Below are 135,635 nucleotides of genomic sequence, written 5' to 3'. Positions count from 1 at the left end.
CGATCGTATCTGTCTCAATCACACCGTCTCCAGCACTCATCACCTTCTGTAAAATAAACATGTTGTTTTGCATTCTGTATCTCTGACTTTTGGAAGCTAGACGTAACAAGACAGCTGAGGTATAGAAGTTGGGAGGTCATGTTGCAGCTATATAAGACCTTGCTGAGCCCCCATTTAGAGAAATGTGTTCAGTTTTAGGCACCATGTTATTGGAACAATGTTGTCAATTTTGAAATGGTGCAGAGAGGATTTACAAGGATGTTACCAGGACTCGTAGGTCTGAGCTACAGGGAGAGGTCGGGCAGGCTGGGACTCTATTCCCTGGAGCACAGGAGGATATTATAGAGGTGTATAAAATCATGAGAGGAATAGATCGGGTAGACGCACAAAGTCTCCTGCCCAGAGTAATGGAATCAAGGGCCAGACGACAAAGGTTTAAGGTGAAGGGGAAAAGATTTAATAGTTATCTCAGGGGTAACTATTTCACACAGAGGGTGGTGGGTGTACGGAACGAGCTGCCGGAGGAGGTAGTTGAGGCAGGGACTATCGCAACGTTTATGAAGTAATTAGACAGGTACTTCTGAAAATCCAGTAATTGCGGTGCTAGTATTATGAAACTGCCTTTTGTAAATCTGGTGATTGGTTTTAGCAGATGCTGATTTGGTCGGAATGTAATCTGTGCAATAGAGGAACTTGAACCGCCTGTTATTTTCCAAGGTGTGTTGGCAGCGCGTAAGTTGTTTGTGATATCAATGCCCTGGTAATAATGAAATGGTGTCATTGTTTCCAAAGTGAATTGCAAAGATCCACCTGACGTCATGTGTTCAACTTGCTTGGAGATGCCGTCATTCCACAACAGGGCTTGGACAATAGACAATAGACAATAGGTGCAGGAGTAGGCCATTCGGCCCTTCGAGCCAGCACCGCCATTCAATGTGATCATGGCTGATCATTCTCAATCAGTACCCCGTTCCTGCCTTCTCCCCATACCCCCTGACTCCTCTATCCTTAAGAGGTTAATTCCTTAACAGCTCTATCCAGCTCTCTCTTGAATGCATTCAAAGAATTGGCCTCCACTGCCTTCTGAGGCAGAGAATTCCACAGATTCACAACTCTCTGACTGAAAAAGTTTTTCCTCATCTCAGTTCTAAATGGCCTACCCCTTATTCTTAAACTGTGGCCCCTTGTTCTGGACTCCCCCAACATTGGCACATGTTTCCTGCCTCTAACGTGTCCAACCCCTTAATAATCTTAATAGGCTTTTAAGGGCGTCGTGGCAGTGGAGCTACTGCCTCATTGCGACGGAGACCCGGGTTCAATCCTGACCTTTTTTTAAATTTTTTTTATATATAAAAGTTTTATTCCAAAGAAAAACATACAAACATACTATGCAAAATGTGATCAAACAAAAGCCGCCTGTATCGGCAGTTTACAAATTAAACAATTATCACATTAAAATCCCGCCATCTCTGTCAACAATACATACAACCCCCCGCGGTGACCAGCGTTCCCGGAAGGCCTCCAGAGTCCCCGTGGACACCGCGTGTTCCCTCTCCAGGGACACGCGGGCACGGACGTAAGCCCGGAACAGGGGTAGGCAGCCGACTTCTGTGAGGCCGTCGACTGCCCGCTGCCTGGACCCGCGGATGGCCATCTTGGCCAGGCCCAGGAGCAGACCGACAGGGAGACCCCCTCCTCCCTCCCGACCCTCCCCCCTCTGTACCGGGTGCCCAAAAATTAAAAGCGTAGGGCTAAAATGGAGCCAGAACTTGAGGAGCAGCCCCTTCAGATACTGGAACAGGGGCTGTAACCTCACGCACTCTGTATACAAATGGTACACGGTCTCCTCCTCGCCGCAGAAGTGACAGGCGGCAGACGAGACCGTGAACCGGCTCAAGTACCTGTTACAGGCTATAGCCTTATGCAACACTCTCCACCCCAGGTCCCCGATGTAAAGCGGGAGGACCCCCTTATAGAGAGACCTCCACTGGAGACCGCTCCCGCCGTCAGGTGGTAACACGGACTGCCAGGGCGTGTCCGGGCGGAAGACGAGAGCGAGGAAGTGGAGAGTGTGCAGGAGCAGCCTGTACAAAACGCGCCTCTCCGCGTCACGGAACGGCACGCTGGGCATCTGGGAAAGGCGGCTCATATTGCGTGGGGCCGGCTCTCGGGAAGGGACCCGTGCCGTGGGCCCGATGAGCAATTCCGACGGAGCGGGGGTAAGCCCAGTCGGAATCGCTCCACGCACACGCCTCTCCTCGACACACACCGTGACAGGGTGAGGACCGGCCCCCCTCACAACCACAGCACCCCCCTCCCCCTGAGGAGCAGCGCCCTGGCTGAAGGTGACCAAATTCCTGGCTCTCAGGAGATCACGGTAAAATCCAGGCAACTCCCGCCTAGCGCGCTGACTCATGCCCGCTACCGGGAGCCGTGATCCCTCCTGGAGGCAGCGCCCCTGGCAGAAAAAGTACGTGGCCACCGTGTGCCATCTGGGAGGGCACTCGGAGTACACGTACCTCCGCAAGGTCCTGAGTCGGAGGGCTGCCACCTGAGTGCGGACGCAGACCAGCGCCTGACCGCCCTCCTCCAACGGGAGACTCAGAACCCCAGCAGAGACCCAGTGGTTCCTCTCACCCCAGAAGAAGTTAACTAACCTCCTCTGTATCATGGCGATGAAACGAGAGGACGGGACCAGAGTGGCCAGCCGGTACCACAGCAGAGAGGCCACCAGCTGGTTTATGACCAAAGCCCTACCCCGATATGATAACACACCAAGGAGGCCTGACCAGCGCCCCACACGGGCGACCACCTTCGCCTCCAGCTCCTGCCAATTCGCCTGCCATGCCCCCTCAGTGGGACTCAGGTAGATCCCCAGATAGAGGAGGTGCGTGGTGCTCCACGCAAAAGCTGCCATCTCCTCCGGCAGGGAGTCCACCTGCCACTGACCCACCAAGAGCCCAGCACACTTCCCCCAGTTGATCCTGGCGGAGGATGCGGCTGAGAACACCCGCTGGCACTCACGCATCCTCCGCAGGTCAACCGGGTCGGTGAACATTAGTAGCACATCGTCGGCGTAGGCCGAGAGACCCACCTCCACCCCCGGCCCCGGCAAATCCAAACCTGCCAGCCGCCTCCGTAGGAGACACAGGAATGGCTCCACACAGAGGGAATAAAGCTGGCCAGACATGGGGCATCCCTGACGAACCCCCATCCCAAAGTGAATGGGAGCCAACAAAGAGCCATTGACCTTGACCAGGCACTCTGCGGCAGCGTATAGGAGCCGGACCCGGGCCACAAAATGGGGTCCGAATCCAAACGCCCGCAGAGTCCCGAGAAGGTAGTCGTGTCCCACCCGGTCAAACGCCTTCTCCTGGTCAAGGGAGAGAAAGGCAACGGATTGACCAGCCCTCTGGCACAGATGGATCAGGTCCCGGACCAGATGGATATTGTCCTGGATGGACCGGCCCGGGACTGTGTAGGACTGGTCAGGGTGGATCACATGGGACAGCACGGGCCCCAGGCGATTGGCCAATGCCCGTGCAAAGACTTTGTATCCCGTACTGAGAAGAGAGACCGGGCGCCAGTTCTTCAAGAGGCGGAGATCGCCCTTCTTGGGCAGCAGGACGACGACTGCCCTGCGCCATGAGAAGGGCATCTCCCCGGTCGCCAGGCTCTCCCCCAACACCTTCACATAGTCCCCCCCCAGGACACCCCAGAACGCTCGAAGAAACTCCACAGTCAGCCCATCCAGCCCCGGAGACTTGCCCCTACTGAGCTGGTGCAGGGCACCAGTCAACTCCTCCAGAGTTAGGGGATCATCGAGGCGCTCAGCCACCTCTTTGCACACTACGGGTAAGCCCTCCCACAGCACCCCTTGTGCCTCCTCACTAGATGTTCCCTCGGAGAACAGAGTGTCATAGAACGACCTAACTGAGGCACCGATCCTCTCTGGATCCGTGACGGAGGAGCCATCGTCCACAAGCAACTCGACAACCTGCTTGCGGGCACCTCGGCACTTCTCCAGGGAGAAGAAAAAGGGGGAGGCGCGGTCCAGATCGTGCAACATCTGGACTCGCGACCTCACATACGCGCCCCGGGACCTCCTCAGCTGCAAGTCCCTCAGTGCCCCTTTCTTCTCCTGGTACTCCTCCCACTCACATGAGTCCCCCTCCGTCTGACCCAGGCGAGACTCCGAGTCGAGCAACTCTCTCTCAAGCCGTCCGATCTCGGAGTCCCGCCCCTTGGTCGACCCCCTCGTGTAGTCCTGGCAAAACAGACGGACGTAAGCCTTCCCTACATCCCACCACTGCCTTAGGGAAGGGAAACGCCCCTGCCTTTCCCTCCACTCTGCCCAGAACTGCTTGAATGAGTCCCGGAACCGGCGCTCCTCCAGTAGCCGGTTGTTGAAGTGCCAGTAGGCGGACCCTGCCCGTGTGCGCGTCGGGATAAAGTCCACTCGCACCAGGCAGTGGTCCGAGCACGGCTCCAACCGCATGGAGGCTGCCGAGACACAGGACACATAAGCCTTAGACACATATACACGGTCAATACGGGAACCACCCCCCTTAAACCTGTATGAGAAGGCGCCGGAGTTGGGATGGAAATTCCTCCAAGCATCTACTAGCTCAAAAGAATCCACCAACTCCCTTAATGTCTTGACCGCTGCCGGATGGCGCTGAATGCCAGAGCGATCTCTCGCCTCAAGGGTACAATTAAAATCACCCCCCAGGAAAACACACTCTCCCCGATCGATGGTGTTCAACAGCGCGGTCACTTCTTGTGTTAACCGCGTCTGCATAGCACCGCTCTTGGGGGCGTACACATTAATAAAGTGTAACGGCACGCCATCCGGGCGCACGGCCAGATACAACAACCGGCCTGGTACAATGTCCTGCACCTTGACAATCTCCGGCTGGAAAGATGGGGCCAACAGGAAGGCCACTCCACTCGAAATGGAGGTGAGATGGCTCATGTAGACCCCCCCTTCCCACTCCAGGAGCCAGGTGGGCTCGTCACTAGCCACAGTGTGTGTTTCCTGCAGGAAGCTCACCGCGTACCTCCCGTCCCTCAGCACCGAGAGATGGTGAAACCTACGGAGAGACTCCCTGACCCCATTAATATTCAGGCTGGCTATAGTGAGCTTCATTTTGAAAGCGCACAAGAACTTTTACCAGCCCCCCGTGACGGAATGGATCCTCCCCGAGCCCTCTGCCCTTTCTTTAGGGACTTAAAAAGCTCTTGGAGCTGGCGCCACTCATTTTTCAATACACCTGCCATGTTCCCCTCCTCCTGAAGGATGGCATAAATGGACTGCAAGGGTACCGTCAGGTCTGACCAGAGGTCGACAGCCAGATCTGCCTTATTCCTCTTCCCTCTGCTGTCCTTCAGAAACTTCCGGAGTTCCCAGATATCAACAAGCCGAGACACGGGGCTGCGGGTGGGACAGTCCATCAACTCACTGTCGCTGGACTCCACGTCCCCCTCCTCCTCCCACTCAATGTCTGAGCCCGAGTCTGGATAGTTCTGACTCCCAGCCGCCTCGCTCACCCCTCCCTGTGAGGTGGGCGGGTCGGCCACATCACCCGGTCCCTCCTCCGTCACCATCCCACCCCCAGGATCAGTGACGGGGGCAGGTACCGGTACCTCTAACTGTGGCAAGCTGCCTGGTAAATGGCCAGGCTCCTGCACACCCCCACCGCCCTCTGTAACCGGATTGGGGGCAGTGATGTCGGAGGAAGTCTCCGGGGCGGGCAGTGAGAGGGTACGTCTGGAGTCCGACCGAAGGACACGATCCGAAACGACCATGTCCTCCTTCGCACCCAGGGCACCCGGCCCAGCACCGTCACCCAGAGAGTCCCCGTCCCCCACCACCAGGGGAACCACCTCGCTCTGGCCCTCAGGGGGCGATGTTCCCGGAGTCTCCCCTGCTCCCTCAGCCGATGGGGCAGCACACCCCTCAATAGGACTCGTAGCCTCAATGGGGAGCATGGGCTGGGGACCCACCCCCACACTCAAGTCCCCCCCATCAATCTTCCCCTGGTCACCCTCTAAGCCAGCGGACGCAATCCCTGGGGGAACAGCCCCCTCGGGTAGTGTGTCAACACTCTCAGGTGGTCCCTGCACTACAGAGGCATCCTCCTGCCCAGAGGAAGCATGTACTGGGTACTCTGCCTCAACAGGGGAGAAACACCTCCCTTCAGGTCGCCCCTGACCTTCAGGGCCGTTCTCCGTGTCAGAGGACCCGTGCCTCCTCCTCTTATAACCACTAGCGTGCGGTGGTACAGTCAGCTCCATTGCTGAAGCCTGTTCCTCCACCCCACCATCTACCTGCTCATCCTCTCCAGCCTTCAGACCCTCAGGCTCAGAGGCGAGCTCGATAATATCTACTGCCGGGGGACCCTCATTAAGGTGACCTTCTGCCTGGCGTCCCGCTTGAACGTTCTTCTTCTTCCTTTTAGCTTTCTTACTCCTCTGTCTCTCCCAGTGCCCCTCATCCACCCCCCACACTGCACCGGCATCCTCCGCCACAGGTACGGGACATGGGGGTGGTGGGGGAATGGAGGATGGGAGCAAGGGAACAAAGTCATCATGGGCCACCGTGGTAGAACCAGCAGCCCCAGATGGGCCAGCACTGCCTTCCTGGGCCACCTTGGTGGAGCTGGCAGCCCAGTGCTTGGGACAATTCCTGCGGAAATGCCCCACCTCTTTGCATGCATGGCAGCGTGCTTGGCCCGTGTTCCAAAACACGCGATAGCAGAATCCTTCCCATTCAACCTCAAAACTCCCCTCCATATCAATCCCCTGTGCCAGCTGTATGTACACGCGGCGATTGAACGTTAATACATGCTGCATTTCGGGATCATCCAACCTATGCAACAGTTTGGTGGGCCCAGACCGCACCTCCCCCAGCTTAGTTACATGTGGGAGCAGGAGCGCGTCCGGAACATAAGGGGGAACGTTGGACAGCATGACCGGCAGCACGGGCCGTCCCCATGGGTCCACCGCCATGTAAATCCCAGCCACCGTGATCCCCCTTTCCAATGCGGTAGCCACCGACTGCTCAGTCTTTAGGATGACAACAGCCTTCCCACTGACCACCGCGCCTGCGATTATGGCCTTCTTGCCAACAGTCTCCCCCAGCGCGGTTAGCACAGCCTTGAAGGTAATGTTGCCCTGCAAGGTCACTTTCACCCCATGTATACGCCCCAACGACTCATGGCCCTTAGTCACGGAGACTGCCGACTGTACGGCAGCTGCATAATTCTTGGGGGCCGCCATCTTTAGGGCGTGGAGCAAAACAAAACGTCTCAGTATTTTATATGTCAAAGCAGTCTTTCTGCTATTGCTGCACCTCCACGCATTTGCAGCAGTTTAAAGTCTTGTGAAGGCTTTCCTGGCAAAGCAACAGAAGCAGTCTCCTCCTGATAAGATAGGGAAAAGTCCGTGCCAATCCTCCCGTCGTAGAAAATGGAGCTTCCGGAGGCTTCTTCCCCAGGTCTCGGTCGCCCTCTCGGCTTCAACGAAAATCCAATGCACTGTTGCCGTACTTACCCGGCACACCTGGACCGGGCAAAGTCGGTGTGGGAGGGAGCTTTCCGATGCTACAGACCACAAACACCGCTCTAGACTCAGCTCCCACCAGTTCAAGTGCAACTTGGCCTTCCGCCAGCCACTGCCGCTCCTACGACTTTCAGAAACACGAACAAATCCTCCCCAATTAGAGGACTCTTTCAACAAAGAGAGTCTCTGCTTTCCGACAGAAGTCCAAAAAGCAAATTCTGATTGCCTTCGTTTGTCCTCGCCAAACAAATCCTTCGAAAATAATCAAATCCTCACAGCCAGCGCCAGACAACCACGTCCGATCCTGACCACGGGTGCTGTCCGTGTGGAGTTTGCATATTCCCCCTGTGATCACGTGGGTTTCTTCCCAAATCCCAAAGACGGGCGGGTCTGTAGGTTAATTGCTTGTATACACTGGAATTTAGAAGGATGAGAGGGGATCTTATCGAAACGTATAAGATTATTAAGGGGTTGGACACGTTAGAGGCAGGAAACATGTTCCCAATTTTGGGGGATTCCAGAACAAGGGGCCACAGTTTAAGAATAAGGGGTAGGACATTTAGAACGGAGATGAGGAAAAACCTTTTCAGTCAGACAGTTGTTAATCTGTGGAATTCTCTGCCTCCGAAGGCAGTGGAGGCCAATTCTCTGAATGCATTCAAGAGAGCTAGATAGAGCTCTTAATGATAGCGGAGTCAGGGGGTATGGGGAGAAGGCAGGAGCGGGGTACTGATTGAGAATGATCAGCCATGATCACATTGAAAGGCGGTGCTGGCTCGAAGGGCCGAATGGCCTACTCCTGCACCTATTGTCTATTGTCTATTGACCTACAACTTTAAGCTGTGCACGCCATACGCAAGAAGATGATGAAGGCTGTAGGTGATGGCCCCAAAATAGACTTCCACGTCATAAGAAAATATGGAAAATGTGTTAAGCGTCAGGCAATGATCTCTGAGTCTAATCACTGCCACCTTATGAAATGCCGTCAATGTTGTATACTATAATCAGCTTTTGTACGTCACCATTATATATTTATTTCCAATCCACCTGTGATGGATTTCCTTCTCAAATCTCTGTTGCTGGCTCCCTTCCAGGCAAATACGTCTTTATCTCCTTCCAAAGGGTCTGTATCCATATAGTATCAATATATTAAACCAAACCAAACCAAACCGAACCGAACCGAACCGAACCAAACTAAACTGGAGTGACCTTACCTCAGCGATATTTGTGTTGTTTAAAGCAAAGATCATTCTCCCAGTCGTGAGTAATCTTTCATGTCTTTGCCTTTGTCATGTGTTCAGAAGCTGGGCCATGTGCTGAAGATTGCACGATGTTGAAACGCAGCAGTACATTCCAACATTTGGCAATATTTCTGACAAAACTAAATCCCCTTTGGCTAGATTTAACTCCGCACTTCTGCAGGAGAGCGTTGCAGTCAAACAGCGCAGAGACAGGCCCTTCGGCCCAACTCGTCCATGTCCATCAAAAAGCCACCTCCTCTTGCAGCTCGTTCCATTTATCCATAACCATGAATGTGCAACATTTGCCCCTCAAGTTCCTATTAAAACATTCCCCCTCTCATCTTAAACCTAGAATATACATATACGCTTCTGTGTGTGTGTGTGTGTGTGTGTGTGTGTGTGTGTGTGTGTGTGTGTGTGTGTGTGTGTGTGTGTGTGTGTGTGTGTGTGTGTGTGTGTGTGTGTGTGTGCGCGCGCACGTGTGTAAAGTAGAATACATGACAGTTCAATTTATACAGCAAGTTCCCATTGAAAGCAATGTGATAACTTGTTTGTAGTGATGTTGAAATGTCAAGAGTCAAGAGTGTTTTATTGCCGTTTGTCCCAGATGGAACAATGAAATGCTACTTGCAGTGTCAATGATCGTGAAGGCCACGTTGGCACTGCCTTGTTCCTTTCGTTGTTTCTTGGATCCTTCACATTTATCGGAGAGAGCAGTTGGGCTGCCCACCTGTCTCTACAATATTCACCATTCTCACCGGTTCCATGTTTCCTCCGATCACTTTCAAAAATAGACAATGAGCAGCATCGACTCTTGCTTGCTCCCCTGGCCTGGTGCTGCTGAAATGCCATTCTGTATCATGTATTTACTTCACTCATCAGCTCTCCCTCCTGCATCCTTTCAGGCACTTTATATAACCGGCATCTTCAGTCAACTAACGGGGTTTAACAAACGCATGTTCTCAGTTGTGTGCTATCAGTATTGTTAGATTGATGTGCTCTCTCTCTCTCCCCCTCTCTCCCCCTCTCTCCCCCTCTCTCCCCCTCTCTCCCCCTCTCTCCCCCTCTCTCCCCCTCTCTCCCCCTCTCTCCCCCTCTCTCCCCCTCTCTCCCCCTCTCTCCCCCTCCCCCTCCCCCTCGCTGTTTCCCCCTTCCCCTCCCCCTCCCTGTTTCCACCTCCCCGTTTCCCCCTCTCCGTTCCCCCTCTCCCCGTTTCCCTCTCTCCCCGTTTCCCCTCTCTGTTTCCCCCTCTCCGTGTCCCCTTTCTCTGTCTCCCCCTCCCCCCTCCCCCCTCCCCCTCGCTGTTTCCCCCTCCCCCTCCCTGTTTCCCCCTCCCCGTTTCCCCCTCTCTCCGTTTCCCCCTCTCCGTTTCCCCCTCTCCATTTCCCCCCCTCTGTCTCCCCTTTCTCTGTCTCCCCCTCCCCCTCTGCCGTCCTCCTATCTCTATCTCTCTGTTTCATTTCCCTCTATTGCTCAATCTATTCTTTGCAACACAACAGATGCAAAACTTGCAACTGACAAAAGAGCCATTTTAAATCCCCTTCTAAATGTGGCAGAAGGTTAAGTCAACAGTAATGACATTGACTGACTCGTGTTACGCAAGAACTCTTTCTTGTTTTAGCTATTGGCAGAACAGCAACAATGAAGGTAATACAAGGCAGCATTAATTGCCAAGTGCGTGTGTCAGCAAATAAAAGGGAAGTTCCCCAGAGAACGTTGGCTTTGAGTGGGTGATGCTTTGTTGCCAGTATTAATCCGTAACACTATTGCATGCAGCATTTAATCTTCAGTAAGCTGAGGTTGGATAAAAGGATTATACCCTGACAAAAGGAATGTAAAAGTGTGAAGGTGAGTGGTTCGGAGGCAGTTGAGAGTAATTATTACTTATGCTGCTTATCGCTGTAAAGCAGAGTAGTTAAGGGAGTCAAGATGGACAGTGTTTTATTGTCATATGGGGACCTGGCGTGGGGGGACCGTCGTGAAGAACAATGGGATGGTGGGTTGTGGTCGGGGTAACCTGGTTAAAAGAGGGGGAAGCGGAAGACCCATCACTACTAATGTTCCCTGTAAGACGGGGGGGGGTAGCAGTAGGACCCAACAGAGTGAGACCATGTGGTGTTGGAGTCTGATCGTGGGGCTGTGGGCCGGGTGCTGAGCCTGGAGTCTGCATCGTGGAGCTGTGGGCCTGGAGTCTGCATCGTGGGGCTGTGGGCCTGGTGCTGAGCCTTGAATGTGCATCGTGGAGCTGTGGGCCGGGTGCTGAGCCTGGAGTCTGCATCGTGGGGCTGTGGGCCTGGTGCTGAGCCTGGAGTCTGCATCGTGGGGCTGTGGGCCTGGTGCTGAGCCTGGAGTCTGCATCGTGGGGCTGTGGGCCTGGTGCAGAGCCTGGAGTCTGCATCGTGGAGGCTGTGGTGTGATCGCGGTGGAATTATTTGATAATAACTGAAAATGGCAATTCATATCCCCTTTCCATCGAAAAGGCTTTTTCTAAGCCTGGTGATGTTTTGTGGATTCCTTCATAAATTCATTGGATTCATTAAGTAAATGTTATTTACTTTTCCAGATTATTTCCCTTATAAGATGTAAGTAGAGTCTTGGGGTTGCTTAAGAATCAGAGTGCAGCCTTTTATCAAAGATTGCCCGTCATAGTGGCATCAGTTAAGACATTGCAAAGCAATAGAACTTAGAACTAAGAACATACTGTAGAACATAGCACTTAGAACATGAAACATGGAACATCGAACATAGAACATAGAACATAGAACATAGAACATAGAACATAGAACATGGAACAAGGAGCCTAGAACCTAGATCTAGAACATAGAACCTAGAACTTAGAACTTAGAACATAGAACATAGAACATAGAACATAGAACATAGAACATAGAACATATAACTTAGAACATAGAACAGAACAGAACTTAGAACGTAGAACATAGAACATGGAGCCTAGAACCTAGAACCTCGAACCTAGAAAATAGAACCTAGAATATAGAACTTAGAACATAGAACATAGAACAGAACAAAGAACATGGAACTTGGACCATAGAACTTAGAATTTAGAACTTAGAACTTAGAACATAGAACTTGGAACATGGAACATGGAACATGGAACATGGAACATGGAACATGGAATTTAGAACATGGAGCCTAGAACTTAGAACATAGAAGATAGAAGATAGAACATAGAACATAGAACATAGAACATAGAACATAGAACTTAGAACACAGAACTTAGAACATAGAACATAGAACATATAACTTGAAAATTATTACTTCGAACAGCACATGAGCAGGCCCTTCAACCCACAATGTCTGTGCTGAGTTAATCTCCTCTACCTGCACATAATCCATATCCCTCCGTTCCCCGCATATCCATATACCTGTCTAAATGCCTCTTAAATGCTACTCTAATTCGAACCACTTGCTATCTATCCTACATTAACTCATCAGGTCAGGCAGCAAGACCAGTCAGATGCTGCCTGACCTGTTGAGTTACTCCAGGACTTGGTGTGTCCTTTTGAGTATTAGCAAGCCTCTGTGATTGCTTGTTTCTACATGTTATCCTACATTATTAGATGCACAGACAAAAGTACACACTAGTGAACAAGTACACCCCTTAGATCACTAGGTTAACATTAAACATTGATGACGTTTCAGGTCATCGTGACCCTTCTTCATATAAGAGAAAACAGGAGGGTTTTTTGGACGGGGAAGATGAAAAGTAAATTTAAAATACATATTGAAAATTTGTACACGGATTTGAAGGGGTAGATGGGCAGAAAAGGCTCCCAACAGCCTGTCTGCTTGGCAGCTAGATCATACAGATGGGATAATGGCAACGGAACTGGGAAAGAGATGAGAACAGTGTTTTGTGACCCAGGGAACAGATGTGGAGTAAACAGCATAAACGAATGACACAACACATTCTCTTGTAGCTTTCAAGCAAGGATCAGTAATACTCTCGAGTATAATTGGAAATAAAATAACTTGTAAATCTATGGGAAGAAAACAGTGAAATGTGGTTGGCAGAGCTTAATCTCAATAAAATGACAGCCATTTTGGAGTAAATATCAACCATCTGTACTGTATGTGGCCAAGGCAGGGTGTTCAGTATTCCAGACTAGATGATAGTTCAAAAGTACAGGTCCAAAGAGAAAGGAGGTAAGGTGGCCCTGTTAATCAAAGCAGTATAGAGTTGTGCTGTCGAGACAGTGGATTGTGATGTAGAATTTCCTCAAGAGATGAAGTATCAGAGAACCCAAGGGGCGAAAGGGTGGCGGGTGTAAGGAGCAAGCTGCCAGATGAGGTAGTTGAGGCTGGGACTGCCACAACGTTTAGAGGCCCGCCGGAAATTGGAGGAGCAGCACCTCATATTTCGCCTGGGCAGTTTGCGGCCCGGTGGTATGAACGTCGACTTCTCCAACTTCAGATAGCTCCTCTGTCCCTCCCTTCCCCTCCCCCTTCCCAGATCTCCCTCTATCTTCCTGTCTCCACCTATATCCTTCCTTTGTCCCACCCCCGACATCAGTCTGAAGAAGGGTCTCGACCCGAAACGTCACCCATTCCTTCTCTCCCGAGATGCTGCCTGACCTGCTGAGTTACTCCAGCATTTTGTGAATAAATCGATTTGTACCAGCATCTGTAGTTATTTTCTTATAGTCAGGTACATGGATAGGACAGGTTTGGAGGGATATAGACCAAGCGCCAGCAGGTGGGATTAGTGTAGCTGGGACATATTGGCCGGTGTGGGCGAGTTGGGCCGAAGGGACTGTTTCCATGCTGTATCACCTTCTGACTCTAAACGTGGACAAGGCACCAGAACGATTCCCCTGCAGCCAAGGGTTTAAAGGAAGTGGTTCCAGAGATGGTGGACACATTGGGTGTAACGTTTCAAAACTTGTTCACCTCAGGGACGATACCAAATGATTGGAAAAGAGCCAATGTAACTCCCTTGTTCAAACCAGGGAATAAGCCGGAAGCTATGGAACTGTAGGCCAGTTAGTTTACCAACCATTGTTGGTACGATGTAGGTCAATAACCAAAGTGGATATAATGAATCATTTAACCAAGATGAATAGAATGTGTAAGAAAATAACTGCAGATGCTGGTACAAAATGCTGGAGTAACTCAGCGGGACAACAAATCAAAGGTATTTATTCACCGGAAATTGGAGGAACAGCACCTCATATTTCGTTTGGGAAGCTTGCAGCCCAGCGGTATGAACATTGACTTCTCCAGCTTTAGATAGTTCCCCTGTCCCTCTCTTCCCCTCCTCCTTCCCAAATCTCCCTCCATCTTCCTGTCTCCACCTATATCCTTCCTTTGTCCCGCCCCCCTGACATCAGTCTGAAGAAGGGTCTCGACCCGAAACGTCACCCATTCCTTCTCTCCTGAGATGCTGCCTGACCCGCTGAGTTACTCCAGCATTTTGTGAATACATACCTTCAAGATGAATAGAATCAAACTAAGTCAACATGGTTTTATGTAAGGTAAATCATTGTTAACAAATTTGCTTGACTTCTTAAAGGAGGAGTTGACAGGGGGGAACTTATAGATGTAGTATATTTAGATTTTCAAAAAGGAATTTGGCACGATGCTACCTCTGGCCACGCGAGGCCAATGTGCTGGAGGAAGTGTGCCAGCATTGACTGAAACCTGGTAGTCACATAGAAAACAGAGTGGGAATAAATGGGGTCTTTTTCTGTTCTCAAACTAAACTATGAGTACTATTTGAAAGATCAGTGTTTTGTGACCCAGGGGAACAGATGTGGAGTAAACAGATGTACCTTTAGTTTAGTTTAGAGATACAGTGTGGAAACAGGCCCTTCGGCCCACCGGGTCTGTGCCGCCCAGCGATCCCCACACATTAACACTATCCTACACCCACTAGGGACAATTTTTACATTTACCAAGCCAATTAACCTACAAATCTGTACTCTTTGGAGTGTGGGAGGAAACCGAAGATCTCGGAGAAAAACCCACGCAGGTCACGGGGAGAACGTACAATTTCCGTACAGACAGCACCCGCGGTCGGGATTGAACCCGGGTCTCCGGCGCTGCATTCGCTGTAAGGCAGCAACTCTATCGCTGTGCCACTGTGCCTATGCACTGTAATGACTCAATTCTAATCATGTATTGTCTTTCTGCTGACTGGATAACATGCAACAAAAGCTTTTCAATGTACCTCGATACATGTGACAAAAAACTAAACTAAACTGAACTAAACTACTGTAGAATTAAACTAAACTAAACTGGACTAGTGATTGCTTTAGAGGTTAGAGAGACAACGTGGAAACCGGCCCTTCGGCCCACTGAATCCGCGCCGCCCACTGTTCACGCACAGGCTCTCTGTCATCACACGTTCGAATCCTACACACTTGGGGCGATTTCCAGAAGCCGATCAACTTACAAACCTGCACAAATCTTTGGATTGTGGGAGGAAACCGGAGCACCCGGAGAAAACCCACGCAGGTCAGGGGGAGAACGTGCAAACTCCGTACAGAGGGCACGTACCTCACCGCGGTAGAAGGTTCTTCCCTCAGAAGGGGGGCGTAACCTTTGGAATTCCCTGTCCCTGACATTGATGGAGGCCAGGCCATCTGATACATGAAAGGCGAAGGAATTCAGTGCTACGGAGAACTGACACGGAAGATTAGTTGGTTAGGCAAGAGCAGCCTCTATAATCCGTATTCAATGCATAGTTTTGCTTCTCATGAACGATTCGACCTACTGACTTGAGTCATTTTTTACAGGTTCACGAAGGCACACAAGTGTATCTACTGTACAATCTATTCCATTACGTTGTTCAGCTTTGCTTAAGTGTTGTTTACAGCTAATAAGAGGCAAACCCCAGCCTTCGCCACTTTCTGTTTGGCATTTTCAGAAAGCAATTTACATGGGAATTTAACATTAACTTTACAAGGCAGAATCTTGTGAAACTGCTACTCATAAAAGTGCATTGATCCTGTTGGCAGAGTATTATTATTCATGGGTTTTGATATCTTCAGAAATCAGGAATGCTGGAGAGTGCAATAATAGAGCTTTTGTTTTTGTACATTTACAAATTGCCAAGATATATATTTTTGCAGAGGAATTATTATTCCCGATCTGAATTCAGCAAAACCATATCCATGACTCTCAGAAGAACATTACATTCCCGTATTTCAGGTTATGAACTGAGTTGGCATCTATTCCTATTTCTGAGAGAGACTTTGGGTTTTCTTTCTGTAAATAAACTTTCCCTAACTTTTCTTAAGTGCAGCGAGTCTGATGTTACAATGATCTTCCCTTATCTTACAATGTTTTGATTGTGGAAGAATTTTCTCTCTATCAATCCCCCAAACTCCAAAGAATGCAATCGAGATCAACCCTTGACCTTATTTATTCAAGGGAGAACAAGAGAAGTGTGCACAGTTTCACGATCAACCTGCAGTTATGCTTCATGCATGGGAAGGCACTTCAGATGCTGAAGATAGATACAACATGCCGGATTAACTCAGCGGGTCAGGCAGCATCTCTGGAGAAAAGGAATAGGTAACATTTCAATATAGACATATAGAAAATAGGTGCAGGAGGAGGCCATTTGGCCCTTCGAGCCAGCACCGCCATTCATTGTGATCATGGCTGATCATCCACAACCAGTAACCCGTGCCTGCCTTCTCCCCATATTGGACCCTCGAGACCCTCTAAACCTTTCCCATTTATGTTGAAAGACTGGAGCGGCTAGGCTTGTATACAGTGGAATTTAGAAGGATGAGAGGGGATCTTATCGAAACGTGTAAGATTATTAAGGGGTTGGACACGTTAGAGGCAGGAAACATGTTCCCAATGTTGGGGGAGTCCATAACCAGGGGCCAAAGTTTAAGAATAAGGGGTAGGCCATTTAGAACGGAGATGAGGAAAAACTTTTTCAGTCAGAGAGTTGTGAATCTGTGGAATTCACTGCCTCAGAAGGCAGTGGAGGCCAATTCTCTGAATGCATTCAAGAGAGAACTAGATAGAGCTCTTAAGGATAGCGGAGTCAGGGGGTATGGGGAGAAGGCAGGAACGGGGTACTGATTGAGAATGATCAGCCATGATCACATTGAATGGTGGTGCTGGCTCGAAGGGCCGAATGGCCTACTCCTGCACCTATTGTCTATTGTCTATTGTCTATTGTTTATGTACTTTAAATGCTGTTATTGGTACCTGCCTCAACTACCTCCTCTTGCAGCTTGTTCCATATGTCCATTACCATCAATGTGCAAAAGTGCAATGTACCTCAAATTCCTATTTAAACTTTCCCCCATTTTCATTTCATTTCAGAATCAGTCTGAAGAAGGGTGTCGACCCGAAACGTCATCTTTTCCTTTGCTCCAGAGATGCTGCCTGACCTGCTGAGTTATGCTAGCAATTTATGTCTATCTTCTGTAGTCATCCTTTATATGCAATAAAACTCACATCAGTTAAAGCAAAAGGAATATATTCCCATATGACTATATGGCACAGAGGGCAGCCATTCAGCCCATCGATCGGTCGGAGCTTCAAAGTGAGAGAGGCAAAGTTTAAAGGAGATGTGTGGGGCAAGTATTTTACTCCGAGGGTGATGAGCACCTAACACATGCTGGAGGCAGCAAATAAAGTTGCATTCAAGAGACTTTTGGATAATCAGGGACATGGATTATGTCGAGTATAGGCAGATAAGAGTTGGTATTGGCATCATATTGGGCACAGACAATGTGGGCCGAAGGGCCTGTTCCTGTGCTGCACTGTTCTGTGTTTTATAAGGTCAGAAATTAGAGTTTTTACTCATAGGTGGATAATGTTCAATGTAATTCCCAACTCGTTAGAAGATAAAGTAACCTTGGTTACATTCAGGCATGGGTGCATGTGTTGTGAGTAAATGTTTCCATGCAGTTCCTTCCTAAACATTACTCACAACACATGCACCCATGCCTGAATGTAACCAAGGTTACTTTATCTTCTAACGAGTTGGGAATTTCATTGAACATGGTTTCTTCATTTGGATTGCTGATTGCTGGTTTAAATCGAAGGTAGACACAAAATGCTGGAGTAACTCAGCGGGTCAGGCAGCATCTCGGGAGAGAAGGAATGGGTGACGTTTCGGGTTGAGACGCTTCAGACTGAAGAATCAGTCTGAATCAGTCTGAAGATGGGTCTCGACACGAAACGTCACCCAATCCTTCCCTCCCGAGATGCTGCCTGACCCGTTGCGTTACTCCAGCATTTTGTAACCACCGACTACCTGTGAGTAAAGTTTGTTTCATGTAGTGCAAAGCGGTGAACAGAGAAGGTCTAACAGACACAAAATGCTGGAGTAACTCAGCGGGACAGGCAGCATCTCTGGAGAGAAGGAATGGGTGACGTTTCAGGTCGACACCCTTCTTCAGACTGAACAAGGTCTTGCAGACTCCTGATGACATTCAACAGTGTAACTATTGCCAAAGTTCATAAATAAATTAAAGAACATTGACTTAAAATAAACTATTATAACAAAATATTTATGCCAAAGCTGAACTAAACATATCATATCATATCATATCATATATATACAGCCGGAAACTGGCCTTTTCGGCCCTCCAAGTCCGTGCCGCCCAGCGATCCCCGTACATTAACACTATCCTACACCCACTAGGGACAATTTTTTTATTTTTTTTTACATTTACCCAGCCAATTAACCTACATACCTGTACGTCTTTGGAGTGTGGGAGGAAACCGAAGATCTCGGAGAAAACCCACGCAGGTCACGGGGAGAACTTACAAACTCCTTACAGTGCAGCACCCGTAGTCAGGATCGAACCTGAGTCTCCGGCGCTGCATTCGCTGTAAAGCAGCAACTCTACCGCTGCGCTACCGTGCCGCCATACGCCATTCAAATTAATGGCTGATACTCTGTACAATAATAGCAATGGGTGACATTTGTGTACATATATTTGTAAGATTAGACATGACGATGAAATCTCTCCTCAGATCAGAACCAAACTGCTGCTTTTGAGTTGTAAAGAACGATATCTCGTTTTCCTGTCCCCTGACTTTCAGTCTGAAGAAGGGTCTCGACCCAGAAAGTCACCCATTCCTTCCCTCCAGAGATGCTGCCTGTCCCGCTGAGTTACCCCAGTATTTTGTGTCTATCTTCGGTATAAACCAGCCTCTGCGGTTCCTTCCTACACGGATCTCTTTAACAATCGGTGACAGAATTAGTTCGCCTGAGGAAGACAACGTTTCCCGAGTTTGTCTTTTTCCAAGTTGTCATTGAGTTTAGGAGTAAATGGAATCTTGAATAATTTCACAGACAATAATCTTTCGTGTGGGAACAGGGGAATGAAAAAGTTACGTCATCGCAGAGCATCTTTGACACCATCGTATGTACAGTGGCACAGTGGTAGAGTTGCCTGCCTTATAGGGCCAGAGACCTGGGTTTGATTCTGACTGAACGGAGTTTGCATGTTCTTCTTGTGACCACGTGGGTTTTCTCTGGGTGCTCCAGTTTCCTCTCACGTTCTAAAGATGTGTAGGTTTGTAGGTTAATTGGCCTCAGTAAATTGCCCCTAGTAGGATAGAACTATTGTTCGGGTCCCATAGAACTATAGAACGGGTCATCGTTGGTCAGCACGGACTCGGTGGGCCAAAGGGCCTGTTTCTAAGCTGTATCTCTAAACTAAACTAAACTAAACCATTGACCTTTCAGAAGAGGAGATAATACAATCATCTTGTAGACAATAGACAATAGGTGCAGGAGGAGGCCATTCGGCCCTTCGAGCCAGCACCACCATTCAATGTGATCATGGCTGATCATTCTCAATCAGTACCCCGTTCCTGCCTTCTCCCCATACCCCCTGACTCCGCTATCCTTAAAAGCTCTATCTAGCTCTCTCTTGAATGCATTCAGAGAATTGGCCTCCACTGCCTTCTGAGGCAGAGAATTCCACAGATTCACAACTCTCTGACTGAAAAGGTTTTTCCTCATCTCAGTTCTAAATGGCCTACCCCTTATTCTTAAACTGTGGCCGCTGGTTCTGGACTCCCCCAACATTGGGAACATGTTTCCTGCCTCTAACGTGTCCAACCCCTTAATAATCTTATATGTTTCGATAAGATCCCCTCTCATCCTAAATTCCAGTGTATACAAGCCTAGTCGCTCCAGTCTTTCAACATATGACAGTCCCGCCATTCCGGGAATTAACCTAGTAAACCTACGCTGCACGCCCTCAATAGCAAGAATATCCTTCCTCAAATTTGGAGACCAAAACTGCACACAGTACTCCAGGTGCGGTCTCACTAGGGCCCTGTACAACTGCAGAAGGACCTCTTTGCTCCTATACTCAACTCCTCTTGTTATGAAGGCCAACGTTCCATTGGCTTTTTTCACTGCCTGCTGTACCTGCATGTTTCCTTTCAGTGACTGATGCAATAGGACACCCAGATCTCATTGTACGTCCCCTTTTCCTAACTTGACACCATTCAGATAATAATCTGCCTTCCTATTGAAGTCTCACCTGTTCAGTACTGCCTTCAACCACTGAAGGTCACCTCACCTTCTGTCTCCTTTCTCTGTTCGTCTACTTATTTATCTATTTATTCACTTCCCTATGTTCTTTAAATCCCTGTAAAGCGTCTTTGAGTGTATGAAAAGCGCTATATAAATGTAATGCATTATTATTATTATTATTATTCTTACCACCAAAGTGGATAACCTCACACTTATCCACATTAAACTGCATCTGCCATGCATCCGCCCACTCACGCAACCTGTCCAAGTCACCCTGCAACCTCATAGCATCTTCCTCACAGTTCACACTACCACCCAGCTTTGTATCATCAGCAAATTTGCTAATGGTACTTTTAATCCCTTCATCCAAGTCATTAATATATATTGTAAATAGCTGCGGTCCCAGCACCAAGCCTTGCGGTACTCCACTAGTCACTGCCTGCCATTCTCAAAAAGGGACCCATTTATCCCCACTCTTTGCTTTCTGTCTGTCAACCAATTTTCTATCCATGTCAGTACCCTACCCCCAATACTATGTGCTCTAATTTTGCCCACTAATCTCCTATGTGGGACCTTGTCGAAGGCTTTCTGAAAGTCGAGGTACACCACATCCACCGACTCTCCCCTGTCAATTTTCCTAGTTACATCCTCAATAAATTCCAGAAGATTAGTCAAGCATGATTTCCCCTTCGTAAATCCATGCTGACTCGGAACGATCCTGTTACTGCTATCCAAATGCTCCGCAATGTCGTCTTTTATAATTGACTCCAGCATCTTCCCCACCACTGATGTCAGATCAACTGGTCTATAATTTCCCGTTTTCTCTCTCCCTCCTTTCTTAAAAAGTGGGATAACATTAGCTACCCTCCAATCCACAGGAACTGATCCTGAATCTATAGAACATTGGAAAATGATTACCAATGCGTCCACAATTTCGTGAGCCACCTCCTTAAGTACCCTGGGATGCAGACCATCAGGCCCTGGGGATTTATCAGCCTTCAGTCCCATCAGTCTACCCAACACAATTTCCTGCCTAATGTGGATTTCCTTCAGTTCCTCCATCACCCTAGGATCTCTGGCCACTAGAACATCTGGGAGATTGTTTGTATCTTCCTTAGTGAAGAAAGATCCAAAGTACCGGTTCAACTCGTCTGCCATCTCCTTGTTCCCCATAATAAATTCCCCCGCTTCTGTCTTCAAGGGACCCACATTTGCCTTGACTAATTTTTTCCTCTTCACATACCTAAATAAGCTTTTACTATCCTCCTTTACATTATTGGCTAGCTTACCCTCGTACCTCATATTTTCTCCCCGTATTGCCTTTTTAGTTATCTTCTGTTGCTCTTTAAAAGAGTCCCAATCCTCTGGCTTCCCACTCTTCTTTGCTATGTTATACTTCTTCTCTTTTATTTTTATGCTGTCCTTGACTTCCCTTGTCAGCCACGGGTGCCTCTTACTCCCCTTAGAATCTTTCCTCCTCTTTGTGATAAATTGATCCTGCAACTTCTGCATTGTTCCCAGGAATACCTGCCATTGCTGTTCCACCGTCTTCCCTGCTAGGGCCTCCTTCCAGTCAAATCTGGCCAGCTCCTGCCTCATGCCTCTGTAATCCCCTTTGCTATACTGTAATACTGACACTTCCGATTTTCCCTTCTCCCTGTACTCTGTACTGAGTCTTATTACTCATAATGACTCAGTACTTTATTTCAATAAGATCTCTCGATGTGGTATTGATTTTCCAATTGGTTACATTGCCATGCAACCTTGGCACCACTGATCACTGTTCTGCAGGGCGTTACAGATACGTCATGTTGTGTCTGCAAACCCATCCTTCCTTGCGTAGAATTCACGAGACATTGTTTTCTTTTGTTATGTTAGTTTCCTAGGAGATTATTTCCGGCAACAATCAAATTTGCCAAAAAATTGCATGTTTTAATTGCTTCTACATTAAAGTTATCTTCATATTCGGATATGGAAGAAACATGCAGATGCTGTTCAATGTGAGAAAAAAAACACAAAGTGCTGGAGTAACTCAGCAGGTCAGGCAGCATCTCTGGAGAACATGGATAGGTGACGTTTTGGGTCGGGAACTTCCTTCGGTTTGAAGAAGGGTCCTGTCCTGAAAATTGCCCTTCCATGTTTAGTTTAGTTTAATTTAGTTTAGAGAGACAGCACGGAAACAGGCCCTGCAGTTCCACCAGTCCATGCCGACCAGCGATTCCTGTGCACTAACACTGTCCGACACACTAGGGTCAATTTACAATCTTTACCAAGATGTTAGAGTGGCTGTCTTACAGCGCCAGAGACCCGGGTTCGATCCCGACTCTGGGTGGCGTCTGCACGGAGTTTGTACGTTCTCCCTGTGACCGTGTGCGTTTTCTCCGGGTGCCCTGGTTTCCTCCCACACTCCAAAGACGGACAGGTTTGTAGGTTAATTGGCTTCGGTAAAATTGCAAATTGTCCCTCGATAATTTAGGACAATAATAGTGTGGGATAGTGTACGGGGTAATCATTGGACGGCACTGTCTTTGTGGGCCGAAGGGCCTGTTTCCATGCTTATAGTCTCTGAAACAAAATAGGGCACTCATGTGATATATTTATTTCAGGTAAAATACAGCACAGGGACAACAATGATTGAGAACATTTTTGATGCAATGACACTGCCTCGTTTGACTTTCGTGTGCACTGAGATTGTTTCAATTGTTTCTTGGCTTGTATCCCATCATGGTGCATGTATAAGAAGGAGATGAACTTGATGGGCCGAATGGCCTAATTCTGCTCCCAATGACTTATGAACTTAGTGGCATGGTGGCGCAGCGGTAGAGTTGCTGCCTCACAGCGCCAGAGACCCGGGTTTGATCCTGATTACAGGTGCTGTCAGTATGGGATTTGTACGTTCTCCGCGTGACCTGCGTGGGTTTTCTCCGGGTGCTCCGGTTTCGTCCCACACGCCAAAGACGTGCGGGTTTGTAGGCTAGTTGGCGTGGTAAATTGTAAATTGTCCCTAGTGTGTGTAGGATAGCGTTAGTGTGCGGGGATCGCTGGTCGGCGCGGACTCGGTGGACCAAAGGACCTGTTTCTCCAAACTAAACTAAACTTATGAACTTAAGAACTACATACCTCACCATGTTTCCGATCTCCATCTCCAGCTGTGCACTAGTTCAAGACCTCCAGGCAATTAAATAGTTTCTGACTGTGAAGTTGGATAACATTCACCCGTGAAATAATAATTCATAAGGAAAATGTATTGGTGCACATTATTGAAGAGGACTTAATCAACCTCTGTGATGTCCACAAAGATTATAATTTTCAGCGTATTCAATACCGACATCCTGGATAGGAAATTTGACTAACATTGCTGAAGGAATAAATCAGAGGTTTATATTCTGTGATGGATAAATCAAAATCTTTGGGGCAGCACTATGGAGCTGCGGTAGAGTTGCTGCCTTACGGTAACACAATAAAGTACCTTTGAAGCATTGGATATGTTTAAAACCTAAATAAACTTAATGTGCTTTGAGTTTGGAGATTCTATTGAGAGGGTCTCCAGGAGAATATCTGTTCTTGACGATCAACCAGCTTCAATCTCCAAGTGACTTGGTTCAAAAAGTCACAATAGGATATTCCATGAAAAACAATAAATTTAAACAGGAAATTAAAAAAAAATGTATTGGCTACATTGAACAGGATGTAATAAAGTCAGGATGAGTTAATAAACAGAAATTACTGGAAATGCTTTGTGTCAGCACGGTGGCACAGCGGTAGAGTTGCTGCCTCACAGCGCCAGAGTCCGGGTTCGATCCTGACTGTGGGCGCTGCCTGTACGGAGTTTGTACGTTCGCCCCATGACTTGCGTGGGGTTTTCTCCGGGATCTCCGGTTTCCTCCCACACTCCAAAGGCGTACAGGTTTGTAGGCCATATGTATAAGAAAATAACTGCAGATGCTGGTACAAATCGATTTATTCACAAAATGCTGGAGTAACTCAGCAGGTCAGGCAGCATCTCGGGAGAGAAGGAATGGGTGACGTTAATTGGCTTCGGTAAAATTGCAAATTGTGCCTGGCGTGTGTAGGATAGTGCAAAATGTAAGGGGATCACTGGTCGGTGCAGAGTCAATGGGCCAAAGGGCCTGTTACTTCACCGTATTTCTGAAAAAACAAAATTTCCTCTACTAGGAACGCCAGCAAATAATGAGGTGCTGGACAATTCAGGAAGCGGGTGCATCTTTGCCGATATGCAAGAAACCGTCTCCTTCAGGATGGATCCAGTCTACTTGACCGGGATGGCGGGACTGTCGTATGTTGAAAGACTGGAGCGGCTAGGCTTGTATACACTGGAATTTAGAAGGATGAGAGGGGATCTTATCGAAACATATCAGATTATTAAGGGGTTGGACACGTTAGAGGCAGGAAACATGTTCCCAATGTTGGGGGAGTCCAGAACATGGGGCCACAATTTAAGAATAAGGGGTAGGCCATTTAGAACGGAGATGAGGAAAAGCTTTTTCAGTCTGAGAGTTGTAAATCTGTGGAATTCTCTGCCTCAGAAGGCAGTGGAGGCCAATTCTCTGAATGCATTCAAGAGAGAGCTAGATAGAGCTCTTAAGGATAGCGGAGTCTGGGGGTATGGGGAGAAGGCAGGAACGGGGTACTGATTGAGAATGATCAGCCATGATCACATTGAATGGCGGTACTGGCTTGAAGGGCCGAATGGCCTCCTCCTGCACCTATTATCTATTGATCCCCGCTCTCTTTCACCGGTCTATACTTCTCTCTGAAGGTCACCGGTGCATCTCAGTTAAACAGTGTAACATTCACACTAGGGCTTCAGAGATGTCCTCGTTCTTCAGGAAACGGGGCTTCCCCTCCTCCATTATAGAGGAGGCTCTCACTAGGGTCTCTTCTACATCCCGCAGCTCCACGCTTGCTCCCCCTCCCCCCACTTGCAACAAGGACAGAATCCCCCTCGTTTCTTACCCAAACCACCCCAACCCAGGGCACTTTCCCCTGCAACCCGCACGAGATGCAACACCTGTCCCTTTACCTCCCCCCTCAACTCCATCCAAGGACCCAAACAGTCTTTCCAGGTGAGACAAAGGTTCACCTGCACCTCCTCCAACCTCATCTATTGCATCCGCTGCTCTAGATGTCATCTTATTTACATCGGCGAAACCAAGCGCAGGATCGGCGATCGCTTCACTAAACACCTGCACTCGGTCCGCATTGACCAAACTGATCTCCCGGTGGCCGAGCACTTCAACTCCCCCTCCCATTCCCAGTCTGACCTTTCTGTCATGGGCCTCCTCCAGTGCCATAGTGAGGCCCACCGGAAATTGGAGGAACAGAACCTCATATTTCGCCTGGGCAGTTTGCAGCCCAGTGGTATGAACATCGACTTCTCCAACTTTAGATAGTTCCTCTGTTCCTCTCTTCCCTTCCTCCTTCCCAGATCTCCCTCTATCTTCCTGTCTCCACCTATATCCTTCCTTTGTCCCGCCCCCCTGACATCAGACTGAAGAGGGGTCTCGACCCGAAACGTCACCCATTCCTTCTCTCCTGAGATGCTGCCTGACCTGCTGAGTTACTCCAGCATTTTGTGAAAAAATACCTTCGATTTGTACCAGCATCTGCAGTTAGTTTCTTACACCATCTCTCCCTCCAAACCCCATTCTCCTGCCTTCTCCCCATAACCCTTGACACCCGCACTAATCTAGAATCTATCTATTTCTGCCTTAAAAATACCCATTGATTGACTCCACAGCCTTCTGTGGCAATGAATTCGCTCTGACCCAAGAAATTCCTCCTTCCTAAAGGAAAGTCCTTTAATTCTGAGACTATGACCTCTGGTCCGAGACTCTCCCATGAGTGGAAACATCCCACTCTATCCAGGCCTTTCTCTACTTGAAAGACCTAAGGGGTATTCACCTAAGGCGTACAAAGCCATTGAGGCGTTACCGGAGAGCATAGCTAAGGCACTCTGTATTTAGATTTCATTGTTTTGATTGCTTCATCAGGGAGTGTTGTAATCTGCAGACGACATTAATAACATCATAATTTGTCATTTCGCAATCAAAAGAGTCAGCTGGACAATACCAGTGTCCAAGCGATCCTTTACAGGAGAGGAGACGTGTGACTATGTGCAAATGTGAACGTAAGTAAAGCAATTCATTTCCTCACATAGGCAGCCTCGTAATATTGCAACTGTGGCTTGTCAAAGAATGCCTCTGTTGAAAGAAACACGTAACATCTGCACTAACTCAGCTGTTCTGCGGAGTTGAAAATGGTGGCCTTTCTCATTCATTATAAACTGAGCAGATGTTAAGCAACTGCGGAGAAAGTTGTTCAGGACAAGGAAAGGATGTGTAAATAGAATGAGCAGTCTCATTACCAGCTGTCTGTATAAACGTGCCGTCACCGTTATCAACTGAAATTGAAGATAGAACGCAAAATTCTGGAGTAACTCAGCGGGACAGGCAGCATCTCTGGAGAGAAGGAATGGGTGACGTTTCGGGTCGAGACCCTTCTTCAGTCTTCTTGAGTCACCAATTCCTTCTCTCCAGAGATGCTGTCTGTCCCGCTGAGTTACTCCAGCTTTTTGAGTTCTATCTTCAGTTTCAAACAGCATCTGTCGTTCCTTCTTACACAACAACTGAAATTGTTTAGGTTAGTTTAGAGTCGTGGCTATCCCTCGAGGTCGAGGGTGATGGACTACATCCCGATGTCAGAACAACGACGCCTGTGTTTGTTTAATGTGTACTTGATGTTGCACTCCAAGAACCACACGGTCCTTCACCAATCAATCAGCTGATTCCAATGGCAAGGGAACCAAGACAATTGGAGCTGATAGACCTGTTGCAGCCTTCATCCGCCTTCACAGCCGTTGGGTTCAAGATAGCTTTGTCCGATCCGCCTGGTCTGCCGTTGAGGTCTTGTACGTTGGATCGTTCTTAGCCTGGACCCCCACCCTCGACCTTACCGCCATGGGTGGCCCGACCAGAAGCTGGTGCTTCCGACAGCATCGCTCTCGGAATCATAGGGGGCACGCAAGCCCCTTCACCACAACAAGGTGAACGACCCGAAGAGGTTAGAGATATAACAGTTTAGTTTAGAGATATAATATGGAAACAGGCCCTTTGGCCAACCCGGTCCACGCCAACCATCGATCACTTGTTCATATGTTATCTCACTTTCACATCCACTCTAGACACATTCGGGGCAATTTGCAGGACAGAATCAACTTATAAACCTGTACGTCTTTGAGACGTGGGAGGAAACCGGAGCACCCGGAGAAAATGTACGCGACCACAGGGAGAACGTCCAAACCCCGTATTGACAGCACCTGAGGCCAGGGTCGAACCCGGGTCTCTGGCGCTGTGAGGCAATAACTCTACCGCTGTGCCACTGAGCTGCCCTACCTCAGCCTTTGATTGAGCCTGGAAATGGATGGCTGGCATGATCTTATTGTTAAATAAATAGAAACCTTATATTATCTTTCAACAGCTCAGTGGCACAGCAGTAGAGTTGCTGACTTTCAGTGCTGGAGACCCTGGTTCGATCCTGACCTCGGGTGCTGTCTGTGTGGAGTTTGCCCGTTCTCCCTGTGACCACGTGGGCTTCCTCCGGGTGCTCTGGTTTCCTCCTACATCCTAAAGATGTGTGGGTTTGTAGACTAATTGTCTTGTGTAAATTGCCCCTAGTGTAATTGGGTGGCCAGTGGTTGGTGTGGACTCGGAGGGCTGAAGGGCTTACCTCCATGCTGCATCTCTGAACTAAACTAAACTGAAAGGGGTCCTATATTTCATGCAGTTTAAAATCCCATGTACCCTTCTTCAGATCCCAAACCAAAACATTGTCTTCCATTCCCTCCCTAGATGCTGCCTGACCCGCTGAGCTTCTCCAGCACTTTGTGTTTCACTAAGTTTGTGGAAAATGATACCTGTGGAACACTATCGAAAGTATTTATTCACAAAATGCTGGAGTAACTCAGCGGGTCAGGCAGCATCTCAGGAGAGAAGCAATGGGTGACGTTTCGGGTCGAGACGTCACCCATTCCATCACCCAGACTTCGGGTCTGAAGAAGGGTCTCGACCCGAAACGTCACCCATCTGACCTGCTGAGTTACTCCAGCATTTTGTGAATAAATACCTTCAATTTGTACCAGCATCTGCAGTCATTTTCTTACACTACCTGTGGAACACTCCACCTGCTGGTTGTAAGTGGTACTTCATGGTCAGCCGTGAATTAGTCCCATCCACCCAAACGTCACACCTCAAAGTTTCTGAACATCAAGATTTTCCAAAATTGGCTTCTTCCGGATGTCTCCTAAATTGATAAACTAGTTTAGTTTATTTTATTTTATTGTCGCGTGTACCGGGGTACAGTGAAAAGCTTTTGTTGCGTGCTAACCAGTCAGCGGAAAAGACAGTACATGATTGCAGGTAGACACAAAATGCTGGAGTAACTCAGCGGGTCAGGCAGCATCTCGGGAGAGAAGGAAGGGGTGACGTTTCGGGTCGAGACCCTTCTTCAGACTGATGTCAGGGGAAGGGGGCGGGAGAAAGATAGGATGTAGTAGGAGACAGGAAGACTAGTGGGAGAACTGGGAAGGGGGAGGGGAAAGAGAAGTCAACGTTAATACCGCTGGGGTGTAAACTGCCCAAGCGAAATATGAGGTGCTGTTACAATCGAGCCATTTACAGTGTGCAGATACATGGTAAGGGAATAATGTTTAGTGCAAGTTAAAGCCAGTAAAGTCCAATCAAGGATAGTCCGAGGGTCTCCAATGAGCTAGATAGTAGTTCAAATCTACTATGTTAATCACAACAAAATGCGATTTTTATATGTCAATTTCTTGATGATTCTAAATCAAAATCACTATTCTGTATCTGTACACCTACAGATGGATTGATTGTGATCATTTATAGTCTTTCCGCTGACTGGATAGCACGCAACAAAAAAGCTTTTCACTGTACCTCAGTGCATGTGATAATAAAGCTATAACTAAAGAAAACAGTTAAGTGAATACAATTCATTCAAAAAATGTTATATTGATTGAAACTTTTTTATCTCCCTCATGGCTATTCCTCTCCAATGAATTAGCAGAGTTAGTATATCTGTACAAAATTGCACCTATATCATAATAGAAGATAGACGCAAGATGCTGGAGTAACCCAGAGGGAGATGTTTCGGGTCGAGACCCTTCTTCAGACTGAAGTAGGGTCTCGCCCCGAAACATCACCCATTCCTTCCATCCAGATGCTGCCTGTCCCGTGGAGTTACTCCAGCATTTTGTGTCTATCTTCAGTGTAAATCAGCATTTGCAGTTCTTTCCTACACACTACATCACAATAGTGTCACTAATAATGTCCTATCAGTGAATTTGGGACTTCTACTTTTACAAAGGAGAACCTGGTTTACTATATTGAAATACAGAGGGTATGCATTGTGTCTGTACTTCAGGTCTCATGACTCGAAGAACTAAGAAGTACAAAGATTCCTGTGTGAAAATCTGTCTACACCCAAATTAATTTAATAAGGACAATTATGGTAACGAACTGGCTAATCCCTAATTAGTGGGAGTGAGCATACAAAAAAATTAACTTTGTCTGTGTACAAGATGATCTCAATGTTCTACATATGCTCAATGTCTGAAGAAGGGTCTCGACCCGAAACGCCACCCATTCCTTCTCTCCCGAGATGCTGCCTGACCTGCTAAGTTACTCCAGCATTTTGTGAATAAATACCTTCGACTTGTACCAGTATCTGCAGTTATTTTCTTACACTCAATGTTCTACATATTTGAACAATATACCTAACCTTTTTATTATCACTGATATTAAGAAACCTAATAATAATGATGATAATAATAATAAAAACAGCTGTTATCTGGCAACAGAGAGCAGTGCTGGGCTACTATCTATCTCTTTGATGACCCTCGGAGTATCCTTGATCGGACTTTGCTGGCTTTACCTTGGACTAGATGTTATTCCCTTACCATTTATCTATACACTGTAACTGGATCGATTGTAATCATGTATTGTCTTTCTGCTGACTGGTTAGTGCGCAACAAAAGCTTTTCACTGTACCTCGGTACACATGACAATAAACTAAACGGTAAAATAACGGTAAAACAATAAAAGGTCATAGTATCAGAATTAAACGGCGCTCTTTTAGAAAGGAGGTGAGGAGGAACTTCTTTAACCAGAGGGTAGTTAATCTGTGGAACTCATTGCCAGTGAGGGCTGTGGAGGTCAAGTCAGTGGATATTTTTAAGGCAGAGATAGACAAATTCTTGATTAGAACGGGTGTCAAGGGTAATGGGGAGAAGGCAGGAAAATGGGATTACGATGCAGAGATCAGCCATGATTGAGTGGCGGAGTGGACTCGAGGGGCCGAATGGCCTAATTCTACTCCTATAACTTGTGAACTTGTGAACTGAATCCTACTTATTATCACTGATACTAAGAAAGCTAATGATAGATCATCCCATTGACATTCAAATGTAATCGTATGCTTGAATCATACATGAAATAGGATTGGGGAAACGTGACTAATAAATAATGATTGATAGAGTCAAACGCCCGTACTTTTTAAATCTTTATTCATTTATGAACTATTATTCCATTTCTGCTGTCGCTTTAAGGAGGTTTTCAAAGATGTTGGCTAAGCTCGGGCTGGGATTTGCAAACAGCTTAAAACGCAACAAGACCACTGTGATGCGAAAAAAAAGGGGTGGGCCCCAAAAATGGATAAGTGCCAACGTTAATGTAGAAATTCAGGATTCCAAATATAAAACGTCTGGTTTGTGTGCTCTACCTCCACTGACAGAAAGTCACGGGACAAGTCGGACCTGTTGCTATCAGAGTTTAGAATTAAAGCACTCAGGCGCAACAAAAACATCTCCATACCGCACGCAGCTAGAGAAGAGCGAAGAACCAAATCCAGGCCAAAGATGCAGTGGTTTGTTCTGCCCTCCATTGCAGCCATTCTACTGATTGTTCTCTATCTTATCCGCAGAAGAAGCAGGTAAGCCAAGCAACTTGAAATGTATGATTTATTTTCCACCTTCGCCGAGAAAGAAGTGAATGTTTACATTTGTGTATTGGAATTTAACCAGAGAGGGTAAACACGATGATGTATTTTGTGTGCTTGTTAAACCCATTTAAGTATTTAAAATTAATGTGAAAGTAAAAGAGGAATGCTACACACTGATATAAAACTGTGTCGTGGAATGAAATGTTAATTCATGATGTGCTGTTGTGTGTTTTTGTGATGCTCAATCTCACAAATTTATGATGTGCAGATGTTCGATATAAGGAGACTTAATATTACAAATAATTTTCAAGAATAACAATCTGAACAATTTGAAGGATACTGATTTTTTCTGATACTCACCTCACAAACTTATGACGTGTAGTGTTGGCTATAAGGAGGCTCAATATTACAAATAACTTTCAAGAATAAGCATCTAAACAATTTGAAGGATACTGATTTTTTCTGATACTCATCTCACAAACTTATGATGTGCAGATGTTGGATATAAGGAGACTCAATATTATAAATAACTTTCAAGAATAAGCCTCTGAACAATTTGAAGGACACTGATTTAGCAAAAAAGCAGTGCTATTCCTGCGTTATAATTCCTCAACTCAATTTGAAAAAAGAATGTTTTGCTTAATATCAACCTGTGTAGTACTTTGAATCAATTGGATCAAACATACTCAATATACAGAAGAAGCTAAACATTTTATCCGCTGTAACTCACGATTATGTTTTGTTTAGGGGAGGTTCTTTGTTATTAATTTCAAATATACTTCTGGTCTTATATTTCTGGCCATTGTTTTATTATAGATTTCCAACTAATGGTGTAAATACCATGAGTTGTGTGAGGTGAAGATGTAGTTTTGTGAGCTGCTGTCTTTTGCATGTGGCATTCTTGTGGCATGTGATATATATTAATATTGGGTATCCATCAAACATAAGGTGTATTTCATTTCATTTAAAAGAAGCTGAGATCATAGCAATGTAACAATATAAGAAGTAAGACACAAAGTGCTGGAGTAACTCAGTGGGTCAGGCAGCATCTCTGGAGAAAAAGGATGGGTGACGTTATGGGTCGGGACACTTCTTCTGACGTGTGGGTCTGAAGAAGGGTACCGACTTGAAACGTCACCCATCCTTAATCTCCAGAGATGTTGCGTGATCTGTTGAGTTACTCCAGCGCTTTGTGTCAATGTTTGATGTAAACCAGCATCTGCAGTTCTTGGCTTCAATAATGTAAGAAGTAAATCTGCCAAAATGCTAGAATTTTCCATTGTGTCATTCGATCCGGTGAAATGAAATCCAAGTCAAATAACTTAAATGATTGCAGGCCGTACCAGTACATCCTCCAGTATGTTCAGGATGTTGTGGGAGATGTGGGAGTCAGGCATCAAATAGCTATAGACAAATACATCAGATCCTGTGGAAAATATCAGGCGGTGAGGAAGAAGAAGGGTCTCGACCCGAAACGTCACCCATTCCTTCCTTCAGAGGTGCTGCCTGTCCCGCTGAGTTACTCCAGAGTTTTGTGTCTATCTAGGTGGTGAGGCGGGAGGGGTTCTGTGGGTGCCATGAAGATTGGAACGAAAAATATTGAGTGGGAAGTTTTAACGTCATAAGGTTATAAGTATGGGTGCTCCTCAACTTACAATGGGGTAACGTTCTGATAAACTCATCGCAAACTGAAATATCGTGCGTCGAAATGCGTTTAATACGCGTGACCACGTGGCCGGAGGCGAGCTGCGGGTCGCTGCCGTTGCCCAGCGTTGGCACCATTGTAAAGTCAAAATGTCGTAATTCGAAGCATCGTAAGCTGAGGAGCACCTGTAATAGCAGCAGAATTGGGCCATTCGGCCCATCAAGTCTACCCCGCCATTCAATCATGGCTGATCTATCTCTCCCTCCTAACCCCATTCTCCTGCCTTCTCCCCATAACCCCTGACACCCACACTAATCAAGAATCTGTCCCTCTCTCCCTTAAAAATATTCACTGACTCGGCCTCCACAGCCTTCTGTGACAAAGATGGCCTTGAGGGAGCCCTGGGACTGAGGCTGTAGATAGATGGGAGGTTGGATTGGTGGGTGGTGAAGCTTGAAAAAGGGTCTGTTGCTACATCTCGAGGTCTGATGTAAGAACTACTATTGCCTAATGTGTCAACAGTAGCAGTAAGTGGTCATGCAGTCAATGAATGTTCTAGCAAGGGATGAGTCTTCTGGATTCCCCTTGTTATCATCATCCGGTCATTTACATCCTTGCATCATCTGAGAAGAATTAAGTCTCAGTCATTGGAAAGGATGTTGAGGTATATAATGTGAAATCAAATTCTTCTCTTGTACACCAGAACAATTCCTAGTTTTCACGTAAGTGAGCCAGTGGCCAAGCGTAATTCAATGATACAATTTTTTCTTTGCTCAGTTCAGTTTATTTGTTGTCACGTGCACTGAGGTACAGTGAAAAGCTTTTGTTGTGTGCTATCCAGTCAGCAGAAAGACAATACATGATTACAAACATGTTCCCAATGTTGGGGGAGTCCAGAACAAGGGGCCACAGTTTAAGAATAAGGGGTAGGCCATTTAGAACTGAGATGAGGAAAAACCTTTTCAGTCAGAGAGTTGCGAATCTGTGGAATTCTCTGCCTCAGAAGGCAGTGGAGGCCAATTCTCTGAGTGCATTCAAGAGAGAGCTGGATAGAGCTCTTAAGGATAGCGGAGTCAGGGGGTATGGGGAGAAGGCAGGAACGGGGTACTGATTGAGAATGATCAGCCATGATCACATTGAATGGCGGTGCTGGCTCGAAGGGTCGAATGGCCTCCTCCTGCACCTATTGTCTATTGTCTATTGTCTACAATCGAGTCGTATACAGTGCACAGATACATGATAAGGGAATAACGTTAAGTGCAAAGTAAATCCAGCAAAGTCCGATCAAGGATAGTCCGAGGGTCACCAAAGAGTTAGATAGTAGCTCAGCACTGCTCTCTGGTTGTGGTAGGATGGTTCAGTTGCCTGATAACAGCTGGGGAAAAAAATGTCCCTGAATCTGGAGGCGTGCGTCATCTCACCTCTGTACCTCTTGGCTGATGGGAGAGGGGAGACGAGGGAGTGGCCAGGGTGCGACTCGTCCTTGATTATGCTGTTAGCCTTGCGGGCCTTTTTGCACACAATCCACAAAGTATTTAATGAACAAGCGAGCAATAAAAACTATACTGCAATTGAATATTTTTATGAACATTAATAACCTGGTGCTGAAACAAAGTGCGTTATTCTGCATTTTTTTAAAAACAACTAGTCCACATTCCCAGGTGAAGTGGATATGACCTGTTTCTCAAGTCAGTTACACAGCTATGTTGAAATGCTCCACAGCTATTTTAAGATCCCCACTTCACCACCATTGCTCTCTCTCCAGGTGCCAACTATAAGAGCGGTGTAGATTGCCTGAGGGAACCTTCTTGTGTCATGTGTGCCTTTGAGCAGAAGAGTCATGTGTATTACTTAATCATTTCGTTCAGTTCAGTCCAGAGTCACGCCATGGAAACAGACTCTTCAGCCGAGTCCGAGCCGACCGTCGATCACCCATTCACGAGTTCTATCCTACACATGAGGGACAGTTTACAGAGGCCAATTAACCTAACATTTCCAACGAAACCGGAGCACCCGGAGGAAACGCACACAATCACAGGGGGAAAGTGTAAACTCCACACAGACAGCACCCGTAGTCAGGATCAGGATAGTGTAAGGCAGCAACTCTACCGCTGCGCCATCGTGCCACCCTAATTTCAAACATAGACTCATATTTGTGTAATTGCTACCATTATCATAACAATGTTTAGGCGATATTATTAAACAGTCATTACTGTGGCTCATTGAGGCCAATTATCATTGATCAATACCTTTTATTTGGCACTGTAGAAACACGGAACTGCAGATGCTGGTTTACAAAAAAAGACACAAAGTGCCGGAGTAACTCAGCAGGTCAGGCAGCATCTCTGGAGAACATGGATAGGTGATGTTTTGGGTCGAGGCCCTTCGTCTTGAGTATGGAGAAGGGACCCGACCCAACACATCACCTTTCCATGTTCTCCAGAGATGCTGCCTGACCTGCTGAGTTACTCCGGCACTTTGTGCCTTCTATATAATGGTAGAGGAGGGCAACTGATTGACTAATTCAGATGTAATGAGGCAAAATTGGCTTCCATCCGCGATATATGTTTCCTTTAATCCATGAGAGGTGAGCGAAATTCTTTAAGTTCCTATTGTGAAGAATGTGAAATAGATTTAGATTTTTTTAGATTTAGAGATACAGCGCGGAAACAGGCCCTTCGGCCCACTGAGTCCGCGCCGCCCAGCGATCCCCGCACACTAACACTATCCTACACACACTAGGGACAATTTTTTATTTTACATTTGCCCAGCCAATTAACCTACATACCTGTACGTCTTTGGAGTGTGGGAGGAAACCGAAGATCTCGGAGAAAACCCACGCAGGTCACGGGGAGAACGTACAAACTCCGTACAGTACAGCGCCCGTAGTCGGGATCGAACCTGAGTCTCCGGCACTGCATTCGCTGTAAAGCAGCAACTCTACCGCTGCGCCACCGTGCCGCACTTAGAAAGAGATAGAAAGTGACAGCAATCAATTGAAAGGGTAGAGATAAAAAGCATTCTGCCTGCAAGATTTCAAATAACTTTAAATACTATAAGATGCTTAAAGGATTCAAAAGATTAACTGAAAGGTCAGAGTGTTCAAGTTATTTAAGGGTGATGCAGTTCACCAGCCATTGTATGCAGGGATCACAAAATGCTGGAGTAACTCAGCGGGTCAGGCAGCATCTCAGGAGAGAAGGAATGGGTGATGTTTTGGGTTGAGTATGCAGGGATGTCTGTAGATTAGATAGTCACTAAACCAATTTTTTCTTCATTTTCAATGCCTTGATCACTACTTTTCCCTTTGTTATTACAGCAGTGAACAGGCAAGTACACATGAAACTTACGTTTAACGTAAGGCATTGAAGCTCAAATTTCCACTTTTCCAGAAAACCTACTTTGAATTTTTCCATTTTAGAAGAATAATTAGCACAAGAACTAGTTTTACTTTTGTATCCTATCACTTGGCATTTCGTGAAGGAGCTAAAAGCATTGGGCGTATTCCATTATATCAACGATAACATAATGTCTTATTATATGCTAGCAATAAAGTTAATGCTGACATGAAAGGCGGCACAGAGGCACGGCGGGTAGTGCAACTACCTCACAGCCACAGAGCCCGGGTTCGATCCGGACCTACAAACCTGTACCTCTTTGGAATGTGGGAGGAAACCGGAGCACCCGGAGGAGACCTCGCGCGGTCGCAAGGAGAACGCGCAAACTCCACACAGACAGCACCCAAAGCCAGGATCGAACCGAGTTGCGAGATGTGTCGGAAGGAACTGCAGATGCTGGTTTAAACCAAAGACGGACACAAAAAGCTGGAGTAACTTAGCGGGACAGGCAGCATCTCTGGAGAGAAGCAATGGGTGACGTTTCGGGTTGAGACCCTTCTTCAGACTGGTTAGGGGTAAGGGAAGCGAGAGATATAGGCGGTGATGTGGAGAGATAAAAAACAATGAATAAAAGATACGCACAAAAGTAACGATGATAAAGGAAAGAGGCCGTTGTTAGCAGTGTCCCTACAAACCCCATACCCTACAGGCGGCTAACAATGGCCTGTTTCCTTTATCATCGTTACCTTTTTACATATCTTTTATTCATTGTTCTTTATCTCTCTATATCATCGTCTATATCTCATAATCATAAACATAATCATAAACATTCTTTATTAGCCAAGTACGTTTTGTAACATACGAGGAATTTCTCGTTTCCCTTATCCCTAACCGGTCTGAAGAAGGGTCTCGACCGGAACCGTCACCCTTCTCTCCGGAGCTGCTGCCTGAGTTACTCCAGCATTTTGTGTCTCTCTTCGAGTTGTGAGGTCGCAGCTCGACCAGCTGTGATTGGTTTCATCGCAGGGCTCTTTGCACCCATGATGGTGAAGGCTCCTGCCAGGTATGGTATTGACTCTAAAATCTTGGCCAAGTTGGGATCGGTGCAGTCCTGATGTGTCTGGTCTAATGTTCACACATGGGTCAGTCCTGAAGGCTGAAATTGGACGCCAATGATATCCAACAGGTCACGTAGTATCTGTGGACAGAGGGCGAGTTGATGGATCAGAATGTATTGAAATTGAACCAATAATTCAGTTGTAGACCACCGGTTAGTTTCGTTTAGAGATAGGGCGTGAAAACAGGCCTTTCGGCCCACCGGGTCTGCGCCGACCAGCGATCCCCGTGCACGAGTACTATCCTACACATTGGGGACAATTTTACAATCTTACCGAAGCCAATTAACCTACAGGTCTGTACGTCTTTGGAATGTGGGAGAAACCGGAGTAGCTGGAAACTCTACCGCTTAGCCATTGAGCCGTCTAGTTAATTAACGTGCATTTTCCAGCTCGTCTTTGCCTTCCGCTGCACTTATATTTTACGATTCATTTTGAACTCATTTGAAGTTTCTCTGAGACTTTGAGATGTTTGAAAACAGTTAAAATGGCCAGGAGGATGTGCCAATGAATAGATGCTCGAGAGACATGGCCAGCAGGGAACATCGTGGAACCCAAATCAATTAAACCCACGCAGTCACACAAAGTATGTATGGCCGTGGGATGTGTCCTGGGGCGCTGGCAAAGTAGCAAGCAGGATATGGCCCTTGCTTAAAGCTGATGACTTTGCATCTACACTGGATCAGAGACCCATGGCGATGAAAATGGTCAGGTTAGCTCGCAACCCGCGACGGTAAGGAAGTCTGAACAACAGATGCTGGCAAATGGGAGAAACAAGGAACCGCAGCTGCTGGTTTACGAAAGAAGACACGGAGTGCTGGAGTAACTCAGTAGGAGCGTGGATAGGCAGCGTTTCAGGCCGGGTCTGAAGAAGGGCGGCTCGGCGGCATGGGGGTAGAGTTGCTGCCTCGCGGCGCCAGAGAACCGGGTTCCATCCTAACCACGGGTGCTGTCTGTACGGAGATTGTACGTTCTCCCCGTGACCGTGTGGGTTTCCTTCGGGCACTCCGGTTTCCTCCCACACAGGACAGGTTTAGAGGGATATGGGCCAAACGCAGGCAGGTGGGACTAGTGTGGATGGGACATGTGGGTCGGTGTGGGCAAGTTGGGCCAAAGGGCCTGTTCCCACACCATGTGACTCTATGACTCTATGACTCTATAACTGAGGCATTCACAACATCGGCAGGTTAACATCACCTATTCTCAAGAGGTTTTGAACGAAAATAATGAGATGAAAATCCAGAGTGCTTCAGCCTAAAATTGAGTGGGAGGTGGGTATTTCCTAGCCAAACCTGTTAAATATCTGAAGATACAGACAAAGTGTTGAAGTAACTCAGCGGATTAGGCAGCTGTTCTACCTGACCAGCTTAGTTACTCCAGCACTTTGTGTCCTCCTTCGGTGTAAACCAACGACTGCAGTTCCTTCCTACATAACTGTTAAATGTCTGGGCGGGAGAAGCAAACGACCGTAGTGGCGGAATGTGGAGCAAATAAAAAACTAACAGAAGAACTCAGAGGGTCAAGCAGCACCTGTGGAGGCAGGGGGATGGGCAATGCTTCAGATCAAATCTCTGCATCAGTGGTGAGGCTGCTTCTCATTCTGCTTCTTGGAACTGTGGACAGGAATGCAGATTTGCTGGCTTTTGGCTTGCTGCTCCAAACATTCCCTCCCCATCTTTTCAATCGCCGCTGTCTTCTTCCCACTTCCCCTGCATTACATCTGAAGAAGGGTTCCAACCCTGAAACGTCACCTGCCCATTTCCACCAGAGAAACTGCACTTTGTGTTCCCTGCAAGATCCCAGCATCAGCACTTCCTTGCGTCTCGATGTTAACGATGTTAAGGATGCTCTGTTCCAACAGAGGTGCTACCTCTTGTACGATATATTAAAGCAAGGGGCTGGTTGCTTTTGTGTACACAAGAGTTTGCAGATGTGGCAACGTGAAAGAATGCACTGCTGCGGGTTTTGCAAAATTACAAAGTCAAACCTCGTTGTGGTTTGCTGGCGATATGCAACACCGCAATTGACATTGATGGATTAGGTCCTCTGTTTAGAGCAGGCAAATGTCAAAGATCCCTCATCACTACTTTGACGAAGAACAGGAAAGTTAATCCCGGAGCCATGGCCAATGTTAATCCCTCCATTAACGTGACTTGAACAAATGACCACGTTGGTGCTTGTATGAACTCGCTGCGTGCAAGGGCAGCATGGCAGTGCAGTTATACCTTGCCAAGTCAAGTCAAGTCAAGTCAAATTTATTTGTCACATACACATACTCGATGTGCAGTGAAATGAAAGTGGCAATGCCTGCGGGTTGTGCACAAAAATAATTACAGTTACAGCATATAAATAAAGTTAATAAGTTACTAAACATAGCACAAAAAGTGTCGACAAAAATTTAGTCTCTGGGGTTATCAAAGTTGACAGTCCTGATGGCCTGTGGGAAGAAGCTCCGTCTCATCCTCTCCGTTTTCACAGCGTGACAGCGGAGGCGTTTGCCTGACCGTAGCATCTGGAACAGTCCGTTACTGGGGTGGCAGGGGTCCCTCATGATCTTGCTTGCTCTGGATCTGCACCTCCTGATGTATAGGTCCTGCAGGGGGACGAGTGTAGTTCCCATGGTGCGTTCTGCCGAACGCACTACTCTCTGCAGGGCCATCCTGTCCTGGGCAGAGCTGTTCCCAAACCAGACTGTAATGTTGCCGGACAGGATGCTCTCTACAGCCCCAGAGTAGAAGCAATGAAGGATCCTCAGCGACACTCTGAATTTCCTCAGTTGTCTAAGGTGGTAAAGGCGCTGCTTAGCCTTACCCACCAGTGCGGCAATGTGCGTTGCCCACGTCAGATCCTCTGCGATGCGGACTCCCAAGTATTTGAAACTGCTCACCCTATCCACAATAGACCCATTTATCTCCAGTGGCGTGTACGTCCTTGGATGTTTAGCCCTTCTGAAGTCCACAATCAGCTCCTTTGTTTTAGTGACATTCAAGAGGAGGCCAAGGGCACAGGTTCCATCCTGACCACGGGTGTTGTCTGTACAAACGGAGTTTCCCCGTGACCTGCGTGGGTTTTCTCCAGGATCTCCGGTTTAGACAATAGACAATAGGTGTAGGAGGAGGCCATTCGGCCCTTCGAGCCAGCACCGCCATTCAATGTGATCATAGCTGATCACTCTCAATCAGTACCCCGTTCCTGCCTTCTCCCCATACCCCCTGACTCCACTATCCTTAAGAGCTCTATCCAGCTCTCTCTTGAATGCATTCAGAGAATTGGCCTCCACTGCCCTCTGAGGCAGAGAATTCCACAGATTCACAACTCTCTGACTGAAAAAGTTTTTCCTCATCTCTGTTCTAAATGGCCTACCCCTTATTCTTAAACTGTGGCTCCTTGTTCTGGACTCCCCCAACATTGGGAACATGTTTCCTGCCTCTAATGTGTCCAATCCCCTACTTATCTTATATGTTTCAATAAGATCCCCCCTCATCCTTCTAAATTCCAGTGTATACAAGCCTAATTGCTCCAGCCTTTCAACATACGACAGTCCCGCCATTCCGGGAATTAACCTAGTGAACCTACGCTGCACGCCCTCAATTGCAAAGTGCTGGAGTAACTCAGCGGGTCAGGCAGCATCTCTGGAGAAAAAGGATGGGTGATGTTTTTGGTTGGGACCGACTGCCTGAAGAAGGGTCACAACCCGAAACGTCACCCGTTCTTTTTCTCCAGAGATGCTGCCTGGCGCGCTGAGTTACTCCAGCACTTTGCGCCTGTCTTTGGTATAAACCAGCATCTGCAGTTCTTAGTTTCTACGTTCTCTCAGATTCGTGTATGTTTCAAAGATGGCGTCTCTCGTTCTGCTCTGTCTTCCTGTGTTTGGGTCCGACCTGCTCAGCCCTTCTTCATACATCAGTTTAGCTCAGAGATACAGCATGGAAACAAGCCAGTGGTGCAGAGTTGCTGCCTCACAGCGCCAGAGACCCGGGTTCGATCCTGACTACGGGTGCTATCTGAAGGGAGTTTGTACATTCTTCCTGCATGAGTTTTTTCCGGGTGTTCTGGTTTCCTCCCACACTCCAAAGATGTGCAGGTTTGTAGGTTGCTTTTGCCTTGGTAAAATTGTCGTGAGTGTGTAGGATGGCGTTAATGTACAGGGTGATCGCTGGTCGGCGCAGACTTGGTGGCTGAAGGGTCTGTTTCCGCACTGTACTTCTAAAAGTCTAAAACAAAAGTCTGCATACAGAATAGTGAAAAGGCTTGTACAGAGTGGATGTGGAGAGGATATTTCCACATTTGAGTGGGAGAGTCTTGGACCAGAGTCCTTTAGTCTCAGAATTAAAGGACGTTCTTTTAGGAAGGAGATGAGAAGAAATGTCTTTAGTCAGAGGGTTGTGAATCTGTTGAATTGTTTGCCACAGAAGGCAGGAGAATTGGGTTAGGAGGGAGAGATAGATCAGCCATGATTGAATGGCGGAGTAGACCTGATGGGCCGAATGGCCTAATTCTACTCCTATCACTTATGACCTTATGACCTTAAAAAAGTCTAACTTAGATGTAACAACAGAGTAGGAAGTGGCATATTCTGTTGACTGAGAAATCCTGTACAATGAATCATTATGTTGTGTATTTCCATGGTTTCTCAACATTATATAAACTCTATGTTCAAAAGATTATATATAATTGAAACAAATTGGAGTAGGGTTGAAATTATTTCTATCAAGACAGGAAATCCCATCTTAACCTCATACTCTGATGTGTCCACATATGGAAATTGAGGCCTTCAGTTGCACAATCTTTCAGCAATATCCTGGTTATCATAATTTGTAAACTCTTCTTCCTTCTCCACTGCGTCACAGACTATGAAACATTCATTAATTAGATGAGAATTTTGTGAGGTGCAAATTAACTTGTTAATTAACCTGGGAGATGATCCTATTTACCTGAATTTCATAAGAAGGTACAAGACACTTAGACAGGTACATGGACAGGAAAAGTTTGGAGGGATATGGGCCAATCATGGGCAAATGGGACCTGCTTAGATGAAGTACCTTGGTTGGCGTGGAGGAATTGTACTTGTTGTAGTCATACATCGTGGAAATAGGCCCCTCGGCCCAACTTTCCCACACTGACCAACGTGTCCCATCTACAACTACTCCTACCTACCTGCATTTGACCCATAACCCTCGACACCTATCTTATCTATGTACCTGTCTAAATGTTTCTTAAATGTCACGATAGTATCTGTCTCAACTATATCTTCCAGCAGCTCGTTCCATATACCCAACACCCTTTGGTGTGAAAAAGTTACCCCTGAAGATCCCATTAAATCTTTCCCCCTTCTCCTTGTTGTAGTCATACATCAGAAATGAGAAAGGTTTAGCAACACTTATAGGGGTGTATTATAGACCGCCAAATAGGGAACGAGAATTGGAAGAGCAAATATGTAAGGAGATAGCAGATATTAGTAGTAAGCACAGAGTAGTGATTGTGGGTGATTTCAATTTTCCGTATATAGGCTGGGAATCACATTCTGTTAAAGGGCTGGATGGTTTGGAGTTTGTAAAATGTGTGCAGGATAGTTTTTTGCAGCAATAGGTAGAGGTGCCTACCAGAGAAGGGGCAGTGTTGGACCTCCTGTTGGGAAATGAGACGGGTCAGGTGACGGAGGTATGTGTTGAGGAGCACTTTGGGTCTAGTGATCACAATGCCATTAGTTTCAATATCATTATGGAGAAGGTCAAATCTGGACCAAGGGTTGAGATTTTGGATTGGAGAAAGGCTAATTTTGAGGAGATGAGAAAGGATTTAAAAGGAGTGAAATGGAACTTTTTGTTTTATGAAAAGGATATAATAGAGAAATGGAGGATATTTAAAGGTGAAATTTTGAGAGTACAGAGACTTTATGTCCCTGTTCGGTGGAAAGGAAAGAATAATAATTTGAAAGAGCCGTGGTTTTCCAGGGAAATTGGACACTTGGTTCGGAAAAAGAGGGAGATATACAATAAATATAAGCGGCAGGGAGTAAATAAGGTTCTTGAGGAATATAAAGAATGTAAAAGGAATCTTAAGAAGGAAATTAGAAAAGCGAAAAAAAGATATGAGGCTGCTTTGGCAAGTAATGTAAAAGTAAACCCCAAGGGGTTCTACAGATATGTCAATAGCAAAAGGATAGTGAGGGATAAAATTGGTCCATTAGAGAGTCAGAGTGGACAGCTATGTGCTGAGCCGGAAGAAATGGGGGAGATATTAAACAATTTCTTTTCTTCGGTATTCACCGAGGAGAAGGATATTGAATTATGTGAGGTAAGCGAAACGAGTAGAGTAGTGATGGAAATTATGAGGATTAAAGAAGAGGAGGTACGGACACTTTTGAAAAATATAAAAGTGGATAAGTCTCCAGGTCCTGATAGGATATTCCCTAGGACATTGAGGGAAGTTAGTGCAGAAATAGCAGGGGCTATGACGGAAATATTTCAAACGTCATTAGAAACGGGGATGGTGCCGGAAGATTGGCGCATTGCGCATGTTGTGCCTTTGTTTAAAAAAGGTTCTAAAAGTAAACCTAGCAATTATAGACCTATTAGTTTGACGTCTGTGGTGGGAAAATTAATGGAAAAGATACTTAGGGATAATATATGTAATTATTTGGACAAACAAGTCCTGATTAGAAACAGTCAACATGGATTTGTGCCTGGAAGGTCATGTTTGACTAATCTTCTTGAATTTTTTGAAGAGGTTACCAGGGAAATTGATAAGGGCAAGGCTGTGGATGTTGTCTATATAGACTTCAGTAAGGCATTTGACAAGGTTCCACATGGAAGGTTGATTAAGAAGGTTAAATCGTTGGGTATTAATAGTGAGGTTGCAAGATGGATTCAACAATGGCTGAATGGGAGATACCAGAGGGTAATGGTTGACAATTGTATGTCAGGTTGGAGGCCAGTGTCTAGTGGAGTGCCCCAGGGATCTGTGTTGGGTCCACTGTTGTTTGTCATTTACATTAATGATCTGGATGATGGTGTGGCAAATTGGATTAGTAAATATGCAGATGATACTAAGATAGGTGGTGTAGTTAGTAATGAAGTAGAGTTTCAAAGTCTACAGAGAGACTTGGGCCTTTTGGAAGGGTGGGCTGAAAGATGGCAGATGGAGTTTAATGCTGATAAGTGTGAGGTGCTGCATTTTGGTAGGACAAATCAAAATAGGACGTACAGGGTAAATGGTAGGGAATTGAGGAATGCAGTGGAACAGAGGGATCTGGGAATAACTGTGCATTGTTCCCTGAAGGTGGAATCTCATGTGGATAGGGTGGTGAAGAAGGCATTTGGTATGCTTGCCTTTATAAATCAGAGCGTCGAGTATAGAAGTTGGGATGTGATGTTGAAATTGAACAGGGCATTGGTGAGGCCGAATCTGGAGTATGGTGTGCAGTTCTGGTCGCCAAATTATAGGAAAGATGTCGACAAAATGGAGAGGGTACAGAGGAGATTTACTAGAATGTTGCCTGGGTTTCAGCACTTAAGCTACAGAGAGAGGTTGAACAGGTTGGGTCTTTATTCTTTGGAGCGTAGAAGGTTGAGGGGGGACTTGATAGAGGTTTTTTAAAATTTGAGAGGGACGGACAGAGTTGACGTGGGTAGGCTTTTCCCTTTGAGAGTGGGGAAGATTCCAACAAGGGGACATAGCTTCAGAATTGAGGGACAAAAGTTTAGGGGTAACATGAGGGGTAACTTCTTTACTCAGAGGGTGGTGGCTGTATGGAATGGGCTTCCGGTGGAAGTGGTGGAGGCTGGCTCGATTTTATTATTTAAGAGTAAATTGGGTAGGTATATGGATAAGAGGGGATTGGAGGGTTATGGTCTGAGTGCAGGTCGATGAGACTAGGTCAGGGAGAGTGGTCGGCGTGGACTGGAAGGGCCGAACGGGCCTGTTTCCGTGCTGTAGTTGTTATATGGTTATATGGTTATATGGTTAAACCCAAGCCCTCTGGTTCTCCGATTCCCCTATTCTGGGCAAGAGACTCTGTGTGTTTACCTGATCCATTCCTCTCCTGATTTTGTACACCTCTAGAAGATCACCCCTCATCCTCCTGCGCTCCAAGGGATAGAGGCCCAGCCTGTTCAATCTCTCCCTTTAGCTCAGGCCCTCGAGTCCTGGCAACATGCTCATAAATCTTCTCTGCACACTTTCCAACTTGACAAGTAGTGTAGGAAAATAACTGTAGATGCTGGTACAAATCGAAGGTATCACAAAAAGCTGGTGACTCAGCAGGTCAGGCAGCATCTAGGAGAGAGGGAATGGGTGACGTTTCGGGTCGAGACCCTTCTTCTGACTGAAGAAGGGTCTCGACCCGAAACGTCACCCATTACCTCTCTCCTAGATGCTGCCTGACCTGCTGAGTTACTCCAGCATTTTGTGATACCTTCCAATTTGACAACATCTTTCCTATAACATGGCACACGAAACTGAACACAATGCTCTAGGTGTGGCCTCACCAACGTCTTATATAACTGCAACATGACCTCCCAACCGACATACTAAACATTGGGCTGAAGTCCCTGTTTCTGAGCTGTGTGACTCCTTAACCTGTGTATCTGCAAACATTACTCTGAATTACTATCTGCAACTTTGAAATTTCTGTCTTGTCACTCATGCCCTGCAGCTTTTGAGCTAATGATTCTGGTAACTTTACTAACTCCATTACAAGGATGGACTCTTCAATAAACAGATTGTTAGTTCTTGTTCTTTTTTGTTTTTTGTTTCAATTTATTTAAATGTTTTAAATAGTTTTAGATATTTTAGTTTCCTTCTTTATTTTGAAATATGAGAAATATATTACTGTTTCAATAGTCTTTGAATGTTTTCATTGTTATTCGCTGGCTTTTGATAGCTGTCTGATGAGCCCATTCTCAAGCCGTGCGGGTTATTTTCTTGTGCACGAAGGAACTGCAGGTGCTAGTTTACAAAAAAAAACACAAAGTGCAGGAGGAACACAATGGGCCAGGCAGCCAGACCCTTCTTCAGACTGATGTCAGGGGAGGGGGCAGGACATACTAGGTTAATTCCCGGAATGGCGGGACTATCATATGTTGAAAGACTGGAGCGACTAGGCTTGTATACACTGGAATTTAGAAGGATGAGAGGAGATCTTATCGAAACGTATAAGATTATTAAGGGGTTGGACACGTTGGAGGCAGGAAACATGTTCCCAATGTTGGGGGAGTCCAGAACAAGGGGCCACAGTTTAAGAATAAGGGGTAGGCCATTTAGAACTGAGATGAGGAAAAACTTTTTCAGTCAGAGAGTTGTGAATCTGTGGAATTCTCTGCCTCAGAAGGCAGTGGAAGCCAATGCTCTGGATGCTTTCAAGAGAGAGCTAGATAGAGCTCTTAAGGATAGCAGAGTCAGGGGGTATGGGGAGAAGGCAGGAACGGGGTACTGATTGAGAATGATCAGCCATGATCACATTGAATGGTGATGCTGGCTCGAAGGGCCGAATGGCCTCCTCCTGCACCTATTGTCTATTGTCTATTGACAAAGATAGAATGTAGTCGGAGACAGGAAGACTAGTGGGAGAACTGGGAAGGGAGAGGGGATGGAGAGAGGAAGCAGGGACTATCTGAAGTTAGAGAAGTCAATGTTCATACCGCTGGGGTGTAAACTGCCCAAGCGAAATATGAGGTGCTGTTCCTCCAATTTGTGCTGGGCCTCGCTCTGACAATGGAGGAGGCCCAGGACAGAAAGGCCAGATTGGGAATAGGAGGGGGAGTTGAAGTGCTGAGCCACTGGGAGGACGAGTAGGTTAAGACGGACTGAGCATCTGAACCTAAAACCCACGCAAGTCACCGGGAGAACGTACAAATTCCTGTAGTCAGGATCGAACTCGGGTCCCTGGCGCTGTAAGGCAGCAACTCTACCGCTGCGCCACCGTGCCTTGAAACCATTAATTGTTTCATTGATTCGGGGTGGGGTTCTGAGGTGGTTGCTAGGGCCGGGGTTGTTGATTCATGGTGAGGTGTTGGCTCTGGGTGCCACCAGGAAATTGGGAGGTATGGGAGAGAACATTGACTACAACAGATGTGGGTGCTGGAATTGTAGGTGGTGTGGTTTATTTCATGCGCAGGCTTGGTGAGGCAGGCGTCGGGTGAGGTGTCCTGGGAGCACTCAACAATAACAGCACTTTGACAACATTGTCCACGTTCCCATGAGGTTCTCCACGAGGAATGGTTCCCATGGAAGGACATCATCCTGTGAGACTCCAGTTCAAAACTTCAATGAGAGTCACAAGGATAGTCAACAATATGAAATATGTATTCAAACTTTCCTAACGATGTGAATGGTCCATAAGTGATTGTTGTTGCAAATGGTAACATTTTGTATTTTTTTAATACAGTTTTTTAAATCAATTTCTGTTAATTATTTGTTTAAGGTGTTCAGCTATTATCCCTTTCATTAAACAGCATCTGTTTTGTGCATTAAACAGATGCTGGTTAATGCACAAAGTGACACAAAATGCTGGAGTAACTCAACAGGTCAGGCTGCATCTCTGGAGAACATGGACAGGCGACGTTTAGGGATGTGATCAGAAGCATCACCTACCCATGCCTTCTAGAGATGCTGCCTGACCTGCTGAGTTAGAAACATAGAAACATGGAAATATTAAAAAACTGGTGCAGGAGTAGGCCATTCGGCCCTTCGGGCCAGCTCCGCCATTCAATATGATCATGGCTGATCATCTAAAATCAGTGCCCCGTTCCTGCTTTCTCCCCATATCCCTTGATTCCTTTAGCCCTTAGAGCTAAATCTAAGTCTCTCTTGAAAACATCCAGTGAATTGGCCTCCACTGCCTTCTGTGGCAGAGAATTCCACAGATTCACAACTCTCTGAGTGAAAAAGTTTTCCCTCATCTCAGTCCTAAATGGCCTACCCCTGATTCCTAAACTGTGACCCCTGGTTCTGGACTCCCCCAACATGGCGAACATTTTTCCTGCATCTAGCCTGTCCAATCCCTTAAGATTTTTACATGTTTCTATAAGATCTTCTCATCCAGCACCTTGTATCCATTTATCAATATTGACAGCAGTAATTGTAATTGTTAGTTAATTGATCATTTGAATGATTCTTTTAGGTTACCGAATGAACCACCTCTGGATAAAGGGCTGATCCCTTGGCTGGGACATGCGCTGGAATTTGGAAGGGATTTTGCCAAATTTTTATTGAAAATGAAGACAAAACACGGAGACATTTTCACAGTAAGCTTCCTCCTTTAATTTCATTTCCACACTTGCCTAGAATTTGGAATTTGCTCTCCCTTTAATGCACTAAACATGCCCTCCAGCTCATAGGTGATAGGAGCAGAATTAGGCCATTTGGCCCATCAAGTCTACTCCGCCATTCAATCATGGCTGACCTATCTCTAAGGCAGCAACTCTACCGCTGCGCCACCGTGCACACAAAGTTCTCGCCTCTTCTACTAACAGAACAGAAACAATTGCTAAAGGTAGACACAAAACGCTGGAGTAACTCAAAGGGACAGGCAGCATCTCTGGAGATAAGGAATGGGTGACGTTTCGGTTTGAGACCCTTGCTGCCTGACCCGCTGAGTTACTCCAGCTTTTTGTGTCTATCTTCAGTTTAAACCAGCATCTGCCGTTCCTTCCCACACAGAAACAATGACTAGTCTGATCTGATGTGCATCGTAACTTTAATGTGTGATTTGCACATAAAAACAAGAGGAAATAGTTGCAATTTTGAGGCATATACAATACATGTACAATCTTTCAAACATTCTTGCTTTGATTTAAGGCTGCTTTTGGAATAACTTGATTGCTGATATTATTTTTATTGTCATGCCTACGCCAACACCAGAGACACTTCACTTGCAAGGGTGCATGGGTATTTAGCCTTTTAGATTCGCACTACTTACAATTTCCTAATCAAAGAACAACTCTCTTCTGTACAGAGAAAATAGCCCCAGAATGTAGTACAGCACAGGAACAGGCCCTTCGGCCCACAATGCCAAGGTAAACCTATCTCCTTTGCCTGCACTAGTGGGAGAGTCTAGGATCAGAGGGCACAATCTCAGAATGGCAGCACGGTGGCACAGCGGTAGAATTGCTGCCTTAAAGCACCAGAATGTCAGGTTCGATCCGGACTACGGTTGCTGTCTGTACAGATTTTGTACATTCTCCCCGTGAACTGCGTGGGTTTTCTCCGGGTGCTCCAGGTTCGACCTACATTCCAAAGAAGTGCAGGTTTGTAGGTTATTTGGCTTCAGTAAAAATTGTAAATTGTCCCGAGTGTGTGTAGGATAGTGCTTATGTATGGTGATCGCTGGTCAGTGCGGACTCGGTGGGCCGAAGGGCCTGTTTCCGAGCCGTATCTCTAAACTACATTAAATTGAAAGGACATACCTTTAGAAAGGAGTTGTGGAGATATTTCTTTAATCAGAGGGTGGTGAATCCTTAATCCGTCCATTGCCACGGATGGCTGTGGAGGCCAAACTTTGGGTATTTTTAAAGTGGAGATTGATAGGTTCTTGATTAATAAGGGCGTCAAAAATTACGGGGAGAAGGCAGGAGAATGGGGTTGTGGGGGAAAGTAAATCAGCCAAGATTGAATGGCAGAGACTTGATGGGCCGAATGGCCTCATTCCCCCTCATGCATATTCATGTACATATCATGTACATGCATATTCATGTACATATCTAAAAGCTTCTTAAATTCCATTAACGTGTAGAGGCATTGTAGTGAAACAAAAACACATAGTTAACACTTAAATATCCGAACATAACATATGATCCGATTTATACCATTCTGGGGTGAAGAATTTTGAAAGGAAAAGTGGTAATATAAATAATTGAAGATAGATTGCTGGAGTAACTCAGTGAGACGGGCAGCATCTGTGGAGAAGAGGAATTCCTTCTCTCCAAAGATGCTGCCCGTCCCGCTGAGTTACTCCAGCATTTTGTGTCCATCTAAAGGTGTAAATCAGCATCTGAAGTACCTCCCTACACACTATAAATCATTGCTTGACAAGACACTTAAAAAATAGTTTTCTAGTTGCCATTGTTGGTGCTGAGCCAGTTCCTGTAATGTTTTCACCCCACTCTTTGGAAAATAAAGTTACTCCTAACTAGGGTTGCCAACTTCCTCACTCCCAAATACGGGAGAAGGTGACATCACCGCCCCGCGCCCCAAGTGACCTCACCCAGCCAGCGGCCACATGCTCCCGCTCCACCAATAGCGGCCGCCCGGCCCGGGAGCACGTGGCCGCTGGGCTGGGTGAGGTCACGGGGGGGCGCGGGGCGGTGACATCAAGTCAAGTCAAGTCAAGTTTATTTGTCACGCACATGCACAAGACGTGCAGTGAAATGAAAGTGGCAACGCCTGCGGATTGTGCGAAACTACAAAACAGAATAGGAAAAAAAAATGTTAACACAAAAAATAAATTAATACAGTAAATTAAATTAGTCCCTGGTGATATGAGAGTTAACAGTCCTGATGGCCTGTGGGCAGAAACTCCGTCTCATCCTCTCTGTTTTCACAGCGTGACAGCGGAGGCGTTTGCCTGACCGTAGCAGCTGGAACAGTCCGTTGCTGGGGTGATAGGGGTCCCCCATAATGTTGCTGGCTCTGGATCTACACCTTCTGATGTATAGGTCCTGCAGCGGGGCGAGTGTAGTTCCCATGGTGCGTTCAGCCAAACGCACTACTCTCCGCAGAGCCTTCCTGTCCTGGGCAGAGCTGTTCCCAAACCAGATTGTGATGTTCCCGGACAAGCTGCTTTCTACAGCCCCGGAGTAGAAGCACTGAAGGATCCTCAGAGAGACTTTCAATTTCCTCAACTGTCTGAGGTGGTAAAAGCGCTGCCTTGCCTTACTCACCAGTGCGGCAATGTGTGTTGTCCATGTCAGATCCTCTGTGATGTGGACTCCCAGGTATTTAAAGCTGCTCACCCTATCCACAGTAATCCCATTTACCTCCAGTGGCGCGTACGTCCTCGGATGTTGAGCCCTTCTAAAGTCTCCACTCAGCTCCTTAGATTTTGTGACATTCAAGAGGAGGCTGTTGTCCTGTTGTCCTCACCCTTCGTCCCTTATTTGGGAGTGAGGAAGTTGGCAACCCTACTAATACGGGACAAGGGCGGTCCCGTACGGGACAAACTAAATTTAGCCCAAAATACGGGATGTCCTGGCTAATACGGGACAGTTGGCAACCCTACTCCTAACAGGAATCCAAACAGAAGGGTAACACTGCTGCCATCCAGTGGTACAAACAAGAAGCAGCAGGGCCGAACAAGAGAACGGAAGAAAATAAGTTGGAAACCTAACTCTACTTTGGGCGTGACCTGCCCCAAACCACTCTTGCATCATTACTGGCTTCTTAAAGTTGAATCTGAGTCATTATTATGTCTGAGTTGACATGAAAATAACAGAGACTGCAAGGTTCATCTGCAGTGTTGGAAGTAATACTTATTTTTGCGACAGGCTTAGTTCAGGTTTATTATCGTCACGAGCACAGGGATGCAGTAAATAACTTTACTGTTAGGGCGGCACGGTGGCGCAGCGGTAGAGTTGCTGCCTTACAGCAAATGCAGCGTCGGAGACCTGGGTTCATTCCTGACTACGGGTGCTGTCTGTACGGAGTTTGTACGTTCTCCCCGTGACCTGCGTGGGTTTTCTCCGCGATCTTCGGTTTCCTCCCACACTCCAAAGACGTGCAGGTTTGTAGGTTAATTGGCTGGGTAAATGTTTTAAATAAATTGTCCCGAGTGGGTGTAGGATAGTGTTAGTGTGCGGGGATCGCTGGTCGGCGCGGACCCGGTGGGCCGAAAGGGCCTGTTTCCGCGCTGTATCTTTAAACTAAACTAAACGAAACTTTATTTTGCATGCTATCCAGATAATGCTACAATACTGCTTTTAGTCGAATTTAGAGATACAGCGCGGAAGCTGTGTGCTTCGGCTCACTGAGTCCGCGCCGACCAGCGATCCCCGCACACCAACACTATCCTCAAGGCAATCAAGTCAAACACAAGCACAATAGGAAGAGTGATGACGAAGACAATGTCCTTGCTGTAACATTGGCGTTGAGTTATTATTTATTAGAAGCCCGCTAATAGAGAGGTTTCTGAGTCTGGCAGTGCACGCTTTCAAGCTTTCTGCCAGGTTGGAGTGAGGAGAAGAAGGAATGACCAGGGTGGGACAAGTCTTTCATTGTGTTGGCAATTTTTCCGAGGCAGCATGAAGTGTAGATGGAGTTAATGGTGGGGTTAGACACAAAATGCCGGAGTAACTCAGCAAGTCAGGCAGCATCTCCGGAGACAAGCAATAGGTGACGTTTCAGGTCAAGACCCTTACAATACAATACAATATATCTTTATTGTCATTGTACAGGGGTACAACGAGATTGGGAATGCGCCTCCCATACGATGCAATAATTTAATTAGCTAGTCAGTATTAATTTAAACAACCCAACGAAACAAATTGTAACAGTTTTAAAACAGAATAAAGTGCAAGTAGATCTGTGCCGGTTCACTGTGCGATGTGACCATCCGGCTCAGCAGGACCGGTTCATAGCAGCTATGGCCCTGGGGATGAAGCTGTTCCTGAGTCTGGAGGTACTGGCGTAGAAGTTCGAACAGACTGTTGCAGGGGTGTGAAGAGTCCTTGTGGATGCTGGTGGCTTTTCTGAGGCATCGTGTGTTGTAGATGCCCTCCAAGGCTGATAGTTGTGTTCTGATGGTCCTCTGAGCTCTATGGACTACCCGCTGAAGAGCTTTCCTCTCATCATAAGGTCATAAGGTCATCATAGGGTCATAAGTGATAGGAGCAGAATTAGGCCATTTGGCCCATCAAGTCTACTCCACCAGTCAATCATGGCTGATCTAACCTTCTCCTTCCTTCTCCCCACCACCCTTGACGCCCGTACTAATCAAGAATCTATCTATCTCTGCCTTTAAAAAATCCATTGACGGCCTCCACAGCCTTCTGAGGCAAAGATTTCCACAGATTCGCCACCCAGACCTGGTCTGATGAATGGTGGGGTCTGCTCCATGTGAGGGACTTTATTATAGTTTGTGTTATCTGAACCTTAAATTCACGTGACTAAGCTTGGTGCCAACGTTTGTGGCGACTTTCACAAAGTGTTTCCGCTGTTCTAATGATCATGTCTTCCTTTCACTCAGGTCCAAGTAGCCGGGCGATTCGTAACATTCCTATTTGATCCTCATTCATTCGACACAGTTTTATCAGAATCCAGTGCAAAGCTGGACTTCAGAAAGTACTCATTGGCTTTGATGGATCGAATCTTCAATCTTCAGCTTCCTGACTATGATCATGTTGAAGAGAGAGCTTTGATGAAAATGTAAGTACAGTACCTTTAACTCGATACATCCTGATAGCCGGTCCAAATAACTACTATATCGTGTGAAATTTCACAATGTAAAAATTCTGATTTTAAAATGTATTACCATTTCCAGATTTGTAAATTCATGAGATAACCATAAATTCATAAATTCATAATGCATTCATAAATTAAATTCATAAATTTTTGTTCATTAAGTTTAAGAATAAGGGGTAGGCCATTTAGAACGGAGATGAGCGAAAACGTTTTCATTCAGAGAGTTGTGAATCTGTGGAATTCTCTGCCTCAGAAGGCAGTGGAGGCCAATTCTCTGGATGCTTTCAAGAGAGAGCTGGATAGAGCTCTTAAAGATAGCGGAGTCAGGGGGTATGGGGAGAAGGCAGGAACGGGGTACTGATTGAGAATGATCAGCCATGATCACATTGAATTGTGGTGCTGGCTTGAAGGGCCAAATGGCCTCCTCCTGCACCTGTTGTCTATTGTCTATTGTCTAATTTAAAAGCAAGTGATTTTATTTTTAAACTTGCTATATGTTAATGGTGTCAATCCATTTTTTAAAGAATTATTGGCCATAGAAATATTTCTGCATTTGTTTTCCGAAGCATAGTTTGGGGCTATTAAAGTCGAGGAAATATTTTTAAAAATTAAAATTGAGTTGGGTGAACTAATTGACACGGTGTGAAATTAAATGGCATGAGATGTTAAAAGTTGTGTTTGAACAAGGAGTTAAGGCGTTGGTTGCAACCTGTTGAAGTTGAATTGAATTGAATACTTTATTATCACATGTGACATGTTACGGTGAAATTCGTTGTTTTAAATATCATACCCAAGGTATGCAAAGATGCTGCCTGACCCGCTGAGGTACTCCAGCATTTTGTGACCACCTTCGATTTAAAGCAGCATCTGCAGTTCTTTCCTACACAGGTATGCAAAGAGTGGCCATGTATAGGGCGTTGACAAACCTACAAAGTGTTCAATGTGGTCCCAACGTGGTCTCTTCATTCTTGCCCCCCCCCCCCCCCCCCCACCACGCTGGGTCCCCCTTAATGCCATGGTGATCCCACAGCTATGCAGAACTGCAAATTAACACCACTCCTCACTAAGCTGTAAAGAGTGCAGGGAAGATTTATAAGGATGTTGCCAGGCCTCGAGGGCCTGAGTAATAGGGAGAGGTTGGGCAGGGTAGGACTTTATTCTTTGGAGTGCAGCGGGCTAAGGGATGATCCTACCGAGGAGTATAAAATCATGAAGGGTATTGATAGGGTCAATGCACAGAGTCCTTCGTGAGGGAATCAAGAGCCAAAGGGCATGGATTTTAGGTGAGAGGGAAACGATTTAATTGGAAACTGAGGGACAACTTTTCACACAGAGGGTGGTGGGTATATGGAACGAGCTTCCAGAGGAGATTGTTAAGACAGGTACGATAACTACCATTTAAATGGCACTTGGATGGGAATGGTTTAGAGGCAAATAGGACTTGGTTGGATGAGGCATTTTGGTCGGAATGGACAAGTTGGGCCGAAGGGCAGTTTCTGTGCTGTATGACGTCGTGACTGGACTCTGGAAAGGAGAGAGGCAGAATGTGATTAGCAATCAGGAAATGAGCCTAACAGCTGACTTTGGGGGGGGGGGGGGGGGGGGGGAATGATGAAACCTGGTTTTTAAGGAGGTATTGGGAGGACATCTATAAAATTGTAAGACAATTAAGCAAGTCAACTATGGCTTTATGAAAAGGAAGAAATGTTTGTCAGATTTGCTGGAGTTTTGGGGAGACGTAACACGCAGGATAGATAAAGAAGAACTGTACTTAGACTTCTGGAAGGCATATGATAATGTGCCAGATTAAACGTTTGAGCATTGATAGAAATTCAGGGGTGGGGGGGAGGGAGGGCAGTGTAAGATATTGTCAAGGATATGGGAGTTAGTCACCTAAAGAAAACAGAGGTTGGGATAAAGAGCTGTAACTAAGGGCGGTGGATGTATGGAACGAACTGCCGGAGGAGGTAGTTGACTCAGGGACTAATGCAACGTTCACAAGCCAATTAGGCAGGCACATGGATAGGACGGGTATAGAGGTGTATGGGCCAATTGCAGGCAAGTGGGACTGGTGTAGATGGGGCATGTTGGTTGGTGTGGGCTGAGGGGCCTGTTTCCACACTCTATGACTCTATGACTCTATGTCTATGAGGTATGAAAGTGAACTGTCTTATCAGGTCTAGAACGTGAGCCAATACATGTTGTACCAACTTAATCTGGGTGTAATGTGTACTGATTAGGTATTAATCAGAACCTTCACCTTCAAAGACCATGCTGAATCATATCGTGGTGGTTGACTCTGACTCTATTTGTTCTGTTCCAACATGTTTTACCAGCTATGTCCAAATCCCCCATCGGCCATACAAAATATAACCTGCTACAATGGAATCTCTCAGTAATTAATTCAGACAAGAATAATTTGGATTCATTTAGCAGGCTGACATAGAAAAAAATAATGAATACGTCCTCGTTAACTTCTGCAGGAGCATTAGTAAGCATACCTTGATAGATTGAAGATAGACGCAAATTGCTGGAGTAACTCAGCGGGACAGGCAGCATCCTTGGAGAGAAGGAATGGGTGACGTTTCGGGTCGAGACCCTTCTTCAGACAGCGCCCTATAATGCCTGTGCGGATCAAGTCCCGAGTCACGAGTTGCCCTGGGCCAGTGAGTCATCGTTCTGCAGAGATTGACTGCAGTGTGAGCCCGCTGCTGTGTGTGTGTGTGGCTGCAGCAATCACTGAAACCCAGGGATGACACACACAACATATGTCCTACATTAAAAACACACGCTGGCAGATGCAAGTAGTTAAATATTGATGTTCTGTTTGACTTGCTGTGAGATTGACTTATTTTACAAACAGAAAACCTGCAAGATGCACATAGGCAACAGAGTGACAGAACTAATAGAGTGACGAATTCCACCGGGTGGCGCCGTCAGCAATGGCAGCCTCGCCAACGGTCTGCCTTTTTTCGTCTTTTTTGTTATTTTTATGACCTTATTTTTATAAATGGGGAGCGGGACATTTTGTGAATGTAAACGTCAGCCACTGTTTTGAACGCTGACGTTACCTAGTTTTATTTCTGACAGGCATCTCCAAGGAAAGAATGTATCTTCACTCACTCAGGCAATGTTCTCTAACCTTAAATGCTTGCTGGTGACAGAAGAAAATGGCACCACAAACAGCTGGAAGCAGGAAGGGCTGTTCAACTTCTGCTATGGCACAATGTGCAGGTAACATTTTAGTGAGCTCCGATGCCTTTGTGTCTGTCATTTAGCCCAGTTTATTATTGTCAAGTGTACCGAGGTACAGTGAAAAGCTTTTGTGTTGGTTACTATCCAGTCAGCGAAAAGACAATAACATGGTTACAATCAAGCCGTCCACAGTGTACACATACAGGATATAACGTTAAGTGCAAGATAAGGTCCAATTTAATACAATTAAAGATAGTTCGAAGGTCTCCAATGAGGTTGACGGGAGGTCAGGACCGCTCTCTAGTTGGTGAAGGGACGTTTCAGTTGCCTGATAACAGCCGGGAAGAAACTGTCCCTGAATCCCTGCGGCACGGTGGCGCAGCGGTAGAGTTGCTGCCTTACAGTGAATGCAGCGCCGGAGACTCAGGTTCGATCCTGACTACGGGCGCTGTCTGTACGGAGTTTGTACGTTCTCCCCGTGACCTGCGTGGGTTTTCTCCGAAATCTTCGGTTTCCTCCCACACTCCAAAGACGTACAGGTTTGTAGGTTAATTGACTGGGTAAAATGTAAAAATTGTCCCTAGTGTGTGTAGGATAGTGTTAATGTGTGGGGATCGCTGGGCGGCGCGGACTCAGTGGGCCGAAGGGCCTGTTTCCGCGCTGTATCTCTAAATCTAAAATCTAAATCTAAAATCTGGAGGTGTGCATTTTCAAACTTCAGGAGGAGGCCATTCGGCCCTTCGAGCCAGCGCCGCCATTCATTGTGATCATTGTGATTGTGCACTTGAACGAAACCTTTGAAAATGCACTTGGATTTATAAAAACGTCAAAGAAGTGGCGTTACAAATGTGGGGTGTTATTTGAAAATGAAATGTTTTCCATGGATTCCGAAGCATATTTAAATAATTTGGGAGGGAGAGTTGAGAATCCTTGTTGACACTCTGTACAGGGATGTGATGCTAAGGCTCTATAAGGTGCTGGTCTATCTGAGGAAGGATGTGCTGGCTCTGGAGAGGGCCCAGAGGAGGTTTACAAGAATGATCCCAGGAATGAGAGGGTTAACATATGATGAGCGTTTGTCAGCACTGGGCCTGTACATGCTGGAGTTTAGAAGAATGAGGGGGGACCTCATTGAAACGTACAGAATAGTGAAAGGCTTGGATCGAGTGGATGTGGAGAGGATGGTTTCCAATCGTGGGAGAGTCCAGGACCAGAGGGCACAGCCTCAGAATTAAAGGACGTTCTTTTAGGAAGGAGATTAGGAGAAGTTTCTTTAGTCAGAGGGTGGGGAATCTGTGGAATTCTTTGCCAAGTCAGTGGATATTTTTAAGGCAGAGATCGATAGATTTTTGATTAGTACAGGTGTCAAATGTTATGGGGAGAAGGCAGGAGAATGGGGTTAGGAGGGAGAGATGGATCAGCCATGATTGAATGGCAGAGTAGACTTGATGGGCCGAATGGCCTAATTCTACTCCTATCACTTATGACCTCATGACTTAAGACCACCGGATATAATGATATTTTATTTGCTTAATCAGGGCAGGTTATCTCACACTGTTTGGAAATGTAGCTGCACAAAGTCAGGGGCAAACATCCAAGATTAAAGATAAAATTAATTCATCTGAGGTCTACAACGTGTACAGAAGACTGGACCAGCTCTTGATGAAACTAGCCCGCTCCTCGTTATCAGCAGGTGAGCACATTCATGCAAGTAATGATATTAAAGGAGAAATAATAAACCAAACGGATGGCCCAGTGGGGCTGCTGGTAGATCCTGACCTGGGATGCTGTCTCGGTGGAGTGTGCATGTTCTCCCTGTGACCGCGTGAGTTTCCTCCGGGTGCTCCGGTTTCCTCCCACATCCCAAAAGACCTGCTGGTTTGTAGGCTAATCGGCCCTCCGTAAATTGCCCCCTAGTGTGTAGGGAATGGAAGAGAAGGTGGGATAACATCGAACTGCTGTGAACAGATGTGTAGGAAAATAACTGCAGATGCTGGTACAAATCGAAGGTGTCACAAAAAGCTGGGGTAACTCAGCGGGTCAGGCAGCATCTCAGGAGAGAAGGAACGGGTGATGTTTTGGGTGGAGACCCAAAACGTCACCCATTCCTTCTCTCCCGAGATGCTGCCTGACCCGCTGAGTTACTCCAGCATTTTGTGATAACAGCATGACAATAAATAGTTATTCTTTTTCTCCCTGGGCAGCTGAGAAAAAGGAGTCTGCTTTGGTCAAAGAGCATCTTTGGCAATTGCTGTCTGTGGAGAATCTGAGCTCAAGAGTGAACAGAAGCAGCTGGATTCAAACGTACTGCAGCCACCTACAGCAGATCGGCCTTGACAAGGACATGCAGGCCCGAGCGATGGTGTTACAACTGTGGGCCACACAGGTAGGGAAAAACAGTTCAGTTCAGTTCCGGAAAAAAAACTGCAGATGCTGGTCTCAATCGAAGGTAGACGCAAAATGAAGGAGTAACTCAGCGGGTCAGGCAGCACCTTGGGAGAGAAGGAATGGGTGGCGTTTCGGGTCAAGACCCTTCTTCAGACTGATGTCAGGGGACTTAGTCCCGCCCCCTCCTCTGACATCAGTCTGAAGAATGGTCTCGACCTGAAACGTCACCCATTCCTTCTCTCCAGAGATTCTGCCTGACCCCCTCTGAGTTACTCCAGCATTTTGTGTCGACCTTCAGTTCAGTTTATTTATTGTCTTGTGTACCGAGGTACAGTGAAAAGCTTTTGCTGCGTGCTATCCAGCCAGTGGAAAGACAGTACATGATTACAATCGAGCCATTCACAGCGTACGGGTGCGTGATAAAGGGGATAACGTTTAGTGGAAGATAAAGTCCGATCAAAGATTGTCCGAGGGTCTCCAAATGAGGTGGATAGTCGTTCAGGACTGCTCTGACAACAAGACAGGTACATGGACAGGATATGGGTTTAGCGGGATATGGGCCAAACGCAGGCTGGTGGGACCAGTGTAGCTGAGGCACGTTGGTCAGCGCGGGCAAGTTGGGCCGAAGGGCCTGTTTCCATTCTGTGTGACACTCTGACTCTTTGACTCTTTGACCCTGCAACCCATACAATGAATAAATGAATGAATGAATGAATAAATGAATAAGTTTATTGGCCAAGTATGTGCATACACAAGGAATGTGCCTTGGTGCTCCGCTCACAAATGACAGCACAAACATACAGTTAACAATTAAGAATAAAAGATAAACACATCAAAACAATAAGGGTAGCAATAATGGAGCTCTCAGCACTGCTGCAGACCCATGTTTACATTTTAATACTGTGCAGGATCTATGCAGGATATCGGGAAGAGTTTTTTACCCACACTCGCGGTGTCGAGAACCGCAGCACATAGGTTTCCAAGGTGAGAGGGGCAAGATTTAGAGTGGTAGAGAGTTACAGAGACGACAGATGGATCAGGAAGAATTTGCACCTTCTTCGTCTATAACGTGGACTCGGTGGGCCGAAGGGCCTGTTTCCTAAACAGGAAAGCTGCATCTCCAAAACTAAAAATAACCGATCTAGAACACCTTTGGAACTGATCATTGTGCCCGTGTCTTACAATACATTTTTAGACGCTAGGGGGCCGCATGGGAGATCTGTGCGGTCACACGTTGCTGGATCCTGTTTCCTGGCACACTAAAGGACCTTGTATGATATTGTCATTCATTCCTCGGCAGCAGGGACGACTCAGGAAAGCACTGAGCAGCCCGGAGCCACTGCTATTTTAAACGTGGTTGTGGTAGATCCTGTCTCAACGGGCTGTGTCGTTTGCCCCTCTGTCGTAAAACGATCCTCAGCTATTTCTTGCCTTTAAAGATCTCCCCCTGATCGTTCTTTCATTTCATGGTTATTTCAGGCATAAATATTGAGGAAGGAAAGGATGTGCCTGTCAGGAAAAATCTGATAGCTTCTGAAGTGGCTGCAGGGTTCGCTGGAGGACCCGACAGTGAGCCAGCGATTCCCACTTTGTCACAGCTTCTCCAGGCAGCAACCGTCCAAAGGCAAAGTGTTGCTGCCTCCTGAAATCATAGAGTCATAGAGTGACACAGCGTGAAAACAGGCCCTTCGGCACAACCTGCCCACACTGGCCAACAATGTCCCAGCTACACTAGTCACACCTGCCTGCGCTTAGAACATATCCTTCCAAACAAGTGTTGGGATAGTCCCTGCAATGTGGTCTCTGCCACTTGATACAAAATCTACAAACTTTTCCTATCAATGTATCTGTCTAACTGTTTCTTAAACATTGGGATAGTCCCAGCCTCAACTACCTCCTCTGGCAGCTTGTTCCGTACACCCACCACCCTTTGTGTGATAAAGTTACCCCTCAGATTCCTATTAAATTTTTTCCCTTTCACCTTGAACCTATGTCCTCTGATCCTCGATTCCCATACTCTGGGCAAGAGATTCAGTGCATCTACTCGATTTATTCCTCTCATGATTTTGTGCACCTCAATAAGATCACCTCTCATCCTCCTGCGCTCCAAGGAATAGACCCAACCTACTCAACCACTCCCTATAGCTCAAACCCTCTAGTCCTGGCACCATCCTTCCGACAAGATGGTGCCCAGAACTGAAAACAATACTCTAAATGTGGTCTCACCAACGTCTTATACAGCTGCAACATGACCTCCCAACTTCTATACTCAATACTCGGACTGATGAAGGCCAATGTGCCAACATGCCAATGTGGCACAATGTGCCAATGTGCAATCATGGCTGATTAGTTCAGCAGTGTTTAGTTTAGTTTAGCTTTGTGTTGACTATTGAGGAACTGACAACATTCATAGTAGGATGGTTACACGATAATCCTCTAATCCATGATTCCAATGGGCAAGGAACTGCACAATGAGCCCGACCTTCCAAAATTCACTTCTTCATTCCATATATATGACATTGAGTGATAAAATATTTATTTAGTTATCACTCAAACATTTAGCTGAGCTCCTTGTGTTCAAATTAGCAATGTCACTGGAGACACAAGGTTCGAGTGAACTGATTCACATTAACAAATTCAGACACTTAAAAAAACATTTACATAAAACATTGAGAAAGGAACAGAACACCACAGAAACAGGCCCTTCGGCCCACAATGTCTGTGCCAGATGTAATGCTGACATACAAGGAACAAGGAACCTCAGATGCTGGTTTACAAATGAAGGACACAAAGGTCTGGAGTAACTCAGCGGGTCAGGCAGCATCCCTGGAGAACATGGATAGGTGGCGTCTTGGGTCAGGACCCTTCTTCAGAATGCCAAGATAGACTAACCTCCTTGGTGATCCCTATCCCTCCATTCCCTGCATATCCATGTGCCTATTGAAAAGCCTCTTGGGCGACACGGTGGTGCAGCGGTAGAGTTGCTGCCTTACATCGCTTGCAGCGCCAGAGACCCGGGTTCGAGCCCGACTACGGGTGCCGTCTGTATGTCCTTTGTATGTTCTCCCCGTGACCGCCTGGGTTTTCTCCGAGATCTTCGGTTTCCTCCCACGTCTCACTCCAAAGACGTAGAGGTTTGAAGGTAAATTGGCTAGGTAAATGTAAAAATTGTCCCTAGTGTGTGTAGGATGGAGTTAATACGTGGGTATCACTGGTCGGCATGGACCCGGTGGGCCGAAGGGCCTGTTTCCGCACTGTATCTCTAAGCTAAACGAAACTAAACTAAATACCACGATCATATCAGCGTCCACCACCACTGGGTTCCAGGCTCCCACGACCCTCTGTGTAAAAAATAACCTGCCACGCACATTTCCTGTAAACATTGCCCTTCTTACCTTAAACCTATGTCCTCTAGTATTTGATTACTTTTAGTTTAGTTTAGTTTAGAGATACCGTGCGGAAACAGGCCCTTCGGCCCACCAGGCCCGCGCCGACCAGCGATCCCCGCACACTAACACTATTCTATATCCATTAGGGACAATTTACATTTTAAGCAAGCCAATTAAACCTACAAATCTGTACGCCTTTGGAGTGTGGGAAGAAACCGAAGATCCACGCAGGTCACGGGGAGAACGTACAAACTCCACACGGACAAGCATCCCCTAGTTGGGATCGAACCCGGGTGTCCGGCGCTGAAGAGCTGTAAGGCAGCGACTCTACCGCCGCGCCACCGTGACCGCTGCGCCGCCGATATCAGGACGATATTTCCATCCTGGGACAATTACACAGATGCAGTGTCCAAAAATAAAAACATCTCTTGGCGAGCAGGGAGCGGATGGGTCTAATGTGGCAGACGAGTGTGGAAGCTTAATTAAGCACACAATCCTTTTTAGTTTGTCATCTGAGCAAGCTGCAAGTGGAGGAAATGATCTTGTTTCACTGTTGTAACTTGTTTTTCCAACATCATCAGCAGTCACAATCTATCTTTATTGAATGATAAGCGCAGGGCAGCTTCACTTTGTCATTTTGACCAGCATCTCCCCACTGGTCTGCAGCAAAAGGTACAGACAGATTTATTGATCTTTACTCTCAATGCCTTTTGGAAGATCTTGATGTTTATAGCCGGTCAGCCTTGTTGACATCTGCAATTAAATTCATTGCACTTCATTGTATTAAGATGTATCCACGATGCGTGGGATGGTCCGGCCTGGATATCCACAGTCGCCAGTGCAATGCACAATCCAAAAACCAATGGGTGAAATGCATGCAACATGTTGGTGAGGCCGTATTTGAAGCCTTGAGCTCAGTTTTAGTCACCCTACTACAGCTGAGATGTCGTTAAGCTGGAAAGAGCGGCAGGAAAGATTGACAAGAATGTTGCTAAGATTAGAGGGCCTCCAGGGAGAGGTTGGGCAGGTTAGGACTTTATTCCTTGGAGCGAAGGAAGAGAGGGGTGATCTTATAGAGGTGTATAAAATCATGGGGGGAGTAAAAGTCATAAGGTCATAAGTGATAGGAGCAGAATTAGGCCATTCAGCCCATCAAGTCTACTCCGCCACTCAATCATGGCTAATCTATATCTCCCTCCTAACCCCATTCTCATGCCTTCTCCCCATAAACCCTGACACCAGTACTAATTAAGAATCTATCTATCTCTGCCTTAAAAATATTCATTGACTTGGCCTCCACAGGCTTTTGTGGCAAAGAATTCCACAGATTCACCACCTTCTGACCAAAAAAAATCCTCCTCATCTCCTTCCTGAAGGAACGTCCTTTAATTCTGAGGCTATGGTCCTAGACTCTCGCACGAGTGGTAGCATCCTTTCCACATCCACTGAGTAATAGACAATAGACAATAGACAGTAGGTGCAGGAGGAGGCCATTCGGCCCTTTGGAGCCAGCACCACCATTCAATGTGATCATGGCTGATCATTCTCAATCAGTACCCTGTTCCTGCCTTCTCCCCATACCCCCTGACTCCGCTATCCTTAAGAGCTCTATCTAGCTCTCTCTTGAATGCATTCAGAGAATTGACCTCCACTGCCTTGTGCGGCAGGAGCTCTATCTAGCTCTCTCTTGAATGCATTCAGAGAATTGACCTCCACTGCCTTGTGAGGCAGAGAATTCCACAGATTCACAACTCTCTGACTGAAAAAGTTTTTCCTCATCTCCGTTCTAAATGGCCTACCCCTTATTCTTAAACTGTGGCCTTTCTAAATAGGTGAATGTGCAGATTATTTTACCCAGAGCAGGGGAATCGATAACCAAGGGACATAGATTTAAGGTGAGAGGAAAAATACTTAAAAGGAACCTGAGGAGCACCACGTTCACACTAGGTGCAGTGGGTGTATGGAACGAGCTGCCAGAGGAGGTAGTTGAGGAGGTAGTTGAGGCATGTACTATCACAACATTTTTACAGGACAATTGGATGGGTACATGGATAGGAATGGTTGAGAGGGATATGGGCCAAATGTGGGCAGGTGGGACTGGCATAGATGGAGCACGGTGGCGCAGCGGTAGAGTTGCTGCCTTGCAGCGCCGGAGACTCAGGTTCAATCCTGACTACGGGCGCCGTCTGTACGGAGTTTGTACGTTCTCCCCGTGACCTGCGTGGGTTTTCTCCGAGATCTTCGGTTTCCTCCCACACTCCAAAGACGTACAGGTATGTAGGTTAATTGGCTGGGCAAATGTAAAAACTGTCCCTAGTGGGTGTAGGATAGTGTTAATGTGCGGGGATCGCTGGGCGGTGCGGACCTAGTGGGCCGAAGGGCCTGTCCCGCGCTGTATCACTAAATCTAAAATCTAAGCATCTTGGTTGGCATGGACAAATTGGGCTGAAAGCAGTTTTACTCTATGATTCTCTAAGGTGAAACCTTGACAGTTTTGAAGTGGATTTTGGTGACCTTGACCATGGTGCTGAAATCTCAGCTGGTAAAACATTCAGTTCCTTCAGTGTATTGTACATGACAGTTGTCTGTTATCATTAGTATGATGTATTCACATTTCCCCTGGATGTATGTTTTGAGGAGTCAAGTTATTGTTTCTATTTTTGGACACTTGAAAATGTAAGCCAAGGTCACATCAGATTGAATTTCTTTGTTACATACCATACACATTCCTTCTGAACTTGCAGAAAATATTATGATGATTTTAAGAAATCAGTCGTAATTAAAATTAAAATCGAATAGATTAAAAGAGAAATCTCTCCAGTTGTGTGGGCACAGTCATCTATCCGAGAAGCAAAACCAAAACACTTTGCAGATCATATTAACTCCTTACAGTGCAGGAAGGAACTGCAGATGCCGGTTTACACCGAAGATAAACACAAAATGCTGGAGTAACTCAGCGGGTCAGGCAGCATCTCTGGAGAGAAGGAATGGGTGACGTTTCGGGTCGAGACCCTTCTTCAGACTGAATTCAGAAGGATATTCTTGCTATTGAGGGTGTGCAGCGTAGGTTCACTAGGTTAATTCCCGGAATGGCGGGACTGTCGTATGTTGAAAGGCTGGAGCAATTAGGCTTGTATACACTGGAATTTAGAAGGATGAGGGGGGATCTTATTGAAACATATAAGATAATTAGGGGATTGGACACATTAGAGGCAGGAAACATGTTCCCAATGTTGGGGGAGTCCAGAACAAGGGGCCACAATTTAAGAATAAGGGGTAGGCCATTTAGAACGGAGATGAGGAAGAACTTTTTCAGTCAGAGAGTGGTGAAGGTGTGGAATTCTCTGCCTCAGAAGGCAGTGGAGGCCAGTTCGTTGGATGCTTTCAAGAGAGAGCTGGATAGAGCTCTTAAGGATAGCGGAGTGAGGGGGTATGGGGAGAAGGCAGGAACGGGGTACTGATTGAGAGTGATCAGCCATGATCGCATTGAATGGCGGTGCTGGCTCGAAGGGCTGAATGGCCTACTCCTGCACCTATTGTCTATTGTCTATTGTCTATTGACCTGAAAAGTCACTCACTCCTTCTCTCTGGAGATGCTGCCTGTCCCGCTGAGTTACACCAGCATTTTGTGTCTACCTGACTCTATATAATGCTTTTGTGTGATGGTACAGCTGTGAATTCAATGTTATTATTTAGTTTTACAAATATGTTTATTAATCACTGGCATTTTTTTTTTGGTACCCAAATAGCAATGACTTTATTATTGCAAATAGGAAGGGGATGTTTTTTTTAGGGGTGGCACAGCGGAGTTTACACGTTCTCCCTTGTGACTGCGTGGGTTTCCTCCAAGCGATCTAGTTTCCACATCCCACATCCCAGAGACGTGCGGGTTTGTAGGTTAATTGGCCTCTGTAAAATCTGTCCCTAAAGTGGCGGGAGTGAATAAGAAAGTGAAATAACATAGAACCATTATGAACAGGTGGCGGCACGGTGGCGTAACGTTAGATCTACTGCCTCACAGCGCCAGAGACCCAGTCGATCCTGACTACAGGTGCTGTCTGTACGGAGTTTGTACGTTCTCCCTGTGACCTGCGTGGGTTTTCTCCGAGATCTTCAGTTTACTTCCACACTCCAAAGGCGTACAGGTTTATAGGTTAATTGGCTTGGTATAACTGTAAATTGTCCCTAGTGTGTGTAGGATAGTGTTAGTGCGCGGGGATCGCTGGTCGGCGCGGACTCAGTGGGCCGAAGGGCCTGTTTCCGCGCTGCATCTCTAAACTAAACTAAACTAAAGGTGGTCAGAGGTCGGCAACTTCAGTGCGACATCTGTGCTGGACGTTTTGAGTTGGACATGAAGTCTAATTCAATATAGTAAATGCAGGGCTGAGTCAGTCCTGTAGCGTGAGAGTTCTTATCTCACGTCTAATCACAAACTATATCTCCGCCACTATTCTCACAATGCAAAACTGTGCTGGAGTAACTCAGCGGATCAGGCTGCACCTCTGGTCAACATGGAGATGTGACCTTTTAGGCTCCTTGGTTATCGATTCCCCTGCTCTGGGTAAAATAATCTGCGCATTCACCTATTTAGAAAGTCAGTGGATGTGGAAAGGATGTTCCACTCATGGGAGAGTCGAGGATCACAGGCTCAGACTTAAAGGACGTTCCTTCAGGAAGGAGATGAGATGGAATTTCGTTAGTCAGAGGATGGTGAATCTGTGGAATTCTTTGCCACAGAAGGCTGTGGAGGCCATGTCAATGAATATTTGTAAGGCAGAGAGAGAGATAGATTCTTGATTAGTGCGGGTGTCAGGGGTTATAGGGAGAAGGCAGGAGAATGGGGTTAGGAGGGAGAGATAGATCAGCCATGATTGAATGGCAGAGTAGACTTGATGGGCTGAATGGCCTAATTCTGCTCCTATCACTTACGACCGTATGAGTTTTATTCCCCCCATGATTTTATACACCTCTGAAGATAGATTGTCAGGGTGGGGAGGAGGGGGAAAGGAAGCTGGAAGGGAGGAGAGGTAGCTCAAAGCGTGGCAGGCGATAGGTGGATGCAGGCGAGGGTGGGAGTGGGGGGGAGGGGGGATGGTGATAGGCAGATGGTTGGAACGAAGGCTCGAGGATGGAATGAGAATGGAAAACATCACAAACAATTATTTGAAGGGGGAAGGGTGGATTATTTGGAAAATATATCAGCTTGAACCCGCATTGTTAAAAGTGGATTAAAAGTGGGCGGCACGGTAGCGCAGCGGTAGAGTTGCTGCTTTACAGCGAATGCAGCGCCGGAGACTCAGGTTCGATCCTGACTACGGGTGCTGCACTGTAAGGAGTTTGTACGTTCTCCCCGTGACCTGCGTGGGTTTTCTCCGAGATCTTCGGTTTCCTCCCACACTCCAAAGACGTACAGGTATGTAGGTTAATTGGCTGGGTAAAGGTAAAAATTGTCCCTACTGGGTGTAGGATAGTGTTAATGTGCGGGGATCGCTGGGCGGCACGGACTTGGTGGGCCGAAAAGGCCTGTTTCCAGCTGTATATATATGATATGATATGATGATATGATTGACTGGCCATGAATCTTGTTGTTGTTTGTCACAGCTGCTGTCATCATTCCCTAATTATAACAGTAGCCAAACTCATCTCAAGAAAACTTAATTGGCCATGACGCATTTTGAACCATTTTGACACTCACCGTATAAAAAAAGATTAATTTTACTTCCATAGAAGGGTTCCCAACCCGAAATGAGTCTATCCGTGTTCTCCAGGGATACAATCTGACCGGCTGAGTTACTCCGAAGGTGGACACAAAATGCTGGAGTAACTCAGCGGGTCAGGCAGCATCTCAGGAGAGAAGGAATGGGTGACGTTTCGGGTCGAGACCCTTCTTCAGACTGATGTCAGGGGAGTGGGCGGGACAAAGATAGGATGTAGTCGGAGACAGGAAGACTAGTGGGAGAACTGGAAAGGGGTAGGGGAAAGAGAGGGACAGAGGAACTATCTGAAGTTAACTGAGTTACTCCAGCACTTTATGTCTTCTATCTGGCCTGGTGATTAATTGGAAATCAAAGAAAAGTTGTTGGTTGTATTTTGAGCGATCTACTTGTTTAGACTCAGTGCCACACCAGTTGAACAACAGGAAACCAACAAAGCTAATACCAAGAAACAAGGAACTGCAGATGCTGGTGTACAAAAGAGTGCTGGAGTGGCTCAGCGGGTCAGGCAGCATCTCAGGAAAACATGGATACATGACATTTCGGGTCGGGAACCCTTCTTCATTTTGTGTGTTTTAGTTCAGTTCAGTTTAGAGACACAGTGTGGAATCAGGCCATTCCCCATCCCGAGTCTGCATTGACCAATGATCACAGGTACACTAGTTCTATCCTACGCTCTAGGGACAATTTACAGAAGCCAATTAGCCTACAAACCTGCACTTCTTCGGAATGTGGGAGGAAACCGGAGCACCCGGAGAAAACCCACGCTGTCGCAGGGAGAACGTGCAAACTCCGTACAGGCAGCACCCCCCAGATCGAACCCGAGCTGAAGGCAGCAAAGGCAGCAACTCTAACACTGTGCCAACCTTCGTTGACCCCAAATCTGACCTTTCTATTACAAGCTTCAATCTTCTTTAAAAAAATCGATCTTTTACGTCACAGACATCAAATAACCAGTACGCACGAAATCTGTCAGGCGCGGGTAAAGATTAATTTTCAGAGACGACGTAGAGGTATTCAATTTCTGTGTTGATTAACAGGATGTGTTTTTTTTCTGACCCAGTGACCCTTTCAACAAAGACTGACAAATTCTGTTCTACATGTGCAGTACAAGCAGTTGTCACCTTAGTGCGGGTGTCAGGGGTGATGGGGAGAAGGCAGGAGAATGGGGTCAGGAGGGAGAGATAGGTCAGCCATGATTGAATGGCGGAGTGGACCTGATGAGTTGAGTGGCATAATTCTACTCCTATCACTTATGACCTTCTAACATGAAGCTGTGTACTGAACCACCTGATCAATGAAACCTTCCCTGTCAAAAAATGTGATATAATTCAATGCATTTGATTCTTTTTAGGGTAACATCGGGCCTGCAGCATTTTGGCTACTTATATTTCTGCTAAAACACCCAGAGGCAAGATTTGCCGTGCAGGAGGAACTAAATGACATCTGTTTTAACCAGTCAATGTCTTCGATTAGTCACGATCTTCTCTACAGCACACCTGTCCTCGGTATTTAAAAAAATCCTTTTTATAATATCACTCTATTCATCCTTTGTTTTAATATCATTATTCATTTTATAATTACCCTGTTAATAACCCTTTATCAAAATATTTTAATTGGCTCTAATTTAAACTGTAGTTACTTGAACTTTATGATTAATTTTATATGTCTATAAGTTCATTACATTTTTATTCAATGCTATATTTTCTTTCTAATTGTCATTTAGTTTGACTAATTATGTTTGGACTTAGTTTCATATTTGTTTCAATTTCATACGACTGTAAAATATTTGTCTGAAGAAGGGCCCCGACCCAAAACGTCACCTATCCACATTCTCCAGGGATGCTGCCTGACCCGCTGAGTTACTCCAGCACCTTGTGCCTGTATTTCATATTTATTTCCTTTGTAGTGACGTTTTTGTTAAAATAAAATGCAAGGCAACATGGTTTATTCATTTGGTTGGGTGTAAAGTCAAGCATCGGAAAACATTAATATATCTGACATCCCACTGGAAATGAAAAAGTGCTGATTATTGAGAGAGTGTCTGGTCAAGTTATAATTAATCTTTATGCCTGAATCATTATTTAAACTAAACATAGTGCAACAATAAAATATCTTAGAGATTTAGTAAACCAACAACTCGCTGCAAAGTCCTTTCAATGAGATGATTTGTATTTGATTTGTCAAAGTCATGAACTGAAATTATATTCTTTCGATTGGCGTAAAACCTTATAAATAGGGTGAAATTGGGACATTTGGGCCAGTTTCTTTCTGGTAATCCATCCTAACATGGGAAAGGGAGACACAAAAATGCTGGAGTAAATCAGCGAGTCAGGCAGCATCTCGGGAGAGAAGGAATGGGTGACTTTGGGGTCGAGACCCTTCTTCAGACTGATGTCAGGGGAGGGGGCGGGACAGAGATAGACTGTAGTCGGAGACAGTAAGACTGGTGGGAGAACTGGGAAGGGGGAGGGGATGGAGAGAGAGGGAAAGCAAGAACTATCCCAACATGGGAAAGCACAAACTTAAAGACCTCTGACATCTCAAAGGAGGTAAAGACCTCGCGGAAACCAGGAACTTTCGAAAGGAAAATAACACAAAGCGGCTGAGTCGCTGCCTCAGAGCATCAGAGACCCGGGTTCGATCCTGACTACGGGCGTTGTCTGAGTGGAGTTTGTGCCTTCTACCTGTGACCGCGTGGGTTTTCTCCGGGAGTTCCGGTTTCCTCACATTCCAAAGACGTGCAGGTTGTCGGCCAGTTGGCTTCTGTAAATTGCTGCTAGTGTACAGGATGCGAAAGTGGGATAGCATAGAACTAGTGAATGGGTGATCGATGGTCGGCATGGACTTGGTGGGCTGAAGGGCCAGTTTCCACGCTGTGGGACTAAACTAAACTAAACTAAAGTAAACTGAATTACAAGTGCTGTAGTAACTCAGTGGGTCAGGCAGACATGAACAGGTGATGTTTTTGGTTGGGACTTTTCTTCAGACATTCAGACCTTCAGGTAAGGACCTCTTTTGGATGCTGCATTAATACTGCATCTGGTTATGGATGAAATCTCCCGCTAGTCGGCTGTCAGTTAATTTTTCTAATCAATCTAAAAATAAAATTTATGCCAGGGTGAAAATGATTATAAAATGGGCAGCTTACAACCCAGCGTTGATTTCTCTCATTTCAAGTAACTCCTGCATTCTTTCTCCCTTCCTCCCCCACTCTAGTCATCCTACCAGTTCCACTGTTCACATCCTTGCATCCCTCTTGTTATCACACCTTCCCCAGCCAACAATGGGCCATTGTGGGCTCCACCCTTCCTGAGCTCATCTGTTGCCGGCCTTCATTTATTCTGGCCTTCTCTCACCTCCAGTTTATTTCCCCCCTTCCACCTCCGCTCTCCGTCTGAAGAAAAGTTCCGACCCGAAACGTCACCTATTCCTTCTCTCCAGAGATGCTGCCTGACCCGCTGAGTCACTTCAGCACTTTATGTCTATCGTCGGTGTAAACCAGCATCTGCAGTTCCTTCCAGCATAAAATGGTTCTGCTTGATGGAACCATCCTTCGCTGGAAGATTGAAAATAATGGACAAACCAGGTGGACGTGTTGATCTTAATTTGGAAAAAACCCAAGTAACAATACTCTCTTTTGTCCACAGATAGTGTTTTAAATGAGACCCTAAGACTGACGGCAGCGTCATTCATCACGAGAGAAGTTCTTCAGAATATGACCCTGCGACTTACAGATGGCAGAAACTATGACCTCCGAAAGGGAGACAGATTGTGCCTCTTCCCTTATTTAAGTCCCCAGATGGACCCAGAAATCTATGAAGAACATGAGGTCAGTTCCATTCTTCGGACAGTTCACTTGATAAGAATGTTTTAATGTGTGGGAATCGCTGCCGACCAGCGGTCCCCGCACACTAACACCACTCTACACACGCTAGGGACAATTCACAATTTTACCAAACCCAATTAATCTCCAAACCTGTACGCCTTTGGAGAGTGGGAGGAAACCGGAGCACCCGGAGAAATCCCACGCGATCACAGCGAGAATGTATAACACCACTCTACACACACTAGGGACAATTTTCAATTATCAATTATCAATTATCAATTATCAATGATCAATTGTCAATTGTCAATTATCAATTGTCAATTATCAATTATCAATTGTCAATTGTCAATTTACAATTAGGGAATGTATAACACCACTCTACACACACTAGGGACAATTTATAATTTTACCAAACCCAATTAATCTCCAAACCTGTATGCCTTTGGAGAGTGGGAGGAAACCGGAGCACCCGGAGAAATCCCACCCGGTCACAGGGAGAATGTGTAACCTCCTAACAGACAGCACCTATGGTCAGGATCGAACCCGGGTCTCTGGCGCTGTAAGGCAGCAACAGCTGGCTGAGGGAAATGTCTTATTCTTCAGTGAGGAACCTATAGGGTTTAAAATGCATGACTGAAGCCAAACGACCGCCAGCTGTGACTTAATTATTCAGCAAATGAAGCAAATTACACTTTACAGCCTGGTGCCAAAGCATCACCATTCCTGCACTTCAGTCTAGTGTCGGGAACACATCTGATACCTCGACGTCAATAATTAATTGCAGTCCCTGCTATTCCCGACGTCTTGTTATTGCACGTTTGACTCCCAAGTAAAGGATGAGATGGTGGAGAAACACATTTATTTTTGTATACAGTTGTTAAGTGAATTCAAACATATTTATAAGGCCCAAAACGTCACCCATTCCTTCTCTCCAGAGATGCTGCCTGTCCCGCTGAGTTACTCCAGCTTTTTGTGGCTACCTTAGATTTATAAGGCTCTTGAATAAGATCACGCACTTGAACACTGCAAACTAAGCTACGAAAATAATCTCCCGGTTGCTAAACACTATCTCCCCTTCCCATTCCCACACTAACCTTTCTGTCCTGGGCCTCCTCCACTGTCACAGTGAGGCCACACGCAAATTGGAGGAACAGCACCTCATATTTCGCTTGGGTAGCTCACACCCCCGCGGTATGAGTTTTGATTTCGCTCGAGTAACCTCACTCTCTGTCCCTCCCCCACGCTAGTCATCCGACTAGTTTCACTGCCATCCTGCTTAGTTTCACTGTTTGTACCACCCTCATTATCAACTCTTCCACAACCAACAATGGACCATTGTGGGCTCCAAGGGCTTTCCTTGATCATCGTTGCTGCCTTTGATTTGTTCTTTTCATACCTTTCATTCTTTTGTTCTTTGTGCCTCCTCGTACCTCCAGTTCCCCTCTCCCCTGACTCTCACCCTGAAGAAGGGTCTCGACCCGAAACGTCACCCATTCCTTCTCTCCACAGGTGATGCTGCCTGTCCCGCTGAGTTACCCCAGCATTCTGTGTCTATCTATGATTGATAAGGAATTTGGATGATGCTGGTTCCCTGCACCTGATATCATCATCCTTCATGGTGGCAGAGGTTCTGGATTTATAGACAATGGACAATAGACAATAGGTGCAGGAGGAGGCCATTTGGCCCTTCGAGCCAGCACCACCATTCAATGTGATCATGGCTGATCATTCTCAATCAGTAACCCCCCCCCCGTTCCTGCCTTCTCCCCATACCCCCTGACTCCGCTATCCTTAAGAGCTCTATCTAGCTCTCTCTTGAATGCATTCAGAGAATTGGCCTCCACTGCCTTCTGAGGTACTGTTGACAGTGCCATCGAAGAAGCTTTGTTGAGTTCCAACTGAGCTGACGATGGGTGCTGCCCGTACGGAGTCTGCACGTTCTCCCCGTGACCCCGTGTCTTTTCCGTGCTCACTGACGAGCGTGTCCATAACCAATGACCAATTCATTGTTGTAATCTGGTTTTATCGCTGCACTTTGCGCCAGGATTGGTGATTTAATTCCACAACATTCTCTGATTCCACTTACAGAAATTTAAGTACGACCGGTTTCTGCACAAAGACGGGACGAAGAAGACGAATTTCTTCAAGTGTGGGAAACAGTTGAAGCATTACACATTGCCGTGGGGCGCAGGGACTAACGTCTGTATTGGACAAACCCTTGCAATCAACAGCCTAAAAATGTAAGTGCGGTAGAGATTTACTATATATGTTTCCATCCTGGGTCTCGCACATGAGGCAGAGGATCGATCCCCTGTCCCGTCCTTTTAAGGAAGTTGAGAGCCTCTACTGTACAAGCCTTAATAGACAATAGACAATAGACAATAGGTGCAGGAGGAGGCCATTCGGCCCTTCGAGCCAGCACCGCCATTCAATGTGATCATGGCTGATCATTCTCAATCAGTACCCCGTTCCTGCCTTCTCCCCATACCCCCTGACTCCGCTATCCTTAAGAGCTCTATCCAGCTCTCTCTTGAATGCATTCAGAGAATTGGCCTCCACTGCCTTCTGAGGCCCCTTGTTCTGGACTCCCCCAACATTGCAAACATGTTTCCTGCCTCTATCGTGTCCAACCCCTTAATAATCATACGTTTCGATAAGATCCCCTCTCATCCTTCTAAATTCCAGTGTATACAAGCCTAGTCGCTCCAGTCTTTCAACATATGACAGTCCCGCCATTCCTGGAATTAACCTAGTAAACCTACGCTGCACGCCCTCAATAGCAAGAATATCCTTCCTCAAATTTGGAGACCAAAATTGCACACAGTACTCCAGGTGCGGTCTCACTAGGGCCCTGTACAACTGCAGAAAGACCTCTTTGCTCCTATACTCAACTCCCCTTGTTATGAAGGCCAACATTCCATTGGCTTTCTTCACTACCTGCTGTACCTGCATGCTTCCTTTCAGTGACTGATGCACTAGGACACCCAGATCTCGTTGTACGTCCCCTTTTCCTAACTTGACACCATTCAGATAATACTCTGCCTTCCTATTCTTACCACCAAAGTGGATAACCTCACACTTATCCACATTAAACTGCATCTGCCATGCATCCGCCCACTCACACAACCTGTCCAAGTCACCCTGCAACCTCATAGCATCTTCCTCACAGTTCACACTACCACCCAGCTTTGTATCATCTGCAAATTTGCTAATGGTACTTTTAATCCCTTAAAAGGAATTTAAGTCATACACTTGCTCGCTGATGTACTTAAGATGTTAGGGAAGTCAGTATCCCCGTAAAACTGGATCATCCTGAATCAGAGTGGTTCCTGCCATCTCAAACTCGGTGAACTTTACAGCATTCTCTTGAAAATACATCGGCCACTAGATGAACACACTCCCCTGGTGCAGAGGGGAGAAAATACAACTGCAGAGGAAGGAATTGTAGATGATGGTTTACACCGAAGACAGACGCAAAATGCCGGAGTAACTCAGCGGGAAAAGGCAGCATCTCTGGAGAGAAGGAAGGAGAGAGACTGAGGAAGGGTCTCGACCCGAAGCCTCACCCGTTCCTTCTCTCCAGAGATGCTGCTGTCTGTCTTAAATACAACTGTAGATGTAGATTTAGATATATTTTTTTAGATTTAGAGATACAGCGCGGAAACAGGCCCTTCGGCCCACCGGGTCCGCGCCGCCCAGCGATCCCCGCACATTAACACTACTCACTAGGGCCAATTTTTACATTTGCCCAGCCAATTAACCTAGATACCTGTACGTCTTTGGAATGTAGGAATATGAAATGTCCAATGGGGGCCTTTCCATGAAACCAAAGGAGATGCTTCGAGGGCAGTGGAGTGGTGCAGCCGGTAGAGCTGCTTTACTTTAGACTTCAGAGATACAAGGTAGAAACAGGCCCTTCGGCCCACTGCATCTGTGCTGACCAGCGATCACCATACAACCGCACTATCCTACACGCTCGGTTAATTTACAATTATACCAAGCCAATTAACCTACAACCCCTGTACGTCTTTGGAGTGTGGGAAGAAACCGGAGGACTCGGAGAAAACCCACGCAGGTCACAAGGTACAGACTCTGTACAGTCTGCACCAGTGGTCGGGATCATACCCGGGTCTCTGGCGCTGTAAGGCAGCAACTCTACCGCTGCGACACTGTGCCGCCCCGACAGCACCAGAGACCCGGGTTCAATCCCGACTTCTGGAGCTTTTCACTGTACCTCAGTACACATGGCAATAACAGGCTTGTTCCCTCTGTGATCACACGGGTTTCCTCCGGGTGCTCCGGTTTCTTCCCACATCCCAAAAGACTTGCGGGTCAGGAGGTTAATTGGCCACTGTCAAATTGCCCCAAGTGTGCTGAGAGTGGATGAGAGAGTGGGATGACATCGAACTAGTGTGAGCAGGTGATCGATGGTCAGCATGGACTCGGCGGGCTCAGATGTGTCCGGTGTCTTTCGTTCTTTCAATTAATTAATGAATCAATCAGTCAATCAATCAATCAACCAATCAATCAATCTAAACTGCATGGGAGATTATATCAAAGGATTAAACTGTATTGTGATAATTTTACTGAACGTAATTGAAATGAGTTTTTTTTTTCTTTTGCAGGTTTGTCTTTCTAATGTTAAGGTGCTTTGATTTTGAACTTTCTGATCCAAAGACACCAGTTCCAGCCTTTGACACATCCAGATATGGGTTTGGGCTGGTGCAGCCCATAAACGACGTCACGTTTCGTTATAAGTTCAAGACTGAATAACTCAAGGTCGCACATTCCAGAATTATCAAGGATGCTGGGGAATGTTGGCAGTGCTTCTTCCCTGGCTAGAACTGTGCAATATTTGTGTAAGAAGGAACTGCAGAAGCTGGTTTAAAATGAAGACGTCTCGACCCGAAACGTCACCCATTCCTTCTCTCCAGAGATGCTGCCTGTCCCGCTGAGTTACACCAGCATTTTGTGTCTATCTTTGTGCAAAATTTATGTCTGCCGCCACATGGAACTTTATTCCAACAAACCGAATGGCCTTGACTCATTGCAACTTCCACAAGATCCATCGTCTTCATTTCCAGATTGTCCATTCGTTGACCAAACTGCACATGGAGGCATCTAACTGAGGCAGCTGGTTTAGGATTAGGTTTGTTATCCCCCCCTCCTCCCCCCACTGACCCACTCCATCCCCCCTGCCCACCCTCACGTGTCCCTCCCCTGCCCTGCCTCCACCCCCATTTGCCCCTTCCCACCCCTATTCCCCCCTCCCCCTCACCCCCCACTCGCCCCCAGCTCCCTCCCCTCCCCCTACTCCCACTCTCCCTGCCCGCACCGCACTCCCCCCTCCACCCCCAATCTTCCCTCCTCCCCACCCCCACTCCCCCCACCCCCACTCTTTCCTCCTCCCCACCCCACCCCCACTCTCTCCTCCCCCCATTCTCTCTTTGTCTCTTTTCATACATTACAATGCTGACTTTGTTTTTAAAGGACATAATTGGCTGTAAAACACTCTCGGGTATCCTGGGGGGGTTCATAGAAAGTGCTTCATAAATTCATAATTTTTTTTAAAAAAACAGATATAATCATGTTTTGATTTAGTACTGCAGTCAGAACCTATTTCCCGGGTTGGGAATATCAAGTACTCGAGGGCGTGGCGTTAAGGTGAGAGGGGAAAAGTTTAAAGGAGATGTGCGGGCCAACTTTTTTTTACTCGAAGTGTTGGCGGGTGCCTGGAGTAGGGTTGCCAACTGTCCCGAGTATTTTGCCGGGACATCCCGTGTTTTGGGCTAAATTGGTTTGCCCCGTACGGGACCGCCCTTGCCCCGTATTAGTAGGGTTGCCAACTTCCTCGCTCCCGAAGAAGGGACAAAGGGTGACGTCACCGCCCCACGTGACCTCGCCCAGCCCAGCGGCCACGTGCTCCCGCTCCACCAATGGCGGCCGCCATTGGTGGAGCGGGAGCACGTGGCCGCTGGGCTGGGCGAGGTCGCGTGGGGCGCGGAGTGGCAGTGACATCACCCTTTGTCCCTTCTTCGGGAGTGAGGAAGTTGGCAACCCCAGCCTGGAATGCAATGCCAAAGTTTGGTGGTGGAGATAGATACTGACTGTGGTGGCATTCAGGAGACTTTTGGATCGGTATATGAGGAATGGAGGATTATGAATTATGTACAGGCAGATTAGGATTGATTTCATGTTCAGTGTAGACATTGTGGGCCGAAGGGCCTGTTCCTGTGCTGCTAGATAGTGCTCTTAATGATAGCGGAGTCAGGGGGTATGGGGAGAAGGCAGGAATGGGGTACTGATTGAGAATGATCAGCCATGATCACATTGAATGGTGGTGCTGGCTCAAGGGGCCGAATGGCCTACTCCTGCACCTATTGTCTATTGTCTATTCTATGTAACGCAATGAAAGCAGTATTAAACCAGATGCGCACAGTATATATTGATAATATATATCCAGTTACTTTTTTTATTTAACCTATTTAAATATTGAGTTTGTATTTGTAGTTTTATTTATAGATTTTAAAGAATGAATGAGAGGTAAGGATGGAAAAGGAGAATTTTAGTAGTAAACAGCATTTTGATTTGGATTCAGAAGGATTCTTAAAATCGAAAGGAATTGAAAATGAATTCCAGATTTAGCTTAGGCCGATTTCAATGTATGTACAGAATGTTCTGCAGAGATAGACGCAAAATGCTGGAGTAACTCAGCGGGACAGGCAGTTTCAAGAGAGAGTTAGATTTAGCTCTTCGGGCTAACGGAATCAAGGGATATGGGGAGAAAGCAGGAACGGGGTACTGAGCTAGATAGAGCTCTTAAGGGCAGCGGAGTCAGAGGGTATGGGGAGAAGGCAGGAACGGGGTACTGATTGAGAATGATCAGCCATGATCACATTGAATGGCGGTGCTGGCTCGAAGGGCCGAATGGCCTACTCCTGCACCTATTGTCTATTGTCTATTGTTTCTGGCTGATCAACCATGATCATATTGAATGGCGGTGCTGGCTCGAAGGGCCAAATGGCCTAGTCCTGCATCTATTTTCTATGTTTCTCTGGATAAAAGGAATGGGTGATGTTTTGGGTCGAGACAACGTTTCCAGAGAAGCAGGTTGCTGCTTATGGTAATAAAAAGAGACTATTTGATTAAGATTTTCACTGGGACTTTATTTAACAATATATGTTTGAATTTAATTGGCTTTCCTGAAACTTACCATTAAAACAAAGCATAAAATAATTGAAATTATTCACAGCGATCACTATAATCAGCAGAAAGGTCTCAACCCGAAACGTTCCTTCGCTCCAGTGATGCTGCCTGTCCCGCTGAGTTACTCCAGCATTTTGTGTCTAACTGTAGTCAGGCAAATGGCCATCAAGGTGTACCCAGCGTTCATGGGTAATTAGAAGGAACTACAGATGTTGGTTTAGACCAAAGATAGAAACAAAATGCCGGAGTAACTCAGCGGGACAGGAAGCATCTCTGTCTGAAGAAGGGTCCCGACTGAAGACGTCACCCATCCATTTTCTCCAGAGATGCTGCCTGACACGCTGAGTTACTCCAGCTCTTTGTGTCTACCCAGAATTCCTAGTTGTTTACTTACCTCCCATTGGGAAAGGATTTGTTGAGATAGCTTATAACAAGAGGCTAATTTATGCTTTGGAGATATTGTGATACAAGTATGGATGAGTAAGAACATAGTCCATTGTGATTGTTCACTCAGCCGGCAGGACTATTGAGTCGAGTGACAAACTTGCCCTTCCCACATTTGTTCCGGCATGTAGAGGTTGAAAGGATTTACCAGCAGAAAAAAAACAACCCACGAACAATATCATCGTTGATATTTTCTAAAGTTATCAAAGAAATAGCCGAGCATTAAATAAGAATGTGTACATTTTTCATTTCAATTTAGTGCCATTGCATTTAATGTCATTGTCTCCGTTTCTGTTACTGTGATGAGACTGTAAGTTATGATTGGAAAGATGTTATTTTATGGTCAGCATAAGCTCTATGTTAGCAAAAGCTCGTTGCTATTGAGCACACCAATTATGTAAGTGAATAGATTTTGGTCGTGCAGTAAGCAAGTAATTTATTCTTCCAAGAGCTACTAAAATACATTCATTGCTAACTTACAAAATACTGTTGATGGGAAACTTGGTGAACTGCATAATGTTTCTCTAAGGCATAAAAGTATGGAAATCAAGATGCTATATATCAAAAGCTAATGGAAACAAGGCTTGAGTATTGAAAACCTATACACTGGATGAAGAAATTATAAATTTTCAAGTGAAATGATTTTTATTATCTTCATGAAAGTATTTTTCTTTTGTTCGTTACTTATATTAATTCATGTAGTAAAAACTTGCTTGGAAAATCAAAGCCTTATGTGTTATGAAAGTATATCAGAATGTAGAAATACTTTGAGTTGTATTCATAGTAAATTATTTATGTTTTGGATTAACAGAAAATAAAATATCTTTTGGAAAATAATCCAATAGTCTGAGCCTTATATCATGTGCATTTTGTTTTAAGATTTTATTCTATGTGAAATATTTGGAGTTTAGAGATACAGCATGGAAACAGGCCTTTCAGCCCACCGACTCCACGCCGACCATCGACCACTGGTTCAATGTTATCCCACTTTCCCATCCACTCGCAACACATCAGAGTCTTTTTTTTTAAAACAGAGGCTGATTAGTCTAAATAAAACACATGTCTTAAGGATGCGGGAGGAAACCGGAGAACCAGGAGGAGACCCACACGCTCACAGCGAGAACGTACTAACTACACACATTCCACATCCAGACCTAACACTGGCTATAAGAAGCTGCGGTTTTGGAGGTGATAGTTTTCAATTTGTGGGTGAAACTGTGCTGCGTTATGTCAGCCACATCTCACATTTGCCAGCTTCTGTAGAGATGAACTGGGAATCGTAAGAAGCTGGGCAAAGCCACATCAGCCTTTACATTTTTTTTTTAGAGATACAGCGCAGAAACAGGCCCTTCGGCCCACCGGGTCCGTGCCGCCCAGCGATCCCTACACATTATCACTATCCTACACCCACTACGGACAATTTTACATTTACCAAGCCAATTAACCTACAAACCTGTACGTCTTTGGAGTGTGGGAGGAAGCCGAAGATCTCGGAGAACACCCATGCGGGTCATGGGGAGAACGTACAAACTCCGTACAGACGGCACCCGTAGTCAGGATCGAACTTGAGTCTCCGACGCTGCATTCGCTGTAAGGCAGCAACTCTACCGCTGCGTAATAACGGCAATATTATTATTGGCTCATTAAACTTCCTTGTTACCAGCCTAACTATCAAAGAGCAAAGAGTGGGGATAAATGGGTCCCTTTCGGAATGGCAGGCAGTGACCAGTGGGGTACCACAAGGTTCGGTGCTGGGACCCCAGCTATTTACGATATACATTAATGACTTAGACGAAGGGATTAAAAGTACCATTAGCAAATTTGCAGATGATACTAAGTTGGGGGGTAGTGTGAATTGTGAGGAAGATGCAATAAGGCTGCAGGGCGACTTGGACAGGTTGTGTGAGTGGGCGGATACATGGCAGATGCAGTTTAATGTAGATAAGTGTGAGGTTATTCACTTTGGAAGTAAGAATAGAAAGGCAGATTATTATCTGAATGGTGTCAAGTTAGGAGGAGGGGGAGTTCAACGAGGTCTGGGTGTCCTAGTGCATCAGTCAATGAAAGGAAGCATGCAGGTTCAGCAGGCAGTGAAGAAAGCCAATGGAATGTTGGCCTTCGTAACAAGAGGAGTTGAGTATAGGAGCAAAGAGGTCCTTCTACAGTTGTACCGGGCCCTGGTGAGACCGCACCTGGAGTACTGTGTGCAGTTTTGGTCTCCAAATTTGAGGAAGGATATTCTTGCTATGGAGGGCGTGCAGCGTAGGTTCACTAGGTTAATTCCCGGAATGGCGGGACTGTCGTATGTTGAAAGGCTGGAGCGATTGGGCTTGTATACACTGGAATTTAGAAGGATGAGGGGGGATCTTATTGAAACATATAAGATAATTAGGGGATTGGACACATTAGAGGCAGATAACATGTTCCCAATGTTGGGGGAGTCCAGAACAAGGGGCCACAGTTTGAGAATAAGAGGTAGGCCATTTAGAACGGAGATGAGGAAGAACTTTTTCAGTCAGAGGGTGGTGAAGGTGTGGAATTCTCTGCCTCAGAAGGCAGTGGAGGCCAGTTCGTTGGATGCTTTCAAGAGAGAGCTGGATAGAGCTCTTAAGGATAGCGGAGTGAGGGGGTATGGGGAGAAGGCAGGAACGGGGTACTGATTGAGAGTGATCAGCCATGATCGCATTGAATGGCGGTGCTGGCTCGAAGGGCTGAATGGCCTACTCCTGCACCTATTGTCTATTGTCTATTGTCTATAAAATATATGTACACACACATTTATATAGATGTATATATACATTTATATATATATAAATGAAAAAAAGGTGAGTATAGGTTATATATTGAAAGTTAGGCTGGTGACATAGATGGTTTTATATAAATATCCACACACTAACTTTTTTTTCTTGTTTACTATTCAGTTTACAGTGTACGGTGTTTACATATTCTGTTGTGCTGCAGCAAGTAACAATGTCATTGTTCTGTCTGGGACACACGACAATAAAACACTCTGGACTCTTCATCCAAGTATCGGCCATCCTCAGGTTATGAAAGGGTTGTCTTTTAACAGATGATGACAGCTGCCTTTGTCCATGGTTCCAAAAGACATAAACTCTAGTTGATACTTAACCATTCTTGCAGTTAGTTAACTAGGTTTAAATTTAGGATTAGGTTTATTATTGTCATGTGCACCGAGGAATAGTGAAAAGCTTTTCATTCATTTTAAGATAATATCTATATACTAAAACTCTCGTTTGTTATCTTGTTTGTGACTGAACTTCAGCCAAAACGGTACACGGTAGCGCGACAATTTTAGGCCCACCTTACTCACCATTGTCATTTTAGTGATAATGCAAGTAGTTTTATTGAAATCGGTCTTATATTTTTTAAGTTATTCACATTTTAAAGTTTAAAACGAGGGGAGGGGGAGGAGAGGAGGGAGGAGGGAGGAAGGGGGAAGGAGGGAGTGGGGGAGAAGAGAGAGGGGAGGGGGGGTTGAGGAGAGAGGGGAGGAGGGGAGGAGGGGAGGACAGGGTGCTGCACCAATGCAGGAGAGGTTTGGGCCCAACGGGGCACTTGGTCTAGTTATACATAAATACAATCAAGTCAAATTCAAGTGCAATAGGTAGAGCAAAGGGGAAGATAGAGAGAGCAGAATATAGTTCTCAGCCTTGAAATGCTTTAGGACCGTGGACAAAGTCCAATGTCCGCAATGGGGTAGAGGTGAATGGGGTAGAGGTGAATGGGGTAGAGGTGAATGGGGTAGAGGTGAATGGAGTAGAGGTGAATGGGGTAGAGGTGAATGGAGTAGAGGTGAATGGGGTAGAGGTGAATGGGGTAGAGGTGAATGGGGTAGAGGTGAATGGGGTAGAGGTGAATGGGGTAGAGGTGAATGGGGTAGAGGTGAATGGGGTAGAGGTGAATGGGGTAGAGGTGAGCTTATGGAAGGACCGTTCAGAAGCCTGCTAACAGAGGGGAAGAAGCTGTCCCTGAGTCTGGTGATGTGCACTTTCTATGAACTGCTGTGAACTATCCTTGGCTGTGCAACGGACTGCATTTTACTGTAGTATGTAATTAATTAGTTATTAATTTATTGCATTTTTTAAAATGTATGATACCATCAGTGTGCATTGCGTTTACGGGCCTGCTAAGATGCTGCTAGTAAGACTTTCATTATTCTCTGTCAATTAAACACTCCCGACTCAAAATTATAAATGGGGCAGCTAAGCTTGCAGGCAGACATACTGCTATCAAACAAAAAGAAGATTTTTATGTCAGACGATTTATTGCAAAGTCGCCAACAGATGATAATAGAGGATAAAATTAAGGTCCTCCACTTGCTATTGAGGGCGTGCAGCATAGGTTTACTAGGTGAATTCCCGGAATGGCGGAACTGTCATATGTTGAAAGGCTGGAGCGACTAGGCTTGTATATACAGGAATTTAGAAGGATGAGAGGAGATCTTATCGAAACGTACAAGATTATTAAGGGGTTGGACATGTTAGAGGCAGGAAACATGTTCCCAATGTTGGGGGAGTCCAGAACAAGGGGCCACAGTTTAAGAATAAGGGGTAGGCCATTTAGAACTGAGATGAGGAAAAACTTTTTCAGTCAGAGAGTTGTGAATCTGTGGAATTCTCTGCCTCAGAAGGAAGTGGAGGCCAATTCTCTGAATGCATTCAAGAGAGAGCTAGATAGAGCTCTTAAGGATAGCGGAGTCAGGGGGTAATGGGGAGAAGGCAGGAACGGGGTACCGATTGAGAATGATCCGCCATGATCACATTGAATGGCGGTGCTGGCTCGAAGGGCCGAATGGCCTCCTCCTGCACCTATTGCCTATTGTCCATTGTCTATAAATCCAGAACCTCTGCCACCATGAAGGATGATGATATCAGGTGCAGGGAACCAGCATCATCCAAATTCCTATTGTCCATTGTCTATTGCTTTACATAAAGAAATCAGCTTCAGTGGTGGCATAATAGCAGGTCACAAGGTTAACTGCAGAGACAGGACACTCGCTCTCTGTAATCTGATAGATCTGAGAAGCATCCTCCGCGTGTATTTGGCGATATATTCTGACATGAATCCACAAACAAGCAAATTAGTTGGGGTTTTTTCTGTCTCACTCCCCCCCCACGCACAGTTTGATTAACTACATCGCTTGCTACAGGGAGCTGCAGATGCAATTACGATCACTTATCCCGGCGGGAGTGCTGCACACAGCTGCCGTCCTGTGCTCTGTTACGGCCCTTTGCTCGCCCCCTCGGCTTAACTCATGCTATTGTGTGATAAAGTGTTGTCACTGACACTCAGGGCTGAGCGGAGCTCAAGGATGACTCAACGAGTTTCAGATTGTTTCGGGAACTTTGCCTTGTAGAAACATAGAAGGGTCTCGACCCGAAACGTCACCCATTCCTTCTCTCCTGAGATGCTGCTTGACCCGCTGAGTTACTCCAGCATTTTGTGTCTATCTTAGAAACATAGAAAATAGGTGCAGGAGGAGGCCATTTGGCCCTTCGAGCCAGCACCGCCATTCATTGTGATCGTGGCTGACCATCCACAATCAGTAACCCGTGCCTGCCTTCACCCCATATCCCTTGATTCCAATAGCACCTAGAGCTCTATCTAACTCTCTTTGAAATTCATCCAGTGAATTGTCCTCCACTGCCTTCTGAGGCAGAGAATTCCACAAATTCACAACTCTCTGGGTGAAAAAGTTTCTTCTCACCTCAGTTTTAAATGGCCTTCCCTTTATTCTTAGACTGTGGCCCCTGGTTCTGGACTCCCCCAACATTGGGAACATTTTTCCTGCATCTAGCTTGTCCAGTCCTTTTATAATTTTATATGTCTCTATAAGATCCCCTCTCATCCTTCTAAACTCCAGTGACTACAAGCCCAGTCTTTCCAATCTATCCTCGTATAACAGTCCTGCCATCCCAGGGATTAACCTCGTGAATTTACGCTGCACTGCCTCAATAGCAAGGACGTCCTTCCACAAATTAGGAGACCAAAACTGCACACAATATTCCAGATGTGGTCTCACCAGGGCCCTATACAACTGCAGAAGGACCTCTTTGCTCCTATACTCAAATCCTCTCGTTATGAAGGCCAACAAACCTCTAGTTTTCTTCACTGCCTGCTGCACCTGCACGCTTACTTTCAGTGACTGGTGTACAAGGGCACCCAGGTCTCATTGCACTTCCCCTTTACCTAATCTGACACCATTGAGATAATAATCTGCCTCCTTGTTTTTGCCGCCAATGTGGATAACCACACATATATCTATATTATACTGCATCTGCCACGCATCTGCCCACTCACTCAACCTGTCCGAGTCACCCTGCAACCTCCTAACATCCTCTTCGCAATTCACACTGCCACCCAGCTTTGTGCCATCTGCAAACTTGCTAGTGTTGCTTCTAATTCCCTCTTCCAAATCATTAATATATATGGTAAACAGTTGCGGCCCCAACACCGAACCTTGCGGCACTCCACTCGCCACTGCCTGCCATTCTGAAAAGGACCCGCTTATTCCTACCCTTTGCTTCCTGTCTGCCAACCAATTCTCTATCCATGTCAATACCCTACCTCCAATACCATGTGCGCTAATTTTGCTCACCAACCTCCCGTGCGGGACCTTATCAAATGCTTTCTGAAAGTCTAGATACACTACATCTACTGGCTCTCCTTCGTCCATTTTACTTGTCACTTCCTCAAAAAATTCCAGAAGATTAGTCAAGCAGGATTTCCCTCTCATAAATCCATGCTGACATGGACCAATCCTTTTACTGCTATCCAAATGCGCCAATATGGATTGGTAACCTACAATTCTTTTCCTGTCTGAAGATACTCAGGCCAATTGTAAAGACAAACCATAATTCAGCTAATAATCTGTATAATCTAGAAACCTTTGGATCCAATTTAGTTTAGTTTTGTTTATAGTTTACTTTAGTTTAGTTAAGCTAAGTTTAGTGTAGTGTTGTTTAGACAATAGACAATAGGTGCAGGACAATAGACAATAGGTGCAGGAGTAGGCCATTCAGCCCCTCGAGCCATCACCACCATTCAATAGACAATAGACAATAGGTGCAGGAGGAGGCCATTTGGCCCTTCGAGCCAGCACCGGCATTCAATGCAATCATGGCTGATCATTCTCAATCAGTCCCCCGTTCCTGCCTTCTCCCCATACCCCCTGACTCCGCTATCCTTAAGAGCTCTATCTAGCTCTCTCTTGAATGCATTCAGAGGAGTAGGCCATTCAGCCCTTCGAGCCAGCACCGCTTAGTTTAATTTATTGTCACGTGTCCAAGGTACAGTGAAAAGCTTTTTTGTTGCATGCTATTCAGTCAATGGAACGAGGAAACATAATTACCATCAGGCCATCTACAGTGTACAGATACTGTACAGGATAAAAGGAATAATGATTCATGTAAGAATCCAGTAAAGTCTGATTAAAGCCAGTCTGAGGGTCTCAAATAAGGTAGATGGGAGGTCAGGGATGCCTTCTAGTTGGTGATAGGATGGTTCAGTTGCCTATTCACGTATAAAGCCCTAAATGGACATTCCCCCCCCTACATCAAAAATCTTCTAACCCCCCTCTCTAACTCCAGGTCCCTCAGGTCGGCCGACTTGGGGCTACTCACTATCCCGCGGTCTAGGCTTAAGCTCAGGGGTGACCGCGCTTTTGCGGTTGCAGCTCCTAGACTGTGGAACAGCATCCCTCTCCCCATCAGAACTGCCCCCTCCATCGACTCCTTTAAGTCCAGGCTCAAAACCTATTTCTACTCCCTAGCGTTTGAGGCTCATTGAGGAGGCGCTGTGAACTGTTTGCGTGCTACTGTATGTTTCATTTTTTTTCCTTAGTACCTAATCAGATGTACAGCACTTTGGTCAACGTGGGTTGTTTTTAAATGTGCTATACAAATAAAATTGACTTGACTTGACTAATAACAACTGGGAAGAAGCTGTCCTTGAATCTGGAGGTGTGAGTTTTCAAACTTCTCTACCTCTTCCTCAATCTATGCATGATAAGTCATGCAAGGCATTGGAAAATGCATTGATTATTTTTGTTTGCGGGAGGGGTTAATTAATCGAGGGCAGGTTTTCTCTGACTGATGTTATGGGCCAGGAATTGGGACAGTAAAATAGAGGTGATAGTTCCTCCCGCTGAGTCTCTGCCCAATTTGCATGTGATCCATATTCTCGGGGCGCAAGAGTGGAAGCAGAAATCTTTCTAGAAATAGACTGGATCATTAAACCATCACAAGACTTGCAGAAAGGATGGCATGGGCAGGAGAAGAGTAAGAGATATATTTTAGACACAACATGGAAACTGGCCCTTCGGCCCACCGAGTCTGTGCCGACCCACGATCACTGGTTCTATCTTACACACGAGGGACAATTTACAGAAGGCATTCATCTACAAATCTGCACGTCTTTGGGATGTGGGAAGATACCTGATCACCTGGAGAAAACCCATGTGTTCACAGAGAGAACATACAAACTCCATACATACAAGCACCCGAGGTCAGGATCGAACCCAGGACTCTGGCACTGTGAGGCAGCAACTCTACCGCTGTGCCACCGTGCTGCCCATGCCACTCATTTTGTGCTGCATATTTCCAGGAGTTGAGTAAAAGTACAGCAGCTTAGTAGGTCTTGGGACAAATTATTTTCTAGGAACATGGAAGGTGTGAGCGTCGGGGCGATCGAAGCTCCCGCGTCGGGGCGATCGATGCTCCCGCGTCGGGGCGTTCGAAGCTCCTGTGGCTTGGAGCTCCCGAAGTCGGTCTCTAATCAGAGACCGTGAGCTCCACGATATTAAAGTCCGCAGGCTCCCGCGGTTGGAGCTCCAAGGTTGGTTCCCGACAGGGAGCGCCAGCTCCGCGATGTTAAGTCCCGCAGGCTCCTGCGGTTGGAGCTCCCGAAGCCGGTCTCCAGCAGAGGCCGCCAACTCCTCGATGTTAGGCCGCAGCGCGGACGGAGTTGCGATACGGAAAAAAATCGCATCTCCGTCGAGGTAAGATTTTTTTTTAAATCCCCCAAACCCCCCCCCCCCCCCCCACATAAAACAAGCTAAAGAACACTAAAAACATACATTCAACACATACTAAATAAACAACAAAGAAAGAATGGACAAGACAGACTGTTGGCGAGGCAGCCAATGCTGGCGCCACCTGGTGGTTGTATACTACCTAACTACATGAAACGATTGTCTGCTTATACATGACATTTAATGACAAATGGTTGTTACTTGGTTCAATTACTAAGAAGTTTGTGCAAGGAAGATCTTTAAAAATATATTTTTGCATCTGATGTAAATGTGCAATTCTGTTGAACTGCCTTGTCACCTGAAATCTTACTGACACTGTCAGTGCTGAAATTTATTTTGATCACTGAGAATGTATTCAAAGTTGTGACTTTGCAATTTTAAGAGTTGTTAATGTTAAAATACCTCACGCTGCCTCGGCAAGGCCAGCAGTATAATCAAGGACGAGTCGCACCCCGGCCACTCCCTCTTATCCCCTCTCCCATCAGGCAAGAGGTACAGAAGTGTGAAAACGCACACCTCCAGATTCAGGGACAGTTTCTTCCCAGCTGTTGTCAGGCAACTGAACCATCCTATCACAACCAGAGAGCAGTGCTGAACTACTATCTACCTCTTTGATGACCCTAGGACTATCCTTGACCGGACGTTGCTGGCTTTACCTTGTACTAAACGTTATTCCCTTATCATGTATCTCAACACTGTAAATGGATCGATTGTAATCATGTATTGTCTTTCTGCTGACTGGTTAGCACGCAACAAAAACTTATCACTGTATCTCGGTACACGTGAAAGTAAACTAAACTGAAACTGAACTGAAACTGTGTCAAACAATTAGCACAGATCCCAGACATAGGGAAGAGAAAGCAAGTGAAACAGGTCAAGGGGTATTTCAAAGCTTTGTCTTAAATCAAGGGGAGCGCTGCAATTTATATTGCTTTATAGCTGTGACCTCGTAGCTTAAAAGTAAGACCTGTCAGCTGCCAAGATGACATTGGAAGCCATGTTTCTTTGGATTTTTGAAAGGTTACATAGAAACAGAAACATAGAGAATAGGTGCAGGAGGAGGCCATTTGGCCCTTCGAGCCAGCACCGCCATTCATCGTGATCATGGCTGTTCATCCACAATCAGTAACCTATGCCTGCCCTCTCCCCATAGCCCCTAGAGCTCTATCGAACTCTCTTTTAAATTCATCCAGTGAATTGGCCTCCACTGCCTTCTGTGGCAGAGAATTCCACAAATTCACAACTCTCTGGGTGAAAAAGTTTCTTCTCACCTCAGGTTTAAATGGCCTCCCCTTTATTCATAGACTCTGGCCCCTGGTTCTGGACTCCCCCAACATTGGGAACGTTTTTCCTGCATCTAGCTTGTCCAGTAACCTTCATAATTTTAAGGTTAACCTTAGAGCACATGGTATTGGGGGCAGGGTACTGACATGGATAGAAAATTGGTTGGCAGACAGAATGCAAAGAGTGGGGATAAATGGATCCCTTTCAGAATGGCAGGCAGTGACTAGTGGGGTATCGCAAGGCTCGGTGCTGGGACCGCAGCTATTTACAATATACATTAATGACTTGGATGAAGGGATTAAAAGTGACATTAGCAAATTTGCAGATGACACAAAGCTGGGTGGCAGTGTGAACTGTGAGGAAGATGCTATGAGGTTGCAGGGTGACTTGGACAGGTTGTGTGAGTGGGCGGATGCATGGCAGATGCAGTTTAATGTGGATAAGTGTGAGGTTATCCACTTTGGTGGTAAGAATAGGAAGGCAGATTATTATCTAAATGGTGTCAAGTTAGGAAAAGGGGACGTACAATGAGATCTGGGTGTCCTAGTGCATCAATCACTGAAAGGAAGCATGTAGGTACAGCAGGCAGTGAAGAAAGCCAATGGAATGTTGGCCTTCATAATGAGAGGAGTTGAGTATAGGAGCAAAGAGGTCCTGCTGCAGTTGTATAGGGCCCTGGTGAGACTGCACCTGGAGTACTGTGTGCAGTTTTGGTATCCAAATTTGAGGAAGGATATTCTTGCTATTGAGGGCGTGCAGCGTAGGTTTACTAGGTTAATTCCCGGAATGGCGGGACTGTCATATGTTGAAAGACTGGAATCACTAGGCTTGTATACACTGGAATTTAGAAGGATGAGAGGGGATCTTATTGAAACATATAAGATTATTAAGGGGTTGGACACGTTAGAGGCAGGAAACATGTTCCCAATGTTGGGGGAGTCCAGAACCAGGGGCCACAGTTCAAGAATAAGGGATAGGCCATTTAGAACGAAGATGAGGAAAAACGTTTTCAGTCAGAGAGTTGTAAATCTGTGGAATTCTCTGCCTCAGAAGGCGGTGGAGGCCAATTCTCTGAATGCATTCAAGAGAGAGCTAGATAGAGCTCTTAAGGATAGTGGAGTCAGGGGGTTTGGGGAGAAGGCAGGAACGGGGTACTGATTGAGAATGATCAGCCATGATCACATTAAATGGTGGTGCTGGCTCGAAGGGCCGAATGGTCTACTCCTGCACCTATTGTCTATTGTCTATTGTCTAAGTCTGTTGTGGATATACGCAACGGTTCAGCTAACGGTCTGGATGGCACTGTGTGGCGCAGTTGGTAGAACCACTGGCTCCCAGTGCCAGAGACCTCAGATCTATCCAGACCTCACATGCTGTCTGTGTGGAGTTTGCTCGTTCTCCCTGTGACCGTGTCGTTTTCCTCCAGATGCTCCAGTCTCCTCCCGCATCCCAAAGACGTGCAGGTTTGTAGTTTAATCATCCCCTGTGAATTGTCCCTGCAGTGTACAGGGAGTAGATGAGAAAGTGGGATCATGTAGAATTATTGTGAATGGGAGATCGATGGTCAATGTGTGGACTTGGTGGGTCGAAGAACCCGTTTCTGTGCTGCATCCAAACTAAACAAATAGCTTTGATCTGTTGTTTTCTCGCCTTACCCTTCCATATCTCTAGACTCCCTCTGACCCGACTCTCAGTCTGAAGAAGGGTCTCGACCCGAAACGTCACCCAGTCCTTCTCTCCAGAGATGCTGCCTGTCCCGCTGAGTTACGCCAGCATTGTGTGTCTATCTTCGGTCTAAACCAGCGTCCACAGTTCCTTCCTAAACAAATAGCATGATGGGGTTGAGAGAAAAGGGAACGGTATCCTGGATGTAAATCAAAAAAACTCGGTGCTGAAATAAAAACAAGAAGAGCTGGAAAATCCTAGCAGCTCAGGCAGCATGGGCAGAAACAGAAACAATTCAAAATTTCATGTTGAAATTTTTCAACCGTCCTTTAAGCAGTCCTTTAAGGAGACAGCGGTCATGTTAAGATTACTATAATCCGGGCAGATCAGGTGCAGGTAAGAAAAATTACTGTTTTAACTTTAACCCATCCAGTTAAAATCAACTGGATGTCTTCTTCACAAATGAATGGAAAGAGAGATCATAATATTAATTTGCCCACACCGACCAACATGTCCCATCTACACCAGTCCCATCTGCCTGTGTTTGGCCCATGTCCCTCGTATCCATGTACCTGTCTAAATGTTTCTTAAACTTTGCCTCAACTACCTCTTCCGGCAGCTCGTTGCATACACCCACCACCCTTTGTGTGAAAAAGTTACCTCCCTGGTTCCTATTAAATCTTTTCCCCCCTCACCTTAAACCTACAGTATTTCCTCTGGTTCTCGATTCCCCTACTCTGGGCATGAGATTCTGTGCATCTGCCCGATCTATTCCTCTCATGATTTTGTACACCTCTATAAGATCCATGTAACATCGACCATAATGCAATGAAAACACACTTGTGCAAGGGATTGTGCTGATATATTCTCCTGCCTGGTGGAGCCTGGTGGAGCCTGGTATCCCCAATGAAGAACTGATCTATATATAATCCTTTTCCAATATTACCCTGTCAGCTTAAAATCCTCCCACATCCTGGGGCCCGTGCCAATGCTTTCAGGATTTCAAAAGAAATGTAATAAATTTTCGTCACTGGCTTTTAGCTACTTTTTTTCTCCATTAAGTTTAAAAGCTTTAAAGCAGATATCTCGAGTGAGATGCAGGTTTTTATATTTTCCTAAAGCAAGCAAACTGTGAGGGGAAAATCTCTGCTGTGACCCAGCCTGTGTGCGGTAAGGCACAAAGTACATAGGTTTGTAACCACGGGCCTACCTACACGAGATCACACTGTTGTCAGGAATCTTTCCCTCCCTTGTGTATAACAGGTATCGTTGTCACATTCCCATAATACAGTCATAGTCATACAGTGGGGAAAAAGGCCCTTCGGCTCAACTAGCCCACGCCAGCCAATATGCCCCATCTACACTAGTCCCACCTGCCCACACTTGACCAATAACCTTCTAATCCTATCCATGTACCTGTCCAAATGTCTCCAAACACAACGATTCCTGCCTCAACCACCTCCTTGTCCCATACACCCACCACTCTTTGTGTTAAAAAGTTTGTAGGTTTAAATGACTTCTGTATATTGTTCCTAGTATGTAGGATAGTGCTAGTGTATGGGTGGTCGCTGGTTAGCACGGACTCGGCGGGCCGAAGGGCCTGTTTCTACGCTGTGTCTCAAAACTAAACTAAACTAAATTAAACCCCTCAGCCTTCTGTGCTCCAATGTGGGCCAAAACTCTTGAAATCCCTTTGGAGTCCCAACATTAGATGACTTGCAGCTGTTCAAGAAAGCTGCCACCAGCATCTTCTCAATGGCACTCAGGAAGAACTGATAAGAGCTGACCTTCTCATCTCATGCAGGGTTTTTTTTCCAGTCACAGCACTATTGATCTGCAGTTCCAGCGTTCAACTTCCAGTCAATGATGAAGGTCATTTTTAAATGTCCACTCTGACCCTACATTCCCTCTTTAGCATCTTGACAGAAATAGAAGAGTACCCTCAAAAAGCAGATTCCTGAAACGTGGCCATGATGATATATTGGGTTTGACAACATGAAGTGCCGCAGAGGTAGAATTACTGCCTCACAACATCCAGAGACCCCGGTTCGATCCAGACTACTGGTGCTGTCTGTACGGAGTTTGTACCTTCACCCAGTGACCTGGGTGGGTTTTCCCCAGGTGCTCCGGTTTCCTCCCACACTCCAAAGACGTTCAGGTTTGTAGGTTAATTGCTTTGGTAAAAATCGTATATTATTCCTAGTTTGTTGAATAGTACAAGGATGGCGCGGACTCAGTTATCCGAAGGGCATGTTTCCACGGTGTATCTCTAAACTAAACTAAGCTAATGAGATTATACCTTAAACTTCCATATCTCCGTGTCTCCCTCTCCCCTGACTGTCAGTCTGAAGAGGTGTCTCGACCCGAAACGTCACCCTTTCCTTCTCCCCAGAGCTGCTGCCTGTCCCGCTGAGTTACTCCAGCATTTTATGTCCACCTTCGTTGTAAAGATTTAGATTTAGATTTAGAGATACAGTGCGGAAACAGGCCCTTCGGCCCACCGGGTCCGCGCCGCCCAGCGGTCCCCGCACATTAACACTATCCTACACACACTAGGGACAATTTTTACATTTACCCAGTCAATTAACCTACATACCTGTACGTCTTTGGAGTGTGGGAGGAAACCAAAGATCTCGGAGAAAACACACGCAGGTCACGGGGAGAACGTACAAACTCCGTACAGACGGCGCCCGTAGTCAGGATCGAACCTGGGTCTCCGGCGCTGCATTCGCTGTAAGGCAGCAACTCTACCGCTGCGCCACCGTGCCCCCCTCCAGCATTTGCAGTTCCTTGCTACACAAAGAAATTAGGGGCAAAGAATTAAATATATGAAGGATATTCAAGGGTTTCCCAATCTCAGGATAGCCGCAAGCTACAGTCTGCTAAGCAAGGTGATTCCGCAGTCTATGTATCCACCCATTATTATTACAAGTGGTGCTAATTCATCAACTTTTTTTTTAATGTTGGCAGAATGAGATTAAAATTTATGGTTCTCATTTAGGACTGACAAGAGCATTGCTTAAACACCCAACTTTTAAGACTGCTCTCAAGGTTATAGGAAAGAAATTCAAAACATTTCTACCTGTGATATAAATAGTTGCATTATAAATACCAGGCAGCGATTTTCTCAAAGAAAGCGGAGATCTGAGAGATTTCACACATTAACAACAGGCGCCTCATATAAAGAAAGAACTGCAGATGTTAGTTACTACACAAAAGGACACAAAGTGCTGGAGTAACTCAGCGGGTCAGGCAGCATCTCTGGAAAAGAGACGCAAAAATCCGGAGTACCTCAGCAGGTCAGGCAGCACCTCTGGAGGAAAGGATTAGGTGATGTTTATGGGTCGTTCAGGAGAAAAGGAGAAATTTCTTTAGTCAGAGGGTGGTGAATCTGTGGAATTCTTTGCCACAGAAGGCTGTAGAGGACAGGTCAATGGATATTTTTAAGGCAAGAGATAGATAGATTCTTTGATCAGTACAAGTGTCAGGGGTTATGGGGAGAAGGCAGGAGAATAGGATTAGGAGGGAGAGATACAACGATCAGCCAAAACATTATGACCACCTGCCTAATATGCTGTTGGTCCTCCATGTACAGCCCATACACAGCAGGGTGCGATGCACTGTGTATTGTGACACATTCCTCCCGTGACCACCATTAACATTTTCTGTGACTTGTGCCATAGTAGACCTTATGTCGGTTCGGACCAGATGGGGTAGCCTTCGTTGCCCTCGCGCATCGATGAGCCTTGGGCGCCCAACACCCTCTCACCGGTTTGTGGTTTGTCCCTCCTCGGACCACTGTCGGTAGGTACTCACCACTGCTGACCGGGAGCACCCCACAAGCCTTGCCATTTCAGAGATGCTCTGACCCACAGAGTGCTGGAGTAACTCAGCGGGTCAGGCAGCATCTCTGGAGAACATGGATAGGTGACGTTTCACAGAGTGCTGGAGTAACTCAGCGGGTCAGGCAGCATCTCTGAAGAACATGGATAGCTGACGTTACGAGTCAAGACCCTTTTTTCAGACACATAAATGTGGTGGTTTTTGAAGACAGTCCTTTTGCAAAAGTAGGGAATCAAGAACTTAATGGCATTGGTTTAAGGTGAGAGGGGAAATATTTAATAGGAACCTGAGAGGCAATGTTTTCACAAAGATGGTGGTGGTGGGTATATGTAGCGAGCTGCCAGAGGAAGTAGTTGAATCAGGTACAATAGCAACATTTGGATTTGTACATGGATAGATAAGATTTAGAGGATATGGGCAAGTGGGACTAGCTTGGATGGGGCATCTTGGTCAGCATGGATTCATTGGAACAAAGGGCCTGTTTCCATACTGTAGGGCTCTCTGACTCTATGATTCTATCACCTGAACAGCTACATTCTAAAGAAGATGCGTTGTTCGACTAACTTTGCAGAACATAAGTTTCCGGAAGAGCTCTGCAGGTAAAACAACATCAGAGGAAAGAAAGGGATGGTTGGAGTTTCGCATTGAGACCCTGTCTCAGAATCCTGCGCCACTTTGCAAAAATGCTTCCAATTAATAATCGTGCTCCAAATTTATCACTGCCATAAAACTATTACATATTACTGGTTTTTGTTTGAAAGGAGTTTAAATAATGTATTAGAGTTGCAGTGCAAAAGAGTGCTTCAGAAGCAATAAATTGCTATAAATCCATCAATGATCTGATTTAATGGTGCCCTAGAATATGTAGTTTAGTTTAGTTTAGTTTAGAGATACAGCGCGGAAACAGGCCCTTTGGCCCACTGAGTCCGCGCCGACCAGCGATCCACGCACACTAACCTACACGCATTAGGGACAATTTACAATTATACCAAACCAATCAGCTTACGAACCTGTACGTCTTTGGAGTGCGGGAGGAAAACGGAGCACCCGAGGAAAACCCACGCAGGTCACGGGGAGAACGTACAAACTCCGTACAGACAGCGCCCGTAGTCAGGATCAAACCCGGGTCTCTGGCGCTGTAAAGTATGACTGTATGGTAAATCAAATTTCACTGTACCTCGGTACACGTGACAATAAAAGACCATTGAACCATTGACCCATTGAACCATAGAAAATAGGTGCAGGAGGAGGCCACTTGGCCCTTCGAGCCAGCACCGCCATTCATTGTGATCATGGCTGATCATCTACAATCAGTACCCTGTGCCTGCCTTCTCCCCATATCCCTTGATTCTACTAGTCTCAAGAGCTCTATCTAACTCTCTTATAAATTCATCCAGTGAATTGGCCTTTACTGGCTTCTATGGCAGAGAATTCCACAAATTCACAACTCTCTGGGTGAAAAGTAATGTCAAGTTTACTCCTAGTGCCAGCTAAATAAATGGGGGGAGGGGGAGGGGGTGGGGTGGAGGAGAGATATCACCAGACAGATGACCTTTGGTTTCTGAGCTACTGGGACTTGCATAAATTGGATGAGTTATACCTTGGAAAAATGGGATCAATATCTGAATGGGAATGTTTTTGCAAAGGGTATAAATTGGCTTGGCAGGGAGATGGAAACAATTACTGTGAGATTCGGAAGAAAAAAAGCAAAGTCTGAAGCAACTGGGTGAAAGGTTATTTTATGTTGAAGATGTTGATTAGTAAATTAGGTCAGAGCTAAGAGAGTGGACAGGTAATCAATGGTCTTTTATTGTCACGTATGCACAGCACAGTGAGATTCTTTTGAACAACCCAACCCACAGTTGTCATATTTTGGCACCGTTTACAAAGGAAAAAGTCCAAAGTCTTGTCCACACGCTGGAATTCTATAATTTGGAGTAATAATGCCTGGTCTGAAATAGAACATGGATTTTAATCTCAAAATGGTTCTGTCCGTGGTTGCCAGGAGAAACTGGAGATAGTTTTAAGTCAAAGGAAGGCTTAGGCTTGTATACACTGGAATTTAGAAAGATGAGAGGGGATCTTATCGAAACATATAAGATTATTAAGGGTTTGGACACGTTAGAGGCAGGAAACATGTTCCCAATGTTGGGGGAGTCCAGAACCAGGGGCCACAGTTTAAGAATAAGGGGTAGCCCATTTAGAACGGAAATGAGGGAAAACTTTTTCAGTCAGAAAGTTGTAAATCTGTGCAATTCACTGCCCCAGAAGGCAGTGGGGGCCAATTCTCTGAATGCATTCAAGAGAGAGCTAGATAGAGCTCTTAAGGATAGCGGAGTCAGGGGGTGTGGGGAGAAGGCAGGAACGGGGTACTGATTGAGAATGATCAGCCATGATCACATTGAAAGGTGGTGCTGGCTGGAAGGGCCAAATGGCCTCCTCCTGCACCTATTGTCTATTGAAGGTGCTTATGAAGTTGACAAACAGCAGGAAGCTTGAGGATTGGGAGCTTTTAGGAACTTGCAAATGGAGGAGCACGAAACTAATAAAGAAAGAGAAGACAGAAATGAGAGTGAACTGGAAAGGAACAAAAATAGCAGATTAGTTCAGTTTAGAGATACAGCGCGGAAACAGTCCCACCGGATCCGCGCCGACCTGTGATTCCCCCTGCACGCTAACACACCCTACACACTAGGAACTATTTTTACATTTACCAAGCCAATTAAACTACAACCCTGTACGTCTTTGGAGTGTGGGAGGAAAGCGAAGATCTCGGAGAAAACCCACGCAGGTCACGGGGAGAATGTGCAAACTCCATACAGACAGCACCTGTAGTCGGGATCGAACCTGGGTCTCCGGCGCTGCATTTGCTGTAAGGCAGCAACTCTACCGCTGTGCCACCGTGCTGCCCCAGATGATAATGCCTCCCTAGCTGGACGGAAAGGAAGACTGTTGAACAGCAATGTGGGCCCCATTCAGTCAGGCATTTGAGATTTTGTAATGAGAACCAAGAAATGGCAGAAACATTAAACAAATACTCGTCTTTGTAGAAGGAAAAGTCCTGCTGGAAATAACCATATAACCATATAACCATATAACAATTACAGGACGGAAACAGGCCCGTTCGGCCCTACTAGTCCACGCCGACCACTTTCTCTGACCTAGTCTCATCTACCTGCTCTCAGACCATAACCCTCCAATCCCCTCCCATCCATATACCTATCCAATTTACTCTTAAATAATAAAATCGAGCCTGCCTCCACCACTTCCACCGGAAGCTCATTCCACACAGCCACCACCCTCTGAGTAAAGAAGTTACCCCTCATGTTACCCCTAAACTTTTGTCCCTTAATTCTGAAGTTATGTCCCCTTGTTGGAATCTTCCCCACTCTCAAAGGGAGAAGCCTACCCACGTCAACTCCGTCCGTCCCTCTTAAAATTTTAAAAGCCTCTATCAAGTTTTATAAATACTAAAGAATTATAGGCCACGCATAACTGACGAACTTGTGGAAATTAATATTAGTTTTTAATGAATGTGTTAAAGTTGATGAGACCAAGACGATAAATCCAATACAAAACAATAAATCTGGAAATATTTGGCTCACCTTCTCGTGTGTAATGATGTTTGCCAATAAATGTTGACATTACAAGTGAAATCAAGAATGTTTTATCGCTGTATATCCTGAAACGGAACAATGAAATCCGTATGTACACAAGGCAAAAACTAAAATAATGCCCCCAGGTCAAACTATGCAGTTTGGAAGTTGCAGTGTTTAAGAGCCTGATGGTTGTCGGGAAGATGGTGTTCCTGAACCTGGATGTTACAGTTTTCAGGCTCCTGTACCTTCTTACCGATGACAGGTGTAAGACGAGAGTGTGGCCAGGGTGGTGTCGTTCTTTGATGCTGGCTGCCTTTTTGAGGCTGAGACTCCTGTAGATCCTTTCGATGGTGGGGAGGTCAGTACCCGTGAAGGGCTGGGCAGTGTTCACCACTTTTTGCAATCTTCTTCATTCCTGCATGTCTGAGTTGCTGAACCAGGCTGTGATGCAACCAGTCAATATGCTCCCGACTGGAAGGTAGACACAAAATGCTGGAGTAACTCAGCGGGTCAGGCAGCACGGTGGCGCAGCGGTAGAGTTGCTGCCTTACAGCGAATGCAGCGCCGGAGACTCAGGTTCGATCCTGACTACGGGCGCCGTCTGTACGGAGTTTGTACGTTCTCCCCGTGACCTGCGTGGGTTTTCTCCGAGATCTTCGGTTTCCTCCCACACTCCAAAGACGTACAGGTCTGTAGGTTAATTGGCTGGGCAAATGTAAAAAAAAAATTTAAAAAAAAGATTGTCGCTAGTGTGTGTAGGATAGTGTTAATGTGCAGGGATCGCTGGGCGGCGCGGACCCGGTGGGCCGAGGAGCCTGTTTCTGCGCTGTATCTCTAAATCTAAATCTAAAAAAATCTAAATCTCGGGAGAGAAGGAATGGGTGATGTTTTGGGTCGATTCCCGAAGGGTCACCCATTCCTTCTCCCCAGAGATGCTGCCTGACCCGCTGAGTTACTCCAGCATTTTGTGTCTACCTTCGATTTATACCAGCATCTGCAGTTCTTTCCTATATATTCTCTCTCCTGGACGCCTGGAGAAGTTCAATAGTATTCCTACTGTTCCCTAAATACCACCAAGACCAAGGAGATGATCATCAACTTCCGTAGGTCACATAACGAGGAATACGCCCCGATCTCTATCAACGGGGACAGTGTGGAGAGAGTGTCCAGCTTCAAGTTTCTGGGCACTCACATTTCGGAGGACCTAACATGGTCCAATAACACTGCTGCGCTGGTCAAGAAGGCACAGCAATGACTGTTCTACCTGAGAACACTGAAAAAGTCTGGTCTACCCCAACAGCTGCTGACGACATTCTACCGCTGCACCATAGAGAGCATCCTAACACATGGCATCCCTGTGTGGTACCTCAGCTGCACGGAGGCAGAGAGGAAAGCTCTTCAGCGGGTAGTCCATAGAGCTCAGAGGACCATCGGAACACAGCTACCAGCCTTGGAGGGCATCTACAACACACGATGCCTCAGAAAAGCCACCAGCATCCACAAAGACTCTTCACACCCCTGCAACAGTCTGTTCGAACTCCTTCCATCGGGCAGACGATACAAGGCCTTCTACTCCCGCACCTCCAGACTCAGGAACAGCTTCATCCCCAGGGCCATAGCTGCTATGAACCAGTCCTGCTGAGCCGGATGGTCACATCGCACAGTGATCCGGCACAGATCTACTTGCACTTTATTCTGTCTTAAAACTGTTACAATTTGTTTCGTGGGGTTGCTGTTGTTTAAATTAATTAAATTATTGCATCGTATGGGAGGCGCATTCCCAATCTCGTTGTACCCCTGTACAATGACAATAAAGATATATTGTATTGTATTGTATTGTATTGTATTGTATTGACATGCATGTGCGAATTTAAAGAAAGGCAACATTCTTGAGAACCATTTTGCTTTTGCATCCCCTTGCATCAGTTTTCCATATCATGAGAAATGTGTTGTTAATCTATTAACGTTATGATTTTTTTTTAAAGTTATAACAAAAGCTCGTAATGGTGTGAAACTACTTTCTTTTCTTAAAATATATCAAAAAATAACAAAATACAATGTGATTTGTTGCAATGTGAAAATCTCAACTAAATTTTCCGTTCAGAACCTACTAGGCTGCCAAGTTTTCAACATTTATTGCCATTCATAATTACCTGGTGAGTAGTGGTGATAAATTGAGATGAAATGAGGGTAGAAGGCGTGAGGTGAAACGAGGTGAGTAGCTCAATAGAGTTGCCAAAGAAGGGCTGAGTATTCGTTCAGTGCTGATGGTTACACCACTGTTGCAGCAGACTCACTGGGATAAATGATGGGAAGTCTAGGTTCGAAGCTTCATCAGTGAGAAATATATTACCACCCCTCCCTCATGCCTCCATCTATGCCAATATGTCGATGTGAATGCTCATGGATAATCACATTGATATAAGGTTCATGGAAGATAAAGGCATTGTCCACAAGCAAGTGATCCTGAAGTATGGTGGAGATTGTGGTCCAGTTACAGAAGCTTGGTAGAAGGGTCTTGACCCAAAACATCACCCATTCCTTCTCTCCAGAGATGCTGCCTGTCCCGCTGAGTTACTCCAACTGTTTGTGTTTGTTACTAGACTGAAACATCTTCCCCTCTGTTATCGGGCTTCTGAAAGGTCCTTCCATAAGCTAGGGTACTGTCCGATTCACCTCTACCCAGTAGTGGGCATTGGAGTTTGTCTATGGAACTGATGCGCTACAATGCAGAGAACTGTATTCTGCACTCTGTATCCTCCCCTTTGCTCCACCTGTTGTACTTGAGTTTGACCTGATTGTATTTATGTATAGTCTGTCTGATCTGTTTGGATAGCATGCAAAAAAACAAAGCTTTCCGCGGTACCTCATGGATTATATGTGACAACTCCAAATGAGAAAGCAGGGGTTTTTTTTTAAACTGGTAGAAGTATCTAATCTAATTGATCCTACTACATAAACTGTGTACTTCCAGTGATTCCAGAAGATAGATACAAACTGTTGGAGTAATTCAGCGGGTCAGGCAGCATCTCTGGAGAATAGGAATAGGTAACGTTTCGGGTTGAGACCCTTCTTCAGACATGACCTGCTGAGTTACTCCAGCATTTTGTGTCTATCTTCGGTGTAAACCAGCATCTGCGGCTCCTTCATACACTACAATGCTGAGAACTGCCTCTTTGCTCTAACTATTGTACTTGAGTTTAACTTGATTGTATTAATGTTTAGTCCGTCTGATCTGTTTGGATAGCATGCAAAACAAAGCTACTCACTGTACCCTCGGTACACCTGGCAATAATAAACCTAAACCTATAGACTTTGAGGTGTTGAGGATTGAAGCAGTGAATACTCAATAAATCTTTTTGAGGAAGGATATTCTTGCTATTGAGGGCGTGCAGTGTAGGTTTACTAGGTTGATTCCCGGAATGGCGGGACTGTCGTATGTTGAAAGACTGGAGCGACTAGGCTTGTATACACTGGAATTTAGAAGGATGAGAGGGGATCTTATCGAAACATATAAGATTATTAAGGGGTTGGACACGTTAGAGGCATGAAACATGTCCCCAATGTTGGGGGAGTCCAGAACCAGGGGCCACAGTTTAAGAATAAGGGGTAGGCCATTTAGAACGGAGACGAAGAAAAAACCTTTTCAGTTAGAGAGTTGTAAATCTGTGGAATTCTCTGCCTCAGAAGGCAGTGGAGACCAATGATCTGAATGCTTTCAAGAGAGAGCTAGAGAGAGCTCTTAATGAAAGCGGAGTCAGGGGGTATGGGGAGAAGGCAGGAACAGGGTACTGATTGAGAATGATCAGCCATGGTCACATTGAATGGCGGTGCGGGCTCGAAGGGCCGAATGGCCTACTCCTGCACCTATTGTCCATTGTCTATAATAAGATATGAAGGAGGTGGTTTCAATTAGCCTCTGGAAAGCAGTTCCATTTTTGGGCAATGTATTTATTTCCACAATGGTGCTCATTTGATTTGACCTTGTCAGCAGGTCATAAATAGTGAAATCGGGCCATAGTTTTCCATCTTGATTAAACCATTTTTTTGCTAAATTTATCATGTATTGATAGTTCCTGAATGTCCCTTATTACATGTTATTAAACCCCAGACAGCAAATCAATATCGTAGCTGCGATTTGGTTACCGCGTGGATACGACCAAGCTTGGCACACCCACTATCTCCCAGGACGGGATGGCTTGGAGCTTTTTATGTGTCCACTTGCACGGGCTTTCCCGGCAGCCGACCGGACCAGACGTAAACAGACTGAAGAAAAGCAAGACACGAATGAAAAAATATTTATCTTGGAATTATTCATTAACAGAAGAGTGTCTGTGTATCCATGGATATATGACATGCTAAGAGGGCAGTCGTAATAACAGATGTCACCAGATGACGATCTGAATGATGATGAGATTGAGCTGGTGACAAGGAAATTGGGCACGGCGGAGGAAAGCAGACGAGGTAAGTCAAAATAATTGCTTTTGTCTGGCAGCAACTAAAATGATGCTTTCTCCCATTGTCTTCACAATTGCCCTTTAAAATGCTAAAATATTGTTTCGCCCATAGCTAACATGTAAACAACACCACTATCCGATAAAGGTATGGGGCATAAACATTGATTTTTCTTTTCTCTCTTCCTTTTTATTGGCTCAGTATCCTGTGACTACATTTCTGAAGGCTCGAATTTCATGTTTTGACCCCACCGACTACTTTTCATCTCCAGACCATCAGCATCTGGCCTCCGACCCAAGGGATGGCATTGATCTGAAACGCGATCTGCCTCTCTCTCTCTCTCTTGAGATGTTGTGTATTTCCAGCTGTTTCTCCATCCTGATTATATCATATTTCCTGAAAAAAACAAAAGTGGGAGGCCAATCGTCCCATTGAATAAGCTCACATGCAATGGGAGCGAGAATCAGGCCATTCGGCCCATCAGGTCTACTCCGCCATTCAATCGTGGCTGATCTATCTCTCCCTCCCAACCCCATTCTCCTGCCTTCTCCCCATGACCCCTGACACCCGTACTAATCAAGAATCTATCTATCTCTGCCTTAGAAATATCCATTGACTTGGCCTCCACAGCTTTCTGTGGCAAAGAATTCCACAGATTCACCACCCTCTGACTAAAGAAATTCCTCCTCATCTCCTTCCTAAAGGAACGTCCTTTAATTCTGAGCCTATGACCTCTGGTCCTAGACTCTTACACTAGTGGAAACATCAATAGACAATAGGTGCAGGAGGAGGCCATTCAGCCCTTCGAACCAGCACCACCATTCAATGTGATCATGGCTGATCATTCTCAATCAGTACCCCGTTCCTGTCTTCTCCCCATACCCCCTGACTCTGCTATCCTTAAGAGCTCTATCTACTCTCCACATCCACTCTATCCAGGCCTTTCACTATTTGGTAAGTTTCAAACGGTGCGCCCACGTCCTTCTAAACTCTGGCGAGTACAGGCCCAGTGCCGTCAGACGCTCAACGTAGGTTAATCCACTCATTCCTGGGAATCAATGCCAGCTCATCAGAACAATCCCACTGTTTTCTCTCTGTGATCTGTTCTCCATACATTCCTGCCAACTGTCCGCCCATTCTACCACTCTCCAATACACATTGGCAACTTGGAGGCCAATCACCCCACCAACCCATATGTCTTTGGGATGTTCGATGTGTTTTTTATTGTCACGTACGCACGGCACAGTGAAATTATTTTGCAAAACCCACAAATGCACCATCACCATATTTTGGCGCCGTTTACAGAGATAAAGTCAAAGATCCAGTCCACGTGCCATGAGGGGGGGGAGAGAACAATGGTGGACCTGGCGTGAGGGGAGGGGGAGGGGGGAGAGAACGAGGACCTGGCGTGGGGGTTCCACCACGAGGGGGGTGGAGGGTGAAACCAAGGAGGACCTTGGTTCTGATTGTGGATGATTAGCCATGATCACAATGAATGGCGGTGCTGGCTCGATGGGCCGAATGGCCTCCTCCTGCACCTATTTTCTATGTTTCTATGACCTCGCGTGAGATACTTTGAAACTTTGTCAGCGCCCTTTCTGTGGAGACTATTTGCATACCTCTGATATGTGGAACAAAGAATCTCACTGTGACTTGTCATGTGACAATAAATTATAATCATCGTAATCAAACTTTATCAGCCTAGTATGTTTTGCAACATACGAGGAATTCGATTTGCCACACAGTCATACCAATAAAAAGCAACAGGACACACAAAATACATTTTAACATGAACATCCACCAGAGTGACTCCTCCACATTCCTCACTGTGATGGAAGGCAAAACAAAGTTCAATCTCTTCCCTTCTTTGTCCTCCAGCGATCGGGGGCCTCGAACCTTCCGTTGACGGGACGATCTTGACTCCCGTAGCTGGCGGTCGGGCCTTCCTTGTCGGGGCGATCAAACTCCCACATCGAGGGGGGCGAATCTCAGCTCCCCCGCGCCGGGCGATCAACCCCAGGTCGGGGCTTGTCGAACCCTGTGCGGCTTTGGAGCTACAAAGTATTCATCCGTTCAAGTGCTGGAGCACCGCTATCCTGGTAGGCCCCAGGCTGCTGCAGACCGGTGACCCAACGGCCCTCTCCTCGCCCGAACGCCAATGAGGTAGACGAGAGGCCAGGGCCACTCTCCAGCTGGCGAGGGGACGGCTCAGATACCTGACAACAGCAGGGAAGAAACTGTCCCTGAATCTGGAGGATGTGACCCCACCAATGAGTGCAGCGTTCAATTCCATTCACAATCTCGTTCAATAATGAGACAGTTCATGCCCACATCACATATGAGACGGAGATGGATGGTAAGTATAAAGTGACGTTCATGCCGTGCACTGTTGATAACACTGTCTCGGGTCAGCTCCAGCAATTGCCGTCCACTCCCGACCTACAGTGCTGTCTGCGTGGAGTTTGCACGTTCTCTTCCTGTGATCTCGCGGCATAAAGATGCAGTGGCTTGGTGAGACAATCAGTCGTTGTAACCACCCCTGGCATCCAGGCAAAGGGTGAAGTATGTGGGGCGTACAGGTTAAAGGGAAGAACAGGGAGTGAGAGGGATTGACCTGATCAGCTTGCATTTGCTGTAGTTGGTCTATTAGATTGTGCACGTCGGGTTGATTGCATTAGTCGCACCAGGGTGGACCACGAGAAGGTTGCAATCTCCCACCCCGAGTGTTTGCCACACCAAGCGAGTTGACACTGTCCTTAACTCTGCCATGGGAGTGGACTGTCTCCGGTCAGCTCCAGCAATTGCCATCACTGGGACACTTAAGTCAACACCTTTGCAGGACTCCCTGTCCTCTCTAACATCGCCCCATCCCAGCACACACAGAAGGGAGAGGATGTTGAAAGATTGGTGCACCATCGAGGCTAACCCTGACCTTCCCATCCAACCCAACATGTGCCTGATGTCCCGCAAACCCTTCAGGTCTTCAGCCAAATCCCTGGAAGTCTTTGACCCCAAGACTGAGTGGCGCAGAGCCTGGACAGATGCCAACACCAACAATGAAGAGGTCATCACAGACCCTACAGTGAAACCACCGGGATTTGACCTCCATCGCAAGCAAGGGCTAACCCCGAACAGGATCCGCACCCTCCATGCAAGAACAGCTCATCGCCTGCACACATGGGAGACGACAGGCAGCCCTGCTTGCGACTGCGAAAATCCAGACCAGACCATCCCACACATCCCTCGTGAATGACTGCTCACTGGTGGCATCAAGGCCATCCCCCCAGCAGCTGCTGAAGCCCTGGCCTGGCCTGGATGTCTACCCTTGGTGTTGGGTAGACTGATGGGACTGAAGGCTGATAAATCCCCAGGGCCTGATGGGCTGCATCCCAGGGTACTTAAAGAGGTGGCTCTAGAAATCGTGGATGCGTTGGTGATCATTTTCCAATGTTCCATAGATTCAGGATCAGTTCCTGTGGATTGGAGGGTAGCTAATGTTATCCCACTTTTTAAGAAAGGAGGGAGAGAGAAAACGGGAAATTATAGACCAGTTAGTCTGACATCAGTGGTGGGGAAGATGCTGGAGTCAATTATAAAAGACGAAATTGCGGAGCATTTGGATAGCAGTAGCAGGATCGTTCCGAGTCAGCATGGATTTACGAAGGGTAAATCATGCTTGACTAATCTTCTGGAATTTTTTGAGGATGTAACTAGGAAAATTGATGGGGAGAGCCGGTGGATGCAGTGAACCTTGACTTTCAGAAATCCTTCGACAAGGTCCCACATAGGAAATTAGTGGGCAACATTAGAGCACATGGTATTGGGGGAAAGGTAATGACATGGATAGAAAATTGGTTGGCAGTCAGAAAGCAAAGAGTGGGGCTAAATGGGTCCCTTTCAGAATGGCAGGCAGTGACCAGTGGGGTACCGCAAGGCTCGGTGCTGGCACCGCAGCTATTTACAATATACATTAATGACTTGGATGAAGGGATTAAAAGTACCATTAGCAAAATTGCAGATGATACAAAGCTGGGTGGTAGTGTGAGCTGTGAGGAAGATGCTATGAGGTTGCAGGGTGACTAGGACAGGTTGTGTGAGTGGGCGGATGCATGGCAGATGCAGTTTAATGTAGATAAGTGTGAGGTAATCCACTTTGGTGGTAAGAATAGGAAGGCAGATTATTATATGAATGGTGTCATGTTAGGAAAAGGGGACGTACAACGAGATCTGGGTGTCCTGGTGCATCAGTCACTGAAAGGAAGCATGCAAGTACAGCAGGCAGTGAAGAAAGCCAATGGAATGTTGGCCTTCATAACAAGAGGAGTTGAGTGTAGGAGCAAAGAGGTCCTTCTGCAGTTGTACAGGGCCCTAGTGAGACCACACCTGGAGTACTGTGTGCAGTTTTGGCCTCCAAATTTGAGGAAGGATATTCTTGCTATTGAGGGCGTGCAGCGTAGGTTTACTAGGTTAATTCCAGGAATGGCGGGACTGTCATATGTTGAAAGACTGGAGCATCTAGGTTTGTATACACTGGAATTTAGAAGGATGAGAGGGGATCTTATCGAAACATATAAGATTATTAAGGGGTTGGACACGTTAGAGGCAGGAAACATGTTCCCAATGTTGGGGGAGTCCAGAACCAGGGGCCACAGATTTAGAATAAGGGGTAAGCCATTTAGAACGGAGATGAGGAAAAACGTTTTCAGTCCGAGAGTTGTAAATCTGTGGACTTCTCTGCCTCAGAAGGCAGTGGAGGCCAATTCTCTGAATGCATTCAAGAGAGAGCTAGATAGAGCTCTTAAGGATAGCGGAGTCAGGGGGTATGGGGGGAAGGCAGGAACGGGGTACTGATTGAGAATGATCAGCCATGATCACATTGAATGGCGGTGCTGGCTCGAAGGGCGAATGGCCTACTCCTGCACCTATTGTCTATTGTCTATTGACCTACAACTTTAGGCTGTGCACGCCATACGCAAGAAGACGATGAAGGCTGTAGGTGATGGCCCCAAAATAGACGTCCACGTCATAAGAAAATATGGAAAATGTATTAAGCGTCAGGCAATGATCTCTGAGTCTAATCACTGCCACCTTATGAAATGCCGTCAATGTTGTATATTCTAATCAGCTTTTGTACGTCACCATTATATATTTATTTCCAATCCACCTGTGATGGATTTCCTTCTCAAATCTCTGATGCTGGCTACCTTCCAGGCAAATACGTCTTTATTTGCTTCCATTATTACTTTGATCAATGTTATTCACGTGTTTAGTTTATTTATTTGTCATGTGTACCAAGGTACTGCGAAAAGTATATTGGTAAGTGCTATCCAGTCAGAAAAATGACTAGACATTATTTACAATCAAGCTGTCCACAGTGTCCCGATACAGGATATAGATAAAGTTAGATTAAAGATAATTCAAAGGTCTCCAGTAAGGTAGACGAGAGGTCAGGACCGCTCTCTAGCTGGTGAGAGGATGGGTTTAGACAATAGGTGCAGGAGTAGGCCATTCGGCCCTTCGAGCCAGCACCACCATTCAATGTGATCAAGGCTGATCACAGGGCCGTTTTTACAGCATTATGGGCCCCCGGGCAAAGCAGTGTACTGGGGCCCCTACCGTTACTCTCCCCCACCCCCCTTTCCCTACCAGCCCCCCCCCCCCCCGTCGTGCCGGCGAAAAGCACTTACCGAAAAGCACTTAGCGATGGACTTAGGGTGCTACATTGTTGCGAAAAGCATTACAGATCGCTGTGAGAAGCACTTAGGGACCGAAAATGTTGCGAAAAAAGCACTTATTGAACCTACATTTTTAAAGTAGTATTTATTTATTGCAAGTCACTTAACATACACAGATCAGCATGGGGCCCCTATGCTCGTGGGCCCCCGGGCAAGTGCCCATCAGGCCCATGCGTTAAGACGGCCCTGGCTGATCATTCTCAATCAGTACCCCGTTCCTGCCTTCTCCCCATACCCCCTGACTCCGCTATCCTTAAGAGCTCTATCTAGCTCGCTCTTGAATGCATTCAGGGAATTGGTCTCCACTGCCTTCTGAGGCAGAGAATTCCACAGATTTACAACTCTCTGACTGAAAAAGTTTTTCCTCATCTCCGTTCTAAATGTCCTACCCCTTATTCTTAAACTGTGGCCCCTTGTTCTGGACTCCCCCAACATTGGGAACATGTTTCCTGCCTCTAATGTGTCCAACCCCTTAATAATCTTATATGTTTCGATAAGATCCCCTCTCATCCTTCTAAATTCCAGTGTATACAAGCCTAGCCGCTCCAGTCTTTCAACATATGACAGTCCCGCCATTCTGGTAACGGCTGTGACGAAACAGTCCCTGAATCTGGAGATGTGCGTTTTCACACCTCTGTAGCTCTTGCCTGATGGGAGAGGGGCGAGGAGGGTGAGACTGGTCCTCGATTTTGCTGGCCGAGGCAGCCTGAAGTGCAGATGGAGTTGATTGAAGGGGAGGTTGGTTTGTGTGATGGTCTGGGCTACGTTCACGACGACTCTCTGCGGTCTCTTGTGTTCCTTGACGTTCCCTCCATACGGCACGTTATTTGTACTGTCGCAGACCCCACCGGTGGTCTGCCTCATTGCTCATTGGAACAGGGACACACTGATCAGGGGGAAATAGGGGGGGCGCAGCTTGTAGAGCCGCTGCCTCAGGGCGCCAGAGCTCCGGGTTCCATCCTGATCCCGGGTACTGTCTGTGTGGAGTTTGCACGTTCTCCCTGAGATCGTGTGAGTTTCCACTGGGTGCTCCGGTTTCCTCCCACATCCCAAAGGCGTGCGGGTTTGTAGGTTAGTGGGCCCACTGTAAGTTGTCCCCAGTGTGCAGGCAGGTGGATGCGAACGTGGGACATCATAGAACTAGTGTGGACCAGTGATCAATGATCAGCAAGGACACAGTGGGCAAAGGGGCCTGTCTCCATGCTGTATCTCTAAACTTGACTAACTTGTGTTCTGGTCATTCTTCCCCCTCCTCGCCCTTCGCATCAACCCCCCCCCCCCCACCACCATCCTGACTGCATTGTATGAATTGAAGTCTGGAGAAGGGTCTCGATAAGGAGATCTTATCGAAACGTATAAGATTATTAAGGGGTTGGACACGTTAGAGGCAGGAAACATGTTCCCAATGTTGAGGGAGTCCAGAACCAGGGACCACAGTTTAAGAATAAGGAGTAGGCCATTTAGAACGGAGATGAGGAAAAACTTTTTTCTGTCAGAGAGTTGTGAATCTGTGGAATTCTCTGCCTCAGGAGGCAGTGGAGGCCAATTCTCTGAATGCATTCAAGAGAGAGCTAGATAGAGCTCTTAAGGATAGCGGAGTCAGGGGGTATGGGGAGAAGGCAGGAACGGGGTACTGATTGAGAATGATCAGCCATGATCACATTGAATGGCGGTGCTGGCTCAAAGGGCCGAATGGCCTCCTCCTGGTGTCTATTGTCTGTTGACCCAAAACATCACCTATTCCTTTTCTCCAGAGATGCTGCCTGAACCGCTGAGTTACTCCAGCACTTGCATCTATCTTTGAAGTTTCCCTCTGTTAATGTTTTCTTGCCTTTTTACGTGTTACATAGAAAATAGGTGCAGGAGGAGGCCATTCGGCCCTTCGAGCCAGCACCGCCATTCATTGTGATCACGGCTGATCATCCACGATCAGTAACCGTTGCCCAACTTCTCCCCATATCCCTTGTTCATGCATTTTTATTTTCCTTTTAACTGCGGGAAATTTATCATAACAAAATCTAATGTCACAGCTCCTTTCCTGTTCCTGAACTTGAATCAAGTGCATTGTGTTCTGAACCTTTCAGTACATCCTTCCTCGGAAGGACTGTAATGTTATCCACGATCAATACTGACTCCACTGATTCTTTCCCTTCTCTATCATTTCTGTGCTAATTTTATATCATTGCCCAAGTCTCCATCAATGCAGAATCCCATGTGGAAACTTTAATCTCTGGATGGTTAAACGTGTTTGGAACACAATTTGCTGCAAGATACATGAATCGTTGCCTTACAGCATAAGAGACCTGGGTTCGATTCTGACTGTGGGTGCTGTCTGCACGGAGTTTGTACGTTCTCCCTGTGACCACTGGGGTTTTCTCCGGGATCTCTGGTTTCCTCCCACATTCCAAAGGCATGCAGCTTTGTAGGGTCACTTGGCTTCTATAAATTGTCCACGGTACGTAGGGAGAGATCTGTTGTACCCGGGGATCGCTGGTCGGCACAGACTCAGTGGGTCGAAGGGCCTGTTTCCGTGCTGTATCTCCAAAGTGTAAAGTTGCATCGGGAAGGCTGTAAGTATCATTGGAGATGCTGGCCATTCCAGCCACTCCCCTTTCTTTTAGCTTCGGGGATAAGGAACTTGGACATCCAGTCTTGTGAGTAATTGCTTCCCGCCTTATCAGACTTCTGAACCAGTCACCTCATCCCCAAGCCCTTTCCATTGAGCTCATCGGCGGTCACTGGAAGCGAGTATAACTGTCCTCTCCATAGGGCCGGACGCCTGTGCGTGACTTTGTTTAACGTGGGGAGACTGGTGCACAGACAGCCACCGCACGGTCCTTGACAGATCTGGGTCAGGATCCAGTGGCATGGAGTCCAAGACGACCGGGGACCCTTTTCCGTTGCAGCCTTCATCCGCCTTCCCAGCCGTTGTGACGTTCCACTAAAATCAGCCGTCATCCTCCACCTGTTCCACCGTTGAGGTCTTGGTTGGATCGCTCTTTGTCAGGGACCTCCCCCTCGACCTTACCACCATGGGGTGACCCTACCAGGAGCGTGGCTCCAGACAACATCGCTCTCAGGATCTCAGGATCAAGCTTCTCTACCACGACAAGGTGACAATCCACAGAGAAGTCCTTCGAGCTACCACATGCCCATTCTCTCAACTTTACCTCATTCAGTAATTGCACATTAGTATTATAGACAATAGACAATAGACAATAGGTGCAGGAGTAGGCCATTCAGCCCTTCGAGCCAGCACCGCCATTCAATGCGATCATGGCTGATCACTCTCAATCAGTATCCCGTTCCTGCCTTCTCCCCATACCCCCTCACTCCGCTATCCCTAAGAGCTCTATCCAGCTCTCTCTTGAAAGCATCCAACGAACTGGCCTCCACTGCCTTCTGAGGCAGAGAATTCCACACCTTCACCACCCTCTGACTGAAAAAGTTCTTCCTCATCTCCGTTCTAAATGGCCTACCCCTTATTCTTAAACTGTGGCCCCTTGTTCTGGACTCCCCCAACATTGGGAACATGTTATCTGCCTCTAATGTGTCCAATCCCCTAATTATCTTATATGTTTCAATAAGATCCCCCCTCATCCTTCTAAATTCCAGTGTATACAAGCCCAATCGCTCCAGCCTTTCAACATACGACAGTCCCGCCATTCCGGGAATTAACCTAGTGAACTACAGTTTGCACTAAATCTTTGCACAATCCTTGTGTAGTTATTGTATACTTACTGTAATTATTGTTTACAATATGGGTTTCGCGTGAACTAGGAATTTAATTGCACTCCGGTATATATGATAATAAATTAATCTGAATCTATGTCTTTTGGGACATATTTAATTGAGCAAAATGCAAAGTGCTGGAGGAACTCAGTGGATCAGGCAACATCTGTGAAGGAAATGGTCATTTCAGATTGGGACCCATCTACAGTCTGAAGGAGTGTTCTGACCCGAAACGTTGTCTGTCCATTTCCTCCACAGATGCTGCCTGACCCAATTGAGTTCCTCCAGCACTTTGTGCTTTGCTTCTGATTGCAACGTTTGCAATTCTTTGTCTCCATTTTCATTGCTAATTGATTAGTTGAAATAAAAACTTCACAAGAACCAAGTACACAAGGGAATGGAAGAAGGACAGATTGTCTCCATGAGATAATTTTATTTATTCATAGTTTATGTCGTAGATTAACTTAATTATCTTGCTCTGGTGCATTTAACTTCACTTCATATTGTCTCATTTTATAGATAAGAAAATAATAAACGAATTAAAGATTCCGTTCCGAAAAAATTACCATAAACATGTTAAGTATTCCTGAAAAGACCTCTCTCATAGTAATTTCTATACCATATTGCAATTTTGAATTTAATGTAATTTTAAGGTATCAATGTCTTATTACATAAATACATTCCAAGATACTTTATAGAAACTTAATCTGAAAATTTAAACATTGCAAGGGCCAAGAAACAATCAGAGAAGATAGCCAAGTGCATAATCAAGGGCATTGTTTAGAGATACAGCATGAAAACAGGCCCTTCGGCCCACTGAGTCCATACTGACTATTGATCACACTAGAGATTGATACCGATTCCTTGGCGACTGGATTGAAATCATTGGTTTGGGAAGAATATTTAAAGGCAGATCATAAATGATGGCTTCATACTTAACAATATTTCACCAGAGGAGATTGCGTTGCATCCAGAACTGAATGGTTGTATAAACATCTGACAATAAGGTGGCAATAATAGAGAGAGATTAAGAAAGAGAGATTTCATCTAAATAGAACTTGCCCCATGTCTAGGGATACTATTGCCAAGAGAGCTGTTATCAGGCGACTGAACCACCCTACCACTGACTAGAGAACGGTCCTTACCTGCCACCTACCTCCATTGGAGATGCTTGGACTACCTTTAATCAGATTTCATTGGACTTTATCTTGCACTAAACATTATCCTGCATCTGTACACTGTGGGCGGCTTGACTGTAATTATATGTAGTTATTTCACTGCCTGGATAACACGCAACAACAAAAACTTTTCACGGTACAGATTGTGTACAGTTTTGGTCTCCTTATCTGAGGAAAGACATTCTAGCCTTAGAGGGAGTACAGTGAAGGTTCACCAGATTGATCCCTGGGATGGCAGGACTTTCATATGACGAAAGACTGGATAGACTAGGCTTGTACTCGCTGGAATTTAGAAGACTGAGGGGGGATCTTATTGAAACATATAAAATTCTTAAAGGGTTGGAGAGGTTAGTTGCGGGAAGATTGTTCCCGATGTTGGGGAAGTCCAGAACAAGGGGTCACAGCTTAAGGATAAGGGGGAAGACTTTTAGGACCGAGATGAGAAAACATTTCTTCACACAGAGAGTGGTGAGTCGGTGGAATTCTCTGCCACAGAAGGTAGTTGAGGCCAGTTCATTGGCTATATTTAAGAGGGAGTTAGATGTGGCCCTTGTGGCTAAAGGGATCAGGGGGTATGGAGAGAAGGCAGGTACAGGTTACTGAGCTGGATGATCAGCCATGATCATATTGAATGGCGGTGCAGGCTCGAAGGGCCGAATGGCCTACTCCTGCACCTATTTTCTATGTTTTTATGTTTCTATGGTACGTATAAAGGAACTGCTGATCCTGGTTTATACTGACGATAGACACTAAGTGGTCACGGAGGGGGAGCAGAGAGAAAGGGTCTCACAGAACTCCTGTAGAAGAAATGTGACCCATGTTTTTTCTCCAGGGCCGCTGCCCGACCCGCTGAGTTACTCCAGCACGTTCTGCCTGGGTTTTCACTGTACCTCGACACACGTGACACTAAACTAAACCTCAACCAGAAAGAAGAACTCTGCCAAACTCTTCAGAAGTGAGGCCAGTGCTCGACAACCTGCTATTCATAAAAAATAGACAACAGAAAAGCTGGAGTAACTCAGCGGGGCAGGCAGCACCTCTGGGGAGAAGGAGTGTGTGACGTTTTGGGTCGAGACCCTTCTTCAGACTCGGACTTTGGACTCCCCGCTGAGTTACTCCAGCGTTTTGCGTCTGTCTTCGGTGCAAAGCAGCATCTGCAATTCCTTCCGACACACGCCATTTGTCAAAGTGCTGTGTGAAACAGATAAGATTAAAACAAGGGAGTCCCGCTGATCCGAGCCAGCGCGTGAAGTCATTAGGAAAGTACTGAGTGGCCAGTTTCAACAAAGGGCACCAAGGAGGATAAAAGGGATAATGAATTATGAATTTGCAGTCACAAAGACTGTGGCCGGGCATTTAATTATTGAAGGTATTAGCTACGTCACGCAGTCTGTGAACAATGCCCGGTGTGAATCATGCAGATCAGGGAAGCCCTGTCAATAATGCCAGTTGTCAGTGATTTGTTTCTCAGTGCTACGGCTGCCTGGTAAATCGCCCAGATGCACAGCTCCAATCTCAGTGAGAATATATAATTTAGATTTAAAATAAGATGGACTCAGAAATGCTGGAGGAACTCAGCGGGTCAGGCAGCATCTCTGGAGAGAAGGAATGGGTGACGTTTTGGGTCGAGACACCTCTTCAGACTGAGATGCGGGGGAGGGGGCGGGGGCTATACAGAGATGAGGAAGTGCAAGGTGTGAGAAGGAGACATCAAAAGGGGTGAAGTTCAAGGAAAATGTAGAATAAAGATCATTAGTTGGCAAGGAGAAGGTAACAACAAAGGAAACAGAGATAAAATGTAACCAGTGTAGGAGAAATGCTGCAGATGCTGGTTTAAATCGACAGCAGACATAAAATGCTGGAGTAACTCATCGGGCCAGGCAGCATCTCGGGAGAGAAGGAATGGGTGACGTTTCGGTTCGAGACCCTTCTTCAGACTCTGTAATCGGGGACAGTCAGACTGGTCGGAGTACTGGGAAGGGGGAGAGAGAGGGAAAGTAAAGGTTACCTGAAGTTAGAGAAGTCAATATTCATACTGCTGGAGTGTGAGTTGCCCAAGAGAAATATGAGGGGATATTGGATCTCTGTATGTCTGTGCAGGAGGACTTGTGCACTATAAAGTTTGGAACTTGCAATATTATTAATGATAACAATTAGAACATCGAATACAGACAAGAACAGCACAGGAACAGGTCCAATCCGTGTACATTGTCCATGCCAAACATGATGCCAAACATGAACTAATCTCAGGTAGAACACAAAATGGTGGGGTAACTCAGCTGGTCAGGCAGCTTCTCTGGAGCGAAGGAATGGGTGACGATTCTTCAGAAGAAAGATCTCCACCCGAAACATCACCCATTTCTTCTCTCCAGACCTGACCCGCTGAGTTACCCCAGCATTTTGTGTCCACCTTTGATTTAAGCCAGCATCTGCAGTTCTTTCCTAACCTAATCTCGTCTGCCTGCAGATGATCCATGCCACCCCATTCCCTGTATATCCATGTGCCAGTCTAAAAGCCTCTTAAGCATCACCATCATATCTTCCTGCACCACCACCCCCCCCCCCCCCCCCCCCCCCCCCCCCGGTAGCATGATTCAGGCAACCACCAGAGTTGCAGCCTTACAGCGCCAGAGACCCGGGTTCGATCCTGACTACGGGTGCTGTCTGTGCGGATTTTTTTGATCGAGTAGGTCCATGTCCTGCTGACCCGTTGAGTTACTCCAACTGTACTCAGTGTCCTTTTGTCTAAACAGGCATCTGCAGTGCATTCCTTGTGTCCACCTCGTTTGTCCAGTGGGACCTGTGTGCCATAAATTTTTATCATGTTGAACATCATGATGTTGTCTACATCATCATATAGAAGGATGAGAGGAGATCTTATCGAAACGTATAAGATTATTAAGGGGTTGGACACGTTAGAGGCAGGAAACATGTTCCCAATGTTGGGGGGAGTCCAGAACAAGGGGCCACAGTTTAAGAATAAGAGGCAGGCCATTTAGAACTGAGATGAGGAAAAACTTTTTCAGTCAGAGAGCTGTGAATCTGTGGAATTGTCTGCCTCAGAAGGCAGTGGAGGCCAATTCTCTGAATGCATTCAAGAGAGAGCTGGATAGAGCTCTTAAGGATAGCGGAGTCAGGGGGTAATGGGGAGAAGGCAGGAACGGGGTACTGATTGAGAATGATCAGCCATGATCACATTGAATGGCTGTGCTGGCTCGAAGGGCCGAATGGCCTCCTCCTGCACCTATTGTCTATTGTCTATTGTCATGGATCGTGGAACGGTACAGGGCAGGAACAGGCCCTTCGGCCCACAATGTCTGTGCCGACCACGATGCCAGGCGGATGAAGCATTCTACTGCATTCTAATCGCAGCCAGCAGATGCCGCCGCCTTTCTCCAGTTATCAACACACATCCAGCTATTTAACCGGGGAAGCACATTAAGGATGAAGGGGGCTTCAGACTGGACTTGTTGATCTCCATTAACGCAGACAAGCGGAAATAAATGAGGGGGGAGCCGCTGGCGGGCGACGGAATCGCTGGGATCCTGGTGACAAAAAAAAGGGAGATTGATTGTAACTCGGTGGTAAACGGTGGAGACGCGGGGACTGAGATGCCAAGGGTTGCCTTGCTGTGTGGAGCGGGGACCTGTCCACCAGCCAGCCAGCAGCCCACCTTAACCCAGTAGGACCCCCACTCCCAACCCACAGCGGTACAAACAAACAAGGTTGGTGGCTCAAATGGTTCTTGTATCATCATCGTCGTCTCCGGCTGGTTGTCAGTAATCTGGCCGTGCGATTGTGTGTGGGGTTCGGACAGTGTGAGTGTGATACACCGTGGGCAGGGGCAGATGCGCATGGTGTTGTGTGTGTGTTGTGTGTGTGTTGTGTGTTGTGTGTGTGTGGTGTGGTGTGTGTGTGGTGTGTGGGGGGGGACCTAGTCTGTATCCACTGCGGTTCCAGCCCGCTTGGTTGTTTTATCATCTAACCATGGGTGTTGGCGGGGCTGTCATTGATGTTAGTACATGAGCCCGGTGTTGCCGCACGCCGCCTTGTATCAGAGACCAGGCGTGGACCCTGACTGTAAAAGATGGTGCACAGGGTGAAGGTGAACGCCACTCTCGTTCAATTGTCAGTCAGGAGCAGGGTGTGATCGAGGCCGGCACGGAGCAGCGGGCATCCATCCGCGGTAGGTAGGTAGGTACACCTTCTTTTAAAAAATATCTTGTGAAAAGCAAATTGCTCCAAATTGTCTTTGGATCTCAGCCCTCAAGCGGCCAAGGTCCCGCCAATAAAGGGGGGTGGGAGGTGGGGGGGGGGGGGGGTGATGTTTGTTTGTCATCATCAGGGCTTGAGGGAACCCACACATCTATATTCCAAGTGCAAAGGAAATCACCGGGGATTGAACGAAGCAACTCGTCTAAACGGAGCAGGGCGAATGTCGAATGTGATGTATATGTGGGAAAGAACTGCAGGTGCTGGTTGAAATTAGAAGGTAGACACAAAATGCTGGAGTAACTCAGCGGGTCAGGCAGCATCTCTGGAGAGAAGGAATGGGTGACGTTTCTGGTCGAGACCTTTCTTCAGACTTGTCTTCGACTTCGAATATATCCCCAAATATATCTAGTATAAGAAAATAACTGCAGATGCTGGTACAAATCGGAGGTATTTATTCACAAAATGCTGGAGTAACTCAGCATCTCAGGAGACCCCTTCTTCAGACTGATATATATATATATCCCAAATATATATACATATATCCCTAAGACATGCACTAAGCAAAAACTGATATATATATATATATATATATATATATATATATATATATATATATCCTCAAATGCAATCTTTCAAACTTTCCTTGTATAAATTCTTTATTTGTGCGGGTGAATAGCATGATGTAGCGGATGAACTTGAAGAAGGTGTATTATTTGAAGAGGCACACACACACACACACACACACGCACACACACACACACACACACACGTATTCTGCTGTCTTCGGCTACGATTTGGATTTAGTATTCAGTTTTTGCTTAGTGCATGTCATTCGGGCTTTCAAATTGTCCGTCTGCGATGCTCCATTTCAACGTTAATTGATCATTTAAAAATGAAAATACTTCCACAACATTTAAAAAGAAACCCCACACACAACAAACACAGCCGTTCTGATGTTAAACAGCGACTGAGACTCGCAGGAGGTGGAATCTATTCTGGCCGCTTTTCTCAGCTGTTGCCAATGGGGTAGATTTATTTCAGCTCAGCGGGAGATCTCAATAGTCAATAGTCACGACGAGCGAGGATGGGACACTTTGCAAGGTAAATAGCGTGGATTCTTTTTAAAAAACGCTCAGTTTGATCTTTTGTTTCTGTTCTTTGGCCCAGACTTTGGTCGTTTTGCATTTCTGGAATTCTCTGCCACAGAAGGCAGTGGAGGCCAATTCTCTGGATGTATCCAAGACAGAGTTAGATAGGGCTAACGGAATCAAGGGATGTGGGGAGAAGGCAGTAACGGGGTACTGATTTTGGATGATCAGCCATTGATCATATTGAATGGCGGTGCTGGCTCGAAGGGCCGAATGGTCTACTCCTGCACCTATTTTTTTCCAATGTTTTTATGTTTCTTACAGGGTTGCACTGATTGCAATCTCAGAGAGGGGGGGAGAAGAGGAGAGGGAGGCAAATGTCCAGTCTGATGCACAATTGAAAAGGGAGGTCACATCTCGTTAACCTTCTACCTGAACGAGGCCGAGTGGGGTGTGAAGGCAGCGATGGTTGTCTAGATGGGTGGAAATATGAAACGGCAGGGTTAGTGATGAGGGGGGTTGTGGGGGAACTGTTTCAGCGTGAAAGCTCGTTGATTGTATTTGGAAAGTTGGTGAGGTGGGGGGGGGAGGGGGGGGAGGGGGGGGAGGGGGGGAGAGGTGGGGGGGGAGAGGTATGGGGGGGGGGAGGGGGGGAGAGGTGGGGGAGAGGTGGAGGGAGGGGGCAGATGGCAACTTCACGTTAGTCACTAACGGAGGAGGCTGTGACAATAACGCGGCTGTCCCACAGAGCCGGCCATCCTTCTTCATTTCTTGAGAAAATAAATTGGGGATTTATCTACGAGGTGTGCAAATATTGGCGTTGAGTCTTTCCGTTGCTGGGAGTCTGAAGGGAACTTTGAGAAAGGAAAGGAACTGCAGATGCGGGTTTCAACCGAAGATTAGACACAAAACAAAAAAAGCTGGAGTGATCAACCAGAACTGGAACCAGAATCAGAGTAACTCAGCGGGACAGGCAGCATCTGTGGAGAGAAGCTCCTGAAACCTCAGCCATTCCGTTCTCTCCAGAGATGCTGCCTGTCCAGCTTTTTGAGGTCTGTCTTCTGAAGGGAACTTCGGTCGGAGTTTACAGCTTTGACGGGGGTTCTCAACGCACGGTTTCACATCAGGCCGTGGGAAGGAAGACATTTGATTACAATTGTGAAATTAAAAGTGCTGCCTTGGTCCCGTGGAGGGCGGAGAGCGGTCACGATAAGGCAGCATCTTACATTGCAGTGTGCAGTGTAATCCAGTGGTTATCCATCCACTGCGAGGTGAACCAACACAGCAAGTGCGTGCTTTGTGAATGGAGATACATTACAACCCAGGTGGTCGGGCCGGCAACATTTCCACCTTGATTTTAGTCGTCGAGAACACAAGATATTCCTTGTCCGTAAAACACAATGGTTCATTACTGTCACCTGCACGGAGGAACAGTGAAATGCCTTGTAGACAATAGACAACAGACAATAGACAATAGGTGCAGGAGTAGACCATTCGGCCCTTCGAGCCAGCACCACCATTCAATGTGATCATGGCTGATCATTCTCAATCAGTACCCCGTTCCTGCCTTCTCCCCATACCCCCTGACTCCGCTATCCTTAAGAGCTCTATCTAGCTCTCTCTTCAATGCATTCAGAGAATTGGCCTCCACTGCCTTCTGAGGCAGAGAATTCCACAGATTCACAACTCTCTGACTGAAAACGTTTTTCCTCATCTCAGTTCTAAATGGCCTACCCCTTATTCTTAAACTGTGGCCCCTGGTTCTGGACTCCCCCAACATTGGGAACATGTTTCCTGCCTCTAACGTGTCCAACCCCTTAATAATCTTATACGTTTCGATAAGATCTCCTCTCATCCTTCTAAATTCCAGTGTATACAAGCCTAATGTTGTCAATAGTCAATCCAATCCGATCAGATAATGCTGTGCAGAAATGCAATCAGGCCGTGCTCAAGAACGGTCGGGAGAACGAATGGGAGGATACAGAGTGCAGAATAAATTGCACATAACTTGCACACAAACGCAATCAAGCTAAACCCAAGCAGGTAGACACAGAAAGCTGGAGTAACTCAGCGGGACAGGCTGCATCTCTGGAGAGAAGGAATGAATGGGCGACATTTCGGGTGGAGTCCCTTCTTCTGAAGAATCGTCACCCATTCCTTCTCTCCGGAGATGCAGCCTGACCCGCTGAGTTACTCCAGCTTTCTGTGTCTATCTTAGATTCAACTCAGCATCTGCGGTTCAGTCCTAAACTCAAGTGCGACAGCGAGAGCGAGCGGGAAGATAGAGTGCAGAATTACAGCAAATCCCATCAAGCCAAATTCAGTGCAATAGGTAAAACGAGGGAAATACAGAACTGTGCATAAATGCAACCAAGCTAAACTCAAGTGCAATAGGTGGAACGACGGGGAAGATAGAGAATGCAGAAACACACATAAATGCAATCAAGCCGGTTTCAGTGCAATGAGTAGAATGAAGAGATTGATACAGAATTAATCAAAAATACAGTCATGCCGAGCTCAAGTACAAGAGGCCCAAAATGCTGGAGTAACTCAGCGGGACAGGCAGCATCTCTGGAGAGAAGGAATGGGCGACGTTTCGGGTCGAGACCTTCTTCAGACTGAGAGTCAGGGGAGAGGGAAACGAGAGATGTGGACGGTGATGGAGAGAGAGAGAGAGATGTAGAACAAATGAATGGGCGAATGATATGCAGAAAGGTAACGACCACTCCAGTGCAATAGGTAGTATTGCCTATTGCAGAATAGTTGATTGCACACCACAAATTATTCTGGTTGAAGAGGTGGGGGGAGGGTGGGGGGTGGGTGGGTGGGTGGGGAGGGGGGGGGGAGGGGTGGGGGTTGGGTGGGGGGGGAGGGGGGGAGGAGGGGGGGGAGGTGGGGGGTGGGGGGGGGAGGTGGGGGGTGGGGGGGTGGGAGGGGGTGGGGTGGTGGGTGGGGGTGGGGGGTGGGGGGGGCGGGATGGGGGTATGGGTGGGGGGGTGGATGGGGGGGTGGGTGGGGGTGGGGTGGTGGAGCAAGGCTTCAACCTGCGTGGTGTGCTGTGGGATTGAGGATGGTGTTGATTGAGAGTGGTGTGTTTGTCCGAAGTGTAATGTGACAGGCGAGTGGTGACAATCTCTGCCCTCCACTGTCTATCAGTCCAGTGCGCCGCTGGGTTGTGTGGCCGGCGCTTGGTTGCCGCACAACTCCAGCGTCTGGTTCCTCGCCGGGTCCCTCCCTGTGAGATCCATCCCCTGAGTAGATTAATGACCTGGTACCGATCACTCTCACTGCGCCGGAGATAGATGGACTTGCTCCTTTTTCAGGGTCAATTGAACCCAAGGAGCAATTTGGACCTCGCCACCCAAGTATCTTCTTGTTTATCTTTTGTCTCCCCCCCCCCCCCCCCCCCCCCCCTACAGCCTCGAGGATGGGTGTGAGGGCCGCCAGGTGAAGAAGGTCTTGCTCTGAGCCCCAGCCCCAGCCCCGCTCGGCCCGTCCATGTAACGCCAAATCCGACCTCGGAGAAGAAAACTGGAAAGATGCCTACGGGGATGAACAGGGGAGGTTCTCGCTCCACCAGCTCCCTGCCCCCGGACCCCGTGGAGATCATCAGGAGCAAGGCGTGCTCCAGGAGGGTGAAGCTCAACGTTGGAGGGCTAGCACACGAGGTCCTCTGGAGGACATTGGACCGGTTGCCCCGCACACGGCTGGGGAAGCTCCGAGATTGCAACACCCACGAGTCCCTGATGGAGAGCTGCGACGACTACAACCTGGAGGAGAACGAGTACTTTTTTGACCGCCACCCCGGAGCTTTTACGTCCATTTTGAACTTCTACCGCACGGGCAAGTTGCACATGATGGAAGAGATGTGCGCCCTGAGCTTCAGCCAGGAGCTCGACTACTGGGGCATCGACGAGATCTACCTGGAGTCCTGCTGCCAGGCCAGGTACCACCAGAAGAAGGAGCAAATGAACGAGGAGCTCAAGCGAGAAGCTGAGACCATGAAGGACAGAGAGGGGGAAGAGTTTGATAACACTTTCTGTGCAGTAAAAAGGAAGAAACTCTGGGACCTATTAGAAAAGCCAAGCTCCTCGGTGGCTGCCAAGGTAATGCCAATATATAATTATATATATCAATCATAGTACACGGTATTAATACAATTCAATCCTCTAAAGCATTGGATGTGCATGGAGCTGCATGATAGGAGGGGTGTTGGGCGTGGGGGGACAGAGGGGTGGGGGGGGGGGGGGGGGAGAGAGGATAAAAAGGACTAGACAAGCTAGATGCAGGAAAAACGTTCCCAATGTTGGGGGAATCCGGAACCAGGGCCCACACAGTCTAAGAATAAAAAGGGGAGGCCATTTAAAACTGAGGTGGGAAGAAACCTTTTCACCCAGAGAGTTGTGAATTTGTGGAATTCTCTGCCACAGAGGGCAGTGGAGGTCAATTCACTGGATGAATTTAAAAGAGAGTTGGATAGAGCTCTAGGGGCTAGCGGAATCAAGGGGTATGGGGAGAAGGCAGGCACGGGTTACTGATTGTGGATGATCAGCCACGATCACAATGAATGGCGGTGCTGGCTCGAAGGGCCAAATGGCCTCCTCCTGCACCTATTTTCTATGTTTCTATGTTTTTATAACATTAAGATTAATGTCACATGTCTCTGGTTACATGGGAAGTTATTCCAGTGTAATCTTTTCAATAGTAAAAATAGTGTTGGGCATTGGGATGCTGTTCCTTGACACGTTAGTCAGGGGGATCGTTTGACATCGCATGTTTAAAATTACGCGGCCCCATTTCAAACTGATGACCTTCCTTGATAGCAAAATGGTGTGAGACTTCTAGACCACTCTCGCTCGGTTGGACAATGATGAAACATATGGACTCCCCACCTTAACTGTCCCAGAAGCATGACCACTCACGAACGAATGTTTACGCAGCTGAATGTACAGCACGGTGTAATATTTGAAAGTTAATTTTGCAATCTAAGTGATCCGTTAAATTATTTTGTGTGGGCAACCCAATCATGCATGAAATGACTTTGTATGAATGTTTTGTTGCACGAATAGCTGCTCGTTTCAATGAGGTGGTTTTCACTGTCTGGGATGAAGCATCCTTATTTGAACTGTTCCAAAGGATAACACAGACGTCTGTCTGCAAAGCATCCTCGCATCATTGCTTGCAGCGTTATGCAGAGAAGTGTCTTGTTTTTGGGGAAGAAAACAGAAGTATCTGTTTCCATGTGGCGAGGTATACCCTTGACCTTGGCAATGAATGTCCAAGAAATGTTTCAGTGAGACTCTTACAGGGGCTGCTGCCTCACAACGCCGGACACCCAGGATCAATCCTGATCTCGGGTGCTGTTTGTGTGCGGAGTCTGAAGGACCGCGTGGGTTTGCTCCGGTTTTCCTCCCACATCCCAAAGACGTGAGGGATTGTAGGTTAATTGGCCTCTGTAAATAATGAGGTGACTTAGAACTAGTATGAACTGGTGGTCAGACGTCAGCATGGACTCAATGGGCCGAAGGGCCTCTTTCCATGCTGTCTGTCAATGTGAAAACAATGGAAAAACTGACTGGTTTACAGTAACAATTGAATGGATAAGGTAAATTACAGCAAATGGGTGGTTTAGAGTGAATGTTAACCATATGGAACTTTAATGTTAATCCTTTGCATTCTGTTATGAAGGGCATGGTTACCTAGGATGTCATGAGGGGGTAGGTGTATGCGGCCAAAATCTCCAGCAGCTTTGCTTCTAAGTGACAAGCCTTGCCAACTATTCGCTGGAGTTTAGAAGTTTGAGGGGGGACCTCATTGAAACTTACAGAATAATGAAAGGCACAGATAGAGTGGATGTGGAGAGGATGTTTCCACTGGTGGGAGAGTCCAGGACCAGAGGTCACAGCCTCAGAATTAAAGGCCGCTCTTTTAGAAAGGAGGCAAGGAGGAACCTCTTTAGTCAGAGGGTAGTTAATCTGTGGAACTCATTGCCACAGAGGGCTGTGGAGGCCAAGACAGTGGATATTTTTAAGGCAGAGATTGACACATTCTTGATTAGAACGGGTGCCAAGGGTTATGGGGAGAAGGCAGGAAAATGGGATGAGGAGGCAGAGATCAGCCATGATTGAATGGCGGAGTGGACTCGATAGACCGAAAGGCCTAATTCTACTCTTAGATCTTGTGAACTTGTTTCTATAATATTCTAATGAGTACACGCTGAACTCCCTAAGCGAGCTGAGAGAATTCACATCAACCTGGAAATGCTTTTGATCTGTAGACTTGGTGTTGCCCTGCTCACACCTCCTGTGTTTAATAAATAGATTATCAGCATAGAGATGGTAAATCGACATTCATTGTTCTTGAGACAAAATCCAGCAAATCCGTAGATCCGTAAATCCATCCTTTGGGAATATCTGCATCACATGCATTGCTGAACTCCAAGAAGCCAGGTCTCAACAACCCCTCCAAACCAATTACTTAGGATATAGAACAGTACAGCAGAATAACAGGCCCTTCGGAATACAATGCTGGTGCCAAGACCATCTCTTGGCTGCCTGCACATAATCCATATCCTTCCATTCCATGCATATCCATATATGCCTGTCCGAAAGTTTCTTAAATGCCAATTGGTATGGGGAGAAGGCAGGAATGGGGTATTTACTGATTGTGAATGATCAGCCATGATCACATTGAATGGCCTCCATGTTCCTTGATGGGTCATAAGGTCGTACGTGATAGGCGTAGAATTGGGCCATTCGGCCCATCAGGTCCACTCCGCCGTTCAATCATGGCCGATCTATCTCTCCCTCCTAACCCCATTCTCCTGCCTTCTCCCCGTAATCTTTGACACCCGTTACTAATCAAGAATCTATCTATCTCGGCCTTGAAAATATCCCTTGACTTGGCCTCCACAGCATTCTGTGGCAAAGAATTCCACAGATTCACCAAAAAAAGGAAAAAAGGTTCTGACTGTCTATCCTGTAAATGCCTCTCATAATTCTATATACTTCTATCAGGTCTCCCCGCAACCTCCGATATTAATTATTGAAGGGCAATAAATATTGGCCTTGCTGTGATGTCCAATTCTCAAGAATGAATGAAACTGAATAAATTATTTATATTAACCCATAAATCTATCCAGTGATCAAATAAATATATTTACATGCATTAATCCATCACAAGCACTAAGTAGATCTCTGAACGAGGTGTTGGTCAAACTATCTAATGACTGAAATGGCTGGAGTGTGTTGCCATTAGTAAATTATGGATCGAGTTGGAACATAATATGCTTGTGTGCAGGTAGAGTCAAACATCTTTTCAAATAAATCAATCAACGTTCACTTTTTATCATCGGTAATTTAAAATGATTATTGATTAAACGAGTGGGAACAGTAATTAATAAATTATGGTATTTTCTCTCTTATGTAATTGGTGGCTACTCATAACAATAGATTGCCCCAGTGCATACAATGACTGGAAAGGCTAGGTTTGAAGAAACTATACTCCTTAGCTTGGACTGATTCATAGCACCGGAGCCCAAGGTTCGATCCTGACCTCGGGTGCTGTATGTGTCGAGTTGCATGTTCTCCCTGTGACAAAGTGGGTTTCCTCCAGGTGTTCTGGTTTCCTCCCACGTTCCCTAAGACACTCGAGTTTGTAGTTTAATTGGCCCTCTGTAAATTGCCCCTGGTGTGTAGGGAGTGGATGAGAAAGTGGGTTAACAGAAAACAAAGTGTCTACGGGTGATCGATGGTCAGTGTGGACTCGATGGGCCGAAGGGCCTGTTCCCATCTTGTATCTTTTCATCAATCAATTCATTCAGCAGTGAATGTGTGGCAAGGAACTGCAGATGCCGGTATACACCGAAGATAGACACAAAATGTTGGGGTAACTCAGTGGGACGGAATAGAAGGAATGGGTGACGTTTCGGGTCGAGACCCTTCTTCAGACTCACTCAATAGGCAATGATCAAGGACGTCGATTGTTGTGAAAGAGACTAAATTAAGTTTGCTTTTATGGAGTACCTTTCAAATGCTTGAAGATACATTTACTTTGTTTCGGGGTTCTCTGATTAATCGTGTGAACAATTTTACAAATATATTAGCATGCAAATAGCATTAACATTTTAGTTAGTACCTTAATCCTTTTAAACCTATCAGCAAGTTTGTTGGTGGTTTGCCCGTGGACATGGAGGTTTTTCTTTCTGTATGTCTATCTGCGTTTCTTTTGTTTATACATATACATTACATCTTTATAGATTTACTTTCAATACTTTAAGGTGTCATATTTAGCTCATGGTTTACCTGAGATTGTAAAAGTCCTCTTAATAAGATGGAACAGTATTGGAAGCAGCATTGGAGAAATATGTTTGCGTTAGAACTGAAATGTTTAGTGTGAACATAGGTATAACATGGTAAAAGGCATCAATGTTTACGTACTTTCAATGAAAATTGCACAAAAGGCCAACCATAAGATGGGCTTGCTTTTTTAAACTCAGTGATTTCGCATTGGGTAGATGAGCCTGAATATATTTCTGACTTATTACACACGTACCAAAGGTCACGTTTGCTAAAAACAAATGTCGATCTCTGATTTATCCTTTATGTAAATTGATGAGAATTCTCTGCAGTTTCGCAGCCAAGTGCACAATACTCCATGGAGATGCCCTCGTTTAGATCAGTCCCGCTGTTTAAAATATTGCTGTGCTTGTCTTAGTTTAGTTTAGTTTAGAGATACATTGCCAAAACAGGCCCTTCGGCCCACCAGGTCCTCGCCGACCAGCGATCCCCGCACAGTAGTACTATCCTACACACACTAGGAACAACTTACATTTATACCAAGCCAATTAATCTACAAACCTGTACGTCTTTGGAGTGTGGGAGGAAACCGAAAATCTCGGAGAAAACCCACGCAGTTCACGGGGAGAACGTACAAACTCCGTACAGACGGCACCCGTAGTCAGGATCAAACGCAGGTCTCTGGCGCTTTAAGGCAGCAACTCTACCGCTGCGCCACCGTGCCGCACTGCTATTTTTTCGAAGTAATAATAATCACAAACATCTTGCCTTCATTGGGAAGGGAACCGAGTAGAAACATTGGAATGTTTGCAGCTGTACAAATCGCCAGTGAGATCACATTTGAGTACTGTGTGTGGTTCTGGCTAGCCCAGCTTTAGGAGGGATGTCTTTAAGTTGGAAATGGTGCAAGGGAAATTCACCAAGATGTTACCTGTTGGTCTGAGATATACGGAGAGGTTGGATAGACTTGGAGATTTTTCTTTGGAGTGTAGGAACCTGAGGGGTGGCCTTATTGAGGTGTACAAGGTCATGAGGGACATGAATAAGGTGAACACTCAAAGTCTTTCCCCCAGAGGGCACAGGCCTATGGTGAAACGAGAGAGAGATTGTATTTGGATGGTAGACCGTGTCTAGAATGAGCTGCCAGAGAAACCTATGGAAGTGAATACAATGACGAATTTGAAAATACATCTGGACAGATATACAGATAGGAAGGGTTTAGAGAGCAATGGACCAAATGCAAAGAGGTGGGATGACCCCCAAGATGCCGACTTGGTCAGCATGGACAACATGGGCTGAAGGGCATGGAAGGGCCGAATGGCCTACTCCTGCACCTATTGCCTATTGACTCTGAAATAAATTACTAAACTACAATTAAAACATCGATATAAATGGTTGTGAATTATTAAGTAACTGGGGTTAGGAGGGAGAGTTAGATCAGCAATGGTTGAATGGCAGAGTAGACTTGATGGGCCGAATGGCCTAATTCCACTCCTATCGCTTATGAACTGCAAACCAATTGATTATTTCACATTAATTTTAAACCTCCGTTGAAAAGTTGGTCTGATGTTTCAGCGCCGTCTTAAAAGTGTGAATCCTAAACGTTCCCACGTACCTCCAGCAACAGGCACCTAAAACCTGAAATATTTTAGTCTCCTGGTCAGTACTGAGATCATCTCTCACTGGGATTAAATGTTCAGAAAGTTGTTGCAAAATGATTAGGATAGTAAAGAGAAACTAGTGTTGCAAAGGAAAATTTGGATTGATAGATAATAGACAATAGACAATAGGTGCAGGAGGAGGCCATTCGGCCCTTCGAGCCAGCACCGCCATTCAGTGTGATCATGGCTGATCATTCTCAATCAGTACCCCGTTCCTGCCTTCTCCCCATACCCCCTGACTCCGCTATCCTTAAGAGCTCTATCTAGCTCTCTCTTGAATGCATTCAGAGAATTGGCCTCCACTGCCTTCTGAGGCAGAGAATTCCACAGATTCACAACTCTCTGACTGAAAAGGTTTTTCCTCATCTCAGTTCTAAATGGCCTACCCCTTATTCTTAAACTGTGGCCACTTGTTCTGGACTCCCCCAACATTGGGGACATGTTTCCTGCCTCTAACGTGTCCAACCCCTTAATAATCTTATTACGTTTCGATAAGATCTCCTCTCATCCTTCTAAATTCCAGTGTATACAAGCCTAGTCGCTCCAGTCTTTCAACATACGACAGTCCCGCCATTCCGGGAATTAACCTGGTAAACCTACGCTGCACAACATCCTCATGTAACAGAGGGTCTGAAGAAGGGTCCCGACCCGAAACGTCACCCATTCTTTCTCTGCAGAGATGCTGCCTGTCCCGCTGAGTTACTCCAGCTTTTTGTGTCTATCTTCGGTTTAAACCAGCATCTGCAGTCCCTCGTTGCACAGACGTTACAGTTAGTCGTGTAGTCCAATCTCCACTCTCTATTCATACTCCGCAGCGCTGAATATTGTTTCTAAGTAGTAGCTTGGTCCTTACAGCAAGGGGGAAGAAATTAGAAATACAATATTTTCTTTCTCATTCTCAGGGGTAGCCACGTAATTTGTCAGGCCCCGTGTCACGTTAATGTTTCCTGAAAACTATAACTGATCATCCTGAACATAATTGGATAATAAATTACTTTTGTACACTGACGGGCCTCTCAAAAGTTCAAAACAATTTTGATCAAAGTCTTGCATTTATATGAATTGAATAGCCCCGTTTGTATGATGGATGGCAGGGGGCAGAGTATTGTAATGCACTAAGAAAGGCACAAAATGCTGGAGTAACTCAGCGGGCCAGGCAGCAGCATCTCTGGAGAGAAGGAATGGGTGACGTTTCGGGTCGAGACCCTTCCTCAGACTGATTGTAATGCACTTATGTTCACCATTCCATTTGACCATTCCATTTAAACTTGCTGTATATTCCCAAAACTGCAACTGACCGGCAGTCCGTGTGTTTAGCTGACTTACTTAAATCTGTTACAACTGCTTATGTGGTTACAGGAAGCATGTTTTGTTTTCTTACAGGGAGAATTCGCTTTGATGAGCATTGCTTTGAGTTCTTTTCAATATGTACCTAGCTGTGTAATAAGACTTCCAATAACAGCGGCAAAGTTGCTGCCTTGCAGCGCGGGAAACCCAGGTTCGATCCTGACTACAGGTGCTTGTCCGTACTGAGTTTGTACGTTCTCCCTGTGACCGCATGGGTTTTCTCCGGGTGCTTCGGTTTCCTCCCACATTCCAAAGACATGCAGGTTTGTAGGTTAATTGGCCTCTGTCCCGAGTGTGTGGCATAGACCAAGTGTAGGGGGCAATCACTGGTTGGCGTGGACACATTGGACCGACATCATTTTATGCTGAAGAAGGGTCTCGACCCGAAACGTCACCCATTCCTTCTCTCCAGAGATGCTGCCTGGCCCGCTGAGTTACTCCAGATTTCTGTGTCTATCATCATTTTATTAGAAATAGTAATGATGTTAAATGCACGCTACCCACAGTACCTGACAGTTCGGCAACTTCCCCAATGAATTAGCCGGGGCATCGAATATAAAAGTAGGGGGGTAATGATGGAATTGTACAGAACATTGGTGAGGCCACAGCTGGAGTATTGTGTACAGTTCTGGTCACCACATTATAGAAAGGATGTGATAGCTTTGGAGAGGGTGCAGAGGAGATTCACCAGGATGCTGCCAGGGATGAAGGTCCTCGGCTATGAGGAGAGACTGAGCAGACTGGGGTTGTTTTCCCTGGAGCAGAGAAGGCTGAGAGGGGACATGATCGAGGTGTACAAGATCATGAGGGGCATAGATAAGGTAGATGGCGGGGAACTTCTTCCACTGGTGGAAGGTTCAACAACGAGGGGACATAGATACAGGGTAAGGGGAGGGAGGTTTCGGGGGGATGTGAGAAAGAACTTTTTCACCCAGAGGGTGGTTGGAGTCTGGAACTCACTGCCTGGGGTGGTGGTGGAGGCGGGAACACTCACAACGTTTAAGAGGCATTTGGATGGGCACTTGAAATGCTACAACATTCAGGGCTACGGTCCAAATGCGGGAAAATGGGATTAAAATTAGACTGTGTTTGGTAACGGGCGGTGCGGACACGATGGGTCGAAGGGCCTCTTTCTGTGCTGTAGGACTCTATGACTCTATGAATTCTTCTTTAGATCTTAGACTTTATTGATTTGCTTCAATTTTTTTTAATACAATGGAGGAGGGAAAAAAAAGCAATAAGGTGTTTTATTTCTGAAGCAACAATTCATGTGGTGAAATTACTCCCTGGAAACATGCTGATCTCTAATATCTCATCCAAATAGTCATTCTCAATAGATGATCTTAAACAGGAAACTGACCCTGGGGATCTGAATGAATGCTTTTCACAGCCATGTATTTCCCAGTGATGGTGTTAAATTGCCTGTCGATGACAATCCCAATTGTTTACCCGACTCTTATCCATTTAAAAAAATTCTATTTGTGCCTTTTTATAACCTTGGTGACTGATTTGGTTTACCCAGAAGAGATTGGGAATCAAAAAGTAGATCTATCCAGCCTCCCTGGATGAGAAGAATGCTTCCATCAACTCCTTGTCCATCCAGCTATTAAATCAAGTGACTTTTGAAAAAAAATACTGCATTTCCTAATTATGGCTCACTTAGTTGTGTAGCAATACCAAGAAACATTTATCAAGTTGACATTGGCCTTATTCATTTGTGTGCCTTTCTATCTGTGATGCTTGGCTCTTGGCTATTATTATCATTGCTTTTAGAGTTGGAGAGAAAAGTTTCTCCTTTCCAACCCTTATTCCAAGAATAGCCTCTTATTATTTATGTTGTTACTTGCTTCTAGAGGGAAAATACTTGAAGATGGAATATAATGTTAAACAGTATACATGTGCGTGTGTGCATACAGATGTATATCCAACTTCAAGCATCTTTTCTCTCTCTCGTTTTAGTTACATGCACACGTTAGATTTCTCTCTCTCTCTCAAGATGCACATGTATAAACACACACACACACACACACACACACACACACACACACACACACACACACACACACACACACACACATAAATATACATCTATATTATATTTACACATACAGACACATATACACCGATCAGCCAAAACATTATGACCACTGACAGGTGAAGTGAATAACATTAATTATCTTGTTACAACGGCACCTGTCAAGGGGTGGGATATATTAGGCAGCAAGTGAACAGTCAGTTCTTGAAGTTGACGTGTTGGATGCAGGAGAAATGGGCAGGAGTCAAGATCTGAGCGAATTTGACAAGGGCCAAATTGTTATGGCCAGACGACTGGATCAGAGCATCTCTGAAACAGCAAGGCTTGTGGGGTGCTCCCGGTCAGCAGTGGTGAGTACCTACCGACAGTGGTCTGAGGAGGGACAAACCACAAACCGGCGACAGGCAGGGTGTTGGGCGCCCAAGGCTCATCGATGCGCGAGGGCAACGAAGGCTATCCTGTCTGGTCTGAACCGACAGAAGGTCTACTGTGGCACAAGTCACAGAAAATGTTAATGGTGGTCGCTGGAGGAATGTGTCACAATACACAGTGCATCGCACCCTGCTGTGTATGGGGCTGCACTCGGAGGACCAACAGCATATTAGGCAGGTGGTCATAATGTTTTGGCTCATCAGGACATAATGTTTTGGTTGAACGGTTTATATACACACACACATGTTTTTATATACATATATACACACACACATAAATATACATTGGTGTGCATATATGTATATGTGCGTTAACAATATCATACAGAGGGTAGATATTTCCAGGGTGAAGATGTCAAAGACTAGAGGGCATAGCATTAAGGTAAGAGGGGCAAAGTTCAGAAATATGGGCAGGGCAAATGTTTTACACAGAGAGCGGTGGGCGTCTGGAACGTGATGCCAGGGCTGGTGGTGGAGGCAGATACGATAGTGGTATTTAAGAGACTCTTGGCCTGGACTTTTAGGCATGGTCATTGAGGGATGAGAGGCCTGTTCCTGTGCTGTACTTTTATATGTTCTTATGGGTCAGTTGAACATAAGTCTCTTTTAAGACGAATAAAGTTGTGGCAAACGGCATTGTACGATTTATGTTCAATTTGAGTTTGCATTCTTTTTCCTGCCCACTACAGAATAACGCTCTGTTTGTAGTTTAAGAAAATAACTGCAGATGCTGGTACAAATCGAAGGTATTTATTCACAAAATTCTAGAGTAACTCAGCAGGTCAGGCAGCATCTCAGGAGAGAAGGAATGGGTGACGTTTCGGGTCGAGACCCTTCTTCAGTCTGAATTCAGCAGGTCAGGTAGCATCTCAGGAGAGAAGGAATGGGTGACGTTTCGGGTCGAGTCCCTTCTTCAGTCTGAAGAAGGGTCTCGACCCAAAACGTCACCCGTTCCTTCTCTCCTGAGATGCTGCCTGACCTGCTGAGTTACTCCAGAATTTCGTGAATAAATACCTTCGCTCTGTTTGCAGTTAACGGGTCATGTTTGTGACTGAAGGTATTTAGCTAAATACAAGCCCATATAGTCTAAGTATAATTAATTGGAAGAAGTATTATATGGACAAGCTGCCCAAACTCATCTGCCCTTAATAAACCCAAACAATAAAAGACTACACCTATCTTACACCAGCTCTACAGCTGCCAACCTGCACTCAGATTATGCTGTTCATTGGCGTGTCTTCTAATGGCGTTCACACCGTATGGCCATTAAGCTGTGAAGCAAATTAGAGTTGTGTATATCGTTATATCGCTTGGCATGCAAACAATTCCATCTGCCACCAACAAAAGCTATATTTTATGGATTGAAACTAGTCTCAAAGTTTTAGAAACGTGAGGTAAATATTTTGTTGATCTACATTAAGATTAGCTGCTCCCTAATTCCCAGCTGTGATATTCCTGTCCATGGTATTCTCAGTTTCTCTACCAGGGTAAGAAGCAAAGGTGGCCAATTTAATCAACTATACAAAGGGCTGGAGGAACTTAGCATGCCAGCTACCACCATCTGTGGAGGGAATTTCAGGTTGGGACCCTTCTTCAGACTGATCCAGTTGAGGGAACCTTGGTTAACAAAAGTTCTCTACGAATTTCCATTACCTGACATGCACTTCTTTCATATCCCCGGTCAAACCTTCAATACCTTTGGTAAGCAAAGGGCATTGAAGGTTTGACCATGGATACAGAGATATGTGTACCTGGAGAAAAGGAATAGGTGATGTTTCAGGTCAGAACCCTTGTTCAGACTGGGTTCCGACCCAAAACATCACCTAGGTCGACACAAAATGCTGGAGTAACTCAACGGGTCAGGCGGCATCTCGGGCAAGAAGGAATGGGTGACGTTTCGAGTCGAGACCCTTCTTCAGACCCTTTTTCAAAAACATCACCTATTCCTTTTCTCCAGAGATGCTACCTGGCCCATTGTGTTACTCCATCATTTTGTGTCAATCTTTGGTATAAATCAGCATCTGCAGTTCC

The 135,635-nt window shown here is 46.2% G+C and overlaps 2 protein-coding genes across 3 annotated transcripts in view; both read left to right on the top strand.

The window, feature by feature from the left end:
• Nucleotides 1–31,192: 31,192 nt before the first annotated feature.
• ptgis (prostaglandin I2 (prostacyclin) synthase) lies at nucleotides 31,193–77,498 on the top strand. The gene is made up of 10 exons (XM_078419351.1): nucleotides 31,193–31,320; nucleotides 48,550–48,673; nucleotides 53,608–53,786; nucleotides 56,913–57,056; nucleotides 58,556–58,710; nucleotides 59,222–59,403; nucleotides 69,863–70,016; nucleotides 72,159–72,340; nucleotides 74,426–74,577; nucleotides 76,963–77,498. The coding sequence occupies exons 1-10, from the start codon at nucleotides 31,247–31,249 to the stop codon at nucleotides 77,108–77,110; spliced, it is 1,494 nt and encodes a 497-aa protein (XP_078275477.1). The 5' UTR covers nucleotides 31,193–31,246; the 3' UTR covers nucleotides 77,111–77,498.
• A 40,448-nt stretch (nucleotides 77,499–117,946) lies between these two features.
• The window catches only part of kcnb1 (potassium voltage-gated channel, Shab-related subfamily, member 1), a 196,792-nt gene continuing 179,103 nt past the window's right edge, over nucleotides 117,947–135,635 (top strand). Inside the window, exons 1-2 of one of the 2 annotated variants that reach the window (XM_078419070.1) lie at nucleotides 117,947–118,255; nucleotides 123,253–123,939. In XM_078419070.1, coding sequence (XP_078275196.1) covers nucleotides 123,373–123,939 — 567 coding nt within the window. In that variant the 5' untranslated portion in view covers nucleotides 117,947–118,255; nucleotides 123,253–123,372. Of the gene's footprint in view, nucleotides 118,256–119,774; nucleotides 119,847–123,252; nucleotides 123,940–135,635 lie in introns of those variants that run through there. The other variant, XM_078419071.1, reaches the window with a different exon arrangement.

Source organism: Rhinoraja longicauda, chromosome 22, assembly GCF_053455715.1.
Source record: "Rhinoraja longicauda isolate Sanriku21f chromosome 22, sRhiLon1.1, whole genome shotgun sequence".
Taxonomy (NCBI): domain Eukaryota; kingdom Metazoa; phylum Chordata; class Chondrichthyes; order Rajiformes; family Arhynchobatidae; genus Rhinoraja; species Rhinoraja longicauda.
The sequence above is the reverse complement of the archived record's forward strand: the minus strand, read 5'-3'. Positions and strand labels throughout refer to the sequence as shown.

Bases quoted from the DNA above. Each gene is read 5' to 3' on its own strand.
- ptgis (XM_078419351.1), top strand. From the start codon at position 31,247: ATGCAGTGGTTTGTTCTGCCCTCCATTGCAGCCATTCTACTGATTGTT. The intron at 58,711-59,221 runs GTGAGCACATTC...CTCCCTGGGCAG, and splicing joins CCGCTCCTCGTTATCAGCAG to CTGAGAAAAAGGAGTCTGCT. The intron at 72,341-74,425 runs GTCAGTTCCATT...TTCCACTTACAG, and splicing joins AAATCTATGAAGAACATGAG to AAATTTAAGTACGACCGGTT.